The sequence below is a fragment of the Rhipicephalus sanguineus genome, chromosome 11 (genome assembly GCF_013339695.2).
Source record: "Rhipicephalus sanguineus isolate Rsan-2018 chromosome 11, BIME_Rsan_1.4, whole genome shotgun sequence".
Lineage (NCBI taxonomy): Eukaryota > Metazoa > Arthropoda > Arachnida > Ixodida > Ixodidae > Rhipicephalus > Rhipicephalus sanguineus.
In genome coordinates, this window is record NC_051186.1 from 15801266 (window position 1) to 15945444 (window position 144179).

A 144179-nucleotide genomic window follows, 5' to 3' on the forward strand; every position below is an offset into this window, starting at 1 on the left:
CTTTGATTCCAGGTATGTTCTTCGTGCTTCGAAAATGTAGCCACCTGCTCTGCAATTTTTTTTCGCCACCGGCGCTTGTAGCTGATTTAGAAAGAATAGATTTCCAAAGAGAAGACAACGTGGGGCGAATGTTTTCTATGACTTTTTCGCCATTCATGCAGAATCACAATTTTTTTGAACGCCATCGCGGTTAGCATACACGTCTAAGAAGACATCATTCTATTGTGGGTGGAATCTCGCTTGCAACACTTCACACTCGTCCTTAGAGGTTAATCTTAATTTCTTTGTTAATCCGCAGCCAGATATATCTTTCAGCTTGTGTAGAATAGACGGACAAATTCGTCGTGCGCACAGCCTCGTTTCATCAAGCGTACGCATACCTCAGACTGCAATTAGTAAAGGTGTAATTCAATTTTGAATAATTTGATTGCTCTCCGTATCCAAGAAACTACTGATGTTAAGCCTGTTGGAGAGTACGATGTTGTTCTCAATGTTGCACTGTACAAAACTGTATACCTTGTTCGGGGAGGGGGGTGAGCGGCGAAGGCGATGTCTAGACCTTTTCCTTCTCCGAAGTCTTTCACGAGACGTTCCTCATAAAAAGCTCCAATATGTTTCAATAAAAATGTCCCTGCCGCGTTTCAAGCACTGATAACTGGTATTGGAAGGTACGAGATCAAAAATGTGAACGCTACCCTAATGCTTGGCTTGGGTGCCTCGCGATTGCACTTGTTCGTCGGCGGTCGTATGCCCTAGCATATTCCTAAGAATATGCAAGGGCATATTCATAGGAATGTCCGCTACCGCTCATCTAGTCCACTGTATCACGATATATATATATATATATATATATATATATATATATATAGAGAGAGAGAGAGAGAGAGAGAGAGATATACATAAATCCGGGACATGACGCCGACTGCGACGGTGAAAATCAGCCGAAAGTGTCCGTAGAATTGCTATCGGAATAAAAGTGCTCATGCACGTCTGTTTATTTTGAACAGAAATATTCGCGATAATATACAAAGCATGCTTACAGCACACAGATCCAACAGAAATTTTGTATGGTTGCTAGGCCCACTTACTTTTCTAGCTCATTCCATTAATGTGAGAAAATTATAGATCTAGGCTATAAGCACGTCACTGGAACTTACCAATTTGCTGCTCCTGCATTTTTAACATCGTTTATTTCTTCAAACTAATTTCTTTAAAGTATTGGTGTTGACAATAATTCTACAGCATTAGGAAATAAAAGCCCGAATGCCAGTATATAACATGCAGCATACAAAGTTTCGTAAAACCAAACTAAGAAAACTAAGCCCAAGGCAATTTGCGTACAAAAGTACTTCTACGCGTGTTATGTAGTCTTGAACATCAGATAAATATGTTGATTCCCTTGTCTGCGCGGCTGTTGCACGTTGCATGATGGCGTGTTGCAGAATATGTCCATTCGCTTAATTGACACACCTAACCAAGTTGATCAAAGTATGATTATTAAAGACGATAGTCTTTCTTGGGATACTTAAACGGAGAAATTTTGGTCTGTCTTTCTGTTTGTCGGCACGTCACTCAATTCAGCCTCTCGCCAAAAGTTGAACCACTTGCCCAAGGGCCAGGCATCTTAAACGGCTCACTAGGTTCATACTTGTGCACATTGTCGATCAAAAAGCAAACATTACGCATATCTGAGGCACAACATCACTAGGTAAGTATTACGTGGTGTGTTCCTTTAATAGAAAATGCATACATACGTAATTCTAAAGACCATAGTTTCTTAAGCTGCACTGAAAATGCGGCTGCGCGTTAAACTTGACTTCCTCCGTGCCATCTGCACGAACTCATTGTTGTGTTTCGGTTTCGGTTCTGTATTGCACTGTACGAATGCCATGGGGTGCCGCTCTGGCATTCCTGTTTTAGCCAGGCGACGTGTAAATAAAAGAGTGTGTGGAGAGTACTCGTTGAGTGCAGACGTTTCTTCTGCTTCAGCGCTTCGCGTCAAACCGCCTGTTCGGGCTGGCTGGCGTCCCCGCCGGTCGTGTTGGTCACCGCCGGTCTTCGCCTGCTGCTGCGCCGGGACTACCAGTGCACAACACAGCACTCATGTTCCCGACGTATTGTCAGATGGCGTCCATATCTCACGCAGCGCCTCTTCTATCGTCTTTAGGCGACATTTGCAGCGAAGCACGCAGATACGCGGCCAATTTTTACAGCGAAAGCTGTTATGAGATCATTTCACCGGCCGTTTTTGGCGCCGTAGTTGTCCGCCGCCGCCGCCGCCGGTGTCCGTAACCAGTATCGCTCGAAATGAGGAAAAAAAAACGAAATAAGAAAAAAATTACAGGATGGAACGAGGTTCGAACCTGGGCCCTCTGCGTGGGAGCCCAGTATTTAACCTCTGAGCCATCCCGGTTTTTTTTTTTTTTGCTTTATTGCCTGCTTCCAGACATAAACCACATCACAAACACATAGAATAAATAACATCAAATGTTGTCAGTCCTACTGGACAGACCTCAATTTTAAAATTCCTTGAGCACTGTCAAGGGTTCCACTCTCGATAACCACTCAGGTACAATCTCCTGCGTTTTCTGCAATTCAACAAATTTCGACATACACTCTCGAAAGTACATTCTTGCGGGCCTTGCATCTGGATCGCGGTGAAATCCTGCCATACGAGCCCGCCATAGACAGTGGAGGCCGGTGCTTGAAACTGCTTTGCAAAAAGGTCCTATACAGGCTTCATGTCGGGAAGGAACCACATTAGCATATGGAATATTGCGTGGTAGAAGAGTAAAATAAGCACCAAGCGTCGCACAACGCGAATTCTGTAACCAGGCGTCACACAATGCGAATTGCGCAACGAGTAGGTTGTTGAATGCTTCCAACCCATTACAAAAGGCTCTGCCATAATTCTTCATCGTCATCAGGCACAGCATCAACAAAGTGCGCATAATGCCTTACATGCGTTTAGCAGGTACCAACGCTCTCCGTAGAATGACGAAAAATGGCACAGTGCCTGCTGCCCTACTTCTCAAAAATTACAGTGATTTATAGCGTAGTGGGTTCCTCGCAAGTGCACTTGTATTGGTTGCCAAGGAAGCCCATAAGCGCATGATCCACTTCCTCGGGGTCTCAGTAAAATTACAATGATTTATACCGTAGTGGGTTCCTCGCAAGTGCACTTGTATTGGTTGCCAAGGGAGCCCATAAGCGCGTGATTCATTTCCTCGGGGTCTCAGTAAAGTTCTTCGCCCCCCCCCCCCCCGTCTCTCTCCCACGTCAACGTATGTTATACAGCATGATGGGAGAGGGAAATAGCAACAGGGCGTCACCCAATGCAAATTACATAACTGGTGGGCCGTTTAAAGATTCCAACCCATTACAAAGGGCTGAGCCATAATTCTTCATCGTCATCTGTCGTCGCGTCAACAAAGTGCACATAATGCCTTACAGACGTGTAGCTGGTGTCTCGCTTCTCCGCAGAATGACGACTTAGTAGGTGCTTCCCAATTTCACAAAAATTGTGATTTATGGCGTAGTGGGTACCTTTCTAGTGTACTTGTATTGTAGCCCCAAGAGAGCTTAACGGGCTCTAGAAACGCTGCTCTTCCAGCTTTCGCTGTGACTGTGCTGCGGTTTCAGCGCAGGCCTGGCGTTTTTTAGAATCAAACTTCATTCAAGGTTGCGATACCGTCATGTTTGAAGCTTGCTTTGAGACTTTTATAATAGTCAAAGCCCTCGGCTCATGTCTTTAAACACAGGTCTTTTCGATGTGTTGTGATCCCAATAATTGAACATACCTCCATACATATTATCAATTGAAACTTTTTGTTGCGCGGTCGTAGAGTGGAGCAAGGTCTAGTTGCTAGATATATTAAACGTAAACGAGAACACCTGATGATGCCATATGTCTAATTTTATCCCACATGTCGATGAAGGCAGCAAACGCAAGAGGTTTTCAGTTTTTGGTATGGTCGCAGGTGCGAAACACTCGCAGTTGCACTAAAAAATCATTTCTCAGCGCTAGACGCACCTTCGGACTGTTGCTTGGTAAGCCGCTCAGCAGTTCTTGCAGTAAGCCTCTGTGTTACAATAGGATGATTCAGATTCCTCGCTTTTCGCCTGCCGAGTTGATACTGTTTTTTGAACAACATTGCTTCGTTGGGAGTGATGAGTCAAGCTAGAAAAGAGTGTTCGGCAGCATTTTCAGTTGTTCTGCTCAGGCTTCTCTGCGCGTGAGAGGGCAGAAGGCTGCCAAGCCGCTGAGTTTCGGTGTCAATGTCACAATTAGGCAGCGCTGGCGGAGACCCACGCTGCCCTATTGTGACATTAACACAGACATTTGGCGACATGGCAGGCTGTTGATGTAGAATATACCATTGTGAGTTCACATAACCTTGTGGGGTGCTAAAAGAGCGTTTAAGCTCTCATCTCATCCATTGATGAACTGTTTATTTGTTGATTACAAACTATTCTTCATATAGCCGGCTGTATATTTCGTAAACGTCATTTTAGACTATCTAAATTACGTGAAATGTGGCATGTGCACTTATGGAAGAAAATACAGGAACATATTTAGAGGAAAATGTGTCTAAGAAATACTGTTGTATAGAATTTGGGAGGCAGATTTGCGGCTTCGTCTCAGCCCCACTATTCGGCGTTTTGATCCAACATACAGAGATTTTATGATACTCCAGTGCACCAATGTTTGAGTACAACAACGAAATTGAACAGGAAAAGTAACGCGATGCTTCAAACATTTTTAATGAATGAATGAATGAATGAATGAATGAACGAATGAATGAATGAATGAATTTTTATTTGATTTGATTCTTTTTTGAATAAATTTCATAAAAGATTCAGGAGCAAAACACGCTCAACGCTCGAAAGGCCCCTATACAAACATCCATTTCTACATCGTCGGTAGTGAGCGAACACACAACATGTTAGTATATTCACACACTGTGCATGAGTTACACGCATACTTACCACAATATTAGTGTAGCAAAATTGCTATGTAACATCTGTTTCTTAAAATAGACGGCGAGAGAATAACGAAATGATGTTCATAAGTAGCAACATAAAATATAAGAAAAATCAGGTGATATTCACAAGGGAAATTGATATATAGGAAGAGAAGAGACGCAACTTAGCGGTAATCATAATTTTATTTGACAACAGTTTCGACCGGTGGACCGGTCTTCGTCAGGGCTTATGAGCAAATACGCATTTGCTCATAAGCCCTGACGAAGACAGGTCCACCGGTCGAAACTGTTGGCAAATAAGATTAAGATAACCGCTAAGGTGTGTCTTCTCTTCCCAAGTACGTTTGGCCCATTGGAATAGCTTCTTCTGTATATATATATATATATATATTAATGAGAACTGACAGTAATGCCAAGGAAAGTATAGGGGGTGTTATTTGTAGCAATTAGAATATAAATGTGAAGAAAGTAAAGTGGACGAAAAAATAACTTGCCGCCGGCAGGGACCGAACCTGCGACCTTCGAATAACGCGTCCGATGCTCTACCACTGAGCTACGGCGGCGGTCATCTCCCCGTCCACTTTATAGGGTATATATGTGGATTGAAACTTAGGAGTGTCAGTCAGCGCCAGTCGCAGCCATGGCGACGAGTGTGGAACACTCTTTTTTCTGCCTTTTTGGCGTCACGTAGCACGTGATCTATTTACGAGCAGGCAGCTGACCAATAATGCCTCGCATACTACCTGAAGGCATCATGTCTGCCAGAACGAGACCCTCGCTATGAATGAAGGAAAGAAGATTACTTTTCAAGGGCTCGTTTTCTTTGTTAGACACATTAATAATGAGAACAGACAGTAATGCCAAGGAAAGTATAGGGGGTGTTATTTGTAGCAATTAGAATATAAATGTGAAGAAAGTAAAGTGGACGAAAAGATAACTTGCCGCCGGCAGGGACCGAACCTGCGACCTTCGAATAACGCGTCCGATGCTCTACCACTGAGCTACGGCGGCGGTCATCTCCCCGTCCACTTTATAGGGTACATATGTGGATTGAAACTTAGGAGTGTCAGTCAGCGCCAGTCGCAGCCATGGCGACGAGTGTGGAACACTCTTTTTTCTGCCTTTTTGGCGTCATGTAGCACGTGATCTATTTACGAGCAGGCAGCACGCGCTACGTTTGGCGTCACGTGCTACGTGACGCCAAACGTAGCGCGTGGCTGCGCTTGAATTCACCATCCACGGCTGGAAACACCCATCCCAGGACTCTAGGTCGGCCGATAGATCTCAAGGTGATAAGGATCGGCTGCTCACTTTCCACGCCTTATTGACACAGTACAGTAAACATAGAAATACACCCACAACCGCACAATCAACTAGATAGGTCAAAGGAAGTAGACTGGAGGCATCTACAAAAGAGAACTTTTCAAAACCCAGTGCACCTCTGCAGCATATACCTCAGGCAATTCCCTGATGCTGGCTGTAGCCTATACTTGCATCTCCCCACATCGATGGTCGCCAGCAGGCACGCTGTCGAATGTATCGATCATCTCAGTGACATCTTTAGCACCTAATTCGAAAGCGCCCTTCAACTTGAGCTCGACTTCCGAACTCCTCAAGGAAGCCCAAACGTATTTCAGAAATCCCCGTACACTCAGAGTGCGCCCTCCTGGAGAGCTTCGCTGCACGAAGTTGTCTTGAAGACCAAGTCAGAACACGAGTAACCTTGAATTGGTCTTGGAAGCTGCAGCGCGACAGTGTTGCAGACATGCAGCCCGCTTCCGGAGGTGCTGCATGATGTAGACATTTATCAGCGTTTTAGTTTGCATGCAGAGCCGGCGCTGCCTCATTGTCGAGGAAACGCAATAAAGGTGTGCGACAGCATGGTCTTCGCGAGATATCGTTTTTCGAGGAAAACGCTCCTATTGCTACTAGGCCTTTTGTCATTGGAAGCGAGCGGCGGCAATACACGACTGCTGCTGACACAAATGGCTGGTAACCTTGCGGTTTTACTTTCCCAGAACATTTAAATTATCAGCGCATTATGCTGGATTACACAGCATTTATTGTTGTTAGACATTTTAGTTGGGTGCCCGCCGCGGCTCTGTGAACACGTGGTGTCGTTGGAAATGAGTGGCTGCCTGAGTTCTCAGCGCTACTGCGTACGCCCGGCTAAAGCTTTCTACTTCTTTGCTTTCCATATCTTGAACCATGAAAACACGGCTTTTGATAGGTTTTGGTTTCGTGGTTAGTTTATTTTTCTAGATGAAAGTAAAAGCATTGTGTTCCACTTAGCATGATATCTCGCACCCAGATGCGTCCCATCGACAGAAAGTGCAGGCATGACAGAGGAAGGCACTCGGAGCGTCTGTGAAATGTTATGGCTGTCTTGGCTAGCTTGAAGTGACGCGCTGTTTTGAGGCGAACTCAAGTCGTGGCTTGAGTCAAGTCAAGTCGCGGCTTCAAATTAAGGCGCGTTTTGTTATTCGGCGGTTAATTATACCAGCGACAGTACTGTCGTGATCAGGTCGACAACTATGAATGTTCAGAGCTTAAGGTACTATGTGCACTTCTGCCATATCGCTCGCTAATTCCTTTGCATAGTGTTCTGCGCCGTCATTTGTGTACAACTGTGACCCGTTGAGTGCAAGCAATTACGAAGCCTATGGATGATTAATGGACAGTACATCAACAAAAGTCGCCCAGATATGATATAACATATTGGCGCCCCAATCTCTGAGTTTAAATTGAACAACGCGCTTTCGTATCTGCGGCATTTATATGGACTGTTGAGGCAGCAATTCTCTATGTGCCCCTATGCCTGGCCAGGCAAAAGCATTACTCACACACCCGACAGCGTGACATCACAAGCGCACGGTTTATTCAGCATTCCTCCTCCGCTTCAGCTACCGCTCAGCTTTAGCTGCCTGACGGTGTTTACTTGCACTGGATACTCGGCGCTCTGCTATGGGCGCATGGAACATTACCAAAATGAAGCCATGCAATGGAGGTACGGACGTAAGGACAGTTAAGGGAATCGATGGGACAACCTCATTATTAAATAGCACGAATGATGGAGCAGAAAAATATCAGGAAACGCCAAGACGGCGCTCTCACGATCAGGAGGAATTTTATTGAAAGAGTACGAAACATAAAGCATTGCGACTGCATTACCTAGCAGACAGGATATGAATGATCTGTTAGCAGGGAATGAGAAGAAAAAAGAAATGTTGCGATTTTTCTCGCGCACTCCCTCACCTCAAATATTTATTGCGTAAAAATGAAAAATTCGCAAGATGCCACGCCTTGTGGGAGTCGGTTTTATGCGAATCACTCAGCGAGTAGTTCTATGATGCATTTCTTGGCTTCCAGCCAGGTGTTACACGCGGATCGACCGACGTGTTTTTATATTTGACTTTTTGAGCGCACAAATGAACAAGAACGAAAAGCGACTAGGACACAGCGCTGAGAAACATGAGTTACCAACATGCCCAAGCATACGCTCTTTCAAGTGTTTTTGTAACTGTAGTAGTTGTGTGCACATCGTGGGTTTACCAGGCACGTCGACAGCACTCGTTCTTAAATGGTAACATGGTCTGACGTAACGTCAGCACTCACGTTATAGCACATACGTCAGTATTATCGCAACGAAGTGCACTATACGATGCGTTGACATGATTATCATGTGTAACTTTCGTTAGCATATTCCTCCGTGGTCGCAACGGTTGAATATAGCTTGCTGAATCATAGGAATACATATGTAATATTTATTTGACTGTTATAAAAGCGGAGCCAACAATGGAACCACCGACGTTAACATAGCATGATGCCTGTATCGTAGGAGTACATATGTAATATTTATTGCTTTGTTTTAAAATTAGATAGCCAGTACCACAACCACAATTGACGTTGCAATGACATTACGCCTGCATGAGGTGTTTTTCCGAAGCAGTTTCTAGTCTGCGTGCCTCTGTGGTAGAACACCTACCTGCCACGCAGAACGCTTGGGTTCGATTCCTGCTGGGATCCTAATTTTCATTCTTTGCATTCATCGGGTAAACGCTGCCGATGTCGGTTTTCCTTAACGTTCTTGCATTTAAATTACCAATGTCTGTTCTCGCCGTTCGTGGGTAGATATAAATTGCCAATCACCTGTGGCGCATACCCGTACATCGTGGCCCGTGGTAAACGAGTATGTGCCACACGTTTGCGGAGGAATGTGTTTCACGACGTACGTGACAGGATTTTCACGTTATTCACGTCATGACCCGACATTCATATTAGTCAAAGCGTCTTACCCTCCCATGCCACTTGTGGTCTACACCAAGTTAACGAGGCGATCACGAGAGCGCTCAAACGTAGGCGTGTAGATAGATAGATAGATAGATAGATAGATAGATAGATAGATAGATAGATAGATAGATAGATAGATAGATAGATAGATAGATAGATAGATAGATAGATAGATAGATAGATAGATAGATAGATAGATAGATAGAAGCGCTCAAAGTATCTTGGCTTCGCTAAGAAATGCTTCGCGTTTAAAAAATTCTCAAGCAGGGAGTGTCGCTGGAACCAAAGTTTCGACAAGGTTGTTGCATTGAAACCTACAATACTGTAGAAACGTTAGCTCCAGCGACTCCGCATGTGCAAATACTTATCACTTATTCAAGGATTCGTTTCTTCCTGAACTTCAGCTTTTCTTTACTTCATGTAACACTTATAAGATCCCGTCTTTGCTTTGACCCGATTATCTAGTATGCTTCATCAGTTTTGGATTCGTTTTAAGCACACTTAACATACTTGTGGGAAGTCACAACAGCTCCGCACGTTTTAGTGCATGCAATTATTCTGGCAATGCAGGTATGTCCGCCATCAGCGCCGACCTTATTATTCCACACAAGTCATCAGGAATGAAGCTCCCTCAGTTGCCCCATTCACAAAAATTATACCACTGGCCAAGAATTGAAAAAAAAAAAAAAAACTTTTTAATCACCTCTTTACGCAAAGCCGTGTATCGGCCATAACGCCCAAATACGAGCACCAAGTTGCCACACAGGTATTTTCTCGCCTTCACCCGTGCCCGAAACCGAATATGAATGAAATCATCTCCCCAGCTGGGTAGCCATGAACACTGATGATCATTCTTTGTAGCTGCTTTTGTAAATAACGTCAATACGTGTTCAAAGCACCCCTCTCTGTACATCGTATATGAGCGGCCACGTAATCGATGGGCCATCTTTGGCGACTCGAGGTCAGCCTTACAAACACTACGGTTTGCTCTACGGCATGGATTACACGAACAATCAGTGTATGAGATAAGGCACGACTACTACGAAGCGCTCGAGGAAGGACATGACATTATATTTCAATGGGTACCGAGTCATTCCGGAATTGTCGGCAGTGACCGCGCGGATGAGTCAGCACGATCGGCTCATGACCAAGACCTGCGGACACCCATACCACTCTTGAGTACGGACGCCGCGCGGCGACTGCAATCACTTGCACGCCGCATCATGCTTCTACAATGCAATTCGCAGGGTTTTTCCAACGCGCGCCTGTATTCGATTGACCCAAATTTGCAACTTCGTTTGGCATCCGGGCTCTCACGACGCGATGCAACATTGCTGCGTCGCATGTGGTTGGGAGTGGCATTTACGAATGCGTATTCGTGTATCGTTGGAATGAATGGCCAGCAGTGCGGCATGCAACATTTGCGCCTCCTGGGACGCTCGAACACATTATGTGCCACTGCCATAGGTCAGCAAAAATATTGGAACTCACTCAGACTCGCTCAAGAAAGATATTTTGCTGTGAGAGCTCACTCGGACACAGATTCACCATAATTTTCCTCAACCGAACTCACTCGGACTCAGACTCATTAAACCTTTTCTCAACCGGACTCACTCGGACTAAAACTCACCAACATTTTACTCAGCCAAACTCACTTAGAATCAGACTCACGGCTTGACTTGAGCCTGTGTGAGCCTGATTGAGTCGACTCATGAGTCCACTGGCATTAGGTGAGATGTTCCGATCATGCTGTATATGCTTTTGAATGCCAATATATCAAATAATGGGAGCTCTACGATACGCCTTTGGGTCTTGTACCTTTAAATACTAGATTTCAGGGGTTTCAATCTAGTAAGGACGTTTTTATGAAATATGCGACTCGACACGACATATTTTTATTAAGGAAGTCCCGTGAAAGAGTTGGGAGGTCATAGCACCTCCCCCCCCCCCCCCCCTTCACTCACGCGTCTGATCAATAAACATTGAGGTGGTGCATGAACGCTAGTGCGTTGAGGTGTGTACGTGGGAATAGATCTGAGTATAAACGTAAGCCGATATAAGGCTGATAGTAATGTGGATAGCTGAGTGGATAGGATCATAGGTCAGCAATTAAAGATGGAGCTCATTCAGACTCACTCATGAAATGTAATTTGCGTTTAGGCCTCACTCGGACTCACACTCACCATAATATTACTCACCTGGACTCACTCAGACTCAGACTCACAGCTCGATTTGAGTCTGAGTGAGTTTAAGTGAGTCAACTTATGAGTGAGTTTGCGGACCTATGGCCATTGCCCATCATGCCAGGCTCAACGACATAGTATGGAAGTCAAGCGCCGTCACCTGGATTCAAGACCACTGACAGAAAAGACTATCTTGGGACCTTGGCCTACCGTGTCGCATATGCTCAAGACCACGAAAGCCCTCTTGTGCTTCTTGAGGACCACCGGACTTCACGAGCGCCTGTGAACGAACAGTGCGAGTTCGTGTGTGGTAGTTTCAAGCTAACTGTTCATCCATCTCTTTCTTACTCTTCTTATTTCTGCTCTACCCTTTCCTTTCTATTATTCCCCCTTTCCGTCACCCTATGTGTAGGGTAGCCAACCGAGCCAAAGCTTGGTTAACCTCCCTACCTTTCCGCTTCGTTTCTCTCTCTCTCTCTCCGTTTCTTTAACACCATTAGCATTGCGTTCTTAAAATGATGTAATTAAAATTATTACTTAAGGGTAATAAAAGAAACCAGTCAAGGTGAGTCATAGTGAAACATTAGGCTCCTTAAATGAGGTTATTGCAGTTACTGGAGCGGATAATGCTGAAGCGAGCAAATAAAAGAAAAATGAAATTTAGAGTTGAGCTCGTATCTTCTTGTATGGTACATTCGATGCGATATTAGAACTCTCTAATCACAGAGACGAACTTACAGATAGTTCACTTGACGAATACTTTCTGCCGTCTTTTTTGGATAATTCCAGTTTATGAGCAGCAACGCGATTTTCGGTGGCCGTCTGTTACTCAATATGTACATATACGTTCACGAAGAAAACATACGGAGATATTTAAGAGGCAAGCAATCTAGCCATGTTGGTTAATGTTTTCCTTTGGTCTTCATTTAACAGTTCTACGGAATGCGTTGGCGGGCTCGTTGGTGAGAATCAATAGTGCGTTTTTAGCGCAGAAGACAGAACACAGCGCTAACTCACACGGTTTATTGCGTCACTCTACTTTTTATACCAACCAGGTACCGGTAGGACATGCGTCGTGCATCCCTATGCGCACAACCACCAAAACTTGGTCGCCTGAGCGCAGTCATGATAGATTATAAAAAAAAAAACGAAATTCAGTGGAAAACAAGGTTATGGAAGGCACACTAACGCATTGCGAACCCAATGACTGAATGTAAAATGCTTCTGAGAATTCTCGGGCGGTGGTGTCACGACTGTTCTTTACGGTAGTAGTCAGTCTAAAGAAAGCTTGACAAGTGCACTTTTTGCAGTGTAAACAGACACCTGAGACACCTGAAGAGACACCTGAAAAGAGACACCTGAAGTTGGTTGAGTGCAGCGTAGGGGTGGTCTACAAGATTCCACTCTCTTGTGGAAAAGTGTATGTAGGTCGGTCAGGCCGCTGTGTGAACATGAGCGACCCCTTAAAGAACATGAGCGATCCGTGCCGACTAGTACAGGCTCCCATTTAGCTCAACACTGCGAAGAGTGCAGTTGTCAAGCTTTGTTTAGACTGACTACTATCTTAAAGAAGAGTCGTGAAACCACCGCCCGAGAATTATCAGAAGCGTTTTACATTCAGTCATTGTGTTCGCAGCGCATTAGTGTGCCTTCCATAACCTTGTTTTCCGCTGAATTTTGTTTTTTGGAATTGGCTATCATGATTGCGCTCAGGTCACCAAGTTGTGGTGGTTGTGCGCATAGGGTGCACGACGCATGTCCTACCGGTATCTGGTTGGTATAAAGAGCGAAATGACGCAGTAAACCATGTCAGTTGACAGTTAGCGCTGTGTTCTGCCTTCTTTCTTGTGGTGTCGTTTTTTGCGCTAAAGAAGCACTATGGATTCATTTAACCGAAATATTTCGATCACTCGCAACTAACACTACGTGTGAGGTATTTCGCTGAATTTTGTACGTTGCACATGCAGCCTCAGGCAACAGCAGCTATCCTATTGTTTGCAGCTATTGTTCATTAGACAATACTGTGGCCACGATCTCACAATTCTTAAAAATTCTGCGCCAACAACCTTGAAGCATTGGACTTGAACTTGCACAGTAATGTATGCTGTGAAAGGGCGAGAGCAAAATTCACAAAGACCCATTATTTTTCCAACGCACTGCGCGCTTCATATGGTTAAGCAAAAAAGAAAAGTAAGCCCCTTTTAGCATTGCACGAGCTCCCCAATGAGCACGTGGTCCTTCAGTAGGTGAACTCACAGATTCATAGTGAAACATGAAGATTTTGTTGACGTTCGCCCTTGCGCTTTTAGCAGTGTCCAAAAGCTTTTCGACAGTAGCTGATGCCGGTTGGAGAATTCATGATCCCTTCAGCAATCCTAAATTCTTGCAGCTGGCGCATTACGCACTAACTCGTCAACCAAATGCAGGAGGCATTCCTGGTGTTGCGGTACGACTACATCAAGTCGCGACACAGGTGAGCTATAGCTTTAAGGAGCAACTTATGACTTGTGCTTGTATATTGCCACTTTTAGGGTTAATGTGTTTCTTTTCAACAGTGTTTTTCTAATGAAGGTTTAGTATTCCTAGCTATTCAAGTGATAATCAGCACACTGTAGTTTCATCATCATTTGAATCTCAGTGATTACTCCTGACATTATTCATTAGCAAATATAACCCTATCATTAGCAGGCAATGTTTGAAATAGCCTAAGTCGAGTTCAGTATGTGCTCACGCCACCTATTGCTGACGCACGCTCTGTCGCCTTTAAGCACGCATTTGAACAAACAACATGTCAGGAAAAGCAACGCTATTACACGTTGGAATTGGCTCAAATAAAACATCCGTCATAAACATCTACTGGTGGCTGATTCGCTTAGAATCGACTCCCATATGCGTGAGATCTACGAGAATTTGTCGTCTTGACAAGATAATTAAACGCAACCCAACACTAGAATCTTCCGTTAGGAATGCCGCCATGCTTCTTCATCGGAGCTCACAAAATTTCCTTAGGTGCTGCGGGAACAGGAAAAGGGTTCTCTCACTGGTGCGAGAGCAGTAATGTTTTTGTTCACGGTGTGTCGAACAAGAATGTGTAGCCTCAGAGGAATCGGTTTCTAATTTTCCTGGGAAATCACGCCCCAGTTCGCATCATGCAGAGAGGCGGTGGAGGGGAAGGGTTGAACGCAGAAGCTGCTGCACGTTGTTCGTTGCCCAGAAAAATAAACCCGGTATTATAGAGATTAAAATTGTAATTTTATATAAGGGACGTTCGTTTGAGCAGCATGCATGTTTAGATTCTGCAAATGCGAGCTTATGGCAGCTAACGTATGCTGCGCGTTGCAGGAGAGAGAGCATGATGCCCTCTAGCACAAATTACAGGGGGGGGGAGGGGTCCTTGTGGCTGCCCTCCGTAACTGATGTCTCTGTCTAGAGATATCTCCGCCAAAACGCGTAGACCTCACTAAGCGAGTGGTCGTCAAACGCGATGCCTAGGAGCAGCTGCAGTCTACTTCAGTGAGCGCAAAAGATATACTTAATCAACACTAATTACAAATGCGATAATCAATTTATTCATAGAAATGAAGAAGCTGCACTGTTAGGGGCGCAAACACCGATAGAAGGTATCCGGCGTGCCATATAGCTCAAACTTCTACTAGGAATATTAACCTTCAAAACGCACATTTTATGAGCGCTGGCACTTTTTCCAAAGGGAAGCATCACTGTCTAATGCTAGATCAATGCATAAGGATGAACGTTCGTTTCACAGCGAGTTTCACCCAACCAGCGTGAAAAAGCTAACAGTGTGCGTAGAGTGTACAAAGCCGCATAGAATAGGTAATGTCATCTGTAATAAGGGAATGTATGGCGCAGCTAATGAAGGATGTGACGACGCACTGGTTGCTGCAGCGACAACCAAACGGCACAACATGTGTCATGCGAAGGCGCAGTCCCCTTAACCACATTATTCATACTACAACAGAAGTTAATATCGCGAAAATATAATTTTTTTACCCACATCCACGTGCTTAAATTACGCATTGTTCGTCAGTAGCAAGTTCTACTACTTGATTTGTCGTCAGTTCGTGTCCACACTGTGATTTTTCGCTCGGTGTTGAAGCCATTGGTGACGTAGTCCAACCACTACCCCGGTGACTGCACAAAGGGACACTGCCGAACAGGGCAAAATGTTGGCACCTAGACGCAGTTGCTGTTGTGCTGTCGCTCAGCCTTCGCATGTGGTAGTAGTGTGCATTCCGTACGTCCCGTGCTATTCTTTCAGTTGCGGCATATGTGCATTTACTGAAAGTCTGCTGCAGAGAATACTGCAGCATGCCAGACTAACGTAATTCAAATCTCAGAAATATTCCTGATACATCGGCAGGTACCACTGCCAATGCTGCTGATTTGAGTAGTTCTATACCTTGTAAACATGTCGTGAATATAGAATTTCTTCTAATCAGTTGCTAATTGTGCACATGTTAATTATTTTCCGAGAATGCAAACCAAGCGTCGATGAAGTATGGTTACAGACGCAATACGTAATGAAGGATTTTTTAGAAGGGGAGCTTCGAGCGATGATTGGACGCACTCAGCCAACCGCGAGCACTACAACGAACTATAAAACATAAGGAAAAGCCACAATACCACACATATGAATATAACCAGACCACTCATGTGGAAAGACCGACATGAGCTCAGCAGATAACTCGAAAGGTTTTGTCTTAATGACAAAATACTGTGCTGTCCAACACCTCAGCCATACCTTCATTCCGGACTGTGCATATATATCGGCTAAATGATTCAATAATTTTATGGAATTGCTTCTAGTCACAAAGTATATAGCGGTTACGTCACATGCACTACCGCGGAAACATTACTGCAGCGGTAGCCTATCGCATACACTCCTCAGTGAGTTTTCGGTCTCACAGAAGCACCGAAAGCCGAGCGATATAGTTTAGGATCAGCCTGTTTATGGTAACTGAAGCATTTAGTTAAACATAAGAACGTTTCGTGGGCATGTCGTTGTACAGATAAGCTACATTAATTCCTTGAAGGTCTCTTTTTTTCCAATGTTAGGCTTGAAAGCAGTATGTGCCCTGCTGAAGTAAAGTCTCCAGGTGCTCCTCTGTCTTATCGCCACTCTCAACCCTATGTACAGGCCACAGCACAGTAGAAGGTCGATGACGCAGGCAGCTGCGTGAATTTATAACGCGGCCGCGTCCTATTGTGACGCTCCGTGCATCACGATCTGAAGGACATTCAATGTCACAATGCTGCTCTTACGCCTTAGTAGTACAATGTTAAAATACTTCGTATATTAAGAATGATAAAAGGTCTTCTGAAATAAAACCGAATCATATTTTTATGAGGCCTTACTTATCGCGGTATTTCGTGTTTTCGATATCTGTTCTCTAGTTAATTTATTCCTATTTATTTGGCAATGATTTAGACAGAGTGTAGGTTCTGGATTGCTAGGCACAAGTAGGGATGTCCTACTGACGTAGGTCGTTTTAGCCATACGTGTCTCATCACTTCGAGCCTATTTTATATGCATGCGTGCGAGCTGCATCAATAAATCGACATGCTCAACGGTGACGTATTTCTCTGCATTTGTGCATGTGTAAAATTGCATGTGAGCTAAGTTTTATTCAAATCGATTAAACAAATGAATGCGTATGCCAGCAACTGCTTCCTGATCAGAATTTACAAGCATTATGATATTTAGTTTTTAAGGAGCGGTGACAGATGATACGTTCTGAAACGAAATTTTCTTCAAAGTTTAATAGATGCGCATACTTTACACGATGTGTAACGAGTTGCAAAACAAATCTCAGACTATCGGAGATACTTTGTAGAGTGGTTGATATTTTACAGCTCATTATTCGATATCAGGAGTCTCAAAGTCATTTCCACTAGCGGGCCCCGCCGACCCGAAATTTTGTCCAACAAGGGCCGGGTTAAGAAAGGGGGCGGGGAGAGGTTGAACAAGATGTCACCTAACGGTGGTATTTGAAAGAACGCCTTTCCCATATCTCATATATGGGTCATATCTGAAGGAGGTTTGATGTAGGTTTCGAGAAAGGTCTGCAAAATGCCGATCTGCAAAATGACTAAAATTTTGAAACAGAGTTCATGTTCTTCTGTGATAATGCAACACACAGACACTGCGTAGAGTGCGTCAGGGAAAAATTCTCGAGAGCAGTACCCTCTTTGTAGCTCCTCCGATCAAGGCATTATTAATTACAATAGGCGAGAAAATAATGCGAATATCATTTATCAAAGTCACAGAAATTTATTCCTTCTGAAGCCGCGGGCCGCTAGCGTAAGGCTCTCAGGCCGCATACGGCCCGCCGTCCGCGTGTTTGAGACCCTTGTTATATGTAGAACAAATACTTATGCCCGAAATACAGGAAAAGAGAATGTACAAATTATCGCACAAATCTTCATCGACGACAGCAGAATTGGTGGCTATCTTTGAAGCAGTTAAGCTTATCTGCGAGAATTCTGAGCCACGAAAGTGGGTGATATGCACGGATAGCAAACCTGCCCTTCAGCTAATCAGAAATGCGAGATCACTTTACAAAAATGGTGATATAGCACAATGTATTGCAGAAACGGTGGAATATGCTTCAGTGCAGGGTCACAACATCGTATTCCAATGGATACCCAGTAACAGTGGAATAAAGGGAAATGAAGTGGCTGACAGCCTCGCGAAGAAAGCATTGAACTAAGGACGGGAATGCGCAATCCCGGTGTCTGGGGCGGATATTCGACATTTTATAACGCAAAGAGCTAACCATTGTTCGATGGAGAAGTGGTTTGATAGCCCTAAATCAAAGGAATCAGTATATTATGAAGTTGATCCACACAGAAAATTTTTCATAGCGACAGATCTCCCACGACACTTAGAGACTTTAATCCACAGACTTCGATTGGAAGTAGCCTACACAAACAGCTTCCTGCACAAGATACATCGATCCAACTCCCCGGAATGCCATTGTGGTCAAGCAGAAGAAAATGTTCGCCATATTCTTTTGGAGTGCGTTAAATACGCGAATGAAAGAGAAAAATTAAAGAGAAAATTGGCCGCGTATCTGCGTGCTTCGCTGCAAATGTCGTCTAAAGACGATAGAAGAGGCGCTGCGTGAGATATGGACGCCATCTGGCAATACGTCGGGAAACACGAGTGCTGTGTTGCGGGCTGGTAGTCCCGGCGCAGCGGCAGGCGAATACCGGCGGTGACCAACGCGACCGGTGGGGACGCCGGCCAGCCCGAACACGCTGTTTGGCGCGATGCGCCGAAGGAGAAGAAACGTCCGCACTCAAGGAGTACTCTCCACAAACTCTCTTACTTACACGTCGCCTGGGTAAAACAGGAATGCCAGAGCGGCGCCCCCTGTCATTCGTACAATGCAATACTGAACCGAAACCGAAACACAACATGAGCTTGTGCAGAGGGCACGGAGGAAGACAAGTTTCAGCGCAGTCGCATTTTCAGCGCACCTTAAGAAACTAGGGTTGTAACATTGTAGGCCGTGTAGGGCCAGAAGGACCGTCACGACGAAAACGTGCCTCCTCAGTCGTATTCGCCTGGAACGTTGGTGTGGCTTCGCGTTCCCTCCTCCGCTCCTGGCCTTTCCACAAAGCTACTGCCTAAGTACGAAGGCCCCTACCGCGTCCTACGTCAAGCATCCCCAGTTAACTATATGATTGAGCCTGTTCAATCATCTACGGACCGCCGTCGTCGCGGCCGCGAGACTGTTCACGTCGATGGACTGAAGCCGCATTATGACCCACCAGTTGTACCTGTTTCTTAGGTCGCCAGGATGGCTCCTTTTCCGCGGGGCAGTGATTTGTAACATGGTAGGGCGCAGACAAGAACACCTGCGAAAGAAGAAGACGAAGACGGTTGTTGTTAGCGCTCGCGCTTGCTCGGCTTGGACCGCTGATCGCTTCAGCTGTGGCAATCTTTTAATAAACGCGTTACTGTCTCAACGTTAAACGCATACCATCAAGGTCTTTAAAATTGAGTATCTATGTATTTTCTGTTAAAGGAACACACCGCCTAATACTTACCTAGTGATGTAGCGCCTCAGATATGCGTAATGTTTGCTTTTTGATCAACAATGTACACAAGTATGAACCTAGTCAGCCGTTCACGATGGCTGGCCCTTGGGCAAGTGGTTCAACTTTCGCCGAGTGGCTGAATCGAGGGACGTGCCGACAAACAGAAAGACAGACAGAAGGACAGACAGAAAGACAGACCAAAATTTCTGCGTTTAAGTTCCCCAAGAAAGACTATCGTCTTTAAAAATTAGCAAGTTTGGACAGGCAGCCCCTCACATTAAAAATACTTGGACCATGGCCTGAGATGCATCTTCAGAAAAAGGCGAACATCTTCCTGACAGATTTTTTAGTGGAGACCGGACTGGATAAGCGTTTGTGATAGACAGCCAGGGATTGATTTATATGAAAGGTGTTAGTGCATATACTGAGAGTAGAAAAGGAAGGTGTGCGGGTGAACAGTTTCTGACAGTGTGAACTGCTGCAAGCAAACTGTGTATTGGTATGATATTTGAAGTGATTTCAGTGTGCGGATTGTTCATGTTTAGGTACCGTTCAGTATTATTCTTTTTTTTTTTCGCTGCATAACTTCGTGATATGGAGTAGCCGAGGCAATATGGACCTCAACCTCTCCACAGCAAAACAGTTAGAACAGAACAGAACAGAACAGAAATACTTATGCGGCAGTGTCCAAGTAAGTCGCCAAGTGTATAAACAATATTGAACACATTAGTGACGCATGGTACTCTGCATAAGTTACTATACGCTGTGGGCACCATTCAGGCTACGCAGGTTTCACGTGTGATTCAAATTATCCCAATAGTGTGTAAATGTAAATAATCATCTTGCCATAGCACTGAATGATATAACGGGAAACGTACTTGGATAAAATTGCAGTTTCTGACTTCTGAGACAAAGCATTGAATTTGTCGTGCTCCCACAAACGAATACGCTAAACGTGTCCGGCTAATGCAGATAGTTCGCAGTATGAAAGAGATAATGTAACTTTTTTTCAGGGGACCTACCAGACAGGTGTGCGGTATTTGCTGAGCTTTGACCTCGTTCCACTAACCTGCTCCTCGCACTACGTAAGTTCCCTGGCTTTATTATATCTTTAAAAATTTAGTTACTTGTCGTGGCACCTTTCCACTACAATTCCTGGTGGCGTATATATATTCCATATGTAATGCTGTGAATATGGCTAGGAGATACACATTGATCCTTTCAGAATTTAACATGTTTTAAACTGTTAATCTTAAACTAATGTGCAACTTTTTTGCGGATTACAGGACCCCTTTAGTAAAGATACGTTGATGTTTACAATGAAACCACAAATGGCACTGCTCCGCTTCACCGTCATTATAACCCCACCCTATGTGCATGTCACAGATCTAATCGTCCAAGGGACACCGCTCATTACAGTCTCGCTTCTACCAAAGTAATCGGATTTCTGTATATTTCTGAACCAATCACTGATAGAAATATTTAGCATATTTTAAAACATATATTCACGTATAGATGAACAGTTTCGCGCAAGCTTTGATAAGCAGGTGCTACCTGAAAAGCTAGCCTTAGCCGCTTTCGTGATTACACAACAGCTTGTGTAATAATAGTTTCAGTGAACATATTTAGGCTTCTAACTTGCATGTTATTTGCTATTGTTGAGACCACAGTGCTCACATTGACAGTGTAGTTATCACTTTCGCTCGACTACCTGTTCCTTGGAGGCACCTTTGTTTAAAATATAAAAATACATTGTACAAGACTTCTCACATGCCAAATAACGCAAGATAAATGCAGTTTTATACAGTGGTGATCGATTACACGTGCTCTATTTTCATAGATTATGGAGCATCCCGAATACGTCAGCTTGCTTATGCCTCATTTGACACATCCTGCTGCTGTATACATAATAAATTCGTTGTCCTTTTATGCATCAAATGTGCTTTACAGCTTCATCAAAGGGATTTGGATATGTTTTTTTTTTCGGCTGGCCTGTGCAGCACTGGAGCGTGTGTAGTGTTGAATACTGAGATGAACAAAACAAAAATTATAGTAACTCGTGCCCCAAAACAGAAGTTACTAGTCTTAAAAGTTCAAAACCTGAAACGACGGAAGGGGAAAAAAACGTTCCCATTCGCATTTAACTCTGCCAGTGATGTCACTTCTCGCTTCCAATCACTGCGTGCCTTTTGTAGACATACCTAAAGTGTCGTGTCAGGGTGGTCACTGCGCAGAGCTTCCTAGTAACTTGTTGCGTTTGTTTTCAAAATATGATATGCACAAGCGCAGAAGTTTTCACATTTTTTAGCTCAGCGTAGAATGACCAAGCCAATCAGAACACACAGCAACTGGCGTCACTGCCACATGGCTAATCGTCGAGCAAGAACATGCTTCTCAGTTCAAACAGAACTATAACTACATTGCTTTAGGTGTTCCTGTTTTCACTACTCTATCCCCGCATTCCACAGTACCAGAAATTTCGATAAAAACTACAAGATGAATTTGCGTCGCAGGTCACCTTAATATCGCAAGTGCATGTCAGTATACGGTGAATTAATGCAAAGCCTCTGTTCAGTTATATGGGCTAGACTTCACGTCGCAGAGTGTTCGTGACTGTCTTTTGTTCATTTTTGCATTTGAAAACTTGATCATTCTCTGTGCACGTACTGCACACCATTCCGGATAAAGAAACATATCAAAACGATAGATGTATGAGGTAACCGCTCCATTTTACAGGTGCCAAGTTATGAGAACAGCACCAAGGCATCAAGCTACACTTCCGTATTTTGCATCATGGGGGAGGTAAGGCTGCCGTTATTCAGGTAACAGCTGGCTTTTCGTGTGTCGCACAGGCTCCACGTTACTTCCATAACGCCTAATTGCCAATTGTGTCTGAATGAGCAGTCAATAATCAGTATGCTATAAGCGAAAAAAAGAGGTATCGGCCTGGTGGGCAAGTTACGCTGTCAAAAAAGCATCTATATTTCAGTAAATAATGATTTTTACGTGTTCAGTACATTGCATATTAGTATAAGACCCGCACTGCTCAGAGGGAAATTCACCTTGGCATTTGCGAGCGAACAAACCAATAGTTATTTTAGCCTTTATGTTTCTACTATATCGCATTTCTTTTCATATCGGGTATAGAAAACTGGATTAAAGTTGTAAGCATTTTTTATATTGTGCGTGACGTTTTAAGACTATAACAAAACTATGCGCAGTAATAAAAGCCCGAACCCTTCAATAAAAATTGTTACACTTCTGTAAGTTCTAGCTGATTTGACATACAAAAAGACAAAAAAATGTAGCGCTTTACACAGGGCTATTCAGTCTACGACAAATTTAGAAATGGTGTTTAGGCAACAATTGTTGGACACAGCCATTAAACAAATTAACTTAAATTCGGAGCTTGCACAATCAATTTTAATAAAATTGTCTTTTTTACAGTTCTCCCTTCCACACATTAAGCGTTTTCTTTTTGCTATAATCGGCAAAGTTTTTTGTAAAATATTCGGCATATTTCAGGAAATACTGCAGTTTTCGATTATTTCTTAAATGAAATCTTCGAAGTAAACACCTTATTCTTTCAGCCTTGTTGCATGCATGTAATAGGATTGGCAGTGTTTTCACTCGAATAATAGTGTTCCTTGTATATATATCCCTGTTTTTGCTAACGGTCTTAATGCCGTGAAGAAAAACAAGCTAATACGACGTTTGACATTCTGATAATGATGCGTAATAAATAAAAGGCTTATTATAAAGCTAGCGCGACATGAAGGCCATCGCACACGTTATTCGAACGCAAGAGTTTGTGCTATCGAAAAGGTGAGCAGCATTACTGCACGGAATAGCGAACGCGACAGCTGCTCTCGGCTGCTGAGAAAACTGAACATCTGGATCGGAAACGATTGTTTAGCAGGCCTGCTTGCTCCTCTTAGGTAGTCGCAGCTGGCTCAAGAGAAAAAGTGAAACGCGTGCCCACGGAAAATCGCAATCGAGCTTCGGTAGTACACAGTATACGTGGGTGGCTTGACTTTCACGATTTATACAGGGATTTAGCGTGACAAACAGAAAAGGGGCCACCACATTATGCCGACCTTCAAATGCATGCTACTTCTTGTTAACAACGCGTTTCTTTTCTCTTTTCATTTCTATCGCAGGCGATGAACTCCTGTTCGGCGCTCGTATTCGAAGAGCCAGCGGGCAACGCTATTCACATCCTAGGAATAGACTGTCTTCACTGAATCCACCGTTTGCTTATACTGGGCGCCAAAAACAATACCAAATAAATATTTCAACTGCGCTGAAAAGATATTGAAAGTGAATATGGCAATCCGCTACGGGATGAGTATCACATAACGTGTGTGGACTACGTTTTATTTATTTATTTATTTATTTATTTATTTATTTATTTATTTATTTATTTATTTATTTATTTGTTTGTTTATTTAATTATAGAATACCAGCGTTGTCTTGAAGGCATTACCGTAGGGGAGAACGTGTTACATTTTTTTACAGTAATACGCAATAAAATAGGTAGAATAGGACAAGGTCTTACAACGTGCCGTTTCGCATTGGCAATAGTACAGCAGTTGTAGGTAATGCACACGAATTGAAGGTGTGAAATCAATTAAATTAAAGCTATTTACAGTGCTAAGAACGGGGTAATAAGTGGTACTTTGCAGGAAATCCCCGGACTAATTGAGGATAGATTTAAGCATGAAATATCCACCGGCAAAAAAGAACTCTTGGCAATTATACTACCCGCATTCTTGTGCATGTTCACAAGGGCCCACCCCACCAAACTACACTGTGTACCCGTCCGTATGGACACCATTTTTCACTCTCACTGTGTGAGATAAATTTTGGGCTTTGCATAGAGTATGCGGATGATGAGCCCACGACGCGACAGCAGGCTTGTGCTCCGCACGAGGCCTGGCGCCATCTATAGAAGAACGCGGCAACCCACGCCTCCAACATTACCTCTGGCAGCACTTCCTTCACTCACACACCGCTGGCATTCAAAAGGCTTTGTCGCTGGTGTCTGAAAGAGCAAGGTTATGTCGCGCTATCTGCCTTTGGAACGTCGCTATTGTACGTGGCAAATAAGATTTAGGCGTTCGAGAAGTAAGAGCTTCAGCGATAGTGTGAACGAAATTAAGAACTGTGAAGTAATATGTTTTATAACTTGCTTGGACCGCTGCCAGGGCGTGAATGCGGTCCTGCATGAAGGGCTGACTGCCAAACACAGCATTCAAAGGGACACTAAAGAGAAACAATGAACTGGTTTAGATTGATAAAGTGTGCTCGGAGAGCTCTCGTGTAGTTTATTTCACCACCATGGGTTAATATTAGGAGAAAACCAAGTTCAAAGTTTCATTTTTAAATTTTGTAAATTTTGTAAAAACTTTGTAATTCGTGACGTAAAAGGTTTCAAAGAGCATTTAACGTATTTTGGCGCCGCTGGCCCGACGAAATTTCCACAAACTCGTTATATCAAGTTTCTGGCTGCCTCAGAGGACAATGTACTTCGATTTAACCAATTAGGAACTACGTAGGCAAAAGGAGGCGCCGTCAAAAATATGTGACCTCACGGCAAATGGTGCGGGAATTCCAAGGTGGAGTCGCCACCTTGGAATATTATTAAGCGTCTTCGCGCAGGAAGCGTGGTGTTTTTGGTATCGTGGAAGACTACTTTATTAATGCGAGAAAAATCGTTTTGCTCTTTTGTGTCCCTTTAAAAAATATTTGTGCTGATTGCCCAGACCGCTCGTTCAAGTCTCGCCACGTTGCCCGTCTGACTGCCCGCGTGTTCTCGTTTGAGTGCCAGGATGTGTCGACTGAAGTGCCCGAATAACGGCGCTGGCATTTGGCTCAAGGCCGCTCGAAGGCCGTCGACAACGGACGCTAAAAACATTTCATGCTTAAAGTACGTCTCCATGAACGTTGGTGTACCACCATGTGCCTTCCAGGGATGCACTGTTATGTATTGGTCAACCACACCATTTCAATAGAAGATCGTCCTCCCTTACTTCTACATACTGAGCAGCAAAATCCTCAGAAACGGCCGTGCATCATTCTGAGGTACTTTATTCCATTGAAAACCTAACGGCATCTTTGTGCAGTGCACAATAACCACCGCCATCATGCCTTTAATTACCGTGTATTTGTTGCACCACTGGTGTTTGTCTCTACAAATGAATCCGTTATTCCACTAATATGGACCATATAGCTTTACAGATGGCCCTCAGCGTGTCTGTGCGTATTCGTCTGACGAATAATGACAGCCGCTGCAGAAGTACTTCAGAAAATTCTTGCTGTCAGGATGGCGAAATCTGACAAAACTGGAAAGTGAGATCAGTTCGAGATATTTCAATATCCAAATTAAAATCAAGAGGATAACGCGTTTTAACGCAGCCCAACGATAACAGTATTCAGGCGCTCTGCCCAACAGGAGTTCCATCCAAGAACAGGCGACACATTCTTTTATAATTGAAATAACACAGACAAATCAAACAGATTAAGAATTCAAAAGGCGTGCTTCTCATATTAGCCAGCGCTGACTATACAATTTGACAGCAGTGACTCTACTCCCTATGACGCCCAGTGAAATAGCTTTGTTCAGAGCAGCCTGACAGAAGAAAACTGCGAAGGAATATATTTATTCTTCGGATGTCGGTGTGACACTCATCACAAGTGGGCTCTACTGACAGCCTCAACCTCTATGGAATAATTAGTCGTCTACTGCAGGTGTCGCAATGCATCAAATGACATCGTGAAGTGATGTCTGAATACGGCTGGAGATATTTAAAGGCATCTGCGGAACATCTGGGAGCACTGCAAAGAGTGAAGTCCTGAACATACGAGAGATTGGTATCTTCGCTTCATCTGCTGTGTAAGTGGGTCTTGCCTAAAAACTACTCGGCACGCAATATCATCTGTGTCGGTAACACGCCTCCCAGTGTTCTCTTGCAAAGAAATCAGCCACTTGATACCTTATGCTTTTGTATGCCTTAGTATACCAGTGATCTGTCGGTATCAAAGAACTTCACTGTAATCTAGCTACCGCTAGGGATAAACTTGTCAAAATGGCTGACTGGACGAGTTGGTGATTCATGATACTTAAAATACGAGTGCGTAACTTAAACAGGTATTTACAAAGACAAGGGCAAGCGCATACGGCCATCAGAACGTTTATTCTGAAAACGTTGACATACATATACCAACGGATAAATGTTCCGTAACAACATCCAATGAGAGAACTCAATCGGTACCTGTCGGAATGTATATGTCAACGCTTTCAGAATAAACGTTTACATTATGCGCTTCTCCTTTTCTTCCCAAGTCCTTGTTTCAGTAACGCGCCGTATTTCAAGTATCTGCGCAGTAAGTTTGTCATGAACTAGGAGACCCACAAGTGACTGATTGTCCATGTAGTGTACGGACTGGTGCTCCAAAAAAATCTGATAACATTTCTTAAAGCCGCAAGCAAATGCGAGCTTTGTCGTTTCGTACTGTGCATAACTTTTTTTCGCTGGTGTGCAAACAACCGTGACGCTAAAGCAATCAGCCGCTCTTGCCTGTCTGGCATGACGTGAAAAATGAAAGCTTTAACACCAAGAGCTAACACATATTTGTGTAGTGCAAATGGTTCCGAACTACTTCGCGTTTGACTGCGAAAAGACGACATCTTGTGGCTTGAAATTCCCCGCTACGCTTGGTGACGTTTCGTTCCGTTCTGTCACAGGACGCTCACAAAATAGCGTCCGTGTGTTTCCAAAATTTTTCCGCGAGAATGCAGCAAGCATAAGTACGTTTTCTCTTGTGTCAGATTATGAGGCTGGGGTGCATTATTTACGGCCATTTCTACTTTGGAGGGATCTGCCTTATCAGCTTAGCCGATTACAAAGGCAACAAATTGAGCTTTGGAATATTTGATTTCTCCCTTATTAATGTGTTTTTCAACTGAAATGTACCCAGAGTGACGTAGGCAAGCATTTCTGCGTACCACCAAGAATAAAGTAAGCCACCAGCATCACACCACCAAAACCACTGAGTAAGCGTGGCGAGGTCTCATTGTGTGTGTCTGTATGTGTATATATATATATATATATATATATATATATGCAAATGTCTTGTATACATGCTTGTGCCAACCAGTCAGCCTTCATTTGGCTTGATGTTATGAAGAAGCAAATCCTGCCGCTGTCGTTGCCTAACAACATCGGTATTCTCCTGATAAACACGGAGCTGCGTGTTTGATTGATTCAGAAACAGCCGTGCACATAGATGTAGGTGCACGTTCAAAAGCCTCGAGTGGTCGAAATGAGTGCAGAGCTCCGAGACAGCATGTCTAATAATATCTTGCGCAGTCTGATAAACTGCGCGATTAATTTCAACCATGCTATCTCATAGGTAATTTCCATCCTTTAACGGCTGTGGTAGGAGAACGAGCTAGTCTGTATTGACGACGAGCTAGAATGGATCGGCAATTCTTTTATCGGCAATCTGAGCGTAATGTGTTGCTCCCGTGCAGATACCGAAGCCATTGTCTCTGTATATTGAGCCGATATTGTTATCCCTCCGGGTACCGAGTACTCAGCATGTGAACTTGAGCTTTCGCAAATTATCAGCAAAAGGAGGCCAGAGTACGTGACCCTATATTGTTTTTTCAAGCTCGTGTTTTTACTCATTATAACGTTGTGGTGGAGCGATGATACTATTCTAGCTTATCAGGAAAACAGTTAAAGATACTTTGTCGTTTAGGAGCCGAGATCACCCATAATACGCATAAACACAGGTATATTTTATTCACCAGTAAAATATTATTCAAACACTTGTACTGAGCATTCTCCTCCCTTTAGTGGTGACGAGTAGGCATCCGCTTGCAATACTTACTAAGCGTTATGGCGATAGCGTAGCTGTCCATCCAGTGGATCTGTTGTAGGTGTGGGACGCTATTCCTGCTTAGGAGCTACCGCGATGGATCAGTGGTTTCGACAATCGGCTGCTCATCCGGAATTTACGGGTTCGGTCATGGCCGCGAGGGTCTCATTTAGATGGAGGCGAAATGCTAAAGAAGACTGTACGGTGCGCAGGCAGTCTAAATTATCCGTAGCCCTCCACTACGGCGTTTCTCGTAGGCTGAGGCATATTGGCGCGTTATACGCTATTACCGCGTCGCCTTTCATACATCAGGAATCAAACCTTCCAGCGTTATCGCTGTTGCTCGCGCAGGCTCCCGAATAAACTAGACTATTCGCGTCCTGCGCGTAATTTCAACAGAACAATTGGAATGAATCGCGAAGCTTCCCAAACATTGGCGCGGCTTGCGCCGAGTGGTGCTAACGTATTTTGGCGGGTTAAACCCAGTCACACAAAAATAAAGAAATAAGAACACGTAGCAGTATAGTTGCACAAGGCGTCGCAGGACATGGCCGCTATTCGCGCTATTGTCACTTACAGCTCTGATTATCTGGCAATTAGTAATAGTATAAAAAATTCAGGGAGGCCTAGAAAAGGAAAACAGACATTAGTAAAATAGAGAGGGAGTTTCTTATAGAACGCCTACGATGAATAAGTAGAGGATCAAAGTGGACGATTGGGCCAGTTGGTGATTCATGATCGATGTAACTGTGCGTTAGAGAAGACGGAAGACAAGCGGACGGGGACAAGCGCAGTGGAGGAACACAGGGAGTAGAGGAATAAGTAGAGGAACACGATACGGGTTGGACCCCTAATAGCTGTAACGATTAAGTATGAAGTATTGTCAACTTAACAGTGAAGGTAAGACTATATAAATGTCAGTGCTTATGTAAAATTGTCTGAAACGACGGGTTAGGACGCTCATCAGGAAAATATGGTATAACATTTTCTCGAATTCCTCATATAACACTTTTATAATGGATACTAATAATTTCCATTATTATAATGCAAAATCAATTTAGCTCTTTATTGGTAAGCAGAATGTTTGGTACTGTATACTCTAGACACGCCCACATAATCATATATCTATTTTTTGAAATTACCTTGACAGAAAATCAAACTCATGTGAAGCATAATTCTGTAAAGTGTAGCAGAGATAAGGCAGACATTTGAAAGTAAAAATGAAGCAATGTGCATATTTTGGCAGCATGTTACAAAATATACATTGCAGAGACCACAACAGAGCAAAGCAAATAGAGACCTAGGTCTCCAAGGAATGCAAAAGAAGAACAGCCAAGAAAGCATTCGTGCTAACAATCAAATTATGACTTCAAAACTCTTTGAATACAGATAACAGGAAGAAAAAGATACGGTACACCGAAATATTTTTGTTAAGTAAAGGCTTGTTCTAATAGATCTAGCGTCGGTATCAGTGGTACGTGCTATAGTTCTTACAACCTTATTTGCATATAAGTCAGTGTCATCGCATGTAAGGCAAGCCTACATCCACGAGGTCCTTCATATCGCTGGTGTGTGAAAGCCATGAGACGCAAAGCAACCCCATTCTTGCATGCTTCAGATTCCGTAACGAAACACTGCGCAAAAGAATCCTCAATAACGACACTACAGCGACATGATAATTTTATGCACTCATTGGAGTACGCGGCGCAGGACCGTGACTAAGAAAAAGTGTCATGGATCTGACACAGCTAAAGAGAGCAAAAAATCGAAATAACAAAAATTTACACCGCTAAATAGGACCATGAGGCGATGCGAAGCCGTAGCACTTGCACGATCGCGTTCTGTTGGCGTTCGTTGGGCATGCTACCGAGCTCGGATCGTTAGTAACGGTGTTATTAACGTTCTAGACGAAGGTGAAACGGTTAACAAAAGTCTGTATTGAGCAGCATCTAGTACTTGAGGTGTGCACTTTGCTTTGATGAGGATGGCTTTGTGGTTGCTCTTGGGTGGGTTGATCTTGAAACTGGTGCACACGTGATCAATGCATGAATGGTAGTTCGCTGCCCTTCGCTTCGCAGCTTTGTCTTGAGTGGACGCAATTGGGCTGATGCTGACGCGTGCTTGCGTCAGCACACTCACTGACGGGACTGTTGCTTCCGTCACGCTTCATCGGAAGCACCAATGGGGTCAAGCTGGGTCAACCAAAGCAAGCGCTGCACTGAACGCGCGCTGCGCTCTAACCGCTTAGAGGAGGAGAGTAGCGCAGAGAGTAGCGCATGCGCCGCGAAAGCAAAAGCGAGACCGCAGGATTAGCGCAAGGTGTTGCTACAGAAGTGTAGAAAGTAAAGCACAGATCTCTGAGAGAGGGAAGGAGGAGAGGCGCGCATGCGTAGTGTGAGTGCGGACTACCACGGCGCCTGCGGATTACAACGCCGCCTTGCATACCCCCGAGGAAGACATGCGTCGCATCTAAAACTACGTGGGCTCGGCGTTGACGTTCGCGCGCTTTTAAATGCGAAGCATTTCTGAGCGAACTTCTGCGACTTTGAGCGTATCTATCTATCTATCTATCTATCTATCTATCTATCTATCTATCTATCTATCTATCTATCTATCTATCTATCTATCTATCTATCTATCTATCTATCTATCTATCTATCTATCTATCTATCTATCTATCCGCCTACGACTTTGTGCTCTCCTGGCCGTTTCGTTAATCGGATGTATACCAAAATTGGTGTGTTATAACATGGCCTTATTACGAACATAAGTGAAAGGTCATATCATGAAAATCATGAAACGCATGTCATCAACAGCATGATTTACATTCCACGGCCTTTGGGCTCCCTGGCCGTTCCGTTAATCGTATGTATACCAAAATTGGTGTGTCATAACATGGCCTTATCACGAACATAAATGACAGGTCAAAGCATGAAAATCATGACACGCATGTCATGAACAGCATGATTTACATTCCACGGCCTTTGGGCTCTTGCGGCCGTTCCGTTAATTTCATATATACCAAAATTGGTACGTCGTGACAACAGTTCATGACGAACATAATGATAGGTCCTAACATGCAAATCATGACGCGCATGTCATGTGCAGCATTATTTACATGACATGGTCTCGGGGCGCTCGCGGCCGTTTAAATGAAGGGATACATACGAAAACTGGTATGACGAGACATTTCTGTATGACGAACATAACTGACACGTGGTAACATGAAAATCGTGATTTGTATGTCATGTATGACATGATTTACATGCCACGCTGATGGCGCACTCGCGGCCGTTTCGCTAGAATGATATACACCAAGATTGGTATTGTGCGATGTGACTTTATGAAGAACATGAATAACAAGCGGTAGCATGAAAACCATGACATCCATGACATGTATGTCATGATTTACATGCCACGCTCGTGGTGCATTCGCGTCCGTTTCGCTTGCGTGATATACACCAAAATTGGTGTTACGCGACACGACTGTATGACGAACGTAAGTGAGACGTGGTAACATGATAATCATGACATGCAAGTCATGTACGACCTGATTTACATGCCACGCTCATGATGCGCTAGCGGCCATTTCACTTGATTGATATACACCAAAATTGGTATTGCGCGATGTAACTGTATGAAGAACATGAATAACAGTTGGTAAGATGAAAACCATGACATGCATGTCATGTATGTCATGATTTATTTGCCACGCTCATGATGCATTCGCGGCCGCTTCGCTAGCTTGATGTAACCAAAATTGGTATTGCGCGAAGCGACTGTATGACGAAGGTAAATGAGTCGTGGTAACATGAAAATCATGTCATGCATGACATGCACGACATGATTTACATGTCATGCTCATGACGCGCTCGTGCCGTTTTGCTTGCTTGACATACACCAAAATTGGTATTGCGCGACGCGACTGCATGACGAACGTAAATGAGAGGTGGTAACATAAAAATCATGACATGCAGGTTATGTACGTCATGCTTCACATGCCGCGCTCATGGTGCAATCCTGGCCGTTTCGCTAGATTTATATGCACCAAAATTGGTATTGTGCGATGTGACTGTATGATGGACATTAGTGACAGGTGGTAACATGAAAAACCATAATATTCATGTCATGTATGGCATGATTTACATGCTCTACCTCTGGTGCACTCGCGGCCATTTCGCTCCTTTGATATACACCGAAATTTGTATTGCGCGATGTGACTGTATGACGAACATAAATGAGGGGTCTTAACATGCGAATCATGTTATGCATGTCATGTACGGTATGATTTACATGCCACTGTCATGGTGCACTTCCGGCCGTTTTGTTAACGTGATATATACCAAAATTGGTATGGCATCACACGAGTGCGTGATGAACATAAGCGACAGGTCATGCATTATATATACCAGAATATGCGTTTCATTGGCATGGTGTACACTAGATTGTGCATGCATGCGTGCATGGCAAACATGCGATATATGGTGGACTAGATGCCATGGCATGAATGATTTCATTTGGGTCAAAGACAAACAAGGCGATGTATGCAGCTCTTTGCTGGCTGCTTCCCATTACATCGATTCGCACAATTCGTGGGATATGCCGAATTTTTTACAGCGAAAGCTGTTATGAGATCATTTCACCGGCCGTTTTTGGTGCCGTAGTTGTCCGCCGCCGCCGCCGCCGCCGCCGGTGTGCGTAACCAGTATCGCTCGAAATAAGAAAAAAAACTAAATAAGAAAAAAATTCCAGGATGGAACGAGGTTCGAACCTGGGCCCTCTGCGTGGGAGCCCAGTATTCAACCTCTGAGCCATGCCGCTGCTTGAAACTGCTTTGCAAAAAGGTCCTATACAGGCTTCATGTCGGGAAGGAACCACATTAGCATATGCAATATAGCGTGGTAAAAGAGTAGAATAAGCACCAAGCGTCGCACAACGCGAATTCTGTAACCAGGCGTCGCAGAATGCGAGTTGCGCAACGAGTAGGTTGTTGAATGCTTCCAACCCATTACAAAGAGCTCTTCCATAATTCTTCATCGTCATCACGCACAGCATCAACAAAGTGCGCTTAATGCCTTACATGCGTTTAGCAGGTACCACGGCTGTCTGTAGAATGACGAAAAATGGCACAGTGCCTACTGCCCTACTTCTCAAAAATTACAATGATTTATAGCGTAGTGGGTTCCTCGCAAGTGCACTTCTGTTGGTTGCCAAGGAAGCCCATAAGGCTCCCATGATGCATTTCCTCAGGGTCTCAATAAAGTCAATTCTCTCTCTCTCTCTCGCTCTACGTTTCTCTGGTTAAAGTGTGTTATAAAGCGTGGTGGGACAGTTAAATAACGACCGGGCGTCACACAATATGCGTTACGTAACTAGTGGGTCGTTTAAAGCTTCCAACCCATTACAAAGGGGGCAACCATAATTATTCATCGTCATCAACCGCCGCATCAACAAACTGCACATAATCGCTTACATATGGTACCTCGCTTCTCCGCAGAACAACGAATAATGTCGTGCTGTGTGCTTCCCAACTTCCCAAAAATTACGCTTTGTTGCGTAGTGGGTACGTTGCTAATGTACCTGTATTAGTAGCCACAGGAGAGTTTATAACGGGCTCTAGAAATGCCGCTCTTCCAGCTTTCGCTGTGACTGTGCTGCGCTTTCAGCGCAGGCCTGGCGTTTTTTCTGTCGTGACTGCGCGAGCGCTGCCACGTGACTCTGCTCCACCAATAGCAGTGCGCAGACCTCATCGCCTGCTCTCATTAGAAGACTCTGCCGCAAAGATAAATTATGTCGCTGTCCTTAGTTTTATTTAGGTGGCTTTGTGGCGCCAGTACGAGCTTAAGAAGCGCAGTTCAGCCAGTGAAAATTGTTTCACACGGTAGTTTTGCGATGGCCGTATCCTGTATCTTAAGATACACGATACATTATTGAATGTATCGGAAATACATATACAGACACTCGTTTTACTAGGCGTATCGCGATACAGATACAAGATACCCAAAGAGTACCTAAGATAGTATCTAAGACACATTTGTCTTCGATACTGCCCAGCACTGTGCGATTGGTATCACCATTTGTATTTTAAGCATATTGTGCGAATCAATACTTCTTGTTTTTAGGTTTCCCTTTGTTCTCATCTTTCGTGCATTGGTGTTCCGATCATTCGTTATTGCTTGATCCCGCCTGTTGGCACACCATAATCTTCCTACGTTGAGCTATTTATGTGGCATTTCCACATAACTGAGTAAGTCTTTCAAATGATTGTATATCGCCAACAAAACATAGGGCGAACTAATATCGTTCCATGTTATTCTCAATGCACATCGTAGTGTGCACACAAACCCAAGCGCACACATCACAAACTGGGAAGCAATAAGTAGTGCGACTACCGTTATATTACGATAACACGACATGTCGTCGTATTATAGTTTCGTTGAGTCAAGCAGTAATACTTGTCATAGCAAGTTATTTTGTGCTGAGAGTGCATTTACTAAGCAGCCTCCACGGTGGGACAGTGGTTACGGAGCTTGGATGCTGACCCGAACGTAATGGCTTCTGTCCTGGCCGTGCCGGTCGCATTTCGATAGAGGCGAAATGCTGTAGGCCCGTGTAGTTAGATATAGGTGCAGGCTACAGAAGTCCAGGTGGCCGAAATTTTGGGAGCCCTCCACTACGGCATAGCTCATGTTAATATTTTGGATTTCGTACGTGAAGCCCTGGCTATATTAGTGTTATTATTACTATCACGACACGGTAAAATGGGATGTCACCAAATAGGGCAATTCAGAATGGCACTGAGAAATAGGGCATTGCACGCTCCTTCTGGTTGCGGACATGCGCGCATCAAATCTTCTCTATAAGTTAGTTATCTTGGCGACCCAGAAGCATAATAGTATCTTATCTGTTCGCTGTGACGTATGCCTACCGCAGTACCGATCATCATATGGGAGGCCACCTTCAGATACAACAATTATCTACCTTCAGTGGGCGTACCTTTGAACAGGCCCTGCTATAAATATAGCGGACAATGTTTTGACGGTTCAGCTGCGGTCAAGGATATCGAGAAACGGGCTCACGAACGCTTTTATTTTACAGCTGCTACAGACATGAAGGCTGCACTTTTCGTCCTAATCGCGGTCGCCGCACAATGTTCCGCAATGATGACAGGCGGTTGGACCGAGCAGAACCCATCGAGTGACCCAAAGTATTTGCAACTCGCGCACTTTGCGATTGCTCAACAGACAACTGGCCAGCCTAACTACAACACAGTCCTGAGGCTGCTCAAAGTGCAGACACAGGTGAGCGAAATTTTGTGACAACTAGACAAATGATTGCCTGTTTGTTGATTTTTATCAAAGTAGGTAAAGTATTCTTGTTGTTTTTTGCTGCTTTAAAGGCGAGTGATACTCTGACAACGTACTTCGGCCCTTCAACTCTTAAGGCTCATTCACACCGAAGGCGGGGCGGCCAAAGCGGCAAAGCGGTGAGGCGAAAAGCGGCAAAACCTCCTCTCCAGGCGGCGAAAGCGGGGCGGAAAACGAGGCGGCAGGTCCGATCGCTCTCGGACCAATTTTTTGCCGCTCGCCGCTACTCGCCGCTTTGCCGCAGCCAATCAGAACGCGCTGCGGCGATGGCGCGGCGGTGGTGCAGGTGTCTCTTTGGGAGAAGCCGTACCACGTGATAGCGACACGTGCGCTAAAGCCGCGCGGGCAGCCAAGAGAGCCATGCGGTCTGAACAGGTACGCGCGTTCGCCGCCTCGCCGCCTTGAAAAGCCCGCTTCGCCGCTTTGCCGCCCCGCCTTCGGTGTGAATGTACCTTTATAATAGTAGTCTTACACGTTTAGCTTGCCTAGCATTCTAGCTTTTGAGTATTGCGCTGTACCTCAAGAACACTGCATTTGTTTAAAATAAAGAATGATATCTTGAAATTCCTATGCTTATAGTAGTCATAATCATGCTTCAATCTATGCTAATGATCTGTTACGTTCGGGGTGTCTGCGGCGCACTCGGTTTTAAATTTGAAGCTGAAGCGTTCAAATGAGGAAATGTCAGAAATAAATATGACATTGTATTCAATTACGTATCAGCTCGCTCAATCAGCTGCGATCAGCTCGCGCGATCGTATTTTTTTTATTTTGAGGTCAGGTGAATCGTTTTTGTTCTTTTATATCCAAAACTGCGCTGGCTGACACTTTCAGTGCCGCCTCTATGTAATAGTCACATGTGGCAACTATTTCGTCATCTTCATGATACAAGGTATAGACGGACAAAAACAAACCAAGGAAAGACAGAACAGCTTGCTGCCTTCTTTTGTTTTGTAAGAACCCTTCGATATGGTCAGTTTCTGTGGCAATCCACCCATTTCATTTTCCTCTGCTGCCCTCTGCCGTTTTGGTATGGCCTTGCACGTGCCGGGACAGCTGGTATTGGCAGAAGCAAAGCCTCCGAGATAAAAAGACATTTCGTGAATTTTCCGCTAGGGGAAGGGCGCATCCGCCGGGGCATCGTGAAAAAGATGAATGGCAATAGCCCGGTCCTTTCTGCGTCAATTGAACTGCGTCTTTACTTGTGTCAACGATACTGCCCAGTGTTCGTTTTTTCAATTTTCTTTTATTTTTCCGCTGCTACGCTTTTATACACGTGTTCACAAGCGCTTATTCCTGGCGACCTCGCGCAATAATTTACGCGTAATGTTCTACAACAGCTAATGTAATGAAAAAAGAAACAAAGCATTTGCAAGGAAGCTCAATAGTGTCAAAAAAACACCGAAAGATGACTATATGCTTAATAGTAAAACTTCTAATCTCCGAACACGAACTAAGAAATACGCCAACTAGGACATTCTGTGCACATTACAGTGAAGTTGCGTTTATTTAATATCGACAATAAACAAGTTTTCATTCTGCACATTGAGAAAACGTTAGCTAGGCACCGAGAAACGAGCGAAAGCAGCACGCGTTTCCTTCTAGGCTTTTATTGCTGGCGTTGTGCGTGGGATGCAACCTTGAATGAGCCAATTTGAGGAGCCCAAACAACTGCCTTCAGGGACAACTGCTTAGTAAAGTAAATACCGCTAATAACAAACATGAATAACGTAGTTCTTTAACGACAGTTGCTTATCTTCCTCAAAATACACTGGTACTACAACAACGGACACTGATCTAGCGAATTATCAGTTGTAGCAAATCACGTACAAACTCTAGCTAGTATTTGACAGTGGCATTTATTCTTCGTATATTGACACAGAAAACGCGACAGGCTCTCGTATATCGGCTGGAACTACTGCAAATAACAAACACGACATGTGTTTGTTATTTGCTGGCCACCCTCGCCAGCGATGTGCCGGTTGTCAGGATTGATTGCGTATTTCTCTTACACTATGATCACTCGTAAGAAAAATTCTCACAGATCCCACGTATTGTGGGAATCGACATGATGCGAATCAGTCAGCAAGTAGCTGCGTATAACGCATTTTTTTTCTTTTTTTGCTGCGGGCCAAGCGTTATAAGGTTGATCGACGTTGTTAGGTAAATTGAGTAGTTCCGGCCATATCGAGTGCTTTACAGCGAGGCCGACATCACTGGCGCCTCGAAGGTCTGATGTCATATCGGCAATCACATTAGAACGCATAGGTCAGTTTTATCGAAACAAAGTGCGCGCTACGGTTCGATGAGGTGTGTTTCGTGAGTAGCGGTCGATGGCGTATTCATCCGAGGTTGAACAACGTTCGTCTAGTTGCTGAGTCTTGGGAGTACATTTGTAATGCTTGTTACACTGCTATCACAGCGGTTAGCCGATCCTGCAACGACCAACTAACTTTGCTCCGACTGAGTAAGGTCTCTTTACGAAGCAGTTTGGAGCACTGGTGCGGCTCGGTGTTGGGATACTCGACTATGATGCAGAATGCCTGCGTGCGATTCCAGCTGGACCCGCGATTTTTAGTATTTCTGCCTGTTGCGACATGGACTCCTTAACGCTATCGTGTGAATATTTCCCAAGTACGTTCTTGCGGATGGTCGGTTGATATAGAATCTGAATCAAGTGTGGCGCATACCTGCATACCACGAATCGTGGTAGGCAGACATGTGCCACAGATCACTGAGGAAATTTAGCCCCTCTCATGCATGCGTCTCAAGGGAGCGCAAAAATGAAATGGTGACGGTAAAATATTAGCATTCTTCAACTGCTCCGACAGGTTGTCGCTGGAGTCAACTACAAGTTGTTATTCGAGACTGCCCCCTCCAACTGTGCCACCGCGGATGGTCCCTACTCCAGCGAGTTCTGCAAACCTACAACTAATCAGGTAAGAAATGTGCTGCGTAATCAGAAAATGAACGCTAATTACATCCACCTTTTTTCGAGAATTTTGAGACTGCAAAATATTTGGACTGAAGCTACGTTTGATTGCCTAGAGGTGGTATTTTTTCTAGCAGAAATGATCCCAGGCAATCTGAAACATCTCAGTATTAGCCAATTTTCCCGGGTTCTTAATAGAACACCTAAACCTAATGAATGTTGAGGCGGTGTAAGCGATTTTCTGTCGATTGCCGTGTTTTCACTTGTGTAATATTCTCTATGAGGTAAACAGCAAGAAAGCACCTGACACTGATATGCACAAACTTAAGCTTTCAGCTGCTGCAAAAGCGCTAATCCCTTCCACCCAACTGAGTTTATGCCCAGCGCTTTCACTTGAATTTTTTCGTAAAGTTCCATACCGCAAAACTAGAGGTCAATCTGGTGCTCGTGTCTATGCGGGCTCCTTGAGCGGCGCTTCAACCCCCATGTGAATGATGATGAGACGTATAGGTCACTCATCCGCCTCCGATAGGCTTAGTTCTTTAAATTCGCGGTGCTTGTTAACCGATTTTTCCACAAAATTAGATAAAGTTGCTTGGAATTATAATTTGCTTCAATCTCGCGCATGTAAAACTTATTGTATAAACTTTGCGTGACCGTGACATTGATTTGAAGCCTGGACAAATTCAAGTTTCAACCACCAGGGTATGCATCGCTCTGCAACTGAGCTTCACACTTGGCGCTTCGAAGTAATGAATTACTTTTTTTTCCGCTAGTGAAGAAAGACATACCTGTTTTTTTTTTTCTCTTGAAAGTACGCATAATATATTTGCGGAAATAAAATATTTCACTAAGTGAGAAACACTAAATGCATCGTCTGCGGCGACGCCAGGTTTAGGAGACAGGCATTGTCGAGGCGCGTCTGGCCTAGCGCAGAATAATCGCAAGAGTTGTGGTCCGTACAATGTATATCTGGCTCAGCTGTAAATCAGAGTAAGCGGAGCGTGGCGATGCGTCCACTCGGCTTCGCCTCGTTTTGCTTAAGGTAAGTGTACTTGGTAGCGAAGGTTCCACAAAAGTCCATACGTTAAAAAAATGGTCGCTCATCAGCTGCTCATTGGGCTTAGCGCCATGTATGTTATGAAGGAATACTTTGGGCGAAAAAAATAAAGTGTGTGTGACGCAATCTTCGGAAAAAGTGAAGTCGTTTTGTTGACCCTAGCTTGTTAATTTGACCTTGAGTAAGAATTTCGTAGGCCCCAGATAGTTAACCACCCGCGCAATTGCCATTCGAGGTGAGTCGGGGAGTCCTCTGCGAGTGCGCTTCATGTGAACCGCAGTTAAACTAATATAAAGAAAGGAAGGAAAATTACTAGGGCCCGTTTCATTATTTTACACAATCTTAACGAAAACCAGGGTATACTGAGACCAAGAAAGGTATCGAGAACGTTGATTGTACTATTTTAAGTGTATTGTAATAATTGTCATATAGTGTGAAGAAAGATAAGTGGACGAAAAGACTACTCACCACTGGCACGGGCCGAACCTGCGACCTCCTGTGAACCATCCGAAGGTCGCAGGTTCGGTCCCTGACAGACACAAGTTGTCTTTTCGTCCACTTTAATCAACGTTCCCTATACCTTACTTATTAATCAACGTATTAGTCACCGTATTTGCGTCCACATTACTTTCTTCAAATATATACCACAACTGTTACAATACGCTTGAAACAGTACAATCAACGTTCCCCATACATTCCTTATTAGTCGCCGCAGTTTCGTCCATTTAACTTTCTTCACATATACGTATATCACAATTGTTACAATACACTTAAAACAGTACAATCAACGTTCCCTCTACCTTCCTTATTAGTCACCGTAATAGTCACCGTATTTTTGGCCACTTTACTTACTTCACATATATATCACAATTGCTACAATACACTTAAAACAGTACAATGAACGTCTCTATACCTTCCTTATTAGTCACCGTATTAGTCACCGTATTTTCGTCCACATTACTTTCTTCAAATATATACCACAACTGTTACAATACGCTTGAAACAGTACAATCAACGTTCCCTATACAATCCTTATTAGTCACCGTACTTTCGTCCATTTTACTTTCCTCACATAATATGACCAGTGCACGATTAATGGCACTTGTTGAGGGAATAAGGACAAAAGAAAGGCAGGGTGGTTAACTAGGGTTGAGCCCGGTAGGCTACCCTGCACTGGGGAAAGGGAAGAAAAATTAGAGAGGAGGAGATAAGAGTCGCTGTTGCCATCTACGAGTTTCTCGTTTGATATCGCAGACGGCGAATCCGTCCGGTATCCTGAAGAAAACGCAGCAGCGCTTTTGTTGCCTTTCGGAACTGTGATGGGTAGTTCCATGGTCCAATATCTTCTCGACGGTGAAAACGCTTCCTTCCAGGTTATTTAGAGCAGTACGGAGGTGATGCCTCTCGATTGCGTAAGTCCGGCACTAACCCAAGAGGGGCTCAAAAGTTTCTTCGACAGCACAGTCGTTGCAATCGTCGTTGTCGGCCATCTAGATCCTAAATTATTAGGCGTTCGTTAATCCTCTACCCAGACGCAGACGGCACAACGCTGTGTGTCCCTCCCAAGAAAGACAAAGTACACCAGCCACAGTCGTCTCTACGACTGCGGCTACTACTGGGCCGAGAGAATGTAATCGGTGGTATGTGAATTGCGACGTTTGCCGCTTCTGCAGTGTCATGTTCTGCGTCAGCTTACTTAAGTGTCGAGCCGCGTCACTAATTGATGAAGATATAGAAACCAGGTTTGTTTCTGCCTGTGCTTTTCTGGCAACTTCATCGGCGTGCTCGTTGCCGGCAATGCCGCAATGACTTGGTTACCGCAGGAGCACGTCATTGTGTCCCTTTTCAGACCCATAGTGCAGCATGTTTCGTATCTCCGAGAAAAGTTTACACAGTCCGAGATGAAGTGCTGATCACTAAATTAACTACATTCTGGAAAAATTCAGATAAGCTCTAAAGAACGCGAGAAGGAACTGCAGAATTCTACAAGGGTCTCGGCGAAAAGGAAGCCCAAATCCGCTTATTATAAGCGGAACTGGCAACTCTGGTCGGCAGTTACGTTAGAGCGTACAAGTCAGCGTACAAGTCAGTGCGATGATGTGCACATCATAAATATCGGTTGTGCCTTATTTCTCGGGGGTCGAGCAACGGCTGTATATAGCTTATGGAGACAGAGGAGTACATATGTAATCTTTTATTGCATATTGATGTAAGTGGATAGCCGTCACTGCAACCACGATTGACGTTGCCCCGATATGACGCATGTACAGGGGCTTTCTCCGATGCAGGTCGAACGACTGGCATATCTCTGTGGTAGAATACGTGACTGCCACGCAGATGGCCTGGGCTCGAATCCACCTGGAAACACAATCTTTATTATTTGTGTCTATATGTATTTTCTCGGACACGGGCTCGTTATCGCTATCGTGTGGACATTCCCAAAGTGTGTTCTTGCTGTTCCCGAGTTGATAGACTCAGAATTACGAGTGGCACATACCCACATTCAAAAGCGCCATGGTAAGCGGTTAAGTGCCACGGTTGACTAAGAAAAAGGGTTTCATGACGTACCCGACAGACATTTCACGTTATTCATGTCATGAACTGTTAATCGTGTTCCGAATACGCTCATGTAAGCATTTTTCTACTTTGGTATGCGCCCATTTCAGGAGACGACCACGACAGCGTCCAGACCAAGGCGGCTAGATAGATAGATAGATAGATAGATAGATAGATAGATAGATAGATAGATAGATAGATAGATAGATAGATAGATAGATAGATAGATAGATAGATAGATAGACAAAAATGGCCAAGGTGCCTTTGGTCTGCAAAGACACCCTTCAAATTAAAAACCTTGAGTGCATAGTATTTTCAACAGCATGGACACGGCGCTTTGAGGCTCATTGTTGTGAGCTTAAAGGCCAACTCCGGCGATTTTTTCACCATGTCAGGGTAATGGTGCTTTTATGTTCCCGAGACACTCTTGTCACGCGCCCGATAGCAGAAATGCTGAGCAAATTCGAAAATAATTTTTAATTAGCAAAAAGGCGCATTACCGAAACCGAAACCCAACCGAGTGTACTGTCTCCGTATGACGTAGTAGTTCTTACGAACCGGAAGTCGTGCAAGGCATGCCGGTCACGCCGGCGCGGAGTATGAAAACTGTGACAGCCGGGACGAGCAGGAGCACAGTGGAGAGGTGAGCACGCCGCGCATCAGCTGTAGTGTCTGCGACTGACAGTGCCGCGTCTGATACTGACAGTTAGCGGTGCCCTCTGCTGCGTCACTTCCGTCGCCTTAACAATATTGACGTCACAGACGCAATGTTGCCAATAATTGTGGGAAACCGGGAGGGCGTTTGCAGACAATCTTTAAAATTCATTTGCAAACAATCGGCGCGTGTCACAAGCCTGTGGTTTGGCATAAATGACGGAAACTTTCAAAGGAACGTACCCAGCGAATTTCATTGAGATCCATCGACCTCGAAAAATCGCCGGAGTTGGCCTTTAAACAGTCTTTATGCTGTTCGCTAAAGCACAACTACAATTTCAGACATATGTGCAGTGCTGAGGAACCGAACAGCCTGTAATTATTCTTCTCGACAGCGAATGACTGCAGCGCGACGTAGCTTCAAGGTGGCATGTGGAGTCCATAAGCACATGCTAGTGTTTTGAATAGAGCATGACCCTTAAATTAGAATGAGTAGCCAACCTGTGAAGCGGACATTCCCGTGAAATATTGTTCATGCGGTGAACTTAACCCACGAGCCACTTTACATTCCTTTTATCGCACATAGTGTCCAACCTACATACTGCCTATCTCGTCACAGGCCTCCGCAGCCTGCACTGCGATAATCTACGAGCGCCCATGGGAAAACTACCGGGAGGTGACATCGTTCAGGTGCCACGAGTAACGCACACGGACTCACAGGGACAATGAAGCCGTCTACACGAGGGAGCTGGCTATCTACATTTAAAAAAAAACTCGAATTGAAGCTTTGCTTCTCACGCTGTATACGCAATCATTTCAATAAAACTCCGTGAAAAAAACTGGGTGTTTAAATTGAAATTGAACCTTCACTGCTTTGGTGGGCCGCAAGATCGCTCCTTCCACCTGGAAAGTATCTGCGCCCTTCCACTTTCCTACCAGGTACACGTAGAAGTCAACGAGCTTTAGTTTTTTGGTGATAAAAGTATCGCATTTGATCTCTCACTCTCACAGCTCCTTTTACACAAACTTTACACAGAGGATTCTTAGGATTACCCGAACCTCATGCTGTGCAATTCTTTTTATTATGAGACACGTGGTGTAACAACATATTTTTATCGATATTACCGAGTGACACGGACGTAATCTGCACGACAAATAAACATATGAAATCGTCTAGCAGTGAAAATTCGATGTTCAAGAATTAAACAATTTTATACAGCTCAGCTTTTGAAGAACCTCATTTGTTGCTCTCCACACTGCAACACATCGTCATGTTGAGCCCATCGTCCAGATTAGATTAGCTTGGTGATGTATCGCAAATTATCCGACAAAACAGATTACCCTTAGTTATTTAAGCGACTCATAGGTTAAGCACTTCTGGTATAATGAAAATATCCGCAGGAACACTTTTTTCCCGCCAGATTAACGGAGCACACCCCTAAGCCGGTCTCAGCCTGAAAATTTTTTTATTTGGTATGTCTAAACATTCTGCCGGGTAAGATCCCTAAAATGGAATAAGAAAATAATATTTACCGCGCGGTGCCGCCAGAGGTGTATTTTCCTTTCTTTTGTTTGCTAATTGTTCCCCCTGTACTTTTGACTCGCCCGTATCGGCACACCGGCCTCTCCTCCCTCAACGACGCCAGTCAGCCCTGCACCCATTGCTGGGGCAGGACTGACTGGTCAGAGCTGGTCTTAACATTCATGTGGACCAGAGTGGTTGGTTAAAGGGTCATTCCTGGTAATTTGGCTGAATGCACTGAGGGGAATTGGCTGTAAATTGAACGGCATTGGAAGGGTGTCAGTGAAACGAAGAAAACTGGAAATACATTTTATAAACAAAAGAACACATTGCAGATCAGGACATGATTAGGAGTCACATAATAGCTGGGGATTCGGGAAGACTTCTGAGTACCTGGAGCTTTTAAACCCGCTTGTAATTCATTGTACAGGGGGGTTCTCGCCATTGAATTGCGCCCGACGTAACCGGTAATCGAACCCATGTCCTCGAGATTATCAGCGCGATGAGGAATAACCTGAGGAAACAAAAGAAGGCAGTCAGAGTAGGAGTGTTGCGTTCTTTCCCGCGTCCTTTGTTGTTCAGGTTATTAGGTTGTTCAGCGCTTCATACTGTTGCACTTGCGTGCCATTCTAGTTAATCATTTAACGCAGTCCATATTTCTATGATCTTTTTATGTAGGAACGCTTGCACATATTTGCCGTGTTTTAACACAGTGAGGTGATGTGGTCACACGACAAATCCGATGAGTTGCCTTTGGAGAGGAAAGACGCAGATGAATTTCTCAAGCCGCGTTCATGCACTCTTGGAAGGTCGAGACGGAGCCACCGATGTAGTCATCCATCTTGGTCAGCACCCCTAGTCGGGTGAAACTGCCGGCTTGAATTTCCAAATCGTTGTAGGCAGATTGTGCGATGTCAAGGTTGATGTCATAGGCTGCGATGCCGAAGGGGACATCCGGGCAGGCCTTCTTGGCTTTGCAGACGTGAAAGCGACAAGGAGACGAGGACAATCTTAATGGATAGTAAATGCTGAGTGACTGATTTATTTGTTTATTTACTTGTTTATTCATTTAGTTTATTCATTCATTTATTCATTTAATGACCATTCATGATATAAAATAAGCCGCACGTATAAACGTCACTTCGTGAGGTGCATGCGTGCGTGCATACATTTCCTTCAACTTCCTGTTCCTTTTTGCTCTCTAAGTTTTATTCCGCTGCCATATGGTCTCCGCAGACGGGTATCATATGCTATATTATGGTTCATAGGAGTATACCGCTATGCGTAACTACCAAAATCCTATGGTGACTCCCCAAAGCTCTATATAGAAGTTAAGTAATATTTCCCTTAAAAAATGAAGTCTGCAAGACAGTGTTGCGCTGCGGCTTCGTCCATGTCTGCAGATGACCGCTAGTCCCAAATGGTGGTGTAATGCGGCGCAGAGCCGTTGGTTATTATTACAGAGAGAGAGAATGAAAAAAGGAATGCCGGGAGGTTAATCAGATATTAGAATCTGGTTTGCTACCCAGCACTGGGGAGGGGAAATAGGGGCAAGAAAGAGGGTCTAGAGAGAGAGAAGGGAAAAAAGAGGACGAAAAAAAACGCATGTACACACACAAGATAAAAAACAACACACACAGGGACGAAGTTCTTCTTACAATCGTTCAAAAAGGCCGGTCGATCGCAAGAAGCGCAGTAGCGCTTGCGTGGCCTTCTTCTGTGACGTTGCGTCTTGTCGGTGGCATAGAATTCTTTCCTCCGACAAAGGTCGGTCGTCCGACTTGTTCAGCACGTTGCAAAGAGTTAGTCGCTGTGCACTGTACAGTGGGCAGTCGCAAAAAATATGTCTAATTGTTTCTGCGTTTCCACAGTGGTCACAGGCTGCGGTGTCGGCCATCCCAATGCGGAAAGCATAGGCGTTGGTAAACGCAACACCCAAACCACAGCCTACACAAAAGGGTCGCGTCTGCTCGGCGAAGCCTTGATGGGACTTGAAGACTTAATGTAGGGTCAAATGAGTGCAGTCGATCATGTTTGAAGTGTGGCTCATTCCATTGTGATGTCGTGCGTTGGCGAGCATGCAAACGAAGCTTTCGTGCAGCGTCGGTCCTAGAAAGCGGTAGTCTTCTGCGTGGGCTGAGCGGGCAGCTTGATCGGCCCGTTCATTGCCGATGATTCCGCAGTGACTTGGTAACCACTGAAAGGTGATTTGATGTCCTTTCCTAGTTAGGCGGTGGATAATCTCTGCTATCTCTAGCACCAGCTGTTCGCGCGGCCCGCGGCGTAAAGCTGACAGTAGAGATTGTAGTGCCGCCTTCGAGTCACAGAAAATAGTCCACTTGTGCATCGGTTGCTCATTGACGAATTGTAACGCTTTATGAAGGGCTGCCAGTTCTGCTGCCGTCGATGTTGTGGCGTGAGATGTCTTGAATTTAATTGTCGTAACCAACCTTGGTATCACGACTGCTCCGGTTGAGCTGTTCGGCAGCACGGATCCGTCAGTGTAGATGTGGATGGAGTCTTGGTACTTTTCGTACAAGAGAAGTAAAGTGAGCTGCTTAAGTGCCGGTGACGACAAATCCGTTTTTTTCTGGACGCCAGGTACTGTAATGTTGACATTTGGTTGAGTAAGGCACCATGGAGGAGTCCGAGGTCTTGCGGCAGGAGTGAAGGAAGTTGGTATTGATTCACCATGGGCGGTCACTGTTTGGAAGTAAGATGTGCATGGTCGGTCCGCTGGTAGAGAGGCTAGGTGATGGCGGGAAGTGCGAGCAAGGTGTCGTGTATGTGTCCTCAGCACTTCAACCTCAATGTGTGTCTTGATGAGGTGGTCCCTTGCGATGGCTATAGTCGCGACTGTTGATGCACTCTGGGGCAAGCCTAGACAAATCCGGAGTGCTTGAGCCTGTACACTTTGTATCATTCGTAGGCTTGTTTTGCTTGCGTTGGATAATGCAGGCAGGCTGTACCGTAGGAATCCGAGGAAAAGAACCCTGTATAGTCGCAACATAGTGGCTGTGGACATTCCCCATGTCTTGCCAGCGAAGAACTTGAACAAATGACAGATGAGTGTCAACCGTTTTTTCATGTACGACACATGAGGGCTCATGAGACGTCTTTATCAATTATAACACCTAGGAACTTGTACGATCGGAGGTTAGATATTCTTTGGCCGTTTATCATTACGCTGTAGCTCTCTATTGGTTTGCGCGTAAATGCCACAAGTGCACATTTCTCAGAGGAAATTTCTAGACCTCTGTTACGGAAGTAAATAGCAGCTTCATTGGCCGCTCTTTGAATTCGAGCTCGCAGTTGTAGACGTGTCACTGCAGACGTCCAAACGCAGATGTCGTCTGCGTACATTGACAGTCTGACAGTGCTTGGCAGGTGCTCGTGGAGAGCGATTAGCGTCACGTTGAATAGTACAGGGCTAAGTACGCCACTCTGGGAAACACCACGGTGGCTGTAATGTAGCGAAGTGTCGCCGTCGGCGGTGCTCACGAAAAAAGAACGCTCAGAGAGATAGCTCCGTAGCCACTGAAACATCCGGCCACCCACTCCTACCTCTCCGAGAGCGGCCAGGATAGCTTCATGGGTGACGTTGTCATACGCCCCTTTAACATCAAGGAATAAAGAAGCGCAGAGACGCTTACGGCCTTTTTCGTGTTGTACGTAGGTGACCAGGTCGACGACGCTGTCAATCGATGAGCGACCACGGCGAAACCCTGTCATAGCATCTGGGTAGATGTTGTGATGCTCCAAGTACCATTCTAGGCGTCCTAGTACCATCCTCTCCAATATAGTGCCCACGCAACTAGCCAGTGCATTCGGGCGGTACGATGTTAGCACCAATGGTGACTTGCCAGGCTTCAGTAATGGGACCAGGCGACTGGTATTCCAGTTTACGGGGAGGATGCCCTCTCGCCAGGATTCATTGTATACCTCGAGGAGAGCAATTCTCGCACGCTCGCCGAGATGACACAGTGCTCTGTAGGAAATACCATCAGGTCCGGGTGCTGATGTCCGTCCACACAAAGCCAGGGCTGCTTTAAGCTCATGGATTGAAAAAGGTCGGTCCATGCGGTGGTCACGCGATATCGGGCAGTCACTTGAAGGCGCGAAGTAGTCATTTGTGAGCTGGCTGGATAATTTGGCACAGAACTCGTCTGCCACGTCGACCTCCGATCGCTGTTACAGACATTGATTTATTGAGTAGGGTGCTACATTGAGTAGGGTGCTACTTGCAGCAATAAAAGCAAAATTAGTGCGAAGGCTATCCCGCACATATTACACAGAAGGAACATTGTACACCCGTAACGGTGTAGCTTTATACGACGCGGTGAATGACGTCATCCGTGTTGCGTCATTGTGTTCTTCACCACATGGGACACCCGGTACATTTAATGTGAAGTCTTCATCACCTCGAACCAATTATCTTTCGACTGTAGCTTTTGGTTACTGCTTGTTCTTCCGGTATCGCGCCCTCAGTAAAAGGACTTGACGAACTCTATTTCAACCGAGAGCCCGTCATGCTCTATCCACGCCGCCACAGCCCGTACGGAGTATGTCACATAAAGACATTCGAATTTATCTTACGTAAGAAGCTGGTTGACACGGACCGCGGAGATTGGCGCACTGCGGTGGTAACAATTTTTAAACGAGAGCGTCCCATTTCTCCATTATCCGATGCCTCTGCTGATGTGAAGTCACTAATGCATCCTTAAAGGGGCCTTCAACCACTTTCCCAAGCAATCATCGAAAGACCTGTGTTTTTGCCTCAAGAATTGATTGCCGCAAAATTTTCTCGAATACTTCAAGAACGCGCGGAGTCACAGGAATTTGTCGCTCGCCTTAGGCGTTTCCTCTCGTCCCTCGTCCCGACTAGCGCAGTCGAAGCTACGCAGGGAGGCATGGCACGGAGGAAAGAAGTTACGTCAGAGCGCATCGTTACCTTGAGCGTGCGCGATGAAGCGTGATCACACTCTCCCTTTGTGATTCCTGTGCGCGCTACTGTGTCTACTGTGTAAAATTAGCATAATATAGATACTGGTGCCTGCACGTCGCGGCACCCCGCGGCAAGAAGCGCCTCTGATCCAAACTCTACTCTTGATTTGTGTCGCCTATTGGCCAATAGCATGCTATCTGTATCACGTCAAACAGCAAGCGCAAGCAGCTCCGAATGAATTGAGCATATGCCTCTGTATGCCCGTATTGAGCATATGCCACTTCGCGCTCCGCTTCTGAACATTCTTTGCATCTCGCGACTGCGAGATTTGGCGGAGCTGTTCGCAGCAGTGCCTGCTATCCGCAGGATGTGTTTTCTCACCAAGTCCAATGCGTGGTTCATGAAGCCTTTATGTTAATTGATGGTAGCAGAAGTTAAGGACAAGGACAAAAGAAAGACACATTTGACATAAGACAGCGCTATTTAGAGGGTAATGCGCTTTTAAGACACTGCTCATTGTTTGCCGAATAAAGAAAGTCACCTTTGTTTTTATCGTTATCTGCGTGTCGTACGTGACTGTCAGTTCTCGTTGGGCGTCGAAGGTAAAGGCAGACTCTCTGTCACCGAAATAATTGAAGTTTGAAACGTAGCGATCCTTGCAAACCTGCACCAGAGAGAGATAGCGCGAGGCGGGAGTTGAAGGCCAGGTTTAGAGTTTAATATCAGATTATATAGGTAAGATATCGATAGGAATGATAAGCCTTTTGGAAGAATACTGAGACATTATTAACTCGCTTCGTAAATATAGGCCATCGTCCGCATTAACTAAAACGTCTTACGCCGAACGTTTTGTATTCGTACGACAATAATTCAGCTAATCACGATGCGGCTCATTAGCGAACCCGGCTGACCAATGGGAAAACGCACTTAAGAAAGAGAAGTCTTGCGAATTAGGCCTCAGATGATTTTACTCTCGAACGAGCATTTATATCAAACATAAATATCCTCGAGCCCGGCGCGCTGAGCTTGGGGGCTGCGGGTATGCTCACTTGACGAGTGAACACTGCTGACTACCATGCGATAAGAATAAGCCGCATGCAGTCGTGCACGTTTGTTCACCTGATCGGTAAACCCGGCCAAAGATGGCTAGCTGCACCCTACAAAAAATGGTTTATGTGGTCTGTATACAGTCTAATAGTGGCACTGAAAACTGAGAGCTACGTCGAACACGAACGTACGGATGCGGGCGACACGTCTCTGTCGCCGCCGTGATCCTGACACTTTCGGAACGGCTTGTAGAAGGCGAGGCCATTGCCGGAGAGATCCGCAGGCTTGTAGAAGCGGGCTCGCAGAGTGAACGATATGGCCATGGGAACGTGCACGTCGTGGCTGTGCACGCGCTGGATGTAACGCATCGCCTCCATCTGAAACGTTTCCACGCATTTGAAAACATGGAGGGTGATTGAGCTTGGCCTTCGAAGAGCGGAACGCGATAGCGTAATCGGCGCCCGTGCGCATCGCCGTCAACCGTGTCACAAGCAAAGGAACGTTTGTGCTCGTAACATTGGCCGTTTCAAACTATCCTAGAATACCTACTGCAAGTAGAGTTGCGAAGTGCCCACTAAGCCATAATTCCTCTTTATGCAAATTGGCCAAGCACCCACTACGCGTACGTCAGATCTCACACGCACCTACGCAGCTGCGCACTTTGTAATGGATAAGTAGCTTTAAACGACCCACTCATTGCGCAATTCACATGCTTTGATACCTGGTGCGATGCTAATATACTGTCACGCAATATTGCATGCCTTAAAGGAGACTCCTCCCACAACTTGAAATTCTTATAGTGATTTTTTTTTCCGAAGCAGTTTCAAGCAATGGCGTGGCTCTGTGGTAGAACACCTACTTGCCACGTAGAAGGCCTGGGTGCCATTGTGACTCGGATTGAATATTTATTATTTACTTATATATTTTCCTCTATCTCGAATTTCGCTCACGTACAACGCTGATTTTTCGCTCACAACCAACTACACCGCCGCCGACACCAACGCCGACACCGGAATTCATGCGAAACGAGCTCTTTAACGCTGTCGCTTTAAAACGATGCACGTTTGAAATCAGCATGAAAAGATGACTGCCGATTACGTGCGGCAGGGAGACGCCCCAAGTACGCCGTTTCTTTTGAAAGCGTTTGAACACGTGTGTATTTTTTTTCGTTTTTTTTTTTCATTTCGAACCCATCGAAATGCGATATAAGTGGCCGGGAATCGAACCGGTGTGCTTAAACTTCGCAGCGCGACGCCTTATCCGCTTAAAGTGCAAGGGCGGGCACACTCACCACATTTGACGGATTGAATTGGGTGGCGCCGATCGGAGTCTCTAGTAGCGTCGGTGGTAGAATGAGGCATGTCTGAAGCTCCGAATCCGCGTAAGGAACGTGGATGACGATGACGTATACGAAAGGCTTGTAGACGTACCTGCGGGAGTTTCGAAGTAGGAAAGGGGGACGGTCAGCTCACATTGTTTGCTGCAGTGTTTAGCATTAGGATTAACAGGTGACGCTTGTAGTTGGTTAAATTTAAAAGGATGCACAATCTGAGGTGGGTGGCGAGTAAAAACGTGGAAAAGAGCAACAGTTGTTTCCGTCGATGTTCACAATGTTAGTTGTATCTTATAGAAATAGGTTGAAATCTACGAACTTTATGAAGTGGTATCTCATACCTAGGTCGTTAGTTTTTAGGAAATAGTATTCAAAGCAACAAAAACTGATACCAAGTTTGCAATAGCGTATACAACACTCATTAAAATGATGTCCCAGTTGTATGAGAGGTACCACTATTTGCGTGCGTAGGATTCCCCATTAAGGGGGCAGGGGGTGGGGCAAGTTTAACCGCCACGCCCCCCTTTCTATTCCACACCCTTTCCCACTGATGCCCTAACCATCAGAGCGTAGCCTAAAGGCGAGGAAATAGTAGGGGGCGCCTCACTTCCTGTATACACGCATATTGCTATTGGGACGACTGTGAATTTTACAAAATACATATAATTTATTGTAATACATCTGTATCTGTGGAGCAGCGCTTTGCAAGAGCAGACAAAGCTCACAAAATTGACAAATTAGATCTTCCTGCAGATTCGCACTTTTGTAATTTTCCGCGATTTAAATTTACTTCAATTCTTATTTATGAGAAAATATCCGTCAAAATTCAAGACCTTGTAACAAAGCTGCATTTCCGCATTGTACGTTGAACTTATTTTTCCCTCCTTTCTGCAGCAATGTATGATCGAACGCAGAAAAACGTCATCTAATGTGCACCCCATTCATACGCTGCATATGACGAACTGTGTGTAAATGGGCCAGATTTACACATAATTTCAAGGCACTCGACGTTCCATTTCTACAAAAAACAATGCCAAATACGTTGACGTATGTATTTTATAGTAATTCATTGAATGACTCGTCAAACATGGCAGTGCCATATGCAGCAGTGCTCATATGCAGCAGTACGCAGCAAAATGCCGTTAAATGAAGGCACATTTATAACGCGGGAAGGTTCAATTTATTCATAGCCCAGTGTATCTTGCTCTTAGCCACTAGTCGACACAACTAGGAAAAATAACCTGTGTACACAACTGTGTGCAAAGCGCCTCAAATGAGCAGAAATTTTCTCTCTATCTCTCTCTCTCTTTGCGGTGTACGTGTGTTTAATAGACAATTCCGGTTCGGACCACGAGTCTGCCTACTGCTAGAAATATTTTTAAAAAGATTCCCCGTACTAAGTAACGCTTCCTTTGGTGCTGCCCGATCGCAAAATGTAATTAACAACAAGAAAAGATGGATGTACAGCAGTAAGGCAAAGCAAGCAAAATGTAAAACTAACTTCATATATCGCATGACGTTCTCGTAAGAGGCCTCTCGATGATAGCTCACTCCAACGACTGTGTAATATGGACGGATAGTGTTCCATTCGTCCTAGGATCTTGTTCTCCACCGCCTGCGGTACAATGTTCATCGATTATCCTCATTTACGGGCTCGCCACTTGACGGATATAATAATCAATCAATCAATCAATCAATCAATCAATCAATCAATCAATCAATCAATCAATCAATCAATCAATCAATCAATCAATCAATGATTTATTTAACGTGCCCAGGAACAACCGTAAGGTCTTCATCGGTAAACCGTGAATCTTCCGTGAATTCTGCCCAGTACATTATCACCGACGTGAGATCGGGCGCGTTTATACTAAAGGTTCGATGAGTTATGACGACTTGCAGCTCACTTTAATTTTACATGTACGCTGTGAATTTTCATTGTTTAGAAAATCATTGCTTTAGAAAACATCTGGCGTCTTTCGTTAAGCAGCTGGCGTCTTTTCGTTTTGCTTTAGAAACATCTGGCGTTCTTTCGTTTTGCTTTTAGAAAACATCTGGCGTCTTTCTTTGGTTTATTTCATCAATCAACGGCGTTTTGAACAAAATTTTTATTGTTTAATCACGCACAGGAGAAATCTCACCAGGCACTCCCTTGGAGGTAAACAATGGCTGCTAATGGGAATGAGAGACAGAAGAAGTCGGCTTTTAGCTAACACTTACACTTCTACTAACGTTTCCTACTGGAACATGCCAATGGCTGCTAATGGGGAATGAGAGACAGGAGAATTCGGCTTTTTGTTAACGCGCACGCTGCGAATTTTTTATTGTCCAACAACGCACAGGAAAGATCTCCCACCGGCACCACCTTGGAGGTCAAGATCTGGTACTAGCGTTACGACTGGTTACGCACTACTACGACTACGAGAGACGAACGGGTGCCGCCTTAAGGAGCTTCGCCCCTAAAACTGAAACCTAGCACATTTTCCCCTTACTTTCACAGAGCTATATACTACCTTGACGAGACTTTGGTGAATGCTTGGTACACCAAGCAAAAAGTGTGGGAGGACGTGTGTCGTCACGTGAGGACGCCTTCCGCAAGGGTCTCACAACTGGGCTTCGCGCACCGAGCGGCAAAGGTGGTTAGCTCATTGTGCTCCATGCTGGAAGCAAAAACGTTGGGATTGAGCACAGGATTCGTGGGTTTTGCAGCGGTGCGAGGTCGCTGCTATACATTTGCTGACCCGCGGAGCGTGTGGGCAGTGGGCCACCGATGCCTTTTGATGCCGGCGTAACTCAACGCGATCCAAACTGAATTTCACTTCGCGCCGCAGGATGTGTGAACAGCTCTTCGGTGTACCGCGCCCGCGCTATTTAAGCACGCTACACGCGTCAGTTTTCAAGTCTAGATGAGTTTACATATCAGTGGATGCCCTAAAAACTGCATCGCTGAAAATATTCACGTCATTTCTGGACGACACAGAATGGCACAGACAAATTAAGCCTAGGGAACGAAACGCCAATATGCCTGCACGCTCGGTAATTGTGGTTCAACGCAATCAATGAAGGAGCACATGCGAAGAAATGAACTGCAGGAAATACGCATCTCTTACGCCGAAACTGAAACCGAAACAAATTCATCGGGGACTATTTTGGCGCAGTAACACAGAGCAGTTAGCTCCGCCCCCGTAGCTTTCCCTTCATTGCCACAGAAAGCTGTCCCCGAGAGCAGACTTGAAGAGCGAGTGGTACTTTGTGGCAAAATGCGCCCTATTTTGGACTGGCGGCATCGTCTTTTGTTCTTGGCATCTATTTAAGGCTTTGCTCCAGGTCTGGCGATCTTCTGCCTTGCCGGAGCGTCATGGACTTATTAGACATGAAAGTTTGAGTGTGGTGGGGTCGCGCGGCGACCCAGGGGGCCTGGGAGGTCTCGAATTCCCTTGCAATAAAGTTTTCTCGACTCGACTCCAGCTCTGCCTCTTCTTATGAGCCCGTTTTATGCCATGCCGTTTCGGATCACTTCTTCTTCAAGGAATAGATCGGTGCCCAATATCTTCATTTCATATCTCTTTTATTTCAAATATACGGTCTTGAAGCGCAAGAACGACATCATGCTGTAGCGCAAAACTTGAAAAGAAACATCAAGAGTCGTAAAGAAGCAGCAAATTCGACTTCTTACTTACTCTTTATATTCGAGTCTTGCCGTAAAGCATCATGTCCTTCAGTAAGTGCCAACTCGCCCTAAAATATACTAATTGTGGAACGTAAACACGATAGCAAACCAACGAGGACACAAATGGAACAGATTTGATGACACCATGTTGATTGTTTTGGTCAGAATTGTTGACGCAGCGCCATAGGCGTGCGCAGGGTTCCTCATTAGGGGGGGCGAAGGTTCATCGCAGCGCCCCCCCACCCTAAAAAGTCCATGTATGGGGCAGATTTGCGCCCCCCCCCCCTCTTAGGAGAAGGGTCAATGTACGGGGCAGATTTTGCGCCCCCCTCTTAGATGATTAGGGGGGGCGGCCGCCCCCCTGCCCCCCTCTGCGCACGCCTATGCGCAGCGCTGGTTTAATGAATGTGGCTCAGTTTGATTGAAACAGATGTAGCATTTGGCTCATTTTTGATTAAAAGCTACCTTTTTGAGTTCACGTTACAATCAGGTGTTGCCCCACTTGAATTGCACCTGTTTCAGAAGTCAAAGATACTTAGGCGCGCTTTACGCTCCCGCGAAATTTAGCACAGTTTCGGTTTCTGCGTTTGGATATTTTAGAAAAAAACGCGACATATATATATATTGTTAAGGTGTTTATTGGACGGCACTCAGTGGGAACGCTCAGTGGCGACAGTCAAGGCACAAGCACGGACTCCAAAGCGCGAGCGGCGTTCAGAAGAGAACGACCCACTAGAGTCTTCTGGAGAGCGCAATCCATTAAACAGTACCAAGGCATCGCCACAACTTATATATATGACAACCAAGCCAGAAAACGCTCGCTACGGCGCCGCAAATTTGTTCCATGCGTGCTTGTGCCAAACAGTCAGCCTTCATTTGGCTTGATGTTATGAAGGAGACTATTCTGCCGCTGTCGCGGCTTAAAAACAACGGTATTCCCCTGATAAGCACGAAGGTGCGTATTTGATTGATTCAGAATCAGCCGTGTGCATAGATTTAGGTGAACGCTCGAAAGCATCGAGTGGTCGAAATGAGTGCAGAGCTGCAAGACAGCGTGGCTAATAATATCTCGTCCGGTCTGATAAACTCCATGATTCATTTACTAAGCTATCTCATAGGTCATTTCCAACTTTTGGTGGCTCTAGTAGGAGAACGACCTAGTTTGTTTTGACGATGAGCTGAAATGCATCGGCGGTTCTGTTATCCGCAAGCTGATCGTAATATGTTGCTCTCGTACAGATACCGAAGCCATTGTCTCCGTACATTGAACCAGTATTGTTGTCACTCCGCGTACTGTGTACTCAGCACGGGAACTTGAGCTTTCGCAATTTATCAGCAAAAGTGGCAAGAGTACGTGACCCTATATTGTTTATCCGAGCTGGCGTTTTTACTCATTATAACGTCGTGGTGTAGCTATGGTACTATTTTAGCTTATCAGGAAAACTGTTAAAGACACTTTGCCGTTTCAGAGCCGAGATCACTCGTAATACGCAGAAAGACAGGTATATTTTATTCACCAGTAAAATATTGTTCAAACACTTGTACTGACCATTCTCCTCCCTTTAGTGGTGACGAGTAGGCACCCGCTTGCAATAATTATTAAGCGTTATGGCGATAGCATAGCTGTTCATCCAGTGGATCTGTTGTAGGTGTGGGACGCTATTCCTGCTTAGAAGCGACCGCGATGGATCAGTGGTTTCGACAATCGGCTGCTCATCCGAAATTTACGAGCTCCATCATGGCCGCGACGGTCTCAATTAGATGGAGGCGAAATGCTAAAGGAGAGTGTACTGTGCGCAGGCAGTCTAAATTATCCTTAGCCCTCCACTACGGCGTTTCTCGTAGGCTGAGGCACATTGGCGTGATCTACACTATTACCAACAATGAACAAACTATTCCTGCTGAGTGCAGTTCTTGGTTGTTCGACGTAATATATGTATAGAACGCAGCGTGATTAGAAACATAGTGTTTGTCGCGGGAATGCAGTATGAACGACGCAGCACTCCAGTTTGTCGCAAAACATGTTGCCCCATCATGAAACCTTATTGCGAAAAGCAATGTCAAAGAGGCGCGCTCTGTTCCGTGGTCTGTGCCTAAGCGCGGGCGCCACTAGTTATCCTATGCAATTTACAACACCGTACTGTCCCCGCCGGTAGTTCAGGACGGCTTCCCTCTTGTTGCTCTGCAGGCCTACTGCTATGTCCGGATTAGTGCAATTCAATTGAAGTGAACACAATTTTATTCGGTCCTGCGTATGAGGTCCTACGATTAGCGTCATCCGAAATAATCCACAGTAATCCGGCATACCCTGGCTTGATTGGTATCAGGCAATATTGATTGGCATCGACTAGTGTTGAGTGGCTTGTCCAAGCTTAACTGGGCCGGGATACACTGGCTTAACTAGGCTTTTTTAAGCTTAACTTGACCTAATCCGACAGCTTTATTAGTATCGATTGCTATTAATCAGTATTCATTCTTATCGATTACGATGAATTAGCTTGACTAAGCTTGTTAGCCTGAGCTATAAGAAACTTGCCTTAACAAGGCTTATCTAAGCTTAAATTTGCTTAAGTAGGCATAGGAAATAAGGGCCGAACTTTTTCTTTTGACTCCGCAGGACCTAACGAAAAGCGTGACAGCATCTCAGTAATAGCAGCTTCGCACAATGATTATGCTTTGCAGCTATAACGAGGCAAGCATTTAATTCGTGCATGAATTTGTTCAAACGCATGTTCACAGCCAGAGATCGAAATGCAGGGTCGTACGCCGCGACAAGTCAACTAATCTCGGATGCCTTGGCCAGGGTGTCGGAACGAAATGTTTTTCGTTTCGGTTTTAGTTTCGTTCCACCGCAAAAAGTTCCGTTCCGTTTCTGTTCCGAAACGAGAAAAAAGAAAACGTTCCGTAACGGTTCATAACGTTTTTTTTTTGTATGCAATAATTCGAAGTTAAGGTAATCATAAAAAACATTGGACTTAGTTACTTGCCCTCCTCTTAAGAAAGTGGGACAGAGGTAAAAGACGTTCTTCCCACGTTCTTCAGAGGTGCGGAAGTAAGTGTACCACGAATGTCTACCAACTAGCACAAACCACTATACCCGTCAAAGTCAGAGTATTTATTTTCTCAAAAGTCAATTGCGATTTTTTTTTGCGGGCTCAATGCTTTGAGTCAAGGGAGTGAGCACGATCTCAGAAGCAGCACGTCATTGAGTGTACTCTGTGATGTGCGAGACTTCTGTTCTGATAAAAAATCGCCAGGCTGGCGCGGAACACGCAGCACAGTCACAGCGAAAGCTGGATGAGTGGCCTTTTTAGATCCCGTTGTACAGAGGGGTAACCAGAATTTTTTTTCAGGGGGGGGGGCACCTTCTTGATCTGAAGTGGGGGTTGGGCAGGCAGATGTGATCGCGTGTCATTTTGAGCTCTGTATGCCATGGCAAAAAAAAAAAAAATCGGGGGGGGGGGGGGGGGGGGCACGAGCTCGGTGTGCCCCCCCCCTGGCTACGCCCCTGCCGTTGTAGGCTCTCTTGGGGCAACTAATACAAGTACATATGCAAGGTACCCACTACGCCATAAATCATCGTAATTTTTCTTAATTAGCGAAGCATTATGTGCCCTTTGTGCTGTGACTGATAACGATGAAGACTTATGACAGACCTTTGTAACGGGTCGGAAGCATACAACGATCGACACGTTGCGCAGTTCGCATTGTGTGACGCCAGGTTGTTATTTTACTCTTCTGCCACGCGATATATCATATGTTAACTAGGGGTGTGCGAATATCAAATTTTTCGAATACGAATCGAATACGAATATCCACCTTCGAATATCGAATCGAATATCGAATATCAAAGGAAAAATGCCTCCACAGTAACAATATTTTATTTAACATGTAGCTATTTGAAAAAATAAAGCATTAACAGCCTGACTGGCAACATAAGATACACTGCCATCTCCAGAACACAATGTCCAGGCTAGCACAATGCACATCACAACACAAGCATATATCACGGCTCAATTAAAGTAATCACTAGATGTTATCATGAAGAAATATGAGTTGCTCCACATGATCAGGCAGCAGGCGCTCCCTTCTAACAGAGACACCCCCCCCCCTGCCACTGAAAAGGCACGCTCGCTTGGAACAGAAGTGGCTGGTATAGGGAGGTACACATGGGGCAAAGCTTTGCCAGACTGGGGTATCTGAAGGTGCCTACAGTCCGCCACCAGTCACATGGGTCACTGTCTTTCTTCAGAAGTGGTCCCGCATAGTGAACGAGTGGTAGTGCGGCACGTTACGGCCGCATAATATTGAAAATGTACGGTTACATGATCGCCAACAGCGCTGCACGTCGGAGATGCACCAGCAATAAATCATACGTATTGGGGCGCTCGTCGCAGGCAGATATCGTGCCTCCGTGTACTTACGATGTGTATCGCTCCTCTCGGCAACGTTTTTAGCTATACGAACGCAGCGGAAATGTGGAAGACGAGTTATTTTATGCATGATAATCGAATCGCATATTCGAATTTTTCGAATATTCGAAGTTATCGAATATTCGAAACTTTTCGAATACACGATTCTCGAATCGAATACGAATATTTCGAATGTAATATTCGATGAATATTCGAAACTTTCGAATATTCGCACACCCCTAATGTTAACACGATTCCTTGCCGGACATATGACGCCTGTACAGAGTGTTTTTGCGAAGGAGTTACAAGCACCAGCGGGGCACTGTGGTGGAATACTCGACTGCCGGGCAGAGGACGCGGGTTAATCCGATCCTAGAAATTTGCTTCTCATTTCAATTTTTCTTGTTTCACGCGAAAGCGGTTACGGACACCGGCGGCGGCGGACAACTATGGCGCCAAAATCGCCTGTTGCGATCTCATAACAGCTTTCGCTGTAACAAACTTCAGCGCCGACAATGCCCTCTCCACACTGGCCGGCGTGGCAGGTGCGCAAAAGTCTACTTGCGTTAATATAAACATCTCTGGTTGCCATTGTTCTCGTTTTTCGCACAATTTGAACATTGCTTTGGAATTCCTGCCGGAGGTACGCGCGAATACTGTACCCAGAGATATGCATAATTGCTCCTCAGTTGTTCCGGATTGCCAATGACCTCAGCTGTTCCGGATTGCCAAGTTTTCTCGTGAACCGAAAAACAATTGAAAAAAATTTCGGTTTCACTCCGGAACGAAATAATATAGAACGTTTCGGTTACGTTTTCGTTCCGGTCAAAAATATCGTTTTTGTTTTCGTTTTTAGTTTTTGGTTTTCGTTCCGTTCCGACACCCTGGTCTTGGCACTGTCTGTCGAGTTCCAGCGGTCGCGTTTCACTTGCGCATCTCGTTTTTAAAGACGATAGTCTTTCTTGGGGAACTTAAACGCAGAAATTTTGGTCTGTCTTTCTGTCTGTCTGTCTTTCTGTTTGTCGGCACGTCCCTCGATTCAGCCAATCGGCCAAAGTTGAACCACTTGCCCAAGGGCCAGCCGTCTTGAACTGGTACAGCTGTTCATACTTGTGAACGTTGTCGATCAAAAAGTATATATCATGCATATCTGAGGTGCAACATCCCTAGGTAAGTATTAGGTGGCGTGTTCCTTTAATAGAAAATGCATACATACGTAATTTTAAGGACCCTAGTTTCTTAAGCTGCGCTGAAAATGCATAAGAATGGAAGCTTGAGCGAGTTGGTACGCGTTCATCTTTGTTGAAACAGCGCTCACTAGACGACGACGAATTAAAAGAAGGCACAGGACAGGCGCTGCCTGTCCTGTGCCTTCTTTTACTTCGTCGTCGTCTAGTGAGCGCTGTTCCAACAAAGCTGAAAATGCGACTGCGCTGAAATTTGCCTTCCTCCGTGCCCTTCGCACGAGCTCATTGTTGTGTTTCGGTTTCGGTTCTGTATTGCACTGTACGGATGCCATGGGTTGGTGTTGAAAAACTTTACTTTTGAGAAGGCCAAGAAGGTGAAAAAAAATATTTAAAAAATGAAAAAGCAGCGTTGTGGGCGGCCTTCAGGCTGCCGGTTGTGGGCGCCGCTCTGGCGTTCCTGTTTTACTCAGGCGACGTGTAAATAAAAGAGTGTGTGGAGAGTACTCATTGAGTGCGGACGTTTCTCTGCTTCAGCGCTTCGCGCCAAACCGCGTTTTCGGGCTGGCTGGCGTCCCCGCCGGTCGCGTTGGTCACCGCCGGTCTTCGCCTGCTGCTGCGCCGGGACTACCAGCACGCAACACAGCACTCATGTTTCCCGACGTATTGCCAGATGGCGTCCATATCTCACACAGCGCCTCTTCTATCGTCTTTACACGACATTTGCAGCGAAGCACGCAGATACGCGGCCAATTTTTTCTTCCTTTGCTCTTACGAGGGAAGCGAAACATCTCTTATGTGAAACAGTGCACAGTGTAACAAAGCAGCGTGTCATAGCCGGTGAAAGATCTGGTCTAATAACGTAAAACGCCAGGGTGTTAGCAGCACCGTCAACGCGCTAGCCATTGCACTCCGCGTGACACTTCAGAACCTATATGGATCCCCGCGAAGAAACAGCGGCACGGAGTGGGTCAAAAATTGTCTCCACCCTGGAAATGAAGCCGCTGGCATCGAGGCACCCAAGCGAACTGTGCGCCACGTGACGTCACATCGGCCAGGGTAGGTAACGCTACAAAAGAGTTTAGAACGGGCTCTAGAAAGGCCGCTCTTCAAGCTTTCGCCGTGACTGTGCTGCGGGCACCGCGCAGGCCTGTCGCTTTTTGGAAACACTTGCAGATGCGCCACACTCACAGCACAATACTTGATAGGACACAAAAAAGGCATAAAAGTAAATTGCAATATATTTGTCCTGGCTATTATGAGGGTGTAATCACTTCAACAGCGCTGACTATATTGTTTTTTTTTTGTGTGTATATTGCACTCAGTTTATTGAGCGACTCATGTCAACTCTGCCGCATCGTGCCTACACATAAACTAAGCAAGTTTGTTGAACACAGAGGCTAGGATGGCTTCCCTGCATTCTTGGAGAGACAATGTGCAATGTTTTATTGGAATGAATGCTGTCCAGCCGACTTCAGGAAGTGCGACAGCACCATCGACAGCCGCTGGGAACGTGTTCATAGCTTCAAAATGTTGAAGACGTTTTTCAGGAGGCGCAACGCTCTCATTCACCGATTTCCTGCAAAAGTAATTCCAGAGGCATTCATTACTTCCGCCAGAACTGTTCGTGCACTTGTAGTTATGTCGCAGGGCCTTTATGAGAAATTCCGCATTCGTCATGACCGCTTGCATTAAAATAAACTGTTAAAAATTTATTTCTTTAGCGGATCCTTTGCTTACGCGCATGTTGACCATTAGTTCGAGGCCGCCACTGCACAGGAAAGTTACAGAAGAGCAAACGTTGCTCCCTATGGTGCGACAGTTGCTCCCTCAGTTTCCCACGGAACCCTCCTCTTTCAGTTGATCACTACGCGGACTAGCTATCTGTTGCGGGGACTAAATGTCGCACTTACTCCCATTTCGCACCTTTGCGCCTTAGAGTGTAGGATGTCACCAAATAGGGCAATTCAGAATGGCCCTGAGAAATAGCGCATTGCATGCTCATCCGGGTTGCGGTCATGAGCGAAAGAAATCTTCACTGTAGATTAGTTATCTTGGTGAGCCAGACGCACAATAGTATCTTATCTGTTAGCTGTGAAGTGTGCCTACCGCAGCACCGATCACCATATGGGAGGCCACCTTCAGATACAACAATTATCTACCTTCAGTGGGCGTCCCTTTGAACAGGCCCTGCTATAAATATAGCGGACAATGTTTTGACGGTTCAGCTGCGGTCAAGGATATCGAGAAACGGGCTCACGAACGCTTTTATTTTACAGCTGCTACAGACATGAAGGCTGCACTTTTCGTCCTAATCGCGGTCGCCGCACAATGTTCCGCAATGATGACAGGCGGTTGGACCGAGCAGAACCCATCGAGTGACCCAAAGTATTTGCGACTCGCGCACTTTGCGATTGCTCAACAGACAACTGGCCTGCCTAACTACCAAACAGTCCTGAGGCTGCTCAAAGTGCAGACACAGGTGAGCGAAATTTTGTGACAACAAGACAAATGATTGCCTGTTTGTTGATTTTTATCAAAGTAGGTAAAATATTTCTGTTGTTTTTTGCTGTTTTAAAGGCGAGTGATACTCTGACAACTTACTTCGGCCCTTCAACTCTTATAATAGTAGTCTTACACGTTTAGCTTGCCTAGCATTCTAGCTTTTGAGTATTGCGCTGTACCCCAAGAACACTGCATTTGTTTAAAATAAAGAATGATATCTTGAAATTCTTATGCTTATAGTAGTCATAATCATGCTTCAATCTATGCTAATGATCTGTGACGTTCGGGGTGTCTGCGGCGCACTCAGTTTCAAATTTGAAGCTGAAGTGTCCAAATGAGGAAATGTCAGAAATAAATAAGACATTGTATTCAATTATGTATGAGCTCGCTCAATCAGATGCAGCGAGCTCGCTCGAACAGGCACTCAACACTACGATACACTTTTCGATTGTATTTTTATATGTTGAGTGGAGAATAATCAGTTTTTGTCCATTTATCTGCAAACTTGCGCTGGCCGAAACTTTTCTGTGTCGTCACTAGAGACCGGATTTTAGGGAAATGTTTATTTTGTTCCTTGCGTTCCTATCGCGCCACTTTGATAAATGAGCACGAATTAGACGTTAAAAGGGCTTTTATAGTGTTTTTATAGTGCCTATAAATGCCTATTTTTGGCGTTTGTGCCTAAATGCCTACAAATGCCTATTAATGCCTATTTTCAAAATCGGCGCCTATATGAACACTGTTTAGCCTCAAGTTTCGCTTCCAAGTGCAGTTTGAGGCCGTTATTCATGTTACCTGGCAACATTGACTGTTCGGAACTGTTTGGGGTTCAACCTAGTCCTTTAGTTCAGGCAACTTGCGGAAAACAACCGCTAGCAGCAGTGAAGTGGGACACGCTGCAAGCATTCGCCGCCGCGCTGACATGGCGCGAGCGGTTGGTGAATTCGAGACCGCTGAGAGTCGTCAGCGGAAGTTAGAGTGAAGAACAAAAAAAAGAATAAAAAATGTGACGTGCAGGGGCTATTCTTTTGTTTGTAATTTACTTTGTAAGGTGTTTACTGCAGTAGGGTAGCCAGATTGCTTATTTTTGGTTTTTGTTCTGGGGGTGGAAGGGTTCAACCATACTTTATGTATGTTCGTTCGTGCGTTCGGGGGGTGAACCCCCCGAAGCCCCCCTTCTCTTCCTGGCAACGCCAGTGGTTCACTGTCAGGGGAGAAATTGAGTATACGCGTTTCGACCCGGCCAATAGGAGGAATCTCTCCCTTCTGGTCTGTTAGCGATATGGCTATCTGCTCCTGCTCTGCCCTTCGCGGTCACGTCGAAAAGACACGCAGGAGTACGTTGATTCGACAGCGGACATTTGACTCACCATGCAGAATATGGGAGAGACCGCGTTCTGGGAGCCGTGCGGGACAAAGCACAATTGTACGCATATGTTCAACTGTTGGCGCCTTTCTGCCATTTTAAGCAATAACATCCTTGTTTTCCGGTCGTAGATAGAGGTCGCGCACGTCTTCGTTTGAAATTATTTGCCTTTATGTGAAAATTTATTGTGCCTATATTTACGATTTTGAAGCCTAAAACATTGTATTGCCTGCCTATTTTTGGCGCCTAGAACGATCTTTCTTAATGCCTAAAAATCCGGCCTCTCGTCATCACTATGTAATAGTCACCTGTGACAAGTATATCGTCATGGCCATAAGACTTACAGCACATACACGGAAAAGAACAAACGAAGAAGAGACAGAAAGAACACATTGCTGCCTTCTTTTCTTTTGCATGAACTGTACGGTATGATCACTTGTTGTGGCAATCCTCCTGTTTCATTTTCCTGTGCTGCCCTCTCCCGTTTTGGTAGGGTTTTAGTACGGGCAGGGACAACCGGTATTGCCAGAAGCAAAGCCTCCGAGGTGAAGAGACGTTTCGCGACTTTCCCGCTAGGGGAAGGGCGCATGCGCCGGGGCATCGCGAAAACTGCGGATGGCATTAGTACGGTTCTTTCTGCGTCAGCAGAATATCGTCTTTACTTGTGTGAATGATACTGCTCAGTGTTCTTTCTTTTTCTTGCTAGTTTCTTTTTTCTGCTGTAATGCTTTTAAACGCATGTTCCCAAGCGCTTATTGCAGGCGACCTCACACAATAATTTATGCGTAATATTCTACAACAGCTAATGTAATGAGAAAACAACAACAACAAAGCATTGGGAAGCACGCTCAATAGTACTGCAAAAACTGCGAAATATGGCTACATGCTTAATGCTAATGCTTTTATCTCCAAGCAAGAACATAGGAGCGCACTAACTAGGACATTCGTTACATATTCTAGTGAAGCCGCGTTTATTTAGTGTTGAAAAAAAAATGATTTCATTATGCGCGTTACAGAAATGACAGAGACCGAGAAACCAGCGAAAGCACCACGCATTTTCCTCTGGGCCTTTACTGGTGGCGCTGTGCGTTGGGTGCAACATTGATTGAGCTGATTACAGGAGCCCAAACAACTGCCTTCTTAGAAAACTACTTAGTAAATTAATACCGCTAATAACAAGCATGGAAAATGTTTTTGTAGTGACCGTTGATTATTTTTCTAAAAATAGACTGGTACTACGGTAACGAACAGTGATCCAGCGAATTATCAGTTGTAGGAAACTAGGTACGATCTTAACTTGGTCATTGACAGTGGCATTTATTCTTCTTATATCGAAACCTGGAAATGCGAGAGGCGCTGCTGGCTGTAACGAAGAAATATTTACATCGCACGAGACTCACCACTCGAAAGATAGCATAAAAACCAAAATAAGCATTGAAGCACAGTTAAGAACCACCTTTTTTACTCGTATCGAAAAGTTGAGAAAGTTTGGTCATCGAGCGCAAAAAAATGGCCCATTTCACTGGTATAATAAGGATTCATTTAACCGCTAGCGCGCTGAAAACGACTGTTACATTCATTACAATAGTGTTCAGCGAAAATGAAGTAATCCTACAGAAATCACATGTGCTTTCCGTTTTAATTTTTACCAGCACTACAATCGTCATCGCGTCCGCCAAGCAGTGTTGTGGGCGTGTTTCACGCCAATTGAAGAAGACCGCACGCAGATAAAAAATTCTGTTTTAAAAATTTCTGATCACTTTCCAGAGAAACCGCTGCGAGGTTGGACACTTCAGACGGTGCGCTTTATATTGCGGTACAAAACAGAAAAGCGATGAAGGACGGCAGACAGTCCCTTTAAAAACAAGCATGTATAACTTGAAATTGTATTTTACGCACTTGAGGCAGCTTTCGGTTTCGTCAGAGAGTAAAATTGTGCTTCTTTTTTTTTTCTCACGCATCCAAAAAGGCGCGAGGTTGCGCTGCTTGCGGCGCCGTCTTGGATTTCGTTTGCTTCAAGAGAGAGAATAAGAATAAAAGGAAGGCGGGGACGTTAACCAGGGCTGAGCCCGGTAGGCTACCCTGCACTGGGGAAGGGGGGAGGGGGAAGGAAAGTTAGAGAGGAGGAGAGAAAAGCCACTCTTTCAGCCGACGTAAGAGTTCCGCGTTTGACATCACAAACGGCGAATCAGTCCGGTATCCTTGAGAAAACGCAACAGCGCTTTCGTTGCCTTTCGAAACTGTGATGGCCAGCCCCATGGTCCCAATATTTCCGCGACAGTGAGAGCGCTTCCGTCCATTTGATTTAGTGCAGTGTTGAGGTGAAGCCTCCCGTTTGCGTATGTCGGGCAGTAACACGGAAGGTGCTCAATAGTTTCCTCAACGGCACAGTCGTTGCATTCTGCGTTGTCGGCCATCTCTATCTTAAATGAGTAGGCGTTGGTGAACGCTACACCCAGACGCAGACGGCACAACACTGTATCATCTTCCCGGGAACGACCAGGTAGTAGCCGCAGTCGTAGAGCTGGGTCGAGAGAATACAGTCGATGGTGTGTGAACTGTGACGTTTGCCACTTTCGCAGTGTCATGTTCTGCGCCAGCTTACTTAGGTATCGAGCCGCATCAATCCTAGATAACGGTATAGAAACAAGGTTCGTCTCTACATGTGCTTTTCTGGCAGCTTCATCGGCGAGGTCGTTGCCGGAGATACCGCAAAGACTTGGTATCCACTGAAACACAACGTTGTGTCCTCTTTCAGTCGCATAGTGCAGCATTTCTCGTATCTCCCACACAAGTTGTTCGTACGATCCACGACGAAGTGCTGACGTAACACATTTTAGAGCCGCCTTTGAGTCGCAGAATACTGCCCATCGCTCAGCCGGTTGTTGCTTGATATAATCGACGGCACCTCGCAGGGCAACAAGCTCCGAACCAGTCGATGTGCTCACGTGATAAAGTTTGTAAGCGAGGTTGATGTGTCGTGATGGGATGACGGTGGCGCCGGTGGACCTGGCCTGGGTGGTAGAGCCATCCGTGAATACGTGAATTCTGTCAGCATAAAAAGTATGCAAACAGTCCAGAGCTGCTTGTTTCAAGGCCAAGGTAGAAAGGTCTTTCTTGTTTCTGATTCCTGGGACGGAAAGGCGCACTTCGGGTTGACGTAAGCACCACCAGGCGGATGGCGAACGCGCCCAGGGTGCGAAACCCGATGGTAGCAAAGTGCGGTGAGAGCTGGCGACGTTGGAGAACGACGCCTGTGGTCGTTGTTCTGGCAGGTACGGCAGATGGCTCGACACCATCCGTGAAATATGTCAAGCATGCGCTCTCAGCGCATCGGCTGTGACGTAGGTCGTAACCGGATGGTCCCGAGCCAATATAACTGTTCCAGCTGCTGAGGTGCTTCGTGGTAGACCGAGGCAAACACATAGTGCTTGTGCTTGTACGCTCTGAAGTACTCGCATATTCGACACGGAAGTTTTAGAAAGCAGAGGATAGCTATAGCGCAGTAGTCCAATAAAAAGTGCTTGGTATAGCTGTAGCATGGAACTCAGTGATGGACCCCATCTTTTTCCGGCGATGAATTTCAGGACGTGGACAATAGATACGAGTTTCGCTTTCAAGTACAAGACGTGAGGGCTCCGGGAGAGGTCTCGGTCAACAGTGACACTTAAAAAATGATGACTTCGCTTGTAGGAGATAGACTGGCCATCAATGCATATCGGCTAACTGGTCATCGCTTTTCGCGTGAAGGCCACCAGCGCACATTTCTCTGTTGAGATTGTTAAGCCTTGCGTGCGAAGGTAGTCAGATGCTTTTGACGCTGCCCTCTGCAGCCTTGCACGAACCTGCAGGCGTGTCACTGCTGATGCCCAGACGCAGATGTCATCAGCGTATAGCGAAACACTGAGTGTTTCCGGGAGCGCCTCCGCCAGGCCAAGCAGAGCAAGGATGAATAGAACCGGGCTTAAAACACCGCCTTGTGGGACGCCACGGCACGTGTAGTGGTCGGAGGTCGGGCCATCTTCAGTATCTACAAAAAACGACCTTCGTATCAGGTAACTTCGGATGCAACGAAATATTCGCCCTCCAAGTTCAATTAACAGAAGCGTGTCTAATAAAGCTTGATGGGAAACGTTGTCATAAGCACCTTTCACATCAAGAAAGAGCGCAACTGCTAGTCGTCTCCTGCATTTCTGCTGCTCTACTGATGACACCAGATCGATGACGTTGTCAATCGATGAACGGCCTCGTCGAAATCCCGCCATAGATTCGGGGTAAACGTTGTGCCGTTCAAGGAACCATTGCACACTCTAAGCCAAAAATGGGAAAAATGAGAGTAACTGCGGGTTTTAGTCCTAAAGACCAACTGTTGCTCCCCAAAAAGACCAACTGGAACAAGATGGCTGACATGTCTCAAGTTGGGAGAGTAACCGTTTAGGGTTAGGTTGGAAGGGAGCAACAGAAGGATGAACGGCAATATTTGCTCTCGGCGCGCAACCGTTGCTCTCCTGCAGGACGCACCCTGTATCGGTCGATGCATGGGCCACATTTTCTTGAAGGCTGGCGTAGAGGAAACTACTTTTTGTAAACTGAACAGAGAGATACGCACGCTAATAGTGACATTTAGCTTGTACGTATACTTTTTAACCTTACCGTGTTACCGGAACACATGTTTTAGAAAAGTTTCAGCTCCCCGTATGTAAACGTTTACGTAAGTACGTAAACGGATACCTTTACGTTTGAATAAACCATGAAATGGTGATGATAACTGCACTTCAATTATATTTAATTTAAATAAGATTGTATCACCGCTGCGGCAAAATCACGAGGGGTTTTTAGCGTGTACAGTATCCCGGTATACGCAAAGGGGTGTACAATACAGAGTTATCCGACGATGGTGTCGCCATCTTGTGACGCTTCGTGCAACCATAGTATGGGCACGTTTGTTTTCGCCTGGTGTTTTTGAGGAGAAAAACGATTGAAAAGATAACTCATTCGTAATTATGCCGCGGCAAGGCGTTTACACCAGAAGTAGAACGCACGATGTTTCTGCAATAACAATTTTTAGCTTGCCTGGTTCATCTTGTTCCCGCTAGATGGCGCCACCTATTCAGCCTGTCGGGGTATTTATGTCAAGGCTTCTCACGTGCTTACAGCTTCGGTATTCTATTTGTAGCTCACTCTAGTGACTTTAGCCCCTGAAACAAGCTGATCGCAATTGGCGCTCGCACTTCGGCTTATTTTTACTCGGCGGCTGGAGCCTCGGTAATGCGGTTATCGCGAGTAGCCGCGAACGAAGGTGGATTTGCGAGATAGGGCCGTCTACATGTAAAGCCAATCCGGCGAGTAGTTCGCGTTTCGTGAAGGCCCGCGCATGCACAGCTTCCTTCCGGCAACTCGTAACACGGTAACGTAAAGCTAAAAGCCCCTAATACAAGCTAAACGTTCCTAATAAAAGGCATGGTTGCACTAGAACGCCAGCACCTGAAGCTGCTGTCGTCGCATGCTAGCTGGTGTGTTTGCGTATAACACTTGGCATAAATATATAGCCTGAGATTGTGGCAATAAAATGCGTAGCTTCGCGAGACTCCGTATATACTTCGCGACAAAGCGGTTGAGAGAAGTACACAGTTGATAGACTTTACATTTGCGGTTTTTTGCTGAACGGTCGTCTCCAGCACAAATCGGCAAAAGCCCCGACTGCAGGGTTGCAGCAGAGATCACGCAACGAACACTTTTATCGCGATGCGCAGAAAGACTGACAGCGAGCTAATGCCGCTGCCCCCCCCCCCCCTCATCTCTACCTTGTCACTTGCTGATTTTGCTGGAGGGCAGCTATCGCAATCGAGTCCGGTAGTTTGACTTTGTGTTTAATCTCAGAGCAAATGGACGTTATCAGCTCAAGCTGTGTTGTCTTTTCAAAGGGGGGGGGGTGACTCTTCCGCAAAAAAAATATTAATATTGATATTAATAATAATAATGATAATAAAGAAGAAAACACACCTCCGGGCAAAAAAAAAAGAAATTGCTGGCCTTTTAGCTAGCGCAAAAGGGAGCTCTGGCAAAGCCTGTGTTTTAGCGAGAGACTCACTACCCTGACGTTTTCAGATGTTTACACTGTTACTTTCGATTATCTTTTGAACATCAACAATGGTTCTGCACGCCTATGCTCATTTCCTTAACGTGTCAGAACGCGCAACGACCCGTCGGTACATACATAGCCCCGTTTCCTTTCAAACGGGGCCGTAGCGTGTGGTGGCTTAGTGGTTAGCGTACGCGCATGGAGATTAAGGGGTCACGAGTTCGAATCCTGTGTGTTTGTTGCAAATTTTCTGAAATTTATTTCTGAGTAAGATGTCTGTATATCGTTTGTGCATTCAAACAAATATCTGTATAAACCTCAATATGCTCTATAAGTCAATCAAAAACGAATTTTTTTTTGGCCCCAGAAGAAATTAAGGAGTAACGGGAAGGAGCATCCGTTGCTCCCTTGAGGAGCATCAGGAAGGAGTAACAGTTGGTCCTCAAGGAGCAAGTGGGGGGGACTAACCGTTCATCCCCTGAAGGAGCAACTGAAAGGAGAGCAACGGTTCATCCCCTTGCCGTTGCTCCTTTTAGGAGAGTAATGGGAGTGGCAATGCACTTGCTCCCTCAAAGGAGGAACCCCTATACCCCCGTTGCTCTCTTTTGGCTTAGAGTGCAGGCGCGTGAGAATCATGCGCTCCATGAGTTTCCCAACACAACTGGCGAGAGCTATAGGCCGGTAAGATGGCAGCACCAGAGGTGATTTTCCTGCTTTGAGCAGTGGCACCAGACGGCTGCGTTTCCATTCTTGAGGTACGACGCCATCTTCCCATGACCGATTAAATAAGTTTAACAGTTGTCGTCTTCTAGCTCTTCCATAGAGAATGGAGCATCCATACTCAAATCCCGTGGACCTGGGATATCGCATAAAAGCATGTCGGTGAATAGGACTGTCCCGCCGGTGATTTTCGTACAAAAATCTGCAGAGTCAAGGGCCTTGAAAGGATGACGTTGCTGGGCGCATGAGCGAAGACCCTGTAGAGTTCTCCATACACGAGACAGTGCCTTGCGTGGGTCTAATGACTCGCAAAAGCTTTTCCATCTTTGATCCTATAGCTTGTCTATTCTGCGCTGTATCTTTTTTTTTGCATACGCCTTGCTACTCTAAGATCAAGAATTGACTTGGTGCGCCTGTACCTTCTTTCAGCACGTCGACGTAACGCACGAAGACTTTGTAATTCGATTTCAGCTTCGGTACGCTTCCGTGAATGTGTGAAGCTGCGCATACAATCTTGCATTGCGTCCGCAATTACTTCTTCTAACCTGCGCGAGCAGTCATTCTTGCATGCGTCCTCCACTTGGTCTTCATAAAGCGCCCAGTCAATATTTCGAGAGACCAGCGAGGGCGAAGCCCCTAGGCCATGAATTCTCACATAGGTCGGAATGTGATTGCTACCATGGGTTTCAATTTCCGTGAACCACCGCACTTTTGAACTTAGGGAACATGACACCAGTGTCAGGTCGAGACAGCTGCTATACGTCGTCCCTCGCAGAAATGTCGGGCTACCATCACTCAGAAGGCGCAGGTTGTGGTCTGACGCAAATGATATCAGTAAGCGGCCCTTTGAGTTCATCTTCAAGCTTCCCCACATCGGATGATGGGCATTAAAGTCGCCTGTTATAAACACTGGGCCTGGTATAGCTGTCATAATGTCCGTTAGTCTCTTACAATCAAGTTGACTTGTAGGGGAAATGTAGACGCCAATAAGTGTAAAGGACAACCCCTTCTTCTTCACAGTAATGCACACGTACTGGTTCTCGTCATCTGGCGGTATAGCATGCGCGAAATAAGTAAGGTCCTTGCGAATGTAAACAATAACCTTGCTGCTCCTTCCATTCGTGATTGAAACGAAAGGCTCATACCCTGATATGTTTATGGTAGATGAGTTCGGTTCACAGATTACCATTATTAGGAAGCGGTTTTTAAATACAAACTGCCGGAAATCCGATATGCGTGACCTGAGGCCTCTCACATTCCATTGAAATATGAAGGCTTTTCGGACATCCTCTATAAACGATTGCTGTTGCCGTTGACAAGCCATGGTGCTGCTGTTTGTCTTATTAAGCAATGGTATTCTGAAGGCTTGCAAGAACTGGACTGATGGTATCCAGCAGCTGCAATGCGCTTCGTGCTATTGGTGTCTGCATCTTGTCCACGAATACGCGAATAGTACTCACTAGAGTACAGACCATGGCGACGAGTTGTTTATCTTCATCTGTTGCTTTAGAAGGAACAGACGAAGGGTGCCTTACTGTGGGAGTCTGATGACGCTCATCAGTTGCGTGTCGTCTAGGGAGTTCCCGCCAGGCGTCTCCTGTGTTGCTGTTAGAAGCTGCTTTATCCTTTGACCCGACTGCGTTTGTTCTGGGCGGCAGAAGGGGAGGAGACTTTGGGCGCGGTTCACGTGGCGGCGAGGCCTTGGAGGTCTTGGAGCACCGTCGGCGACGGGGTCGTCGTCTGATGGATGCGGCCGCTTCCCGGTGAGATGAGTGATCTCGAACCATTTTCTTCAGCACTGCCATTTCCTTTCAAATAATGGGACAGTCCTTCGAAGAGGCATCGTGCGGCCCGCCGCAATTCGAACACTTCAGCACACTGGCCTGGCACGTGTTCGTGGTGTGGGGTCCTGTGCATCGGGCACAAACGGCAGTGTTCTTGCAGACGCTGCTCACGTGACCCAACTTCATGCACTTCTAGCACTGAAGCGGCCTCGGTACGAAGGGACGAACAGCGTGCCGAAAGTGTCCCACCTTCACGTGTGATGGGAGGGATTCACCCTTGAATATAACCTTCACGCAACGTGGCGGCGCGAGACGAAAAGCACTTGTGATGATAGTGTCTCCTGTCGCTGGCTTGATCATGACTGGCAAGTCGGCATTGGCAATGGTCTCGTCAACATCGTAGATTACTCCAGTGCTAACTTCTTTGCCAAGCGGTATATGAGAGCGGACTTCCATCTCATTGAGCTCCGTAACCTTGCGCAAGGTATCCAGCGCAGCCGCGTGTTTGACATCAATAGCTAAAACGTTCTTGCGCGTGTTCACTCTGACATCTTTGATTTTGATTTCGTTTGGCACCAGCGCCTCTAGTTGTACAGACACAGCTTGCCTGTTCAGGCGTTGCATGTTGTCAGTGGCGAGAACTGGCATGGAGAGGACGGTGAATGCCTCGATACTCCGCGATGATTTATGGTGGTCGCACTAGAATCGGATGCCGTGCTCAGAAACTGTCGCTTTGCCTTGCGGCTCGTCACCAGCTCGAAGGCGTCGTCGCCAGATTCTTCACTGCTGACATAATTGTTCATGGTGTCGTCGCTCTCAGTGTCGCTTTCGGTGCCGTTGCGCTTCCTGGAGGCAGCTACCGCGGGCTCTGCGGAATCCGGCGGTCGCTTGTGGGACTCCACCTCCATCGCACTCCGGCAGGAAACCCCACTTGAGTGGTGCAATCAATGTTATTCACAAAAAAGATCAGAACTGAAAGACTCAGCGTTCTGCCAGAGAGGCACTTCGTCGTTGCCCGTCCGTTTGCTTCAAGCCATGCGCTATGCCATGCGGCTCTCCGCGCTGGTCGTACTTACTGTGACGTTGTATTGTTGTTAGGATATCTCACATGTGCTGCGCTGTGAAGGCGTGCATTTATCGTCTCTTTTTGATGAATGAACATGGCTTGGATTGCAGCAGCAGTGTTAAAGTAAACGCATAGACTGTGATTACAGCAAAACAAGTGTTCTGTAATCGTATAATAAGGATTCATTTAACCGCTAGCGCGCTGAAAACGTCTGTTATATTCATTACAATAGTGTTTAGCGAAAATAAAGTAATCCTACAGAAATCCCATGTGCTTTCGGTTTTAATTTTTACCGGTGCTACAAACGTCATTGCGTCCACCAACCAGTGCTGTGGGCATGTTTCACGCCAATGGAAAGAGACCGAACGCAGATCGAAAAATTCTGTTTTAAAAATTTCTGCTCACTTTTCAGAGAAACCACTGCAAGGTTGGACACATCAGACGGTACGCTTTATATTGCGATACAAAAGAGAAGAGCGATGAAGGACGGTAGCAGTTCCTTTAAGCTCTACTACCACAACAAATAATAAATAATTTAAGGTCCCCATGCTACTTCGTTATACGGAGGCTTATCTGTACTCTTAATAGCGCGGAATATAACGACTGAAGTATGCGGCATCAAATCCAAAATTACTAATGAAAGTGCTTGCTATTTGCTGGCCGCGTTTGCTAACCATGTGCCGGGCGTCAGGGTTGTTTGGGTATTTCTCTTACACTATGATTGCTCGTAAGAAAAATTGCCGTAGATCCCACGTGTTTTGGGGGATCAATCTCATGCGAAGCAGTCAGCAAGTAGCTGCGTATACGGCATTTTTTTTTTTTTGCTGTGAGCTAAGCGTTACAAGGTGGATGGACGTTCTTGTGTAAATTGAGTAGTTGCGGGCATATCGAGTGCTTTACGGCGACGCCGACATCACTGGCGCCTAGAAGGTCTGATGTACGATCGGCAACCACATTATAGAGCACATATGTCAATCTTATCGAAACGAAGTGCACGCTACGGTTCGATGAGGTGAGTTTCGTGAGTAGCGGTCGTAAGGCGTATTCCTCCGGGTTCGAGCGACGCTTGTCCAGGGTTGCCGTGTCAGAGCAATAGATATGTGGCACTTGTTACATTTAGCAGTTAGCCAACACTGCAACTACCAGTGACGTTACCTAGACTGTGCAGGGTCTCTTTCCGACGCAGTTTCAAGCACTGGTGTGGCTCTGTGATAGGACAAATGACTGCCACCTAGAATGCCGGGGTGAGATTCCGGTTGGAACCGCGATTCTGATTATATGAGTCTCATGGCACATTGGGTTCTTATCGCTATTGAGCTGGTGAGTTGATACAGACTTGTGAATCATATCTGGCGCATACCGGCAGGCCATGGACCATGGTTGGCGGGGATGTGCCACAGGTTATTGAGGGAAATGGAGCCCCTGTTGTGCAGCTCAAGTGAGCGCAAAAATACTTCTGCTACGGTAAAATATCAGCGTTCTTCAATTTTCCTCCACAGGTTATCAACGGAGTGAATTACAAGGTGATATTCGAGACTGCGCCCTCCAACTGTACCGTCGCAGATGGTCCTTACTCAAGCGAGTTGTGCAAGCCCACAACTAATCAGGTAAGAAATCTGTCGTGTAACGAGAACGTGAGCGCCATCTACATCGACCTTTATTTCAGAATTTTGAGACCGCAAAATACATGGACCGATGCTTCTAAATGACGTCACGATGTGACGTCATTTTGTTGACTCTGTCTCGAAATTTAACCGTGAAAAAGTTTTAGTAAGTCGTTCATCGCTAATCGCTCGCCTTAAAAGCCATATCTGAGGTGAGTCTCGGAGTCCTTGGCGAGTGCGCTTCATGTGAACGCCAGCTAAATTATTATAGACTCAGGAATAGGCAGTGTTGTTTAAGCGTGCTAATTCATTTTGGTTCTACAAGGAAACTTCATTCTCTCAACTTTATTTCTGCGTTCGTGGCATTATCCACAGCTGAAGAAAAGAAAGCGGCAACCTGCTTACCTCTGATACTTGCAGTGCTTATTTGCTTCGCACACACGCAGGTGCCTTAAAGTACACATTGCTGGTGTGCTTCGTGTGCTTACGCTGTAACAAGAAGAATTGACTCCTAGTCACACCAATATTATATTATTTCAATTTTATGCAGTGATGACAAAACGAAATTTTACTACACTCTACACAATGAGCACCAAGTGCAGCGATAAGTGCAAAATCGCGTGGACACTCAGAGTTATGCGCAGAGCTTAACCTTAGTGTAACGCATGCAGGCATGCCAAATGTAGCGCGAAAGATGGCTTAGCAATCTTCCCACCAATAACAAATAATATAGTTGGCATTCAATTTTGACTAAGGAAACCGGGCAGTAGGGAAACTGATATATTAAAGTTCAGCAAGCATACTATACTCCAAGTCGTTGTCCCGCGACTGCCGCCGTCGTATATAAACGCGCTTCGACGCAGTTAATTTAGGCGATCGCACTTCAGTTCAAATGCGTTGTACCGTGTCTTACACCTTTGCGCACAGCATCCCGTAGGTGACATCACCGCCAAATTCTATTAGCGTGATGTGACGCTGAATGCTCCCGCCTGACAGCATTATTGCTCATAAGAACATGCGAAGAAACAGCAACGCTGCTCCACGAAGGCAGCCCTAGTGACATGCTTCCATTTTTGTATTTTCGGAGTAGCATTTTTTGTATTTTCGGAGTATTAGTCACCGTAGCCGTATTATTGCGAGCAAATAACACTTCCATCATGTCAATTTTGTCCTGACGCCTCCAGGTTGAATTTGTTGCGCTTGAACTCCTGAAGTCTCCAAGAAAACTAGACAAAACATTACGGGAGATCCCATGAATTGTGGTTGTCGATGTTATGCAAAGCAGTAAGCGAGTAGCAGCCTGTGCGGCATTTTTTTTTTCTGTTGTTTTGAGCCAAGCGTTGCGATGTTCATCGATGCCTCTTTCCACTTTGATTTGTTGTGAGCGCACTGTGGGCTTACAAAACGTATCGAGTACACTGACGCGCACAGCGTAGGGTACCGTAGGGTAACGTAAGTAACCTCGGCCTCCACGTTAGAGCATTGACGTCAGTTTTATCGAAACGTAGTCCACGCTACGTTGAGATGATGGGCATACAATAAGTAACGGTTGGCAGCGTATACTTCCGGGGTCGATCAAAGGTTGACTATAACTTACGGAGTCATAGGAATGCATATAATCTTTAATAAATGCGAAGCATTTCTTAGCGAACCCTAGGCACTTTGAGCATTTCTATCTATCTATCTATCTATCTATCTATCTATCTATCTATCTATCTATCTATCTATCTATCTATCTATCTATCTATCTATCTATCTATCTATCTATCTATCTATCTATCTATCTATCTATCTATCTATCTATCTATCTATCTATCTATCTATCTATCTATCTATCTATCTATCTATCTATCTATCTATCTATCTATCTATCTATCTATCTATCTATCTATCCAGCCGCCTACGTCTGGGTGCTCTCGTGATCGCCTCCTTAACATGGTGTAGACCACAAGTGGCATGGGAGGGTAAGAGGATTTGACGAATATGACTGTCTGGTCATGACATGAATAGCGTGAAAATCCTGTCGCGTACGTCGTCAAACCCTTTCCTCCAGACATGTGTGGTACATACCCGTTTACCGCAGGCCCTGGCGTACGTGTATGCGCCACAGGTGACAGACAGTTTATACCTACCCAGGAACGACGAAAACAGGCGCGGGTAATTTAAATGTGAGAGCGCCAGAAAAAGCGAAATTGGCGGCGTTGACCCGACAAAGGCAAATAATAAAATTAGTATCCCAGCAAGAATAGAACCAGTGCATTCTGCGTGGCAGTCAGGTATTCTACCACAGAGCAATGCTATGTCTAGAAGCTGCTTTATAAAAATACCCTATGCAGGCGCAGTGACAGTGCAACGTCTGTTGTGGTTCTGGTGCTGGCTATCTAATTGTATAACAAAGCAATAAACGCTACATATGTACTCCTATGATACAGGCGTGATGTCAGATTGACGTCCGTGGTTGTAGTGTTGACTTTCCTTTTATAGCAGTCTAATAAAGATTACATTTGTATTCTTATGATTGAGCAAGCTATATTCAAGCGTTGCTCTACTCCGGAAGAATACATTAACGAAAGTCACGTATGATATTTACATCATCGCACCGTAGTGTGTACTTCGTTTGAATAATTCTGACGTATGTGCGCTAACGTGACTGCTGACGTTACGTCAGACGATAAGTTACCCTTTAAACGGCAGTGTTGTCAACTTGCCTGGTAAGCCCTCGATGTGCACACAGCTACTACACTTACCAAAACACGTCAATCCATCTCGTAATGCTTGGCTCAATGCCAAAAAAATGAAGCCTACTATAACTATTCGCAGGAAAGAGATTCCCACATGGCGTGGGATATATCGATATTTGGCATGGATGTAAGTGGATAGCACAACGCTGCAACCATGACTGACGTTGCTCCGTTATGACACCTGTACAGGGGCAATCCCCCTACGCACTTTGAACGCCTGGCGTGGTACTGTGGTAGAATGCGTGACTACCACTTAGATGGCCCGGGTTCGAATACAGCTGGAACGGTAATCTTTATTCTTTGTGTCTATTCGTATTTTCTCCGACAAGGTCTTGTTATCGCTGCCGTGTGAATATTCACAAAGTCTGCTGTCGCTGTTGCTGAGCTGATCGACTCGGAATTACGTGTTACGAATACACGCATTCCAAGGGTTACGGTATGCGGGTATGCGCCACGGGTGACTGGGAGAAAGGGTTTCATGACGTAAGCAAAAGCCGTATCATGTTATTCATGTCATGAACTGTTAATCGCGTTCAGCATACATTCATGCCCTAATGTTCCGATTTTGGTGTGCGTCCAACTAAGGAGGCCACAACGTGAGCGTCCTGACGCTAGATAGACAGACATAAACTACCAATGTACGTTTAGTCCGCAAAGAAATGCTTCGCATTTAAAAACTTCAGTGCATTGTACTTTGAACAGCATGGTGTTGCGAGGCTCATTGTTGTGAGCTCGAACAACCTCTATGCTGTTTGCTAAAACACAGCTGCAATTTCAGGCGTATATATGCAGTGCTGAAGAACCAAACAGCCTGTAATTATTCTTCTCGACAACGACTGACTTATTGCATAACGTAGCTGCAAGGTGGTATGTGGAGTCCATATGCACAGGCTGGTGTTTTGAATAGAGCATGACCCCTTTCAGCTCGCAGACAACTTGTGAAGCGAACATTCCCGTTGAATATTGTCTATGCGGAACACTTAATCCACGAACCATGTTACGTTCCAACCTACATATTGCCGATCTCCTTACAGGCGTCCGCAGCCTGCACTGCGATAATCTTCGAGCGCCAATGGGAAAACTACAGGGAACTGACCTCATTCAGGTGCCACAAGTAACGCACGCGGACTCACAAGGACCATGAAGCCGTCTGCACGAATTATGGGGCTTATCAACATGCAACAAAAAGAACTTGAAAAGGCCTCAAAATGAAGCTGTTCTTCTTGCGTTGTATAAGGAATTATTTCAGTAAACTTTGTGAACGAAACTTTGTCTTTAGATTGAACATGCACCCTCACTGCTTTGGGGGGCCGCACAATGGCATCTTCCACCTCGAAGGCATCTGCACCCTTGCATTTTCTGGTCAGGTACGTGTAGAAGTCAAGGAGCTTTAGTTTTTCTCTCGTAAAAATATCGCATTATATCTTTCACTATAGCTGCAATGTTGGTGCAGGGCTGACTGCTCAGATCTGGTCTTGATATTCATGTGGACCAGATTGGTTTATTGAATGGTTACTCCTGGCAAGTTGGCTCAATGCGTTGCGGGGAATTGGCTGTAAGTCGAACGGCATTGGAAGGGGTCAGAGAAACGAAGAAAATTGGAAATAAATTTTGTGAACAAAAGAACACATTGCTGATGACAACATGATTATGAGGCACGTAATAGTTGGGCATTCCGGAAGAATTCGGATAATACCCCTGTCACACGAGAAGGTTTAATGTCATTTTCATCTAATGACATTCGACACATCAAATGACATTAGGTGCCATGCGTTGCTACACGGCAAGATATAATGTCATTTGCAGATGATGTCAATGGCGATGCAGTGAAGATGGGAATGAACAAAAATAAAGTCACAGCGGGTGTAAAACATTTATCGTGTATATTGAGTGTTATAAAAATTGTTTTCACGAGGATAGCATCGATGCTGAAACGTTAATATGCGGTTTTCTAAATGTCCAGGAGTCTTTCTAAAAAGAAAGACTCCTGGACATTGCAATAGAAGAGCAAGCAAGTCAGTCGCGAGATATTGAAGAGCGGCTGCAAGCATGTGCTTTTACAGTTGCCGCGGTAATGGCAGCGGCGTCCAGCATTCATAGAGAACGTTGGAGCTTCCAGCGTAATGAGCGTTGGTTTGAGGACACTTTGCCACATCTAGGGGAACAACACTTCCGACAAGCCTTCCGCGTGTCGCCGACGACGTTCCGATACCTGGTAGAGTCATGCAGACCTTCGCTGGAGCGCCAAACGACAAACATGAGAGAAGCCATCTCTGTGGAGAAGAGGGTGGCCGTGGGGATGTACCGCCTGTGCTCCAGTGCCAAAGACACCATTGCGGACCTGTTCGGCATTGGAAGGTCCACTGTTAATACTGTTTTCAGAGAATTTTGTAAAACAGTGGTAGATCGACTTGGAGACGAATGGATACGGATGGTGGGACCAAGGCAGTTGGAAAAGCACATCAGGGAGTGTTTTTCCGTAAATGGTTTCCCGCAGGCTGTGGGTGCCCTCGACGGTTGTCATTTCCCCGTATCCCCGCCAAAGGAGCACGCAGCTGACTACTATAACTACAAAGGATGGTAGGTGCTGTCTTGCTTGTTATAATTGAACATTCATGTTGTTATTCGCTTCAATTGTGCCTGTTATGTAAAATGTTGTGCCTCCAGCGACGTCACGCGTTCTACTTTATTGTTGGCTGTGCAGTAGTGTGTCGCAGTGTAGTTTTACAGAACTTCCACAGTTTAGCTGTTGGGATAATGTGCGAAACATGGTTTAATAAGAAGTAACTGCACAGTATATTATTCTTCTTGCTATTACAAGTGGCAAGACATTACCCTGATAAGCAGATGTTACAAAGTGTGTTCGTGCTTTATTTTTTACAGGTACAGCATGATACTCCTGGCTGTTGTCGACCACCGCTACTGCTTCAAATACATAAACGTGGGGGCTCCTGGTAGATGTCATGATGCTTATGTGTACGGATGGTCATGGCTGTGTGAGAAAATAGAGCGTGGTCTTCTGGCATCTCCCGTGGCTATTATTGAACACTGCCCGGTGAAACCGCTCACATTATGTGACCAGGCCTTCCCCCTCACAGAAAATTTGCTCAAGCCGTTCCCATCTGCTTCACCTGGGTCCACTGAGGCTATCTTCAATTACAATTTGTCAAAAACAAGGCGAATCGTGGAGAATGCCTTCGGTAGGCTGAAGGCACGTTTCCGTTTCACGATGAAGAGGATGGAATGTAAACTGGCCAATACTCGACAGGCTATCAAAACAGCCTGTATCCTACATAACATCTGTGAGTCCTTCAGGGATGCTGTTGAACAGCACTGGGAACAGGACGCACAAACGTTTCAGGCATTGTATGAGCAACCTTGCCATACCACCACGGTTTCAACAGGACAGGGTGAAGAAGTACGACAAGCACTTGCTAAGTACTTTTGGAACCGTGCTCAGCAAAACACGCTGCCATCATGATTGATATTTTGTGTAGAGTGCAGTGACCCTATATATTACATTTATGCAGGCAAGTGTGGATGTATGTAACGAAGCATGAAAGCATTCTAAACTCTTGTGATCCTTTTAATAAGGGCGATGCAAAACTGCTCCGTCGGTACAAGGAAATCACACCGAAAGTGAGTGAAGGATTTATAAGAAATTATGAAGGAATTATTATGACTAAATGTACAAAATTAGAGCTTTTTTGTGAGTTCTTTTAGGACTGAAATTAGTTGCTCCTCACGCTTCCCAGCCTCCTCTTGGAGCTGCAGTTGCTGCCTCCGTAGCTGATGTTCTCGTTCCTTCGCCCGCTCTAGTGCGTAGCGCATATTTCGCTGTTCCTCAATTATGTCCTTCAACAGTGCGGCATGGCCTGTCTGTGTTTTTTTCTTTTTCAAACCAGAGCTTTCTGCTTGCACACGTTTGCCTTGCTCGTTGTTGGGTGCTGTTGGTGCTGGGGCGTCAGCTGGTGCTGGGGCATCAGCTGGTGCTGGGGCGTCAGCTGGTGCTGGGGCCTCAGTTGGTGCTGGGGCATCAGGTTCCCCGGCTGGTGAAGGTGGCATCTCCATGCCTGTGTCAATCTCCACAGCAGACAGCTCCTCCTCATGCACTGTTGTGCTGCCCACCTCCATTCGACGTATAATCTGTAAGAAATTATACAGGCAAAGTAGGAGCTTTTAGAACTCGCACAGTTAACTTCAAGCTTGTAGAGCAATCACGTGTGCACTATGCCAAGAATGCAAGTGACTTGCGAGCCCGTTCCTTGATTTCTGGTTCCGTGCTGTTCACACTGAAACAAACATTAGCAGCCAGAGTTGAGTCATCTAGCACAATGCTACAAACACAGTAAATATCTGCCGGCACTTCTACGTGCAGTGCTCTCACCTGCTCGACAGTCTCATCACTGTTGCAACGACTCTCCTGCACCAGGGAAGCATCGTTTATGGGCAGCGTACCAAGGAACTTGTGAATTGCCCAATAAAATGGCCATCGAATGCAACCTGACCCTGTCCTTTTGTTTTTGTTGATGTCTCTGAAAGCAAATGAATATTTCATAGTGCACTTAGTATAAGCTTAGAAAATCAAACAACGGCAGGTAAACACATCTACAAACGTCACAAGTGGTTCAATCATAGCACCGAGCTTTGTAATTCGTAGCGGGATGCTCCGAAGTAGCAAACTCGCGCACGTCGCTAGCGTGGCTATCTCTCTTGATCACAAAAGCAATAGCTTCGAGGCGTTTCACACACTAGCACGAAGCAGCCAACCCAAACACAACTTTGTTTTCAACCCAGAAGACGCAGCAATACAGCTCATTGCATATCGTCCACACCGTGCACGTGAATCAAAAGACGCTGCCTCTTGTGTTGCACACAACCGGCGAAACGCGGATGCGCATCTTCAGGAGTTGCACCGTAAGGGACGCATGCATGGTCCCCGTAGATTTTCATTACATCTGCTGCACCGTTAAGTATCTAGCGAGCAGGCCAAAACACAGCAGAAGAAAACATGACAATTGTCGGATCGTTCGCGCCACACGAATGCATATCTAAAGGTAAAACATGAAGTGCTCTCACCTGTACTTGTTCGCGAGATTTTCAATCTTGCTCTTCATTTCTTTTATTGTTCTTTCGATGCCGGCAGCACGCAATTCTTCCACAGTTGCGGCGTAAACCTTGGCGTTGCGTTTAGCGCGCCTCAGGTCGCCCAAATGATCTTCCCATATCCTTATTAGCGTGAACGTTTCCGCTTCAGTCCAACGGACCCTTTCTTTTGGCGCTGCAGGCTGCGTGCCGCTGTCCCTCTGCGTTGACGCCATGGATGCTACGAGGCAACGCGGTCTACACTACACACAGTCGTCTCCGACAGCTACCATAAACACTGAGCACATGGCCGGCGACGCTCTAGTGGCAATGTCGCTGGGAACGAGGATATTCGAACTTTTCATAACGACCGAGTAGAATTGTTTCAAAAAAAATGAAGCAGTAGTTTAAAATAAGAACATATTAATACATTTTATTATTTATTAACCTTTGTTACATAATTTGTTCGTGGCCCCCCTCCGGCGAGAGTACTCATTCGCGACGAAATCATGGCGAGAACGCATTCAAATGAGTTCAGCGAGCTCATTCGTTTTCTGAAGTCATTTTCTTTTAATGACATTAGACTTCTCCGTGTGGCAGCCAACTAATCTCATTAAACGTAAATGTCGTTAGGTGCAAATGACATTAAACCTTCTCGTGTGACAGGGGTATTACCTGGGGTTCTGTAAAGCGCGTGTAATTCAACGTACGGGGGCGTTCTCGCCATTGAATTGCGGCCGCCGTGGCCTGGAGTCGAACCCATGTTCTCGAGATTAGCAGCACGATGAGAAACAACCTGACGAAACAAGAGAAGTCAGTCAAAGTAGGAGTGTTGCATTCTTTCATGCGTGCTTTTTTGTTGAGTTTACTTTACACTGCGCTACATTACGTTGTTCAGCGCTTCATATTGCTGTGTTTACGTATCACTCCAGTAAATCCTTTAACGCAGCGCATTATCTGTTATTTTTTATGTATTAATGCTTCCGCAATTTTCTCGTGTTTTAACAGAGTCCCGTGACGCGGTCGCGTGATGTCGGATAGTTGCCATCGGAGGGGAAAGACGCGGATGAACTTCTCATGCCGCGTTCATGCACTCTTGGAAGGTCGAGACGGAACCACTGATGTAGTCGTCCATCTTGCTCAGCACCCTGAGTCTGGTGAAACTGCCGGCTTCAATTTGCAAATCGTTGCAGGCAGATTTTGCGATGTCAAGGTTGACGTCGAAAGCCGCGATGCCGAAGGGGACATCCGGGTAGGCCTGTTTGGCTTTGCAGAGCTGAAAGCGAGAAGGAGACGAGGACATGTTAATGGGTAGTAAATGCTGACTGACTGACTTATTTTTTTAAAATTTCATCTCATAGCGCCGTCAGTGAGTGGGACGCCAGTGGTGACCATTCATGATATAAAATACGGCCGCACTTATACACGCCGTGACATCGTGAGGTGTATACGTGCGTGTATACATTTCCTTGCGCTGCGTCTTTGTTTTTGCTAAGTTTTATTTCATTGCCATGTGGTCTCCGCAGCCGGGTATTGAATGCTCTACTTATGGTACATAGGAGTATACCGCTATGCATATGTACGAAAATCCTACGGTGGCTCCCCGAAGCTCTATATAGCAGTTGAGTAAAATGTTTTTTTTTATGAGATCAGCAAAACTGTGGTGCGCTACGGCTTCGACTATGTCTGCAGATTACAGCTTGTTCCAATTGGTGGTGTAATGCGGCGCAGAGCCTTTGGCTACTACTACAGATATTGATTTATTTCTATAGTAGGGTGCTATTTGCTGCTATAGAAGGTAAAATAGTGCGAAGGCTCTCCCGCACACATTACACAAAAGGAACATTCTACACCCGCGATGGTGTTGCATTATAAGACGCGAAGAATGAGGTCATCATGTTGCGATATTTTGTTCTTTACCACAGGGGGCACCGGCTACCTTTAATGAGAAGTCTTCGTCACCTCGAATCAAATATCTTTCCACTGTAGCTTTCGGTTACTGCGTGTTCCTCCTGTAGCACGCCCTCAGTAGAAACAAATGACGCACTTTATCTCATTCGAGGGCCCATGGAGCAGTATCCCAAGGTTCTATCGACGCCGCCACGGCCAGCACAGAGTATGCCATATAAAGATATTAGTAATTATCTTACGTAAGAAACCGGTTGACACGCATCGTGAGATTGGCGCATCGCGATGGTAACAATTTTTAAACGGGAGCGTCCCATTTTTCGATTTTCCGATGCCTCTGCCGGCGTGGTCACTCATGCACCCTTAAAGGGGTCCTCAGCAACATTCCAAGCAATCATCGAAAGACCTGTGTCGTAGTGTAGTTGCCTCAAGGAATTGATTGCCGCAAAAATTTCCCGAATACGTCATCAACGAGTGGAGTTACAGGCAGGGTTGCCAGGTCGAAAAGACAAAACATTGCCAAGAAATCGACAGAACTAGCCAAAATATAGCCAACTTGAGCCGAAGGGCAGCAAAAGTAGCCAAAAGTAGCCATGCCTGTGCGCAAATAACTGCGACACTGTTACTTGAAAGACCAAATTCAAGGATCCTTTTGATGGCAGTTTAAATGAGTGCAGAAATAGCCCTTGAAAATCATAATTTACAAGATTAAAGCATAAACTGTTCACTTTTGCAATCATTTTGTGAAGATACGAAGATTATTGCGCTATTGCAGAAATGACACGGAAAGCGCTAAACGTACCAGCAACAATAAAAATTAGTACTGCATGAGTGTGCTCGAAGTCACAGTTGCTGTTTTGAAGCATAAATTGTAATCACTTCACAATCGTTTGTCGCGTGTTGATGAAGTCCGAGCAATCAACATTCTCGAGTCGCAGTCCGTACCTAATCCTAAGAGACGGCACAATCAGTTCGTGAGATATCCTATTTCTGATACCGAGTCCAGAAAGTCCTATGCAGAGCGCTCTCGGTCGTCCTATTCACTTCCATTTGATGTTTAAGGTCGGGTTCAGCAATAAGTGGTCTGCGAAATGAGGCGCCATGCAGCAGTTTTTCCTCCAGTCCCAGCCACGCATGCAAAAGTATTTTCCTTTTGTGTAATGCCAGCGCCAAATTCTATTTTAGTTGCAGGAAACACACCTTGGTCACCGTATTTTGACACCGCATATTCGAATGTCACGAGATATTGATGATCTGGTTCAAATTCAGGCAGTAAGAAACTAATCAGAAAAGTAGCCAAGTAACCAAGATATTTTGTTCTGCCGCCGCCGGCATCAAAAAGTAGCCAAATTGGCGAAAAGTAGCCAAACGTTGTAACCCTGGTTGCAGGGATGCATCGCTCGCTTTAGGTGTTTTCTCTGTGCCATCGTGCCGACTAAGCGCACTCGGAGCTACGAAGGAAGGTAAGGCACGGAGGAAAGACGTTACATCAGCGCGCATCGTGACCAGAAGCGTGCCCGATGAAGCTCCATCACTTTCTCGCTTTGCGATTCATGTGCGCGCTAGTGTGGCTTCTATGTAAAGTTAGCACAATATGGAGCCTGGCGCCGGTACGTGACCGCGTCAAGAAGCGCCTGTGATCCTAACTCCACTCCTGATTTATGTCCCGCTATCGGCCAATACCATGCTATATGTACGGCGTCAAACAGCAAGCACCAGCAGCTCCGAAGACATTGAACATATGCCTCTGTGTGAGAAGGCGGCACCTGAGAAAATGGCAACATCGCGCTCCGCTTCAGAACATTCCTTGCCGCGCGCGACTGCAACATTTGGGCTGAGCTGTTCACAGCAGTGTATACCATCCGCAGGATGTGTTTTCTCATTAAGTTCAATGCGTGGTTCATGACACCTTTAAGGTAATTGATGGTAGCGCAGGTTAAGGGCAAGGACAAAAGGAAGGCACATTTGACACAACACGGCGCTACTTAAGGGTAATGCGCTTGTGAGACAATGCTCATTGTATGGCAAAGAAAGTCACCTTTGTTTTTATTGTTATCTGGGTGTCGTACGTGACTGTCCGTTCTCGTTGGGCGTCGAAGGTAAAGGCAGACTCTCTGTCACCGAAATAATTGAAGTTTGAAACGTACCGATCCTTGCAAACCTGCGTCAGAAAGAGAACGCGAGACGTGAGTTGAAGGTGATGTTTAGAGATTAAATTCATGTTAGATAGCTAAGCTATCGATAGGAATGATAGTCTTTTGGAAGAAAACTGGGGCTTTATTAACTCGCTTCGTAAATACAGGCCATCGTCCATATCCACAAAAACGTCTTCCGCTAAAAACTTTCGTAAGACAATAGTTCAGCTAATCACGATGCGGGGCATTAGTGAGCCCGGCTCACAAATAAGAAAACGCAGTTAAGAAAGAGGAGTTTTGTGAATTCAGCCTCAGATTATTTTACTCTCGAACAAGCATTTATAGCAAACACAAATACCCTCGAGCCCGGCGCGATGAGCTTGGGTGTGCTCAAGTGACCCCTTTTGACGAGTGAACACTGGAGACTACCATGCGATAAGAATAAGCCGCATGCAGTCGTGCTCGTTTGTTGACCTGATCGGTAATCCCTGCCAAGGATGGCTAGCTGCACCCTAAAAAATGGTTTATGTGGTCTGTATGCAGTCTAATATTAGCACGGAAAACTCGGAGCTACGTCGAACACGAACGTACGGATGCGGGCGACACGTCTCTGTCGCCGCCGTGATCCTGACACTTTCGAAACGGCTTGTAGAAGGCGAGACCATTGCCGGAGAGATCTGCAGGCTTGTAGAAGCGGGCTCGAAGAGTGAACGATATGGCCATGGGAACGTGCACGTCGTGGCTGTGCACGCGCTGGATGTAACGCATCGCCTCCATCTGAAACGTTTCCACGCATTTGAAAACATGGAGGGTGCTTGAGCTTGGCCTTCGAAGAGCGGAACGCGATAGCGTAATCGGCGCCCGTGCGCATCGCCTTCAACCGTGTCACAAGCAAAGGAACGTTTGTGCTCGTAACATTGACCGTTTTAAACTATCCTAGAATACCTAGTGCAAGTAGAGTTACGAAGTGCCCACTACGCCATAATTCTTTATGCAAATTGGCCAAGCACCCACTACGCGTACGTCAGATCTCACACGCACCAACGCAGCTGCGCACTTTGTAATGGGTAAGCAGCTTTAAACCACCCACTCGTTGCGCAATTCAAATGTTTTGACGCCTGGTACGATGCTACTGTACTGTCACGCAATATTACATGCGTTAAGGAGACTCCTCCCACTACACAAAATTCTTTTAGTGTTTTTTTCTTCTTTTTTTCCGAAGCAGTTTCAAGCCATGGCGTGGATCTGTGGTAGAACACCTGCTTGCCACGCGGAATGCCTGGGTTCAGTTGTGACTCGGACTGAATATTTGTTCTTATTTATCTAATTGCCTCTATCTCGAATATTGCTCACGAAAATCTCTGCTTTTTCGCTCACAACCAACGACACCGCCGCCGACACCGACGCCCGCACCGGAATTTGTGCGAAACGAGCTTTTTAACGCTATCGCTTCAAAACGATGCACATGTGAAACCACCACGAAACGTTGACTGCCGATTATGTGTGGCAAGAAGATGCCCCAAGTACGCCCTTTCTTTTGAAAGCGTATGAGCACATGTGTATTTTTTTTTTCGCTTTTTCCCCATTAACCCATCTAGATGCAACAGAAGTAGCCGGGAATCGAACCGGTGTCATCGAACTTCGCAGCGCGACACCTTATCCGCTTAAAATACAAGGGCGGGTACACTCACCACATTTGACTGATTGAATTGGGTGGCGCCGACAGGAGTCTCTAGTAGCGTCGGAGGTAGAATGAGACATCCCTGGAGTTCCCAATCCGCGTAAGGAACGTGAATAACGATGACGTATAGGAACGGCTTGTAGACGTACCTGCGGGAGTTTCGAAGTAGGAAAGGGGGACGCTCAGCTCGCATTGCTTGCTGCAGTGTTTAGCATTAGGATTAACAGGTGACGCTTGTAGATGCTCGTTAAATTTAATACGATGCCCAATCTCAGGTGCGTGCCGCCTCAAAACATCGAAAAGAGCAACAGTTGTATCCCGTGATGTTCCCGATGTTAGTCGCATCTTATAGAAGTAGGTTAAAATCTACTATGATTCTAGTAGTAAAATCTAGTTAAAATCAATTACGTAGGTCGTTAGTTTCTTAGGAAAGTTTATTCAAAGCAACAAAAACTCAGTGGTACAAAGTTGGCAATAGCGTGCACAACAATCATTAAAATGATGTCACTGCGGTGTGAGTGGTACAACTATCGGCGTGCGGAGGATTTCCCATTGGGGGGGGGGGGGGGGGCAAGTTCAACCGCCACGCCCCCCTTTCTCTTCCACACCCTCTCCCACTGATGCCCTAACGATCAGAACGTAGCGTAAAGACGAGGATTAGTAGGGGCGCCCCAATCCCTATAAGCACGCCTATTGCTATGGGGACGACTACAAATTTTATAAAATACATGTTTTTATCGTAATTCATCGGTATCTTGGAAGGAGCGCTTTGCAAGAACAGACACAGCTCACAAAATTTACAGATTAGATTTTCCTGCAGAATCGCAAGCTTGTATTATTCGGCGATTTAAATTTTCTTCAGCTCTTAATTTCGGGAAAATATTCGTCAAAATTCAAGACCTTGTAACAAAACTGCATTTCTGCATTGTACGTTGAACGTATTTTTCTCTCCTTTGTGCAGCAATATATGATCGAATGCTGAAAACGTTATCTAACGTGCACCCCATTCGGACGCTGCATATAAAGAACTGTGTGTAAATGGGCCAGATTTACACTATATTTCAAGGCACTCGACGTTCCATTCCTACAAAAAACAATGTCGAATACGTTGACGTATGTGTTTCATAGTAATTCATCCTAATTAATTTGTTATTAGTTGTCTCTTTACCGTGATGTCATTCATGTCCCGTTTTTGCACAAGTAGAATCAAATTTAGGGCTAGAAATATAGTGCAACTTCGTTTAAGCTATGTTCATTTATTATGTGTATGTTCATTATACTTTTGTAGTGACTCTCAGATGGCGGCACGTTGAACGACTCGTCAAACATGACAGTGCCTTGACCAAAGTACTCATATGCAGCAGTACGCAGCAAAATGACGTTAAATGAAGCCACATTTATAACGCGGGAAGGTTCAATTTATTCATAGCTCAGTGTATCTTGCCCTTTCTTAGCCACTAGTTGACACAACTAGAAAAAATAACGTGTGTACACAACTGTGTACAAAGCGACTCAAATGAGCAGAAACTTTCGCTCTCTCTCTCTCCCTTTGCGGTGTACGCGTGTTTAATAGACAATTCCGGTTGGCAGCCAGACTCTGCCTACTCCTAGAAATACTTTTAAAAAGATTTCCCGTAGTAGGTCACGCTTCCTTTGGCGCTGCCCGACTACAATATGTATCAAAGAACAAGAGAAACTGGGTGTGCAGCAGTAAGGCAAAACAATCAAAATGTAAAACTCACTTCATATGTCGTATGACGTTCTCGTAAGAGGCCTCTCGATGATAGCTCACACCAACGACTGTGTAATATGGACGGCTAGTGTTCATTCGTCCTAGGATCTTATTCTCCACCGCCTGCGGTACAATGTTCATCGATTATCGTCATTTACGGGCTCGTCACTTGATGGAAATAATAATAATAATAATAATAATAATAATAATAATAATAATAATAATAATAACAATAATAATAATAATAATCAATAAATCATTTTTAACACGAAAGTGTTTTATGCCGGGGTCCACCAAGAATTCAGTGACGTATTTCCGTCACGGAAATGACGTCAAAAAATATACACAATCAGATGTCAAAGAAAAAAAGGCACCGTCAATGGGCATCGAACCCACGACCGCTCGGTCCGCAACAACAGATGCCGGGCACGCTATCCACTGCGCCACGGTCACATACTCCGGAGGCTTTACGAACGCGCCTTTTATATCTACCATTCTCCCGGTCGGCTGGGTGGTGTTGACCTCTGGGAGTGGTAAGGTAAAGCAATTCGTCATTGCTGTGGCCTCCGCGACCACCTGCAACGCGTTTACGCGTCCGTCCCATTCGGCGCGTTTTCAATAGAAGTTGAATTTTGTCAATGCCTTAACACACCACGAGGTGGCGACCTTTGCCCAAGCGTCGTAAAAGCGTCGGCCTCGCTCAGCATCACGCTAATACAAACCAAAAATAGCTCTGCGACGCGCGCCTGCCTCACCTGGCTGTAACACCGCGTTCCGTGCTCACGCGTTCGCCCCGAGAAAAATCGCGGCCGGGCTACCGGGGCTAGAGTGTACTAGAATATTCTAGTACACTCTACCGGGCGGCACGACGCGCTTTGCATTTCCCTCTAGTCCGGCCGTGGTGTTCAATCACATTTTAACATGCCGCAGGATGGCGACCAAGTTCTGCGTCCAATATGCGACGCTCTTCTGGCTATCACACCTCGTTCTCTGATTACGCTTTCACCGTTAACTACTACAGCTACCACAAGGGTTTGTTTAATCATTTAACATGGACGTTAGTCGTCGGGATGGAGATGTACCACCAATCATCAAAGTGGGTGCATACACGTTAAACGGCGCCATTAGCTGCCAGACATCAATATACATTGTGCAAACTCTCTTATATCAATGTACAGTAAGCATTCAGTTACTTCTGTAAGGGGACGCTTTACTTTCGTGTTATTCCGATTCCTATGACGGAGGGATCAACCGTGTTTTTTTAACGTGCCCAGGAACAACCATGAGGTCTTTGTGCAGGCACACGCAAAAAAAACAATAAAAATAAACAATACAATACAGACAGTCATCAGAAATAAAAAGAGCAAGAACACGTAGACAAAGAGAAATGAACACAAAAGGGGAGGAGTAAAATAAGACAACATGAGAAATATTGAAGGGGAATAGAAAATTAGATTGCATATATACAACTATGCGGAAAGACGGAGAAGGGAAGACTTTGTACATTGTGCCATACTATGTTAAAACAGTGCAAAGCTCGGATAAAAACAATGATAGTGGGCTATGAAAAACGTCAAGATCAAGAAAATTAACATTATAGAGACTTTGTATTCTGTGAACGGTAGAGTGTTGGAAGAAGCAGGCGGGTACGTGAAACGGTCTGTTCTCTCTGGTTAACTTACGCGGAATTCGAAAATTAACCCAATTGAGAAGTACAGGGCAGGATATGATACCGTGGACTAGCTTGTAAAGAAATAAGAGATCAGAACGATTTCGTCGGCAGTGAAGTGATGGCAGTAGTGATGCAGAACTATCGGTAAATTTACTACCGATAGCATCGATAGTTTTTTTTTTCAAACTATCGATTGTGTAGACAAACTATCGATAGTACTACTATCGACAAACTATCGATAGTGCAATCAGTAGTACCATCGGTAATATTACTAGCGATATTGCTGCCACGCGTTTTTCTTGCTTTGTTTGATGTATTCGGGTTTCACCCAGAAAGACTGTTGGCAACGTTTGACGCATACCGCGCCGTAATATTTGAGAAGCTTCACGATTGTTTGAGATCATTCTGTTAAGATCACGCGCCGGACGCGAATAGTCAAGTTTATGCGAGAGCTTACGCGAGTACCAGCGATAATGCTGGAAAGTTCGATGACTGACGTATAAAAGACGACGTGTTCCACCGATGATCAGATTACTCGACGGCTGACGACTGTTCTCGCCGCTATGAGTGCGCAGCATGTATCGCTTGTGTATTGAGTTTTGATTTTCTGGGCACGAGTTCGCCCAAATAAAGAGCTCCGTATTTCCCACTCTTGCTGCAGCATTCTTCACCGTCACAACCACGTGACAATACTATCAATAGTGGTGTGAATGATGATGCTGTGGCTGGCTGGCCATATTGCCAAAATATTTTCGATAGCCTACAATCAGCTTCGATTAATTTAGGAGTATGTTTTGGCGAAAGAGATAAATTATTTCCGTATTGAAAATGGCGGCATATGTCGATCAATAAATTCACATCCAAAAGCAACCACTTAATCCTTACAAATTAAAACCTAATTCTTGATATTTTTTTTTAATTTTGAAATCACAAAATGCAATGTAAGTTTGAAGCCGCGCTGTTCCACCACATGTAACGACTTCCTTTCCGCTACAGATGAACAGTTTGACTTTGTGATCATGTGCAAGCAAAGAACTAGGGTAAAGAACACAAGTTTGTAAACTTTCTTGCCCTTCATCCTGCTCCTCAGGCTCCACTATGTATCACGCGCGCGGGTAACCAAGTTTATTCTGCAATGAGTTCGTGCTGTTGATTTTATACTATCGATAGTACCATCGAATTTTTTACTATCGATAGCGCTATCGATAGTATTTTTTACCATCGGTAGTTCGATAGTGACTCAGCTATCGATAGTATCGATAGTACCATCGATAGTTCTGCATCACTAGATAGCAGTGATAATGATTCAGCAGTATTTGAATGAGATCCAGAGTCATTTTTAGCAAAGCGATGGTTATATATGCTGAGGAATGTTTTCTGGACTCGTTCAATGGTGTTACCGCTGAATTGAGCAATGCCATTCCATATCACGGACACATACTCAAGTTGTGGAACACATATTTCCATGTACAATTTGTGTAGGGCCCTGGGAGACCTGAATTCTCGAGATATTCTACAAACACATCCGAGAGAACGAAGGCCCCGCATAGCAGCACACTTAACGTGAGAAGAAAAGTTTAACGCACTGTCAACAACAACACCAAGATCGCTGATTTCATAAACCTTGCATAACGACACAGAATTGACAGAGTATTGAAATGACACGCTAGATGTTTTGCGAGTGATAGACATGAATTTTGTCTTTGAGGTATTCAGAGAAAGGTTATTGCCCTTGCACCATTCGGAAAAAGAACACAAATCTGACTGCAGCAAGCGACAGTCGTTAAGTGAATGAATTTCCTTAAATATCCTGATGTCATCGGCATACAAGAGGAAAGAAGAATTACGAATGGCAGAAGAAACATCATTAACGTAAATTAAAATTAGGAGTGGGCCTAATACCGACCCCTGAGGGACCCCACTAGTCACATTATACAAAGAAGAGGTTTGGCCATTTACGGCAACATAACAAGATCTATTGAGCAGATAGCTGTGCAAGAGATTCACAATCGACAAGTCAACATCAAAGTGTGCAAGTTTAACCATAATCAGTGAGTGGCTGACTACGTCAAAAGCCTTGCTCAGGTCACAGTACATTAGGTCAACCTGTCCTCTCTGAGAAATAGGTGTGGAGATCTGCGTCATAAAATTAGCAAGATTTGTGGTAGTTGAGCGGCCAGCAAGAAAACCATGTTGATTTGGAATCAATGAGTTTTTCACACTAAAAGACAATATTTTGTGAAGAGCCAGTTCGAAGATATTTGATGTGGCACATAGTAGGGAAATCGGGCGATAATTAAAAACATCTGTTTTAGAGCCCGCGACTTAAATACTGGGAAAACACGAGCAGTTTTCCACATGCTAGGAAATGTGGAAATGTCCAGGCAGTTATTAAATATTGTAGTCAGTACTGGGACAAATATAATACCATAAGTTTTTAGTATGGCGGAGGGGATGCCATCTGGGCCACATGATAAGGATGGTTTTAAGCGCTTAATGCATTCGCTGATAAGATTTTCATCCAGCGACAAAGCACTGGATGAGCTAACTGCCTTGGGCTGTTGACTGATATCAGTGCTAGAGTCTGAGGCCTTATAAACGGATGAGAAATGCGTCACAAAACAGTCAGCGACGGCATGCACTTCTACCCCACTTGAGTCCAGTAGTCTGAATGACTCTCCGCTTTTGCTAGACCGTTTACGTACATACTTCCAAAACTCAGCCGGCCTGTCAGAGGCGCTTTTTTCTAAGAACTCAATGTACGAACTATGATCCCGTTTATATAGGCGTTTAGAGATAGTTCGAAAAAAGCCGAAGTCTTCCTCCCACTCGCTGGATGGAGAACCTTTAGATTTCCTGTGTGCGTGATCTTTATGCTTCAGTGCACTGATAAGTTCAGATGAGAACCAGTGGGGATATTTACGTTCTTTAGGTGTATACTGGGGAATAAAATTAGTAATAATAAACAAATAATAATAATAATAATAATAATAATAATAATAATAATAATAATAATAATAAATAACGGAAAATCACATGTTCCCTTATGCATTCATCTAAGACGACTAGAAGGCGAAAGCCATCATCTTTTCCTTCTCAGTCGGTGCATTGATTTTGCGCCGCCACCATCCGAATGCTTTCAGCACCTATCGTGGTTTTACACTGCCTCCGTGATCGGCCCACCTTTGACCGAGCTAAGATGTTCTGTGATGACGTCAAATGTGTGACGTTACGCCACAGAGACATCATGATGACGTCGTAATGACAGCACAGATTTTGCGATTGACGTCCTGATGACGTAACATGGTGACATCATCACATGGTGACACCTTGCGTCAGTCATGTTGCCCCCGACGCCGCAGGACGCCGACGGTCAGTTTTCACGTTTGATGAGGCGTCTAAGGCTTTCACCTTAATAGTTCTCACATCTTCACATATGACGCTTACAATAAGGCCCTGCCCCGGAGAGTCCAGCCCTTGCGGAACGCAATGAAATCGGTTCGCGCAGTAAAGGGCAAATCAGATATCATTCAGGGAAGCCTTCGTTTTGCAATGGACATTAGTACAACGATGACGGGGATGACGATGCCGTAACTAATGCGCTGAAAGAGCAATATGCTGGGGCGTGTTTGTAATGGATATGAAATGGATATTTGACATCAACTTTCGTAGCACATAAAAGGACAAGGACACACCGATGGACGAGGACTCAATGGTTGCACACAATGGCGACCCCTCCTTTTGTGTTTTTTGTTTTCAATAAATCAGTTGCAAGATGCGCTTCGTAGTTGATGAGCTTGTCTTGCATCTTATAAAGCTAAGCTTTGCGTGTGTCACTGATTCGTCCGTGGGCGCTGAAAGCGTTGTACAGGAAAGCCAACTTACATAATGGAACTCTTCGCGTGTCTGCGCATACCACAGAACAATGGGGCACAACATACGCATCGTAGAACACTACAATTTACATTCGCAGTTGTATCGATATGAACAATGGTAACTGCTACGCCACACTACCCAGACAAGCGGTATACATCTGTATTGCATCACGCGTGTCACGCAATGCATTCCCGGGCGTCACCATGGGTAGGTCGCGGGTGCAGCGCTCGGCGGAAGAAAAGGCTGGCGTACGCCGACGTAAGCTCGAGCGCGATAGTGCCCATATTTCAATTACGATAGGTCTCTAGTCATGCTAGTTCATGCTAGATCGCTACTCGTTGAAACTTGAGACGCAACAGCGTACCTGCATTGATCTCACGTTTGCAAGCAGTTTGTGTCAGGTTACGATACCAGAGCTTCTGATCGTCTACCACAGCGATCGCGAGGCAATACTGTGCTAGCGTAGAATAGTCCGTGAAAGTGTGAGCGTGTGCGTGTAATCAACGGCTACATAATCTAAAATGAAGCCTATGCAACTTATTGAAATTTGTCTTCAGCCAACTTCAATGTTTAGGAAAGAAATCCTAAACAAGCAATCAAATCATATATGCATCGCATCGGGTCGCGCAACATTTCTTGGGTTTTTTGCGTGGTCATTGATTTTGGACTGATTCACTTTGCGTGGGACAGAGGTTCGCGTTCAGCCATCTTTCTTTAAGAAACTGGCTTTGAATATTTTCTTTTAAACCTTGCAGCGCTGTTTGTTGTATTGCAATGCTATAAGCATGTGAACTGTGCGATGTCGGTGCATGTTAAAGAACACGAGATGGTCTAAGTTATCTGGAGGCCTCCACTACCGCGTCTCTTACAGCGCGAGTAGCGTTAGAACGTTAAACAGTAAAACAATGAGTCATACCTGGAGGAACGACAGAAATGCGATGACTTCATCCTCCACGCTTGCTGTCGTATACACCCGAAGTGCGCCAAAGTGGCTCACTCCGCGGTTCCACAGCTTCAGGATGCCGGATGTGACGTTGGCTGACGTCACGTCAACTTTGCGAACGTCCATGCTGATTAAGAAACACACCAGAGAATATTGCAGGTCAAGCTCACGGGTCTGAATTAACACAGTAATTATCGAATTGCCAAAATTGTTAGTTCTCTGTTGGTAACGGAAAGAATTTTTTTCTCGTATTATTCAGTTATTCTTTCACACTTCCAAAATCATCACGCATGCCGCGAGAAGACGCTTGGTAAAGGTACGTGCACACTGGCAGAAAGCATGCCGTGGCGGCGTCCTGCCCGTCGGCGTCCCCGCTCGGCAAGCAGCGGCACGCTGTCCACATTGCCGGCGCCGCGAGAGTACCGCGGCTAACCGAGGCAATTCGCAATGCCCACGAACTATAGGTGGCGCGCCGTGCTTTTCAAGATGGCGCCAGGAGGAGGGTCAACCCGTTTGTTCGCATAGGAACATAGTACGTGCGGACGTACGGCCCGTGCCGCTTTCACCGGATGAAGTCAAGAGCCGTGCTGAATTGGATATGAGACTAAACTACTTTCCCAAACCATTAAAAGTGCTCAGTACTCACCACCTAATTATTTGCTGTGGTGTGAAAGGTTATATTTCAGCTCCCTTACCGTGCATAACGATGCTTTGCGAAATCCTGTGCGTGCCACATAAAACTGCATGAACTAAAATTTACGTATGAGCAGAACGGCACTCCGAGGTAGTACGTACCGAGCCAACGTTTATAGATACGTTTTACCGAGTCTGCCTTACGGATTTGCCGCAGTAGTAGGCCGCCAGCGAGTAGCGTCATCGCTGCTGCACGGGACCGCACGTTTAACGTGGTGATGATTTGCAAACATAATACGCCGTCGTCATTACTTGTGCAGTCGGGAACGCGGAGTTACGTCTTCAACGGGACACAAGCATTTAACTTCCCATTCAGTAGCGCTGGTGTCAGAGCCATGCTGAGACTCTAACCGTGTGCAATTCACTTCACTCGCATGTTGTAGGCTCGATCAGCACGATCGAAATACGAATATCGAAAAGAATGCGCACATATCCTTTTCGCAACGTCGAAGAAGTTAGCCGAGAGGCGTGGATTGTGGCTGTGACTGCACGTTCCAACGCTCTAACCATTTCGCTTCTCTGGTCGAGCTCGAGCGTGTTGGCGGCATGCGGCGCTCCGTGATATCCACAATAATTGATACATGCAATGCACAAGAGGAACTATGCTTTTATTTTGATCTCGCTCAAGGATATTATACATTAAATACAATCAAAGTGACTTACGAGCGTGAAAGAACATTAACGCACGAGGGGACGTGAAGTGCAACTCGCTCCTCGTGAGTTAGCAGCTGATCGTTCACCGTCGCTGTCACCCTCGGTGCCTTCACAGTCTTCTACGTCCAGTGAAAAATCCTCGTCGTCAAGATGGTTTCTTTCAACATCACTGCTGAAAGCAATCTGAAGAATTTCCTCCGCCGAACAACTTCGATTACTCCGCTTTACAATTACAGAGACGTCTGGGCACTGACAACATTTCGCTCTCAGATCGGTCAACGAGCAAATCGCTTGCAGTGTGCTGCCACCTATCAACAAACGTACAAAAACAAACGGCGCAGCGCTGGCTATGAAATCAACACGCTGGCGAAGGACGGCGTGGAAAGCGTTCGCTCCACGAAAGGCGTGGAGCAGACGCGTCCTCGAATGATTGAAACGTCGCTCGCACGATTAGTAACAGCGCTTTGCTGACAAAGGATAGAGGCATATTTTAATGTATCGACAACTTGAGATCGCTCAGTTTTACAAGAGCACATCGCGAGCCGGCGCGACCTCCCGCGTACAGTGTTATGGGATTCATGCACTACAAGAAACACTGACCAATGCTATATACAAGTAAAACAGGGTGAGCTTCAACTGAATATGTCAGACGATAACATTTAACTAACCTACGTGGCTACAGAAAGCCTCGCGAAGCTGATAGTATGCGTACGCTGTGGGCTAGCATTGAAAGCGCGAGTCGCCGCGTATTTTCACGAAAACTTCGCGCCTCGCAAGAACGAATCAGATTTCTCGTGAGGGCCCGGTTTGTTCACTGATTCAGAGAACATGCAAAGTCGTAGTGTTCCTTCCTTGCCAACGCGTTAACACTGAGGTTAGCACAGCCGAACAAGGGAGCGACTGCGCAGTGCTGCCATTTTGTCGTCTACTAACCCTCCTCGAGAGGACGCTCCTGAATTCCGCTTGGCGGCGCGACAGTCTATGGGCATTGCGAATAGTGGACAAGTCGAGGCGCGCGCGCCCGCCGGCTCGCTGCCGGCTCGCGGCTTCTCCACGACAGACGGAGAGAGGTGGCGCGGTTGAGGAGACAATACCCGTGTGAGGGGAAAGAGGGGGAAAAGCAGGCGCACATTGGTGATTAGCTTGCGAGGCAGCCAGTGGCTGCGGCAAAAATAGTTGAGGGAGCGATTCGGTCGGCGGCAGAGAAGCGTTGATGCTTTACGGGAGAAAGAGAGGAAAGCGACTTCTTGTGAGTGGTGCGCGCGAACACTGGCGGCGCGCGCGGGAAAGGGCCGCTAAAGTCCCTGAAACTTGGTAAAGTAGCGACATACGTGCATAAAAGCGCGCCTCCTCTCTTTTCTCCATCCTTTGCCCTCTCAGAGGTTGACGCTGCGTCGGCATTGGCCACCTGCCGTCATGTGGGACAGCGCACAGTGTTCGTTTGTTTACAGTCGCTCGCGGCTGCCATCTTTGCTCTCGAAGTGCGGGCTTGCTGGTTCTCAGCGCACGTGTCTATGGATACGCACTTTCCATTCCGCGTGCGTTGTGCTCTGAGATACCTTGCACACAAGACCGACGTCGCGGTTGGTTGCCATGGGCTTCTGCTGCGCTTTCGGATGCCGAAACAAATAACGTGAAGGCAAAAACCGTCCGGGAAGCGCAACAAGTAGCGAAGGAAGGCTTGGTTACACCGAATCGGAAGATAGAACTTTCGGCCGACGTTTTCGACGCGACTATGCCAGGTAAGTTGCTATCCTCTCACTGTAAGTACTCGTTGAGGTTCGCGCAAATCGCTGCGTGCTATAACGCCGTAGACACGTCTCAGTTAATTGTGCAGTACGTCGCTATTCCTCACACGTTTTATTGCTACTTCTGCGGGGTCTGTACTCAGTGTTCTTTTATTTCAAGAATATATGGTTAGGTTTTCTGCTTGACGTGATGCGCCTACTGGTTTGAGTTTGCGGTATTGGTTAGTGCGCCTAGCATGGCACGCTGACTGACGATCGAAAATGTGATTGCGAAACTTCAGAGATTCGGCGCAGTTCTTTTGAAGAAACAAAGCTGCAGTGTGAAAACTCACATTAGGAGTGGTACTCTCTGTTTCTTTTTGTTGCGTGCTCGGTTGTTTTTGTTTTTTTTTTCCTGGAGCAAATAGCTTTCTCTGGCTCTTGTGCTTCGACAGATCCGCCGGTAGACTTGCGATAGAAGGTAGGAAGGCAAAGCGTGCGTGCCCAACCGAGTCGCAGGGTGCCTTCATCGTTTAGGAACCTCACGTACGCGTGTTATTTAGCGCGAAGGTTTACGTGCCATTTCGTGTGGAGGTTTATATCCGCGAGTGGCTTTCCGCCGCGGTGGAGCAGAGGTTATGGTGCTCGGTTGCTGACCCGAAGGTCGCGACCGACCGCGGCGGTCACATTTTGATGGAGGCGAATAGCTTGAGGCCAATGTGCCGTGAGATGTCAATGCTCGTTAAAGAACATCAGATGGTCAAAATTTCCCGAGCCCTCCGCTACGGCGTCTCTCATAATCATATCGTGGTATTGGGACGTAAAACCCCAGATTATATTATTATCCGCGAGTGGAGCTCTCGCGAAGGAAACGTTTACGGTGGCAGCTGGCTAGTTTATTCTTTCGCCTGCTCGTTCATTGAGCAGCGAGTATAGTTCGTATGTCAAGTACGTCTACGAGGCGCACTTGCGCACTATGGTTGTTGCGTCTAATCTCTTAACGAATCAAACAACGCTGTCTGAATGTATCGCCTGGAAATGATGTACGCCTTCTGGCGCATTCTTCTTTCAATGGAGCTCCGAGCCGCTGCTTGCACTGACATTCATTCGCTAAATAAATAATAGTGGCCACTCTTTAACTAGCATATTACCGCCAACACCCATTGCCCATGTGTTTCTTGAACTCTAAAAACTGTCCGTACCATTTGTGGAGTCTTCTTGTCCCTCACCAACAATCGTCCTCTGGCTAGTTTGCGCTTCCTTTCTTGAAAACTCGGCGCTCGCCGCTTTCCTATCAAGGTGCTGTTTAATAACACGCACGCCATTCGTGACCTGGAAGTACGGCGCGCCCGGCGATAATGCAAGGAAAGACACTCGAGATTGATGGTTATTGTTTCGGGACAGGAATACGCCTCATAGCACGGAGAGATTTGCTGAAAAAGAAAAAAAAAAACAAGCGAGCCAAATGCTGGATATCGTTTTGTGGGAAAGAGATGCCTCAAATACGCCCCCTTTTGTACTGCAGTGTACAGTGCTACATAATACAGGCACGTATAACGGCGTTAACTATAGTTACCCAACCGATACTTCGGAACGGCTGCCTCTAGTGCGTACTGGCATCCTCAGTACGTCATTGGTATGCGCGGCGAATTCGCCTCGCGAGGACGACGTGTTCAATATGTACAAGTCTCAGAAGGCTTCATGTAGAGCGGGACATCAACCTTCAACAATACACATGTCTTTACAAACGTGTCCTAACATCTCCTAAACAACATATAATAATAAAAAAAAGAATACCAACAGCTAGACCGCTAGTGCGAATGCTTAAAGCGCGCCGCCTGGCAAGCGCGCGCTCTCTTTGCGAAGCGTCGTCTGCTACGCGGGAGCAAGGTAGGTGGCGCCATGCTCGTAAAGAGAGTGCGAAGGAGAGGAGAACGAGGAGGAACGCGAGCGGAGGAGGAAAGTGTCGTTACTTTACGAAGTTTACGAAGGGCCGCGCCGCCAGTGTGTTCTTACCTTAAACGAGAAAACGCGCAGAAATATAATGCGGGTGGCGTCGCCACCTTGAAATTCCCGCACCTAACGCCGCGACGCCATAGATATCAAAGGAGTCTATTACGTCTCAAGGAGTCCCTATTCAGTAAAAACCAAGCATATTGTCCTGTGAGGGAGGCACAGACTTCAGAAACCAAGTTTCAGGATATTTCCTTGAGACAATATCGCCAAAATACGAAAAATCCGCTTTGAAATTCGTGAAGCCACGTGCGGCGATATCGGCAGGAAATATAAAAATGAAACTTTGACGTTAATTTTGTCTTCTAGTGACAAACCTATGGTTGTGAAATTAATGACATTAGAGTTATCAGAGTACAATTTATCAATCTAAGCCGATTGCTTGTTTCACTTTAGTTACCGTTTAAACACCGGAATATCGTGAACAAAAATTACTAATTGCTACTTTATTAGATATCAGGGAAAAGATTCAATGGCTTTTTTTCCCCGCATCCCAGTTCTAAATTTAACATCACGGCGTGTGAGGTCTGGGGCGCCCCGTATTTTTGAAGGGAAGCTGTAGTGAAACTGTTAACTAATCGCTGTGCAACTGAACTTGATGCTCACAACAGTGTTCATTTTGTGATATAAATGGCGTGGTGTATAGGAGCCCCTGTGTTTGTGGTGGAAACTTAAGTACCATGCAAGATAAGGTTTGTGTCTGTAGACTGCAAGAGTCACCAGCAATGCCGAAGGGCTAACGCCAAATCAAGCAGGTGCGCAGCACGGTCACATGCAAGAGGGCATTGTATTGTCACGCGGTTGTGACACAGGAGGGTGGCAGTCGGACTGTTAAATGCGGAACTCTTAACTGGGAGGACTTGTGCCCAGGAAATTATGTGCTATAGCCGTTAAAAGGAAAGGCGAAAAGCGGCAAGCATATGCAATGGTATAGTGCGCGCCATCCATCACCACCAGTGACTGGCGCACACATCCGGTTTGGCAGCACTGCGCAATCCCTCTATAGTGCGATATTTTCGCTTCCGTTATATTGTTGATACTTAAAATGAAAAAAAAAATAAGATAGAATAATATCTAATAATATCTACACCAGTGTTGCCGATACACAGTGCCTCCACTGCTCATGTTCACGCCAGTGATAACTGGAAGGTGCGCACTTTACCATTGCTAATGCTTGCCGCTGTTCGCGTTTCATTTGATGCCGATAGTACATTCATTGTGCAAGCGAATAACACAACACCCACAATGCAACGATAGCTGCGAGTACGGTGGGCGATTGTCGATTAATCTGATGGTCGACAGCACACGTTGCCTTTTATACATGTGTGATCGAAAATTGCCGCGTCTCACATGTGTGAATTGCCGCATCTCACATGTGTGATTTTCGATCACATGTGTGATCGAAAATTGCCTATCTCCAGAATAAACTCGACTGCTCGCATCGTGCGCGCGACCTCATCAGAATAGGCTAGAACTATCGCGAAGTTTCCCAAACATTCCCATGCAGCCTGCGCCGAGCCACTGTAAACTCTAAAAAAAAGGAGGATGTAAAAAGGGTGTTTTTCTCTCAGAACAATCATTGCCATCTCGCTAACTTGCGTTTTGTTCTCGTGAAAAGTCGGCTCTCGCCACCTTCCTGTCAAAAATGCAGTGTCACACCCTTACGCACATACCGTTTATGACAGAAGTGCCGCTCGAGCGGTGATAAAGCAAGGATGACGCGAGGTAGACGACGATTACCGTTGTGTCGCAAATACACACATTTGTTACTCGCCCCTTTCTCACAGCCTAAGAGTTTTTATTTGGAGGGTGGTGGGGAATGATTAGGGCTCCGTGTTTTCGGTGTTTATATTTCTTGAAAATCGGCGGGTGTTTATCGGAGTTGATATTTTTGGCGGATGTTCGGCGTTTATCGGAGTTAATTTCTCGTAAATCCACAATTCTCCGAAATTCGGAGCCTCGCGTTACACTCAAACCCCCCAAATGCTTTATCATATCAGTTCATGTCTGAATAATAAAACATGAAAACACACGAAGCACATTTGATTTTTCCTAGAAGGTTTGAATGTACAAAAAATATATGCACAAGCGAAATACTTTAACACAAAACACCTTTATTTGTGCTTATAACAACCTTAGCCCAAAGCTTATTGCAAAACACGCAAGCATACTTTGCTAGGTTGCTGTCTGTGACCGAAGCGCGCTCCTGTCGATTGACGACTCTCAGCTTTCGAAATGCCCTTTCAACGTTAGCGCTAGGAACAGGAAGCGCCAGAAGACGCAGTGCGCAGCGAGAAAGCACTGGCCACTGGACATTGTGAAGTCTCCAAAGCGACAGGGGTTCAACAATGTTACATATTTCAGAGCACTGATAGTTCGCATAAACACCAGGAGCCGGCTCATGTCGTCAGTTTCAAGAAGCACTAATTGAAAAATAGGCGCATAGGTTTGGAACGCGCGGGGCAGCTCATGCTTCACATTTGAATTCACAATTTGGACACAGTGCCAAAACGATTCTTTGCTGTACTGGAGATGATCGCACAGGTTCCTCTCAGATGTCTGTCTCCCCTTTTCGGCGACACCAGCGTAGTATGTGAATGTCTGCGACACTCGTTAAGTGGTCATTCTCGTTAAGGAGGTCGAACAGACTTGTGATCTCTGATGCGAAGGCCTCGGTTGGATCACGCCATTGACTGATCAGTGCGTGCAAACTAACCCCCAGTATGGGATAAACTTGGTGTGCCAGGGTACTCTCTGCCTCAAGATCCTAAATGATTGAGAGCACGGCACAAGAATTGGTCTTCACCATAGGCGTGCGCAGGGTTCCCCATTAGGGGGGGGGGGGCAAAGGTTCGTCGCAGCGCCCTCCCCCTACTAAGTCAATGTATGGGGCAGATTTCGCGCCCCCCCCCCTTCTTAGGTGACTAGAAGGGTCAATGTACGGGGCAGATTTGGCGCCCCCCATCTCAAGTGATTAGAGGGGGGGGGCTGCCGCCCCCCCTCTGCGCACGCCTATGGTCTTCACAATCCTCATCTTAACGAGCAAGTCGTGTACAGCTTGAGGCGATGAAATAAGACTCTTGAGCTTCTTATCCTTCGTTCCCTTGGCTTCCCAAGAGAGACAAAATGGTTCGCCAGTAGTCCAAAATATATTCTAGAGCTTCATAAAAATAGATCCACCTCGACGGAGATACGGTTTTCAGCGACTTCAAGAACTTGCCCATGGCCAAGCACACAAGACCAAACTTATGGCGCAGCTCCCGCGACGACTTCGACAGGGCAGGAGTGCACAACAAAATCTCGAACCGCGTTAAACGGGCTCGTCCTGATTCCATCTTCCAGAGCGTTGCTGAGTAGGTGGCACGGATCTTTGAAGTGAAGCGCCTTGAATTCGGAGTTGTAGAGTTGCAAGTTCTTGTGGAGCTTCTGCATGTAGGAAGCTGAGTCGGAGCACAATGCAGCTAAGTCGCCTAATACAGCTAAGCGCGGTAAACATTAAATCGGTCAAACTAGAAGATGTGTCAGTGAGCGCTTAGAACTTGCCCTTTCGATAAAGAACGAATCCAGTATAATAAAAAGTTGGGCGAGTTGATGTTGGTCCAGGTCACATTGGCCCCTGAAATAGGACTTTTTCGGATAAAACCGAAAACGCGGAGCCCCAGGAATGATACGGTCCAATCACATAACACAGAAATAGGCACCCATGACATGATGGTGCTTAACGGGGGAATGATGCTGTTGAATGCTGAATGCAACTAAAACTACGACGCATCGGCAAGGGGTTCCGGAAATTTACGAAGTGTCGAATACAGAATGCAGTGTTTTGTCAAGTGAGTTCGCACAGGATTCGGTTTTTGGTTAATTTTTTTCCTGGGGACTTTTTTTCCTAGAGAGCAGTGCCAGCGGGGACGTTTCTTCCGGGGACGTTTATTCAGGGAACGTATCTTCCGGGGACGTATATTCCGGGGACGTTTTTTCCTACACCCATCGGCAAGACCTTCGGTGTCAGAGTAGCACAATGTGGCCCAGCTTTGGAGATATTCAGCGAATCTACTATGGTATCCAGCGGGGCTATACTTAGGGAAATGCAGCACTTGCATCCACCCGCAGTTTGCACACTCACTGCACGTCGAACGAGACTCCGACCCCCGTGAGCTGCATGCTTTGGCCAAGGTCCAGGAACCGCTCGAGGCTGGCGTCGTGGGCCCTGTTCAACGTGTTGCGGCCGTCGCGGTACAGCGAGTCGTAGAAGATGGCGTCGCACACGCCGTCCGCCGGCAGAATGTCGGAGGGGCCGAACGTGTTGCTCACGGTGCACATCACGGGGACTCTCTTGTTCATCGGCAAAGGCCCGACTGCGTCAAGTGGTGTACAGTCACGGAGAATTGAAGTACGAAGTTTCTAAAAGCTTCTTTAGTTTTGATCCCCTTCTTAATCCTTATAACGCATATCTTGCAGTACAAGAAAACATACTGTTACTTTTATGTCATACTAATTACGGAAAATGGCTTGCTCCTTTTGCGCACTTAAAATTTGGAACAGTCTCGTATATGCCATTAAATTTCCATCTACTTTGCACTAGTTTAAATACCAACTAAACAATTATTGCCTGTGTGAGTAACATTATGTAATGTTTCTTTGCTAATTTGTCGCTGTGTAACTTAGCTTTGATTGTGTATCTACCTTGCTACTTTGGTTTTTATATGCGTCTTCACTTAGTTGCTTGCTTTTTTTTACCAATCCATTTTGTAGGCTCTTGAGTGCTTGGCTTTTCATTTGACGCAAGAAGAAAAAAACCAACTACTGAAACTTTTTGTGTCAGTGCCCCTTCATTTCAGAGGCCTTGGTAGAGAGCTGAGGGGTGTGTACACACTAAACGTGATATCGTAAGAGTACCTTCTTCCGTGACCGTTACGTATTCGTCCGGTGGTGGCTGGAATGTTGGCACGCGCGGGATGTGGCCCCCTTCTGTCGTCGGCTGGGCAGCGGGCACGAGCGCCGGCTTCCATAGCCTAGAAGGTGCCCTGTCTGCGAGGAGTGATGGGAGATGGAGGGGTAGTTGCGCATAGCACAGTACATCCAATACGAATCCGTAAGAATTCGCTATATAGATGGCTTTACCGGCTCCTACTGTATCACATTGTGGCTGTATAAGCCCAGGTTTTGGCAAATCGCGTCCGTAAAGAAATGACGCGTGGAACAACAATTTTCGGTTCCCCTTGCCGCTCGCACATAGCCCCAACGTCATTACCGATGCCTATTTCACGAGTGACGCGATACTCGGTGGCGGCACTTTCCACCAATCGTTATGCCCCATTGTTTCGTAACGTTCAGAGCGTGCTCGCGCTACTACTGCAGCTGCCCTTAGGACTTCCCATCGTACGGACGCGTGTCGTTTGTTCGGAGGAAGAACAGCGGAAAATAACAGTGCGCCACATGCACAAATGTTCGAATGGGCGCGAAAGCGTCGTGAAGGCGCTGCCGAAGAACGTGCAACCACAGTCGCTGGCTTCGCTAGCTTTCGTCTTCGAAGCGGTAGATTTTTTTTCGGCAAAGCCCACCCGTATTGGGAGCTCGCTCAGAAAAGTTCTGTTTTGCTTTGTTTGTACGCTTTGTGGGTAGGGGGCAAGGTGCAGGCGAAGCCTGAAGAGCGAACACCTTTACTGGCGACGCCGCGGGCCCTGACTGCCCACCTTTCTGCTGACCGCGAGCACGCCAAGCCCGAGTGCGCTCTTGATTGTTATCTCCCTGGCAGGCGCCTGCGCCCCCACAATATTCCCTACCCGTCCGAAAAGCGGGAGGGAGGGGAAGCACAACACGGGGGTGGATTTGGTGGTCCGCTCTCGGCAGCGATGGATGCCGTGTCCGTTGACAAGGGAGTATCCTTCGCCACGACGGGGAACACACTGCCGACGCGTGCACACGGAGCATCCCGTCGCTCACTCCACTTGGTGGCGGCTTCTTCGGCGTCGTACTTGTCCTCGCTGACGAGCCTTGGTTCTCAACGGTGTTGCGCCTCGGCGTGCGTAGTTCGTGCTTCAGAGGCCTCTCGGGATCTCTATCATACCACCCGTCATCGTCGAGCCGCCTGGACACCACAAGCTCTCTTCGATCGCCCGCGCACCACGTCCGGTGCCTTCTAGCAGGTCTGGATGCGGCAGCCCTGGATGAATCCTGGTTCTCATGGAGTATGAAGTTGAAACGATGGCTATCAGTGTCTTCACTCTTTCCAGTGCAATTGCTTTCCTTGATGTGAAATTCCTTCAGTCGGGCCACTTCTGACAACACCTCCGCCCTTCTCCTCACCTCCTGCCCCTCCTCCTCCTTAATTCCATCCTTTTCCTCGATGTGTTCATTCGGGTCACGTTCCACATGTGCGGCTATCTCGCCGATGATGCTTTCATCTCGCACAGTCCCGTGTTCTTTGTCCTCGTTGCCGTCAGCTGCTCCCTCCTACTTTTTAGCACCGTCTTAACCTCCTCCCAGGCCTGCTGTTCCCAGCTCTGAGACTCACCGGTCTCTTCCTGAGCGATATCCTCGTCCACTTCCGCATATTTCAATCACGTTCTCCACGCTCTCGTCATCACCGCACTCCTCGTTGTTTTCTGGTGCTGTCTCAGTAGCGCCGTTCGCAATCATGACGTCCTCCTCAACAGTATAGGCAATATCAGTCTCGGCAGGCCTAGAATCCCACTCAGCAGAGGTGTTACGGTTTTCGTCCTCCGCCCTCTGGTCGTCGCCAGGCGCCGGCGTGTGGTGCTGGCCCGTCGGCCGCTACCTGCTGGTCGGGACTGCTCTGGCCTCGAGGAAAGCAATGGTCGTGGCGTCGAGCCGTTTCAGTATCTCGAGTAGTCGTGCCCACTCGGGACCCATCGGTCTTGCGGGGAATCAGGCCGGTTGCCATTGTCAGAGGAGCGGCAGCTAGTGCACCGGTGGCTTCTGGTGGACCTGAGGTGGTGCTGGTGCCGTGCGTGGATCACGGCGGACTGAGCAGTGACCACGGGTAATGACCGCGTGCTGTGGCCCTGACCAGAGCACGTCCGACTGCTGGCTAGGGATGCAGATGGGGTTTTGGGTGAGCATGGTCGAGCCCCAAAGCTTATAGCTGACCTCCCATGCCTGCCTCGCTATGTTTTTCCGCTAATAGAGTAACGTTACTAACGCGTTTGCAATTCGACTCTTGCTGCGTAGCGCATGGATGAAGTCTGCGATCGGGACAAATTTGTTTTTGCCAATGCATACATTATGTTCAGTGCCCCCACAGATCTCCTGGATTGCGGTGAGCAGGCGGGAATATTAATATTATTATTCACGAAGAATTCGCATATTTGTTGGTACTAGAGTGTAGGAAGGGCTTTTGGCCCCTGCGATCGGCGAAGGTATTTATGAGTGCCATTATACCAATAAGCGCGAACAAGCATCCGCATAAAAAAGGACACAAACTCACCTGGCCGAGTAAGTCCGTACATTACGACGCCCAGGGCAAACACACCAAGCACCATGCAGCTGCCGAGCAAGTACAAGAGCCAAGTAGGATCTCTGTGAACATGACGGAGCGGAGAGTGCTTGACTGATACTAAAGATGAACTTTAAGAAGCACACTTTATTCTGTTTAATCTCATCTGTTAACCTTTCCAGTTAAACTGGAGCGTTGTGCCACTGAGATCAGGTCACCACGAACACCAGACGTTTCTATATCTCCAATTGAATATCACAGTTCTTGATCGATACTATATGCCTGATAATTTGAATTATGTCTTGTCTCGTTTAGGAAAAGCGTGGGTAGTTTGCTTTCACGTAATTTGGGTACTGGGCCAGATACTCAATTTCAAGTAATGTTACGTATTTCATACGTTGCATAAAGAAAGCTCACTTGGATTCATAGATCAATTTTTGATTGGTTGATTTGGAATTTGATAGCATCACTGCCTCAGGAGCAGGTTAACGGGACGTGCAGTCTCAGCGCAAAAAGTTTAGCACAAGTGGCCTATGGCCGGAGCCGAAAAATTACGACACGCTGTGCTGTTGCTCACGAGTACGCCTATTCGCAATGCCCATAGACTGTCGCGCCGCCAAGCGGAATTCAGGAGCGTCCTCTCGAGGAGGGTTAGTAGACGACAAAATGGCAGCACTACGCAGTCGCTCCCTTGTTCGGCTGTGCTAGCCTCAGTGTTAACGCGTTGGCAAGAAAGGAACAGTACGACTTTGCATGTTCCCTGCATCAGTGAACAAACCGGGCCCTGCGTGACACGAGAAATCTGATTCGTTCTTGCGAGACGCGAAGTTTCTGTGAAAATACGTGGCAATTCTCGCGCTTTCAATGCTAGCCCACAGCGTACACATACTATCAGCTTCGCGAGGCTTTCTGTAGCCACGTAGGTTAGTTAAATGTTATCGTCTGACACATTCAGTTGAAGCTCACCCTGTTTTACTTGCTATAGCATTGGTCAGTGTTTGTTGTAGTGCATGAGTCCCATAACACTGTACGCAGGAGGCCGCGCGGGCTCGCGATGTGCTCTTGTATAACTGAGCGATCTCAAGTTGGCGATACATTAAAATAGGGCCTCTATACTTTGTCAGCAAAGCGCTGTTACGAATCGTGCGAGCGACGTTTCAATCATTCGAGGACGCGTCTGCTCCCACGCCTTTCGTGGAGCGAACGCTTTCCACGCCGTCCTTCGCCAGTGTGTTGGGTTTCATAGCCACCGCTGCGCCGCTTGTTTTTGTACGTTTGTTGATAGGTGGCAGCACACTGCAAGCGATTTGCTTGTTGACCGGTGTGAGAGCAAAACATAGCAAAATGTTCTCCGCGCCCAGACGTCTCTCTAATTGTAAACGTGGTGACGCGGAGTGGTCGAAGCCGTTCGGCGGAAGAAATTCTTCAGATTGCTTTCAGCAGTGATGTTGAAAGAAACCATCTTGACGACGAGGATTTTTCACTGGACGTAGAAGACATTGAAAGCACCGAGAGTGACAGCGACGATGAACCATCAGCTGCTAACTCACGAGGAGCGAGTTGCACTTCACGTCCCCTCGTGCGTTAATGTTCTTTCACACTCGTAAGTCACTTTGATTGTATTTAATGTATAATATCCTTGAGCGAGATCAAAATAAAAGCATAGTTCCTCTTGTGCATTGCGTGTATCACAATTATTGTGGATATTGAGCGCCGCATGCCGCCAACACGCTCGAGCTCGACTAGCGAAGCGAAATGGTTAGAGCGATGGAACGTGCAGTCACGGCCACAGTCCACGCCTCTCGGCTAACTTCTTCGACGCTGCGAAAAGCATACATGTGCATTCTTTTCGATATTCATGTTTCAATCGTGCTGATCGAACCTGCCACATGCGAGTGAAGTGAATTGCACAAGGCTAGAGTCTCAGCATGGCTGTGACACAAGCTACTGAATGGGATGTTAAATGCTTGTGTTCCGTTGAAGACGTAACTCCGCGTTCCGGACTGCGCAAGTAATGACGACGACGTATTATGTTTGCAAATCACCACCACATTAAACGTGTCCTGTGCAGCAGCGATTGCGCTACTCGCTGGCGGCCTACTACTGCCGCAAATCCGTCAGGTAGGTTCGGTACGTACTACCTCGGAGTGCCGTTCAGCGCATACGTCAATTCTAGTTCATGTAGTTTTATGTAGCACGCACAGGATTTCGCAAAGCATCGTTATGCACGGTAACGGAGCTGAAATATAACATTTCACACCGCAGCAAATAATTGGGTGGCGAGTTCTTAGCACTTTCCATGGTTTGGGAAAGTATTTTAGTCTCATATCCATTTCAGCGCAGCTCATGACTTCATCCGGTGAAAGTGGCACGGGCCGTACGTCCGCACGTCCTATCTGTTCCTATGCTAACAAACGGGTTGACCCTCCTCCTGGCGCCATCTTGAAAAGCACGGCGCGCCACCTATAGTTCGTGGGCATTGCGAATAGCGAGATTGCCAAGCACATTCCAGTTTCCAAAGCAGGGGTGGCCGTCGGACCAGCGGAAATCAACCATTCTTGCTGTTGGCCCATCCGAAAGCCCATATTTTGAAGAAGCGCTTGTTCATTTCTTATCGGCAGACGTGGCTATGCACATGTTTCTTTTTTTTTTTCTATTTTTTGCTTATTTCGCTGGAGTTGCGAGCAGCCGTATCTCTATCGCAGTTGCCCCGAAAAAGTTGTTTGTTGGGGTGCTTTTCGCCGGCCTCCCCTGCTCTAGAAAATGGAATGTACTTGGCACTCTCGATATCGGTGTACTCCGAAAAAACAGCGCCACGTCTCGCATCTTTGCCGCTACGGCAACCGGTCACTTATGCCAGTCTTTTTCGTTGAGATTGTACATGTTATGGTCTATGGTTGGCGTCGCAATTTTTCATGTCGGTAGTACGCTCGTGTTATTGGGGGTCATTGACATAACGTTAGTCGCTGACCCATTAGCCCCTGCCGCTGGCAGCTACGCCTTTCAAAACAAAATTACGGCGTTGTCGTCCTATGTGAAACAGGCAACAAATAAATGCCGGAAATGGCGATAAAAAAATGAAAAGAAAGAAACAAATCACCATATTCGTACTCACTCGTCTGCGTTAGTCGCCGCTGGTGCTGGCTGTTCAGCGCACACAGAAAGCGCTGATGCCGATGCCACGTGACCGAGAATAGGGAGGTGAGCAGACTGCTCGCCCTCACCAACATCCAACTCCGCTGATTGGGATTCCTGCGAATGAGAGGAAGAGGGACATTTATTAAGGCGGAAGCCTCAGATGCCTTATCACGCGCACAAATGGACCACCGCCGCCGGCGTCCACACGATTGACGCAAAACATTATCACGTGATGATGTCCCTATATGACGTCATCACGTCACGTCATCGCTTGGTCAAAGGTCAGCCGGTAACGGAGGCAGTGCAAAACCACGTGAGCTGCAGAAAGCTTGTCATGCCTCCAATCCTGGGAGTGGCACAAAAGTCACGTTAGGTGCAGAAAGCTTACAATCAACTGAGAAGAAAAAGAAGATTGAATTCGCCTTGGATTCGTCTTATGTGTTGCATAAGGAACTCTGTGAGTTTTTCCATCTGGACTGCATAAAGTTTGCAAGCTGGGATCGGTCATGGTACTCGCGATAGGGGTCCTCCATCTTCTGAGCCCACTTAATTGTGGCCTACCGATGGCAGGGTTGTAGCTGTGCATGGCAGCCTCTCGAGGCTGCTGAAGACTGAAACACTATCGATGCCACGGGGAAGAGAGAGGTTCTTGAATTGCTACCCAAAAGCGTCGTGGAAAGCTTGGACCTTGTCTTTCAGTGTGGCATACCTAGCATTCACCATTATTTACCCAATATTTATCCAAATATTCTAGAAAGATGTACGCCACTGAATAATTCACCTCGACTCGAGAGAAAGTTGAAGGCAGTGTCGTTCCTCGACCGAAGTGCTCACACTTTTTCGCCTAAATCCGCACGGTAATTCTTGAGAAGTGTAGCGTCTTCTTTCTGCCTCATCGAATCCTCGAGGATCGCTTGAAAATGCGAGCGTTACAACTGCGTCCAGGTCGAGCCTTTGTGTCGTATCATGTCGTGCCAACATTATCGTCAATATGACACCCTGCCTGCTGTTTTACAAACACATCTCTAAAATATCATCAATCACAAGTTTTGCGTAAGATGCGGGACCCGTGTACAGGAAGCACGCAGCACACGATGCTGTACTTCGAGTGAACATGGAATTCTTGGGATGCGTAGAGCGTGTAGGTTCCCTTTTCTACATACTATACTCACGCGAACACGTAAATATTTCGAGTATACTCTAGACAGGGACACTAATTTGCGCTAAGAGCGAGCTACGACGTGTTTGCACAACTGTCGTCCGCTTCCTTCATACACATTGTTCCGAATATAAGCGTCTTAGCCTGCTTCTAAACTATTATCAGAACATGAGTGCTGTGAAATTGCGAGGAGCATGAACAGCTGTGGCGGTACAGGTCCAGATGTTTTTTAAGAGGAGAAGGGGGCAAATTCAAATAGCGTATTTTGAAAACGGTGTTATCCTAATTGCTACCATGCGGCTATCCCTTGAGAACTCGGAGCTCTATTTGGGAAGTTGACGTATGTGCCCTAGCACCGCATTTATTAAGTTATTTAGTAAAATATGGCTAAGGAATCAATACTGAATTTCGATTTCTCGTGAAAATCACAACGGCCTTTTCGAGTAGCGTTGTTGAAGAAATGGGGCACTCTTCCTCAACTTTCGATGCCCAAGGTTCCTCATTTAACAAACACATATTTATTTATTTAGGAATACTGCGAATCTCTTAAGAGATTATAACAGGGAAAGCACAAGAGACATATTATTTGTTTACACAATATCATAAATGGTTAACGTTGTACATTACCATCAAAAGCACACAATACTAAAACAGTTTCATAACGACAAAATCATGGACAAGATTCTCACTGAAAATAACTATAAGAGGATAAGCTACACATTCGTAACATGGCACAGAATTGGCACCGACCCATTCCTATTAGAAGAACACAATATGAAATAATTTTCGGAACAACAAATTAATCTAAAAGCATGCCCCTTAAAATAATAAAAGAGAAAAGCTGCGCATTAGTAACCTGACATAGACTCATCGCTTAGCGGGTTTATTGATTTTGAAATGGCTTTACTACTACTTGTGAGGCAAGCAAGCCGTTCCCTTTGAATAGCAGTTGTAAACATGTTCAAGGATGATTCGTCGGCTACAGTAGGTTTGAATGAGTTGCAGTCTTTATTGGTTAGACGGAAAAAGAAATATTTGAAGCAAATATTGTTGAAAGGATATTGGGCTAGTGCATTGGAATGCTTAGGACTGGTCGGTCGGGCATGTGGATTAGGTATATATCTTGAAGCATCCATTTTCATTATGTTGTGTAGTAGCTGAAACGTTAGCTTAAGTCGTGTTAGTTTCGTTCGGTTTTGTGGTGTTTGTATGCCAGCTTTATTAAACTGAAGTTTTGATAAGTCTGATAGTCGGTACTTGTTGAAAATAAACCTGATCACTTTTCTTTGAAATGCTTCCATTTGATAAATCTGTTGATGAGTCAACGGGAACCAGGCAGGGCTAGTGTTATACAGATCGGACGAAGGTTGCGCAAGCCGCAAGTTTGGTATTCGGTGGTGCATGTTTAGGAGGCCTCACCAGTAAAAATAGTCGTGTCAGAGTGGTGCTAGTAATGTTATCAATGTCAGCCTTCTATCTCAGATCATTTCCAATGGTTATTGCTAGGTATTCGTGACCGGATACTCTGGCTAAGGTCCAGTTATCAGTTGTGTACGAAAACTAAGATCTGTATTTCTTGCGGGTTATTGCCAAGAAAACACATTTACCAACATTCAGGGAAATTTCCCAGTTTTTGCACCACTTGTGTACATATTCTACTGCTGTGTTAAGGATTAGGTGACCTGCAGGGGTATTAATTTCTGGGTAAATTATGCAGTCGTCTGCAAAGCGGATATATATACGCATTATGCTTGCAAGTGTTTACTTTTCTGTTTCTTTCTTGCTTGTTATTTTCTGTGAAAAATTATAGTACTGCCCAACTGCTACGCTCTGGAAGGAGACTAGCAGTATTGTAAATAAATAAATATATACATATAGTAAATGCGAAGCATTTCTTAGCGAACCTCTGGTACTCTGAGCGTTTCTATCTACGTATCTATCTATCTATCTATCTATCTAGCCGCCTACGTCTGGGTGCTCTCATGATCGCCTCCTTAACTTGGTGTAGACCAAAATTTCCATGGGAGGGTAAGAGGATTTGACGAATATGACTGCCGGGTCATGACATGAATAACGTTAAAATCCTGTCGCGTACGTCGTCAAACCCTTTCCTCTAGACACGTGTGGCACATACCCGCTTACCATGGGCCGCGGTGTACGGGTATGCGCCACAGGTGATTGACAGTTTATATCTACCATGGAACGGCCAGAACAGACATTGGTTACTTAAATGCTAAAGCGTTAAGGAAAACCAACATCGGCAGCATTGACTCAACGAATAGAAAGCATGAAAATTAGGATCCAAGCAGGAATCGAACCCAAGCATTCTGCGTGGCTATCAGGTATTCTACCACTTAGCCACGCCAGGTCTATAAACTGGTTTGAAAAAACAGCCTACGCAGGCGTAATATTGGTGCAACGTCAATTGTGGTTGTGGTGCTGGCTATCTAATTTTACAAGAAAGAAATAAACGCTACATGATACTCCTACAATATGTACTCCTACGATACAGGCGTCATATCAGATTAACGTCTGTAGTTCCAGTGTCGGCTCCGCTTTTATAGCAATCTAATAAACATTACGTTTGTATTCCTATGATTCAGCAAGCTATATTGAAGCATTGCTCGACCCCGGAGGAATACATTAACGAAAGTTACATATGATATCCACATCACCGCACCGTAAAGTGCACTTCGTCCACCAGAACGGCGCAGTGTCCTCTTCATTTCTTACGAGGCTGGGTGATGGCCTCCTGCTGACCGAGGATGATGCCAGATTGATTGACAGCCGCTTTGTAGATTAGGCTACGTAGCCCACACACACCCAGGTAGTCTACGAATACGACAAACACCATCCACTGATGTTGGTCTACGTAGCACTATCCAGGCCTACCAGCCTCGACGGCCTATACCTCACCAATGCGATGGGTGGCTTCAGGTTCCGACATGTCGCCGGCTCTGTCGACAGACAATTTGTCGACGAAATGGCCGAGGCATCCACGAATTCCAACAGCTCTGCTATACCACATACTTCACTACACATGGACCCCTCGTCACCGTGATCACGACCTGATCCGATAACAAGTCATGACTCGCTGCTGGTGCGCACTGATCACGGGCATGACGACCTTGTTCAGGAACTGTCAAGAACTTCTTGCACACATGTACACGGGTTCGTGAAACGTGCATGCGTTCTCGAGACACGTATAAGCACTACGTATCAGCTTACCGCTACTGGTGTTGGTAATTCCCACGTTGCATACGTAACCGTAAACAACTGGTTATATAACACATATGAGGCTCTGCAACATACATATGTGTGCGTATAAAATTTATACAAATCTTTAGCGTCATTTTGTAACGTTCTGAAAAGACAGGGCGTGCAAACACGGACACAAGAAAGACGTCAGGACACCACAAACGCCGACTAACAACTGAAGAGACGCACAACGGCTGAAAAGAAAGAAGGCACGAAAACTTATCTGCGCATGCCCATGCAACAGGCGAACCTATCAATTCGGCACGCGTGGCGGTCTACGTGGAAGATAACTGTTAAGGCATTTGATTTCATCTTTATGCAAGTTAATTGACGGTTGGCTCACGCATGCGCTACCACTTTTCTCTATATGCCATGCTTCAATCATCAGGCGCGTTTCTTCATTTCTATGACGGTACAGCACTGCGCATTCATCGAATTTTGGCGTGCACTTACAATTTCGACAATGTAAAGATAGATTAGAAGGTGAGCCTCCTGTTAGCGATCTCTTATGTTCCAACAATCTCTGGTTAATGCATCGGCCCGTTTGTTCTACGTAGAAGCGGCCGCAGCTGAAAGGGACCTTATACACCACACTCATACGGCAATTAGTGAATTTGTTGGTGTGTTTTACGAAACAAATATTGGTCCGCTTCTTGTCTTTTACTCGCTCATCCTCTGCACAGCGGCACAAATCTTACCTAGCTTATTGGCAGCCGTGGAAACAACATAACGCCGTATCTACTTCCTACTTTAGCCTGTGAGATACGCAATGAATGTACGGTATACCTACGACACGTTTCTTCCCATCGCTTTGTAACGTGTCGCTCAGTAAAAAAAGTTACGCCACAGTCGCCTACCCACCGCATGCTTCGCATAACAGCGACTCCCACGGTACGTGGGATCTGCCGAATTTTGAATACACTGCGCTTCTGCACTTCGCCCGAAGACAAATGTGGTCACCATGGCCGGAAATCGCATCAGCGTCCTTTAGCTTAGCGACGGTATGCGTTCCCTTTTCCTTCTCTGAGACAACGTGAGCTGGAACATGGGTCCAAGTAAAACAAAAGGTTCCGGCGCAGACACCCTACCTAGTGGTACTTCCCTAATAGGGCTAAACTTCCAAGCTCGATTTGCTGGTGTAAGTTTTTGAACTTCGCAGATTCCGCAACGTGTTGGTTCGACATGCTGCACTGATTGCGTACTTACGCTAGCTGCTTTACATTACGATATATAATGACATTGCGTTCGTTTGGAACTGCGGTGCACTGCGTCTTTTGTTTCTAGGACACTTCGAAATTGACATGTGGTTTTGATTAGGTTAATTCATCCTCTCTCACTACACCGATTGACAGTGACGTGCTGATTGTTTCACACGGTTTGCAAGAAACAGCTCTATCATATCAGGAAACGGAACAAAATAAATGACGGAGTCCTCATAAAAACAACGAAATAATCGCGAAAGTGCAGTGATGGCGAAATTTCTTCGTTCTGAAGTCGGCTTTGATATTAGCCCTGACAATTATTATAGCGCACAAGCAGGACAAAGACAAAAGGTACAGGAAGACGAGCGCTCGTCTTCGTGTACCTTTTGTCTTTGCCCTGCTTTTGCGCTATAAGGATTGTCATGGCCTACCAACAAGCCCAAGCCCTTTGATATTAGGCCCGTCGTCCCTTTCGTGCTGGTAGAACGCTTGAGACTTTGCTCACTTTAGAAACTAGATAATGGTGATGTGCATATCCTAGAGGTGTTGGAGAAAAGCTTGTTAAGCTTCACTTCACAACAAACACAAGTGATGTAGGTAATTGCAAAATAAACGCAGACAATCATATGAAAGTAATTATATAGTAAACAAAACAGCAAGAAATATAAATGAGAAAACGACTTACGACGTTTGCGGTGGAGTCTGAAAAAAAAACATAATCATACGCGCTTGATTCGCCGATTTAAGAATAAAATATCACTTAACGGCCTGCATAGGAAGCTGAACGTTCACATAAAACTCAGAACGATGTTCAAAAGAAAGACGAAAGTCTTAGCGATTCTTCCGCCGTCCTCTCCTCAAGCCTTATGAAACGCAGCACGGAAATGTAATCCTTACCCGATTCAGACATGGCTGCGTAAAATATGTGAATTACGTTATTTCCGTTCAAATAGAAGCAATGATCGCCGTTAATACTCTACCCGAAGTTGCCATCCTAGGATATAAAAGAGCGCACAAAATGCTTCGCTTAAGTATGGCAGTACGGGAATGTACACTTGCTCTGCATGATGCTTATAGAAATCACTGGTCTCGCTTCTCCAGACTAAAACATTCAACGCCCACCTAGTGTGGTCGTCTTGGAAAAATCTTTAGCCTAATTATTTTCACCGAAAAGAAAAAAAAAACACATGCCCCAAAATACACGAAGGATGAACGCTGCCGTGTGGTTGCGCTTCTCTACACAGGTGATTCTGCTAAAATTGTGAGCTTGCCAGCCCCCTATACAACGCAAAGTGGCTAAAATTTATTGATAGATTTCCACTATGTGGTGTATTTTACAGCAATATAGTGTTGCTTTGTGACATCAATAAATGATTCACGTCTGCGGAATCTGTTACCCATACAGGCTACACCTAAAAACTAAGGGGATTGTGGACCAAGGCAACACGAAACCTCTTGAGACTTTCCAGGGGGCAATTTGTGTTCGGAAAGCATATTGGCGTGAAGTAAGGCTAGCTCATGAACGACGATCACGTCCGTGGATAAAGCGCCATCTTCGGCACGCTTTTCCTACTTACTCGTGCCATAAAACATTGAGCGCAAATTTGAGCGACATTTTGCTCAAGAACCTTGAGCAAAATGTCACCTAACGCTGTCATTTGAAAGAATATCCACGGACGATCACGTCCGTGGATAAAGCGCCATCTTCGGCACGCTTTTCCTACTTACTCGTGCCATAAAACATTGAGCGCAAATTTGAGCGACATTTTGCTCAAGAACCTTGAGCAAAATGTCACCTAACGCTGTCATTTGAAAGAAGGCATTTCCCATATCCCATTCATGGATCATCTCTGAAGGGGAATTGACGTCAGGTTCGAGAAAAAATAGCGATACTGATCTACACAATGACCAAAATTGAGACGCCGATTCTCAAGTAAAAGCTTTTCGTTCCACGGTGATGTCTGAACTCATAGTGACTGCATGGGGCGCCCCATTAAAAAAATGCTTGAAAGCAGTCGTTTCTGTGTAGCTTACGCGAACACAGCGTTATTAATCGAATTAGGTGAGAAAATAACGCGAGCACTCTTCAGCAAAGACACAAAACTTCACTCGTTTTGAAGCCGCGTGTTTGAGACCGATGGGTTACCCTGTTACTAGGGAACGTACACCGTGATATTTCTGTCCTCAACTGACGCTTTTAATTAGTGCATATTGAGTACCAATGTTTATTATGTGCTTGTTGACACCACCTTTGCGCGGGATTTACTATATGCTGTGGCCAGGTCTTTGTTTGCTACTTCCAATTTTTCCTATAGGATGGACCACATGCCTCCACTAAATAAAAAGTCAATGAACCTAACTTATTTAATTCCTGTCTTAATTGGTGTATCTACTTTGCTTAAGATGCCGGCCGCCGCAGAAAACTTAATTGAAAATGACTCATTTTCCTTATATCTGAGGATATTCCGTCACAATTTGCAATAGACAATGTGCTCTCTCTGTGTGCAGACATGGTTCACTAATGTTGTACCGATTCCTATAACGGAGGGATCAACCACGTTTTCCGTGTTTAACCTTTTTCGCGCCATTGTGCTACAGCATGAAAATAATTATTGTTGGGGTGTTACGTCGCTAAACCGAGTCATCATTACAGGAAATGCCGTAGTGGAGGGCTCCAGAAATTTAGCCTACCTGGGCTTCCTTAACTTAGTTCGCCTAATTCTAAGCACACGGGCCTCAAGCATTTTCGTCTTCATCGAAAATACGGCCGCCGCGGCCGGAATTTGATACCGCGACTTTCGGTTCAGCAGTCGAGCACTACAACCACTAGACCACCGAGCGGGGGGGGGGGTGCTGTGGTATCACTGGGATTTCCGGACTATGCTTCAATGTGGATTGTGGCATTAGGATATGGCTTAAGGATGATGCTAGACTCCTGGACTACGCCAACGGATGATCCTAGATTCACGGACCACGCTTCAATATTGACGGGGACCTCACGACGCAGATAATGGGTGATCTTGGATTCTCTGAATGCGCCAACGGATGATCCTGAGGTTCATTGACTAAGGTGAAATACGGATGGTAACATTAGGACATGAATTAACAGGTGATCAGAAAGCGTACAGTCTGACGCTTTTCAAGCCGGGCTGTACACTACTGCCGCAATTTTATTTGTAGGTCGGACTAAATGACTGTACAGTAGCTATTGAAACCCGTTGTTTTACTACGTCACCATCGTTGTCATATCCGCATAAGCGGAGGTTTTTGCCCGACGACGGCGACTGAGGATTTTCGAGCGTGCACTTACATGCGATTCCAAGATGCGAGGTTGTCGGTCAACAGCCAAGTCGTTCCTGCTCGTCGCTCAGTCGAAACAATAACGAACTCCGAGACGAACACAAACGGCGCCCAGTACCTCTTCGTTTTCTTATCCTCAGCCGACGGCTCACACCCAATACAGGGAATTGGACAAGCAGTGATTTGAATTTTCCGTTAGGTTATATATTGGGAACACTGGACTGCTAAAGGGAATAATGTACTTATTCGAACTGCAAATTATCAGTTATGAAATACTGAATGCCAGCAGAATTATTCAAGGCTACCTTGTAGTTCCTACAATAAACTCCTCCATGGCAAAGAAAGCATCGCTGTGGTTGTTTGATTGGTTGGTACCAAGAAGAGTGGCTCAACCCACATCCGTGGATCGGGTATGAAGAGTGCTGCAGTAGAATTTGTTTAAAAAAGAAAATACAAAAAATATAGCTGCGCCCAGAATGTAGAATAGATGAATGGGAAAACCTTACTATGGTCACTCGGCGCGCGCTTTAGCACGTTGCCGGCCGCTCCCACGTCGAAACAGAAATACCAAGTCTCTCTGCTGCGTCGCAGGCCCGATGGACTCTCCTTAGATGTTCTTCGAGTCCGGAGCTGGTGATAGCAGCCCCCCCATTTGGAGTAGTAGTAGTAGTGTCCTCTACTGCATGGCTCATACCCACTCAGGGGGATTGGCCAAGAAGTTGTCTTACAAAATTTTTTTTTTAAATATTTTGAGTATTCAATGCTGATGCCAATAAAAAGAATAAATAAATAAATAAATAATAGCAATGAATATACAAAAAAAAACAAAAAAAAAAAAACACGTACGCATCAATGAAAGAGTGCAATAATAGTTTTGGACGGTGTGATCACTTCGCCGTCCTTAAAATGACGGTGACGATGGGGACGATTACACTCTGCTACAGCCATTACTCACAGGTGAACATTTGACAAGCCCCTAGCTGACGCCAACGTTTCCGAATGCAGTGTCGTTGAACGTATTTTCTTCCTCTAAAACGTTCTGTAGCGGTCTAATGCAACTGAAGTGCACATACTGTTTCCGTGCAAAAACACGACTCTTAGCAAGAACTCGTTCAATGCAAATTGAGAGCGATATAGTGAGGAATCCCGCTCTTCAATGAAAGCAGACTGATCACCTAGCAATGCAAATTGCCTGCCTTTATCCTCAGTCTGTAACATACAAAAGCAGTCCGTGAGTACTTGTGTGTTCTGAAAAAACTTGGAGGACGTTTGAGCTTTGAGTTTAAGAGTAGAACGCGATAGCTTTATCAGACCCCGTGCACTTCGCCTTCTGAATTACTAGTCTGGCTTTGGTTTTTGGTGCATGCTTCAACTGTGCCGCAAGGAAACGGACATCGGCCGTTTCACACTATCGTAAAATACATACTGCAAGTACAGTTGCGAGGCACCCACTACGCCATAATACATTTTTTTTGCGAATCAGCTAGAGGCCCACTACGCGTCCGCAACGCAACACACGAACCAGCGTAGCTCCACAATTTGTTGACGGTTTTGTTGATGTTGATGGTTACATTTACCGGATTGCTTTGTAAAGGGTGGGCCTTTAAAACACCTACTCATGTTTTAATAAGAACTAAGAGACAATAATGCCAATGAAAGTGAACATGTTCTTTCGCAATATTGTCTTTTAGTCCTCATCATTATTGGGTCTAACTAAGAAACGAGCCCTTACAAGTCATCGTCTTTCCTACACTCATGTTTTGACACTTGCCGTGACGTGACAAAAAAAAGAAAGCGGGGGGGGGGGGGTTGACGTTTCACTGAATTATAGCTTTTTTTTGCGGAATACCTCTTTCCCATTCTCTCACTCAATTAGTTACGCCGCCCTTTTCCCCACCCCAGCTTTCGCAGTCTGCCCTATCCTCCTCATTTGTTTGGACTGTAGGAGAGGGTACGAAACACATACGCACAAGCGCTACGAAACCAGTTGCAGCCTTGAAGAAGGCAATTGTCCGCTTGTCGAAACGGTCGGCTCCAACACACAAACCCTGTTTACGAATTTTTCATCAAGAGAAAATAAGCTCATATAGGACAAGAAATTCCTTACATCAGAGCTTCAAGTAGGATACTGTGTTCTATACGAAACACCCTCGGCACCCGAACCGCGGCAAACTAAGTGCAGTAATGGATGGACCGTATACGATCATTACGCAAGATTTCTGCTGTTAACTACGAGATCGACCGCAGCGTGACTCCACTCGGTCGCCAGACTGACATTGTTCATATTAACTGATGCTGTGTTAGTCATGTGAGTACACACTTTGCAACGTGGGTTTCAGAGAAGCACGGCAAGTAGAATGAACGAAATGAACGGAGATGACGTCAGCATGTCGCGCAAGTTCTTTGACCGACGGTATGCTACGCGTGGAGGTTCACAAAGTATGTTCTTCAAGCGATCACTCTGCATGAGGATGTTGTGATGCTTCCTTAAGATGTAATTAGCGTTCGGTATGAATACAAAATGCGTTAAAGCTAGGTTAGTAGACGATCACTGCAGAACACGTTTCTTGAAGTTAAAAAGCTGGCGTCTGTGTGCTGCAGTGACAAGTCTAATGGCGTCGTCAATTATTGGAGGCGGGTATTTGTGAGCTCTATGTGCATCACGCCGCTTCTCCCAGTTATCGCAAAAATCAGACTGCGCGAAGCGCAGCCATTTAAATCTGAGTGCCTGACTATATGAGATTCTTCCCTGGTTATTTTTGAGATGGCTATTTTCGAAATGCTTGTAGCGGTGTTTGTATGTTAGTTTTCTGTAAAGCTTTGTCGTTAACGTATTATCAAAGAAGCAAACCGTGACGTCTAGAAAGTTTATCGTAGAATGTGAGTAGGCTGGCGAAAAGGCGATTGATGGATGAAGGTAATTAACGTCTCCAATGAAAGACAGAAAGCCGAGCGCCGTAACCACTAGACCACCGTGGTGAGGCAGTTTGCAGTACAGTGCGCCGCGTATTTGAGAAACAAATATTGCCGTTAGAGGTCACGTGGTTGTGACGGTGACAAAAGCAAACGCAGCCGGTAAATGTGAAACACTTTGTTGGGCGAAGCAACACTGAAAGTGCAGTGATAGGGGCAAGCATAGACGTCGGTGTCGCTAAGCTGAGCAGCCTTAAGGCGGGTCATCAATTACACATCTGGCATCGAAGATATCAGCGTTATCGCTCGTGGGCAGCATTAGTACCGGATGAAATCACATGGTTATATCATAAAATAACCATGAAGGTTCCGAGTCAATGCGGTGGCACCGGTGACACCTCCGCAAGGCAGTGGCTACGCGTGTCACGTACCGGCGACATCAGAATAGCAACAGAAACGCGTGTGGCACTATAATTTATGCGCAAACACTTGTCCTGCGAACAAACCCACATTCTTTTTTTTGCACATCCTGTAGTGCCTACACGCTGCCGTTCTCTTTACAGGCCATCGCAGTCTGCACTGCGATAGCCTACGAACGTCCATGGGACAACTACAGGAAATTGAATCCATCCAGTGCCGCAAGTAAAACATAACGGCTTACATCGACTGTAAGCCGTTGGTAAAAGTCTATGATTATTGCGGCTTACCTATATGCAAAAACGCTTGAATTGAAGTGGACTTTCTATTTTATCAAAATTCAATTCATTAAAGCTGTGTCAACAAACCTGTACTTCTCTATTTGAGATGTGCCCGCACTACATTTGTGTGCTGCCAGAGAGCTTCTTTCACCAGAAAGGCATCAACACCTGTGCACTTGCTTGTCAGGTACGTGCACTATACAGCGAGTTTTAGATTGTTTTTGTAGGCTAGGCCTCCCCGTCCCCACGTGGGAGCGGTCCGCGGTGTTGCTCTAAGAGTAGCTTTTCTCATGACCCAAATAAAGTCTGCCTGTCTGTGGTAAGAATAACGCACTTGATTGTCCATAGTAACTTTTCGCGGATGATGATGAAATGAACTTTATTTGGTCCTGACCACGATCAGACACCTATCATTTTCCTTTCCATCGCTCGCTGCGTCGTCCTCAATTTAAGTTGAACCCTATTTGTAAGTCTCCAGGTTTCTGCTCCGTAGGTAAGTACCGGTAAGATGCAGCTGTTATATACCTTCCTCTTGAGGGACAGTGGTAGACTACCATTCATGATTTGATAGTGCTTGCCGAATGAGCCCCATCCCATCCTTATTCTCCTAGTTATTTCACTCTCATGGTTCGGCTCCGCGGTTACTACCTGTCCTAAGTAGACGTACTCCTTTACAACTTCCAGCGTCTCGCCCCCTATCGCAAAGCGCTGTTCTCTGCCAAGATTGTTCCACATTACTTTAGTTTTATGCATATTAATTTTCAGACCTACTCTTCTACTTTCCGTATCCAGTTCAGTAATCATGAGCTGTAATTCGTCTCCCGCGTTACTCATCAATGCAATGTCATCAGCGAATCGCAGGTTACTGAGATACTCTCCATTAACTCTTATCCCTAATTCTTCCCAATCTAGGGCCCTGAAAACCTCCTGTAAACACGCAGTGAATAGCATTGGAGAGATCGTGTCTCCCTGTCGTACGCCCTTCTTTATTGGGATTCTGTCGCTTTCTTTATGAAGGACTATAGTGGCTGTGGATGCGCTGTAGATGTCTTCCATTATGTTTATATAGGCTTCGTCGATGCCCTGATTCCGCAGTGCTTGCATGACTGCTGATGTCTCCACCGAATCAAATGCCTTCTCGTAATCTATGAAGGCTATGTATAGGAAGAGACAGGAAGAGAGCAGAGTGGGTCAGGGAACAAACGGGGGTTAAGGATATCATAGTTGAAATTAAGAAGAAGAAATGGATATGGGCCGGCCACTTAGCACGTCGGCAGGATAACCGGTGGTCATTAAGGGTAACTGACTGGATTCCAAGAGATGGCAAACGCGTGAGGGGGAGACAAAAAATTAGGTGGGTAGATGAGATTAAGAAGTTTGCAGGTATAACGTGGCAGCAGAAAGCACAGGACCGAGTTGATTGGCGGAACATGGGAGAGGCCTTTGCCCTGCAGTGGGCGTAGACAGGCTGATGATGATGATGATGATGACGATCAGACAACCCCCGAAGAGGGGTCCGCCGCAGTTGCTGACGGCACCCACGCCGGTACTGGAAGACCGTGGCCATCCGCCCGTTCGCAGGCCTCCTGGACTGCCGACAGCTGGACTGAGAGCTCGCGGCTTTTAAAAGCCCTCTCCCAGTCCTCTTCTGCGCTGAACTTTGCGCTAAGTAACGCCGGGCACTGCCAGAGCATATGAGCGAGTGTGCAATTATCCGCCCCGCAGCTAGGGCATCCTGGATTTATGCCTTCAGCAAAGTGGCTAAACGTGCTGCGAGACGGGAAGGAACCTGCCTGCAGCATCCGGAGAACCGACGACTGCGGCCTAGTAAGCTTGGTATGCGGGAGGGGGCATCGCCGCCTTGACAGTTGATAGTGCAAAGTAACTTCGTTGAAGGTGCCAAGTGGATCCCTGAAGCTCTCCGTGAAGCCGTCTCCGGACCCGCCCGGACCGCCGCGGCACGTGATTTCTCGCGCACGGTTATGGGTAAGTTCGTTGACGCTGGGAACTGTTGGATGAACCCCTGAGCCCATGTGGGCCGGGAACCAGGTAATTGTGTGAAAGCCTCCTACACCCCTCGAACTGAGAATAGCGGCAGCCTCTCCTGCGACCACACCCGAAGCGAAGGCCAGGAGGGCAGCCCTTGAGTCGGTGAATATCTCAGGTCGCGAAGGGTCCTTCGTAGCTAGAGCTATCGCTACCTGCTCTGCTACAGAGGCAGACAGGAAAACAACACAAGAAAGACGACAGAATACAGCCCTCTGTCGTGACTTTTCTTATGTCGTTTTGTGACGTCAAAAGTACGGATTCATGAGCACGAACTGGACCGTCACCGCATTGTGTTTTCACATTTGCATATTACTTTCACTGCGTGTTTGACTTCTGTTGAGGAAGCTTTGCGCTGAAGATGTTTTGTAGATAGATAGATAGATAGATAGATAGATAGATAGATAGATAGATAGATAGATAGATAGATAGATAGATAGATAGATAGATAGATAGATAGATAGATAGATAGATAGATAGATAGATAATTTTTCAGATAAAATTAATGGAGACGTCAACAGCGACAGCAGTAACATAATGTGTTTACTTGAATGCTCAGTGTGCAACATGCACTGTACCGGTCAGAACGAAACGTCATTTCGTATATGTTTTAAGAATCACATAGCACACGTTTACAGGTATGCCAGGTCGAAAAGACGGAAGTTATCCAGAAAATGGAAACAAACTTGCCATATAGTAGCCAACTTCAGCCAAGGGCAGTAAAAGTAGCCAAAAGTAGACCAGCGTGTGAAAAAGATCTGCGAAGTTTCATTTACATGAATAAATGAAGAAGCCTCATGTCGAAAGTATAAATAACAATAGCACATACACTTCAAAAACAAAATTGGTTAGATTCAAGCATAAATTGTTGACCTCAGCAGCCATTTGGTGCAGGACAACAGATTGTTGCGCTGTTGCAGAGATGACTCTGTTCGCGTGTTTTATGTAATTTTTTTTAAACTACCAGAAGTAAAAGCCTTGTGAAACAATAAAAATCAGTTCAGCATGGGTGGGTTCAGTATCCCACTTGCTAGGATTGAAGCCTAAGTTGAAGCCACTTTCACAATCTTCTTTTTTTTTGCGTGATGACGAAGTTATTCTATTTAATATTATTCTTGAGTGGTGGTCCATACCTAATCCTAAGCAATAAAAAGCACCTTGTCGCACGTCCGATTTCTAATGTCGATGAGTGCAAAACGTGCTGGATGCGGAGCGCTTTTGGTTGCCCTGTTTACTTCCCATTGCTGTTTAAAGTGGCTTTCAAGAATACATGGTCTGCAAAATCAGTCCCCATGCAACGCTTTTTCCCGAGTACCTGTCACGTATCCAAAAGTCTTTTGTGTAATGCAGCTGCGAAATTCAATTTTGGTTGTTGGAAACACGCATCGGACGCCATCTTTTGACACCACATACTCGAAAGACAGCGGCTGTGACGTCATAGCATACTGATAATCTGGCTCAAATCGAGGAAAGAAGAACGTAGCCAAAATGTAGCCAAGTAGCCAAGACGTGTATGCTCACGCCAACGGCCTCAAAATGTCGCCAAATTGGCGCAAACTAGACAAACCTGGCAACCCTGGTAGGGACCACGTGCTCGAACACCTGTTATAACATGTGCTACACTGTTTTCTCAATATATAGGAACACAATAATTAAATAAATATATCTATCAGTAAATAAATAACTCAGCGAATACATAAAATGAAACAAAAATGAGATGAAGAAAGGGAAACAAAGGGTGGAACGCCTTGTCTGTTCATGAAGAGAAGCCATGCAGGACGCGACATCATATTATAGTTTTTTACGACGGCGGACTGTAACCATATTCACTCTAAGGACGGTCCACCGGCCGCAGCGTTAGTTAATAAATTATCAGTTGTATCTGTTAAACATATATATATATATATATATATATATATATATATATATATATATATATATATATATATGTACTCATCAGCCGAGGAAGGGAGGCCCCCTCCCGAAACTGTTGGGAAATAAACATAACACTGTTGACAACGCCACGCCTCCGTTGTATTATACCCTATATATATATATATATATATATATATATATATATATATATACATATATATATATATATATACATAGATAGATAGATAGAGATAGCTGTGACGAAGAGAGGCACCGGCGACCACAGCCGCGCATGCGTATAAGGTAAAGACCAGCAGGAATAGAACAGCCAGCCCCTACAAGGCTGCTGTCTCTGTGTTCCTAAACTATATATATATATATATATATATATATATATATATATATATATATATAATATATATATATATATATATATATATATATATATATATGTATGTATATATATATAATGTAGGACTTTAACTTCTCCTGCAGACTTGCAACATACAGTGTCACCAAACTTCGTCTGTCCTACACCCGAAGTCTAGGTAAGGGCGCAAAGACAATATTAATAGCGCTTACGTGTACATCATACGAGCTATCAAAGTACGTGCGTGCGCATATTACTTTCATTACGCCATACTCGAGCGCAGAAGCGAGAGCTGCAAAAAGGAGGATTATAGCGTTTCAATGGAAACATCTCAATGCACTTGCTAAGAAAAGCGTCCTCGAGGAAGTTTGAAGGAGAGCTACAAACACAAAAAACGAAAAATAGAAGCTCAAAATATCACGTGCTTTAGCAACACGGAACTGCATGCAGCTTAAGAAAGACTATTCTTTTTTTCTGCACGTGGGGTGAAAGTTATTCGCTCTTACTACAGATAGTTTTTTGCGAACTCCAGTACAAGAAAATTGGAGATAACGTTGGTTGTAAAGCGGACCTAATAAAGGGAAGAGTGAGATATGCCTACATTTTTTTATGGTCGCAGAATACGTTAAGTAAATAATAGGCAGATGAAAAAATATGATTACACTTGCAGCATTTAACACACGTGTGGCAATTTCGCCCCATGTGTTATATCGTCAGCCAAGATATCGTTCTGTTAAACCAGAGCTGCACGTTTCATAATATATTCAACCAGTACTTATTCCGAAGGATCATTTCTGTGGTTGGCGAGCCGGTTCGAGCTAGCTTACGTAAGTCAGACCCCAGAATTCTTCGTAACATGACTATGAATACTGCAAAATGTCACATGAGCAGAATATATATAACGTGATGATGATGGCGTCCTTGTGAGTGTCCGTAGAATGCCGATGCGAGCTCTTTAATGCCGTTCTCTGATGCTCTTGCAGTACACCTTGTTATTACATGTCGTATCGAGATACTGAAGCAAGTCAATTTAATCCAATGTGATATCGTCAATACATAGAAAAAGATTGTCGAGCGAGTTCATATTCTATTATAAATTACGCGCTAAAAATATGGAACCAGCGAACACATTGGCGTATAGTGAACAGATAGTTCATTGTAAAAAGAAAGAAATAACATATGGAGTAGCTCGGGTTGTGAAGTGTTACAAAATGATACAGCCCACAATGAGACAGTTTATTCAGGCGGCATTCCACTTTCACTTTCCGCCTTTTCCAGTTGCTACCGAAGTGCGCGCTATGCGGTTATCGGGTTGAAGAAAGCATCTGTGATTTCGCGCAATGTCTTGCACTAACAGCGGGCGAGCACCCTAGCATCGTGGACCTCAGAGCTGTTCATATTACATTGTGTTTTTCAGTGCACTTTCAGTTTCCAGTAAGCAATCGTGTTGCGACCTTCACCTGTGTTGCGACCTTCACCTGTGCTTTACGTTATATAGTCCTTTATAGGGCATTATAAGTACACAGAAGACAAAATCTGGCCATGGTTTCGAAATATTTCATGCCGTTTTATATTTAAGGTCATTGACAAGCTTCTTCATAAAAACAACAAACAGGTTTTTTTTATTTCTTCGTTTGCGTTAGATTCTCTGCTAGAAATGTTCCCGTATGTTACTACAATAAAATCGTCTTTCGCGAACAGTGAAGATTTCTGACACTTACAGGGATGTCGGCGTCACAAGCTCTCACGCTTGGCATCACCCTATTCTTTATCGGCATATTATGCGAATGAACAGCTCGAAGTCATTACATGTCGCATTTAGCGCATTTGTTTAGAAATGATTGCCTATTGGTTGATCAACAGCGCTGTCACGCCACTATCTTTCATGACTTGAGCTAATTAGGTCAAATATCTAAGGAACCAAGTGCTACATCTGATTACAGAACACCAACAAAACAAAACACCTCCCGACAAACCACTATCCTTCCATGAAGAAAATATATCGGTCGATGTATTACTTTATAGCAGGCTTCTGCTGATGCTCACATATAGAGACCACGCGCATCGCAATTGTAAAGCCATAAGTAATCTATGTGGCTCCATCTTCCGCTATAAAATCGATATATCATAATTGTGTTTCGATTACCAATAACAACGGATGTCACGTGGTATCATGCGTTGAGAAGTATAAACTAAGCTTGATAAAATCTGGTGTTCTCTAAGAGGCAAAGTGAAAAGCAGACTGAAGAAAAATAATACAGGCCCACACACTCTGGTGAAATCCGCGAATTAATTCATTATTATCACTTTGTTATCTTGGTGACTCAGACGGAGAATAGTTTCTTATCTGTTCATAGCGAATATTCATACCACATGACATGACCATATCATAGACCAAGTTCAGACACCAGAATCAATTACCTTGACTGGGTGTACTCTCGAACAATATAAAATATAGTGTCCAATGATTGGCCAATCAGCTGCCATTCTCAATATCCAGAAAAGTTATTCAGAAACGCTTTTTCCTTCCAGCGCGTAGGCCATGAATAGAGCCGCTGTACTATTCGTCCTCACTGCCATCGCCCCACTATGTTTCGTAATGGAAACAGGTGGGTGGACCGAGCAGGACCCGTCAAGTGATCCGAAGTATATGGAGCTCGCCCACTTTGCGATTTCTCAACACACAAATGACCAGAGTAATTACAACACAGTCTTGGTGTTGCTGAAAGTAAGGACTCAGGTGAGCAAAATTATTTGAAAACGTGGCACATGGTCGGCAGTGTTTTAATGTAATAAAATTAAGAGACTTATTGCTTTAGTTTATGCTGCTTAAAAGACAATTCCTGCTGTAGCTGAGTGATGTGACTTTAGCTGCTATAATAATACTATCGTTGGATAAGTTTGTTAACTATGGGATGTTCTGGGTGTTTCGGTGTACCTTCATGGTCTTGGAATTTCTTTGTTAGAAAGCAGGTCACTGACTAATGTCAAGAAACAAAATAAATTCTCGCTTTTCGTACGCATCCCTTGTTCATATTGGCTTGTGAACATGTGATCCGTACGAAACCCGAAACGTAATTTTGTTTTTTGACATTGGTCGGTGACCTGCTTTTTAACAATGCCTTTACCTGACCAGACGGAATTCCGTCGAACTCTCGACTACCTTGACATTTCTTAATTATGCGTAGTTACATTCTGAAGATCCTACATTTAAAATTTGCATAATTGTGCCACAGCCTATTCTAGGATCTGCAACAGCTCTCGTGCGCACTCGGTTACCAAATTTGAAGCTTTAGCTTCGTAATGGAGAAATGCCACGAACCATGTAAAGATGAGCTGTATCTATGCAATGTACAATCAGCTTCTTCGAACTGGCAACCGTCTCCATGACGCAGCTTTCCAGCGAAAGCGTTTATGCTATAACAATAAGAGCCGATTTCGGTGGCGTAGTTGTCCGCAGCCGCCTGCTTCTGTTGGACCTATCACGCACAACGAAAAAAAAAAGAAAAACCAATGGTCGTGCAGGACTTTAACCGAGCCCATCTGCGTGGCAGTCGAATATTCTAGAGCAGAGCTACGGCGATTGTTTTTATTTATCACCTTGCTTTTCTGCTAAACATATAATACAAATTACACTGGCAATAAAACCAGCCAGTACACAATGTACATTTCGTGAATGGGTAGCCAGCATCGTGCTGTTTTCGTCAGATTAAAATTCGCGCAAAGTCCACAGGGGCTCTATTCCTGAGAGTCACGCGGGTGGTTTCGATGCCCCTTGATGACTTTCGAAAAAACAACGATTTCTCTCTCTAAAATAAACTCGTGCAGGCCTTGACTCTTTTTTAAAGTGGCAACCTACCATTCTCGAAATTCACATAGAGTGGAGACCCGGAAGCGTAATTGTAGCAAAACTTATCCCGTCTTCATTATCTACATATTAAAGCTGTACGCCATACTGATCCAGTGGGAATTCTTCCTTGATTGCTTCGTATAACAAGTCCCAAAAGAAAACTCCATCCGAGTAATGTAAAAAAAGCATTATATATATTTTTGGCAGCTTGCAAGTTAAACAATGCGTACCTCACGGCAAAAATAATTCCTTTCGCCCCAAAAAAGCTTCATCTGGCAATGTTCTCGCATGAAGATTAAAAAAGAATGTTTTTGTTCCCGGCTGAAGATGCGTTTTTTTAACTCTCGTTAAGACATCCCTACCTCGGCCTCCACTGTTCAGTGGCCTGTGCAATGGCACGGGGAAGATAATGCCACATAGAGCAGATTTAAGTTGTTTTCGCTTCACATTGGAAAGCTACACTCTTCAAAACCATACGAAAACTCACAGGGTCCATTATGCATGCACTTAAGAAGACCCGAAGGCGAAAGCCATATTCTGCTTCTCGGGCGATATATTGATCCTACCTTGCCACTCTTCGAAAGCTTTACGTACCTAGCGTGGATTTGCATTGCCTCCAGGATTGGAGGCCCCTCACCTGGTTTTCCAGTGCCTCCGTGACCTGCCCATGTTTGACCAGTGTACGGTGTCATGTGTGAGAGTTACGTGTGACATCACGTCACGTCAAGGGACTTCACGCCAAATTTGTGATGTCATGATGACGTTACAAAATTTGGCGATCTGAGACGTAATGGCATTACCACATGATTTTTTTGCATCGCACGTTCCAGGCGCCGTGGGAGGCCGACGTCCACTGCCAAATATCGTGGTTTGATGAGGCATTTAAGACTTTCCCCTAAATAAAGTCTCTTACACAATACACTGTTTATAAAAACCATCGATTCCTCACGCGAGCTCTTCGGTTGACTCTAGCCACTCGGGCAGCCGTCTATCCAATCGCGACTGACATACGGTGCGCAGGAACAAATGATTGACATCTCTAAGGAAACAAAAACCTGTCAACCAGCTGCCGTAAGAAAGAGGTGACCCGTCGAAACAATTGGCACGGCTGCACCGTTCCCCTTCAGAACTCAAATTCTTAAGATTACATGAAACCGTATGCCAATTAGCAATGGGGGCGTAGGGTTTTACGTTCTATGAATGTTGCACAATGACATAACGTTAATCTTGTTCTCAGTTCTCCGTCCAAGGTCTGCCCGATCTTGAACAAAGTAAAACCGCCTCCTTGCGCCAAGAAAAAAAAATGCACCATATCCACGAAGTGAATGATGTTAGAAAAGCTTGCTCGGAGATAATCGGGCAAACCGTGAATGCTCCGTACAGTTCCTCTACTGTCATATAAAGACGTGCCACGTTGCTATAGTAGCGATTGTGGTCAGGTTGTTGTCTAACCACCAGCAGTCGCAGACCTTGCAGGTGTGGCCGAACGTGTGGTCGCGCGTCGGCGCCACCAACTTCAGGTAGCGACCACTTTCGGCGCTTGGCCGCTGCATCCCGCGCCCGTACCTCTTCGGTGTTCTCTTGCAGCCGCTTCCGCGCTGCTTCGGCTTCGCGGGCTTGTATCTCGGGGTCAGCTTGACGCTGACGTCTCTCCGCGGCCCCGCGAGCTCTCACCTGAGGTTCTTGGCGGCGAGCCCGCTTTGCTGCTGCCTTGCGAGCCCTCCGGTCCGCCGCCTTATCATATTCGTTTATGTTATTATTATCGAAGCGCACTGACTGGCGACTGTCGAAAGAGAGAGGAAGCGCGCAGTTGTGGCCCTCTAGCGGTCTCCTATCAAACTAGAGCACGCGCCGGAGTGGAACCAGCACCGCATGCTCTATGTGGTTTTGCCTGCGTCATTATCACCATCATGGCGCTCGAAGAACAAGAGGAAGAAGACTTCTCTTTCGCGCGAGCGTACGCTGAGATTGTTATAGTTCACCTCTGTTACGCCAGGCTAGCGGGAGGAATGAGAACTAGCGGCTACTACGGCGATGGACAAGCCCCGAGCATAAGAAGAAAGCTTCTCAAACAGTGCAATAAAGATGCCGTCTATGAAGTTGCAAGAAGTTTTCTATAAGACAAATTGGGCGCTGCCAGAATGTCAGGGTGCCAGAGCGCAATGTACAGTAAACAAAAATGCGGACGGGCATATGGCAGAAAACTGCAAACGTTGTAACAGCCGTCGAATCCTTAATCGGACCAAATTTGTGGCCCTGCCCGGGGATAAATAGGAGAGGGAGATCCTCGAAGCATTTTGCATTGGGCTTCAACAAGACACGTGCGTTATCTGCGCGTAAGTGGCACTTTACGAAAAAGAGATTTCGTTGATGTTGCGTTAGAGGCTTATGATATGATGGTAAGACCATTTTTTTTTCATGTATAAATACTCACGTTGCTTCAAATAAAATTCACTTGATGGTTTCCTCCTGTGGTCTGTTGTGTTTCCTTGTGGTCCTCGCCATTTTTGCGTAGCGTTATGACTAAATTTCCTAAAATAGATTCTTACTACTCCTGGTAACGCGGCATGGAATAATTGAGGTGGCTGACGTAAGTGTCGTTCACTGTTGTAACGGAAGAAGGCAAATGGACCAATGGTTTGTTTTCTTGTTAGACTCAAGCTGATGAAAGCAAGTAACATTGAAGCCAAAGAAACTATCGGTGACATTATTTATAATATTTTTCACTGTAATGTAGTTTTGATGATATAAATACAAATTAATTTCTGTGTACAAAAAAAATATATAACTTACTGCCGTCAAAGACGAAACCTACAATGGTCGGATGACGCTTCCGATGCTCTACAAGTTCAGCTACGGCGGCGGTTGCCATCCCGCCCAATAGGCCTGACTGGCTGCCCAGGCGGCGCTGCGAAAATGGTGCTAAAAAGCGCCCCCTACGATAAGTTTTTTGGTTTCGAGTAGTCAGACTGGCGGCCGCATGCAGCACTAAGCTCAGATGCGCAATGGAGCCGCCGCTGTCGGTTGTGCTGCGCTTTGGATCTCGGCCAGTTTCTGGCGTGGCTGAGTTCTTGAGGCCAAGCAGTCTGCGTAAACGCAAGAAGCTCGTCAACGTCAAGTATGTTTACGACGTGCAGGAGATTGAAGGAACCATTTCGGCGCGCTGCAACTCGCAAGTGCAGCGAATCTCATACGACGTTGAACTCGAGTTAAGTTTTACGAGGCATGCTCGCGCGATTAACGACAGTGCATAAACGAAAAGATTGCTGTTAAGAAAGCCGAAATGATTTGCATTACACGACGAAACGGAATCAAAGGTCCAGAGACGAAGGCTAGCCGTCGGCGGCCCGAATGAGCGCATTCGCGCCGTGTGCCGTTTTCTGCCGCATTCAGTCGCAAACACACTTTTTCCCCCATGCACGGTCGTAATTTTCAACATTTGCTTCTAGGGAATTCGTCAAATTCTGTCAGCGTGCGGTGGCGGTCGAGAAGCGACGGCGCGCAATGTTTACAGCCGGCTGTAAGCTGCCGGAAAAATCGTAGGCACATACGCAGGGTGACTCATGGCATCGTTTTTCTCGTTTCCCACGAAATGCCGGCTGCATATCCTCGTGATCGCCGTCGGCAGCCACGGCGTGCCGTCTGGACTGCACACAGGGAATATATATATACATATATAAACGCGTGCACGCGCGTACGAAAAGTAATCAGCACGTAGCATTGCAAACCACGTTTTGCTCGCGTACTCACTTCACGCGTCGGACGGCACGTATCCAGCGGTTCCGTCGCTCCACTTCGTACGGCTTTCAGGGGAACCAGTAAAACCGCACATTAAGGATCCTTACCCCCACTTTCGAGGCAATTAACCACGCAACAATAACGGCGGCGACCGCGCGCTGCTCAGAGCCGTCACCCGGACCACCTGCATTCGGCACGGTTTGTTGAAGCAGGGATCGCTCGTCAAACATGTCAGACTCTGAAGGCATAGCGGACAAGTTCCTGCGTACGTTTTAAGCACTTTTTGAGCCTGAAAACTAGGCGCAAAATTAAGTAAAACGCTCAAAGCAACTGAGAACTGCGTAACTTGCCGGTCGGCGTCCATTTTTGACTACCCAAGCAACTTCGGCGCACGCCACCAGGCTCCGCCACAGTACTCAAAACTCCAGCGCGTCAGCCCTATATATTAGGTATTTAAGTGCATATAAACCTCAGAGTGTGTAGCATAGCGGAGGCAGGCTAGCTGCCGTCATGAAAGGACGGAGACGTTGTTGATTCCGTGTCAGGCAAGAACAACCCAAAAAACGTTTATTGCACGCATATATATAAGCAAAGTGGAAAGAGAAAGGATGTGATAGAAAACAAGGAAAAGAAACTTGGCGCATGCGCAATGACAGCGCGCACATAACGTGGCGGTTTGACACCGCATTTACAACATTTCTTCCTTCTTAAAAACAATGAACTGGCTTGCGTGTTCTTGTGGAGCGCCGCAGCGGTTGTGCGGTTCCTTGATCCGTCGTAGGTGCCAGCGGTGTTGGGACTGCAGCGGGCTCAGGCTGGTCGGTGACCGGGAGCGTTTCTTGGGGTGACGCTTCCACAGCTTCATCGGGCTGCGCGGGTGGAGGTAGGTCGCATGGCCTTATGCTCGGTGTATTGTCTTTGCTGATAGCACCTGGATGGGTCCACAGTGGTTCGTCTTGCGAAAATCCCCTACGAGTACGCACTTGATCTATGTGACGCCGCACGATTGCTTGAGGAGTCTCCACTGTGACCATCCGTCCTTCCGATGTAGCTGTTACCCGTCCTGGCATCCATTTACCATTGGACCCGTAGTTGCGGACATGCACATCACAGTTCGTTGGCGGTAACAAATCGTCGCTTTCCTTCTTAGAATTGGGCGCAACCGCCGCAGGGAAGCACGTGTCCAGGCGTGACCGTATCTGGTACCCCAGCAGCATTTCCGATGGAGATCGTCCGGCTTTCTGTGGGGTCCTTCTGTAATTGAGCAGCAAACGCATAAGGTTATGATCGAGCTTCCCGCCTTTCATCTTCCGAAGACCGTCCTTGATTGTCCTGACTGCCCTCTCGGCCGCTCCATTTGACTGCGGATGAAAAGGGGCGGTTCTGAGATGCGTAATGTTGTTTCTGTCAACAAACATTGCAAACTCGTGACTGGTGAACTGCGTTCCATTATCCGACACTAATGTTCTTGGTACACCGAAACGGCTAAATATGTCACGCAGACAGTTAATCGTGGTTGCCGAAGTAGCCTGGTTCAATGGCACCGCTTCCATCCATTTTGTGTGAGAATCCACTACTACGAGGATCATTTTACCTTCTATCGGCCCTGCAAAGTCGACGTGAACACGCGACCATCTCTCTTGCGTTTGCGGCCGGCGGGGCCGCTGGAGGCATAGGCAAATTGTCAATGCAATTAGTGCATTGCGCTGCTGTTAACTATGTCGCGGTCTATTACTGGCCACCAAAACAACGATCGAGCCACTGTTTTCATTGCCGAGGAACCTTCATGAGTCTCATGCAGTAGTTGTAACAAACGCTTCCGCGCTGCGGCAGGTATGACGACACGATGTCCCCAGTAGACAAGTTCGTGTGCCACACATAGCTCCAACTGGCGATCCACAAAAGGCACTAAGGCAGGGTCAAGACGTACTGCACCTTTCGGCCAACCGTTCAACACGTTTTGTTTTACACGGGACAAGATCGAGTCATTGGCTGTCAGCTCCTTCAGCTCGCGCGTTGTGACTATCCCTTCATCCAGGCATTTCAAAGAAAATACATACTCTTCGGGTTCAGGTTCCGTGACGGCATCTTGGCACCGCAGCGGCAGTCTGCTCAGAGCATCCGCATTCAGTAGCTGCCTTCCTGGGGCATATTCAAGCTTGTAACGGTAACCTCCAAGGTAGAGGGCCCACCGTTGGATGCGAGCTGCGGCCATTGCAGACGTCTGGCGGTCGGGTCTCAGCAGTCCCAGAAGAGGCTGGTGGCCGGTAACCAGGACGGACTCTCGACCTAGGAGATAATCCCGGAATTTAGTAACTCCAAAAACAAGTGCCAGTGCTTCTCGTTCTAACTGAGAATAATTTCTTTCGGCTTTTGTCAGGGGTTCTTGACCGGAATCCGACTGGCCTGTTAGTGCCTCCAATTGTGTGAAAAAGCACGGCGCCTATCCCACGAGCGGATGCGTCGCATTCCAACTTCAGTTGTCTTGATGGGTCAAAATGCACCAGTACCTCGGCATCTTTAAGACTGCTTTGCCTTGCGAAATGCAGATTCCTGGGATGACTTCCACTGCCACCGCGCGTTTTTTTGCAACAACTGGTACAATGGAAACAACGTATGTGACATATTCGGCAAAAACTTTGAATAAAATGTTATCCCAAGAAACGAACGCAGGTCGTTTAGGTTTTCGGGACTAGGTGCATTTACGATAGCATCTACATTCTTCTCAGTTGGGTGAAGGCCGGCTTGATCAATCCGATGCCCAAGATAAGTGACCGAGGGCTGGCTAAATTTACACTTATCGTACCTGAGCTTCACGCCATGTTCTCTGAACCGTTCTAACACACTTTGTAATCGTGCTCCGCCATCGCCAACCGTTTCAGAGAACAGAACGTCATCTAAGTAAGCTTGAACGCCAGGTAGGCCAGACAGTATTGTATCTATTTTTCTTTGAAATATTGCTGGAGCGGAAGAAATTCCGAAAGGAAGCCTATTGTAACAAAACAGGCCTTTATGAGTATTTATAAAGCAGAGCTTCCGGGAATTCTCGTCCAGAGCCACCTGGTTATATGCGTCCCGCAAATCGAGCGTACTGAACAACTGGCCACCTGCTAATGACGCAAAGATATCTTGAATTACTGGAAGCGGGTACTGTTCCGTGGCACAAGCGGGATTGAGAGTAGGTTTAAAGTATCCGCATATTCTAATCGAGGAGTCTTTCTTCAGAACGGGCACAATGGGCGTCGCCCAGTTAGAATGCTTGACTGGGGATAGTATACCTAACAACACTAACCTGTCAAGTTCTTGCGATACTTTGTCACGTAAGGCATATGGAATAGGTCTCGCCTTACAGAATTTGGGGACCGCGTCGTCCTTCAGCAGGAGGTTGGCTGGTGGTCCTTTGATCAAGCCCAAAGTTTCCGAAAAAACGTCCTCGTAGGTGTGGCGTAGGGCGTTGACGCTGTGGTGCTTCGCTGGAATAGCCGTCGCCTCGTCTTTGTGTGCGACTCTCACTACCGGAGCGCCCGCTTGTTCCAGGAGAATTAGCAGGTCTCGGCCGCACAAGCTTGGTCCGCGGCAGTCTAGAACCACAAGGGAACAGTCAACAGCAGTATCGCGGTATCTCACACAAAGTTGCAGTTCACCCATCACCGGCAACCTTCCACTGTAGCATGATAACTTTACGTGCGAAGGCTTCAACTTTAGCCAGCATTTGCGATGCTTTTCAAAAAGCTGCCGTGATATGACGCAAACCGGTGAACCTGTATCGACTTCCATGGATAAGTTCACGCCTCCCCAACTGAACGTTCGTCTTATTGGCGGCTCAAGAGCATTCTTTCGCGCTGACGCTAACGTCCAAATTTGAGCACTACCACTGCTGTCCTCTTCTGAAGAAGCCTCTTCTACCGCCAGAGCTTTCGCGTGAGGTACTCGCCGAGGGGCGGCAACATCTTTGCTAATGCGGCTGCGACACATTTTAGCGAGGTGACCCCTCAGACTGCAAGCGTAACATCGTGCATTCTTCCATCTGCAGCTGTTGCCATCATGTCTAGAACTGCCACACCTTCCACACTCCAATCGATCTGAGCGCTCCATGCTTGATCGCGATGGCAGTTTGCGACGCGCTTACACTTTAAGAACAGGCGGTACGTCTACAGACATTGACCTGGCGTCTTTTTCGGCAGTTTCCGCGGCCATTGCTATCGACTCTGCTTCCTCCAGAGTTAAATCTTTCTTTGCCAGAAGTTGCTTTTGCACAGCACCCGAACGCACACCACAGACAATTCGGTCTCTAAGTAGCCTGTTCAGAGAATCTCCGAAATTACAATTGTCTGCAATGCGTCTGACCGCGACGACGAAATCCTGAATGGATTCTCCCTCCTGCTGACAGCGGTTGAAAAACTGGAAGCTTTCAGCAATTTCGTTGCGCCTTGGGTCGTAGTGGTCATTTAGCACCTTGACTACTTCATCATAACTTAAGGCATTGGGCTTTGCAGGTGCTATTCTCCCCACCAGGATTTGGACCGTCGAGGTGCTAAGTGCAGCTACTAGAAGTGCCCTCTTCTTAGCGGAATCCGAAATAGCATTTGCTTCAAAATACGCCTCCACTTTTATGAGGTAAGGTTTCCACTTATCTGTGGCGTCGTCGAAGTTGGGAAGCATGTAGGAGGCCATCGTTGTCAGCGGTACGGTTGTCACGGAATGCTTAATTTCGGGTTCCTGCTTGACTGCGTGGGTGTCTCCTTTGCTCGTCGCCACTGTAGCATAGCGGAGGCGGCTAGCTGTCGTCATGAAAGGACGGAGACGTTGTTGATTCCGTGTCAGGCGAGAACAACCCAAAAAACGTTTATTGCACGCATATATATAAGGAAAGTGGAAAGGGAAAGGATGTGATAGAAAACAAGGCAAAGAAACTTGGCGCATGCGCAATGACAGCGCGCACATAACGTGGCGGTTTGACACCGCATTTACAACAGAGTGTTAACCGCCGCAGCTCATAGCCTTTACGGCGAGTGTGGAGAGCTCTTTTTGTGTCCTCTGGCATCACGTAATCTTTTTCCGAGCTTGCAGCTGACCAATAAACCCCTCGCATATTACAAGAAGGCGTCAGGTTTGGCGGAACGAAATCTTCGCTATGAGTGAACAAAACACGGGGAATGGATGTTGGAATCGTTTCCTTTGACACACCCTAATGAAACTAACAGGCAGTGAAGCCAAGTAAAGTGTACGGGAGATAAGTAATAGTCTTTTTAGGCGAAATGTGGTAAGTATGATATAAAGTATATGTAGATCTATCAAACTGGGGGAGAAAACTAGACTCTTGAAGGTTCAGTTTCTTTAATCCATTTTAATTTCTTCAGATTGATATCTTAATTACAACACTATATTTAAAAACGTCTAGAAATAATCTCCCCTATACCATTCACGGTTTTATTGTTTTTTGCATTTTATTAAGTATAATGTCGTAACTGTTGCTTGCTATTCGGAGGTCGCCTTTGCTAAGGATGTTTTCGGCTTTATGATCTGACGCAATTTTTTTGTCATGCTAGAATTCTTCGTAAGAAAACTCCCAGTCGAAGAATCCAACTGCAGGAGATATTAGCAAAGGCATCCATCCGTAGGTGAAATAGCAATTACCAAGGACAATTGTTGCGAAATGAGCGACATAATTGCAGCTGAAGCGCGTGCGAAATCAACTTACTGGAGAAACATTTATTTATTTAATTACCTATTGCACCGTCAGGGCCCGGGGGCATTACAGAGGGAAGTGACGATACTTAAAAATACAATGATCGCATTGAATACCAGCATTTTTGAATTGTTCGCAACAGGTTGTCAACGGACTGAACTACGAATTGGTGTTCGAAATTGCCCCGTCCAACTGTCCCGTCGCCGATGGTGGGTACTCTAGAGAGTCATGCACTCCTACAGATAACAAGGTAAGCAACTAGCGGCGTTATCACGAACTTCGCTTAAAATATTCATTGTGTCAGAACTTCGACATTCGGCGAAATAATTAGGCTAGATCCTCTTTCTGATCTTTTTTTACTTGATATGCAGTCCCGAAGAAATTATTACTTGGAAAAAACGCATAAT

At 45.7% G+C, this 144179-nt stretch overlaps 6 protein-coding genes across 8 annotated transcripts in view; 4 read left to right on the forward strand and 2 right to left on the reverse strand.

Annotated features, from left to right (window-relative positions):
* The first annotated feature begins 13636 nt into the window (after window positions 1-13636).
* On the forward strand, window positions 13637-23852 carry LOC119373829 (uncharacterized). Its single transcript, XM_037643889.1, has 4 exons — window positions 13637-13931; window positions 20539-20610; window positions 22262-22327; window positions 23686-23852. Exons 1-4 carry the CDS (start codon window positions 13731-13733, stop codon window positions 23767-23769), a joined length of 423 nt encoding a protein of 140 aa, XP_037499817.1. The 5' UTR covers window positions 13637-13730; the 3' UTR covers window positions 23770-23852.
* On the forward strand, window positions 23784-80146 carry LOC119373832 (salivary cystatin-L2). Of its 3 annotated transcripts, XM_037643893.2 has the most exons (5): window positions 23784-23885; window positions 26276-26420; window positions 35510-35712; window positions 38610-38717; window positions 43600-43836. In XM_037643893.2, exons 3-5 carry the CDS (start codon window positions 35521-35523, stop codon window positions 43681-43683), a joined length of 384 nt encoding a protein of 127 aa, XP_037499821.1. In that variant the 5' UTR covers window positions 23784-23885; window positions 26276-26420; window positions 35510-35520; the 3' UTR covers window positions 43684-43836. The 3 variants fall into 3 exon arrangements, with proteins under 3 accessions (XP_037499821.1, XP_049266990.1, XP_037499819.1); XM_049411033.1 differs by lacking the exons at window positions 23784-23885; window positions 26276-26420; window positions 38610-38717; window positions 43600-43836 and adding exons at window positions 76116-76223; window positions 79996-80146 and having other exon boundaries at window positions 35506-35712; XM_037643891.2 differs by lacking the exons at window positions 23784-23885; window positions 26276-26420; window positions 35510-35712; window positions 38610-38717; window positions 43600-43836 and adding exons at window positions 63348-63575; window positions 76116-76223; window positions 79996-80146.
* Window positions 80147-81035: 889 nt separating this feature from the next.
* On the forward strand, window positions 81036-81545 carry LOC119374888 (uncharacterized). The gene has a single exon (XM_037645092.1). It carries the CDS (start codon window positions 81036-81038, stop codon window positions 81543-81545), a length of 510 nt encoding a protein of 169 aa, XP_037501020.1.
* A 1112-nt stretch (window positions 81546-82657) lies between these two features.
* LOC119374889 (myb/SANT-like DNA-binding domain-containing protein 1) lies at window positions 82658-84715 on the reverse strand. The gene is made up of 3 exons (XM_037645093.2): window positions 84041-84715; window positions 83349-83496; window positions 82658-83107 (listed from the first exon to the last, which is right to left on the reverse strand). The coding sequence occupies exons 1-3, from the start codon at window positions 84280-84282 to the stop codon at window positions 82658-82660; spliced, it is 840 nt and encodes a 279-aa protein (XP_037501021.1). The 5' UTR covers window positions 84283-84715.
* A 7-nt stretch (window positions 84716-84722) lies between these two features.
* LOC119373827 (uncharacterized) lies at window positions 84723-113788 on the reverse strand. Its single transcript, XM_049411032.1, has 10 exons — window positions 113652-113788; window positions 110528-110619; window positions 107977-108108; window positions 107204-107435; window positions 97967-98120; window positions 91513-91625; window positions 89781-89919; window positions 88681-88866; window positions 87993-88115; window positions 84723-85322 (listed from the first exon to the last, which is right to left on the reverse strand). Exons 2-10 carry the CDS (start codon window positions 110580-110582, stop codon window positions 85122-85124), a joined length of 1335 nt encoding a protein of 444 aa, XP_049266989.1. The 5' UTR covers window positions 110583-110619; window positions 113652-113788; the 3' UTR covers window positions 84723-85121.
* Window positions 113789-133094: 19306 nt separating this feature from the next.
* The window catches only part of LOC119374890 (salivary cystatin-L2-like), a 22059-nt gene continuing 10974 nt past the window's right edge, over window positions 133095-144179 (forward strand). The window contains exons 1-2 of the mRNA XM_037645094.1: window positions 133095-133235; window positions 143915-144022. Of these exons, the coding sequence (XP_037501022.1) occupies window positions 133095-133235; window positions 143915-144022 (249 nt within the window). The remainder of the gene's footprint in view (window positions 133236-143914; window positions 144023-144179) is intronic.

Coding starts and splice junctions, on each gene's coding strand:
- LOC119373829 (XM_037643889.1), top strand. CDS start 13,731: ATGAAGATTTTGTTGACGTTCGCCCTTGCGCTTTTAGCAGTGTCCAAA. Junction 13,932..20,538: donor TACATCAAGTCGCGACACAG/GTGAGCTATAGC, acceptor ACTTTTTTTCAG/GGGACCTACCAGACAGGTGT. Junction 20,611..22,261: donor TAACCTGCTCCTCGCACTAC/GTAAGTTCCCTG, acceptor TCCATTTTACAG/GTGCCAAGTTATGAGAACAG.
- LOC119374888 (XM_037645092.1), top strand. CDS start 81,036: ATGGCAGCGGCGTCCAGCATTCATAGAGAACGTTGGAGCTTCCAGCGT.
- LOC119373827 (XM_049411032.1), bottom strand. CDS start 110,582: ATGGTGCTTGGTGTGTTTGCCCTGGGCGTCGTAATGTACGGACTTACT. Junction 108,109..110,527: donor GTACGGACTTACTCGGCCAG/GTGAGTTTGTGT, acceptor CACTCCTCGCAG/ACAGGGCACCTTCTAGGCTA. Junction 89,920..91,512: donor AACGTCATACGACATATGAA/GTGAGTTTTACA, acceptor AAACTCCCGCAG/GTACGTCTACAAGCCGTTCC.
- LOC119373832 (XM_037643893.2), top strand. CDS start 35,521: ATGAAGGCTGCACTTTTCGTCCTAATCGCGGTCGCCGCACAATGTTCC. Junction 35,713..38,609: donor TGCTCAAAGTGCAGACACAG/GTGAGCGAAATT, acceptor CTGCTCCGACAG/GTTGTCGCTGGAGTCAACTA. Junction 38,718..43,599: donor GCAAACCTACAACTAATCAG/GTAAGAAATGTG, acceptor ATCTCGTCACAG/GCCTCCGCAGCCTGCACTGC.
- LOC119374889 (XM_037645093.2), bottom strand. CDS start 84,282: ATGGCGTCAACGCAGAGGGACAGCGGCACGCAGCCTGCAGCGCCAAAA. Junction 83,497..84,040: donor AATCTCGCGAACAAGTACAG/GTGAGAGCACTT, acceptor ATTTGCTTTCAG/AGACATCAACAAAAACAAAA. Junction 83,108..83,348: donor GTGATGAGACTGTCGAGCAG/GTGAGAGCACTG, acceptor AATTTCTTACAG/ATTATACGTCGAATGGAGGT.